Genomic DNA, 144179 nt, shown 5'->3' with positions numbered 1-144179 from the left:
CTTCTCCCAGAGAGCAGAACCATTCATTGGTTCCTTCCTTCATTCACTCATTCACTCAACAATCTTCTGTTGAGCACCTACCACTATTAAGCCAGGTTCTAGAGGTACAAGAGTAGAAGCACTTCTGCCCGCCCCCAAGGAAACATACAGTCTAGTGGGGATGTAGGTCCAGTTCCAGTTTTCTAAAACCTGCGTTTATGTCTTTCATGATGCACTGCTTCTTTGGGCTGGTGTGGCCCACTGGTAATGTGCTGCCTCCTATGTGGTATTGTTTCATTGTCCAGAATTCTAATATGTACATCACACGTGACCATATCACTATCCAGCAAAAATTTTTTCGAAGTCCCCAGTTACTTTTAGAATAAAATATGAAATCCAAAGTGCACCCAAGGCTTATTTTCAAAATCTCTCTGTATTTTCATTAATATGTCTTGCCACTCCCCCAGTGTACAGCCCTTCTAAATTAATTTCAGTTTCCTGATGTGCCACACTTTTTTACTAGTACCTACATAACGCCAAGTGGCCTCCCTCCTCGTCAGCCCCTGGCTGACTTCTGTTTGCCCGTCATGACAACTCAGTCACTACCTTCATCATGAAGACTCCATGACTCCCACTGGCTGTGTCCCATGACCCTTCCTCTGGGCTCTCGTGGCTCATAGTGCCCCTTTGTTACTCATCCCAGTGAACCATCTCTTATTAATAAAGTCCCCAAAGACACGAGTGTTTCCTCCCACTACCTCATCATGGGGTGCAGTGGGTGACACCGAGCGGGTCCTCAACAAATGTGTGTTAGACGGATCAATAAATGAATGGTAGTTCAGGTTGCATCAACAGATAAGTATTTATAAATATTAAGCTGTTCATTGATTTTTGACATTTGAAAATGAATCTAAATTAAGGAAATGTGAACGAGATCCTTAGAAACTCCAGTTCTAAGCTCAAGATCACTCTTAATGGCTAGGCAATAGGAGTCATGAATCAGTCAAGTAACAGGAAGTGCTCCCCAAAAACTTGCTTCCCAGGGATTTAAGAAGAGGAGAGGATGAATTATTGAGAGTCATCATCAGACGGTCACCTCCCTTTGCTGCTTTGTAAGTTGTCCTCACATCGTAGGGGGCACCCAGCATTTCTCCCCTGCGTGAAGGCTGGCACCGGGCAGTCCGTGTGTCTGGGCAGTAAAACAATCTCACATGAAGGGCAGCACGTTGTCCCTGGGCTGTGCCAGCCCAAGGAAACAGTGGTGCCTTTGAGAGACACAAAGAGCCACTGTCCTTGCCTCTTTTTTTCTTCTTAAAAAACTGTAAGAGTCCAAAACTCGCTGTGGAGATAACAAAGGCTCCTCGCAGACGGAGCAGAAGGCGGCAGTCATTTCACCTGTAGAATTCCAGCCAAAACCAGCCTACGAGACACAGCCCACAAGATTAGGGTAGTCAAGCATCTTTTTCACCTGGACTGTAATCTGAAAGAAAAATAAGTTCCACCGAAAACAAAATACTCTTTTTCTCCCAGCATCTGTCTACTCCGGACTGCCCTAGCCTCATCAACAGAGTGAATCAGTTTCTGCATGCCAGTATGTCTTCTTGGTAATGTTCACTCCACACGCTAGGGTCTTCCATGATGCCTCCATTGCATGCACTTAACATTCAAGCCTTTGGAGTTATTTCAGCAGAGACCGAGTGACCATCCATAAGGAGAGTCCTGCCTGTAATAAAGGGGAGGTTGTACCGGCAGACCACTGCGATCCCTTCCTCATTCTGTAATTAGGAAGGTGGGAGAGGGAACATGTAATTCATTCAAATCTGTGGTCACATTAATCCCCAAATGGCTGAAATGTGGACAGCACTGCCATGGATTCAAGAGGGCAAGGGTTCTTAGGAGAGGACAGAGTGAAGAGGAAGGTTAAGGGATAGAGCTGCTATTAAGAAGAAAATGGACTTAAATTTACAATGGGCGCTTGCTGTGTTTCTGGAAGGGGATGGAGACACAGAGAGGAAACTCATTGCTCGTAGATGAGTAGTAAAAAGCGACCTGTGCCCAGACCATTTCAATAAAATGGAATCGGTGCCATGGTACGTCTGTGCTAGGCAGGTAGCACAGAGAAGAGTGTCTGGAGGCAGCATAAAGGAAAACGTCTTGAATGAGATGACAGATGAGTGTAAGCTTAAGAGTGAATAACAGCTAAATTAGGTTGGGAGGAGGGCATGGGATGAAATTTTAGGGGGTAGGGACAGCACATGCAAAGCAGTAAATCACAGGAGAACATGGCAGACGAGGTGAGCTGCATGTAGTTCCTTGGCATGGCTGTTAAGGAGGATACATGTGAAAAGATGGCAGGAGACGTGTTGGAAATAGGTGGAAACCAGAAAATGAAGAACTGCCATGCATAGCAGTAGAAAATGTACTGCAGTAATGAGAAGATAAGGGTCCCAGAGCCATGGAGAATAAGAACTACTTCCTGCAGTGACCTGGGGAGGGCCAAGACTTTAGAGAGGGGAAGAGACTATAGGTACTAGACTTCCCAGCCTAATCAAAGATTCTCTTATCTCAAGCATGGTGGGAGAGAGACTGAAAGGCCCATGTGGCAATAAGCATCTCAAAGATAGACAAGCGTCTCTTACCCCTCCCTCACCCTTACTACACCCAGGTACTGTGTAAGGCCCTGGAACTCTATCTGGGGATGTGAGTGAGAAAGCTTCAAAAAGATCTGAGTTAAATTTCTAGTAACTCAGGGGCTTGGAGAATACATGATTAAAACAAATTATATCATGTATGCTCTCATGAATTATTACATTACGGGTCTCAATCCACAAATTCTGATATAAAATAAATATCTTGTATTATCTCATTTAAGCTTCACAATAACTTATATATGAGGTATTATTATCCCTATTTTACAGTAATTAAAAAATGGAGACTACATAAAGAATGAGCACATAAAAAGAAATGTTCTTATCCAAGTACCTGATTTTACAACTGAGGAAACAGGTTTGGGGAAAGCTAAGTGGGTCTTCCAGTTCAAAGACCAAGCCCAGAGGAAAGGCTGGTTATACAGACTTGCATTTTAAAACAGCATTATCGTATTGCTTCCCCTCTTTCTAAGGTGGGCACACTTGAAAAGCAGATATCCTGGAGATTTTCTACTATTTAAATATGAATTCCAGCCTAAGACAACTGGAACATGTTGTAAAGCACAGAAGCCCCTGGGTCTGACAGGGCTAGCAACCTCTTCCAGAAATTTCCCTCATTCCAAGTTTCTGGTAGAGGCAGCAAATAGGAGGGAAGGAGAGAGGGAAACTTCTGGAAGGGATGCTGCTGCTGCTGGGTGGGGAGGGAACCTGTGAGCATCCAGCCTATTGAACAACACCAACAATGCCAGTCAGTTGCCAGAGTAAACTGGGCTAGCCCTGTGGTCCAGGGCACCCTGGTTCCAGGCAGAGTCCCAGCTCCTCTGCCAACTGCTCTTGGTTTAGGAAGAAACTACAATTTCAAAGAGCCTACTGTGTGCCAGGAACTCTCACCTGTGCTGGCTGATTTAACTGTAGTGAGAATTCTGTGAGAAAGATATTTCCACTTAACACGGGAGGAAACCCGAGGTCAGAGATTAGTGATCTTGCCAAAGTTAGAGCGCTAGATATGGAAAGGGCTGAGATTCAGAACCAGGGCTTCCTATCCCAGGGCCCATTTGTTTCTGTCTTTAGTCCCGCCACCCGCACCCCTGTTTCATTTCCACACCACCCCCCCTCATTGCTTTTCTATTTGTAAAAGAGGGCTAGAAAGGGGAGACTAAAACATTTCTTACTTTCATAAAAATTGAATGAATCCATGTGAAATATTTTGAAAGAGAAAGATGTGAAGAAAAAATATGTAAAGGTATTTTTTGTTTATAAGAAAAAAAGGAAAGAAGAAAACCTCGAAATGAGGTTTTGCATTATGGAGTGACATCAGCTTAAGTCCCCGCATTTAGTGTCAACATCCAAAACCATTTTGGTTCTGTTACTAGCACGGGAGAGGCAGGGAGAAGGGAAAACACGCTGTACTTCCCAGTGGCTGTTTTTGGAGAGAGAAAAAAAAAAAATCCTTGGTGAGCTAATCTTGAACGTGAGGCACTGTTCCTTTGTTGTCCAGCTGCTGCCTTCGAATCCTGTGTTTGTGTTACCAACAATTGCCACGGAAGTGTTTCATTTCATTTATTTATTATTCATATCCCTCCAACTTCCAAACATAAATGCAAAGCATGGAAGTGAAGCATTTTTTTTCTTTTTTTTTTCTTTCATTTTCATACACTAGATTCATATCTCAATCACTTTGTTTTGCTCATACGTCAGTTTAAAAATTACGAGACTAATACAACCACCAGTCCAGACGGGTGAGCCACAGCAGTTACTGTAAAATTCAAATATTTGGATTTGACACAGAGATCTGATGCCATGAACAGGCTGATCTGCAGTTGCAGAGCTGACACACGTAAGTCCCAATCTTCTTCTCTCCTCTGTCGCAGGGATGCACTGCCGATTTAATCTCTTTAATCGGCCTTACTGTTTCCAAAGCCACAATTATTCTGAAACCACGCAAGGGCCCCCGGCAGCGGTGACGAGCCCGCCCCGGAGCACAGGGAGCGGCTGGGACTACAGACCCCCGCCGATTCTTTGTTCTGTTGGCAGAAGATTTCTCTCGGTGGCCGGCTGAAGGCCTTTTCTTTGTGTCGTGACTGACAGACATGAATTAAATATCACCCCACTGGGCTCTCTGATTGGTGAAAGACAATGGATTTCAAGAATGTCTTGGGAAAATGGCGTTTTATGATAGGGGAACAGGACCAGAAAGGCAGGGCTTTTCCAGCTAATCCTAAACTTGACAACAGCAGAGACCTTGATTCTGGGCTCTGTTGTTGTTTAGCTTGAGACGCTTTGTTCAGATCTGGAAAAGAACTATCCTAGAATGACCTAAGAGAAGAGGATGAAACCAAAGTAAAAACTTGGGGAGAGAAAAGGATTGTTTCTGGAGATATGCTTTTAAGGACTCTATTCTAAAAGGGTCTGGCATTGTCCCGTAGGCATCTTTTTCTTTCTTCATTTATCAGGGTGGCAATTAATATTCCTTAGGGCAATGATATGCATTGCAGAATCCACCCTATTCCCAACATACAATGCACAGTTTTGGGCATAAAACAGCTCTGCACACACACTTTTCTGGTTTTGAACAAGCAGAAACAGTGTGACAGGAAATTAGGGAGAAATGGGCAAACAAAGAAATGCATCTAGAATTCTAGGTCTAAGACCTGTGAGGGGTTTGGATGAGTGGTGATTTCAAAGAAAGGTGGGTAAGCTGGTTCAGTTGATATACCCCTAAAACAGAAAGGGGTGATTGTAATGAGAGCCCTCCCAATGGTTGGGAGCAGCATGATTCTTCTTAGTTTATATTTTGTGAATGATATTTTCTGATGCATCTAACGTGTTCTGCTGTGAAAGCAGGCTGGCTTCTTAGGTTCGTCAGACAGGTTTGCTATCAGTAATACTGTTGGAAGAAAGCATTAGGGAGGAGGCTTTTCTCCTGCTTTCAATAAACATTGAAGTCATTTTGCCATTAAATTTGGAACAAAATTCCTTCTACAAAATGAGAAGAAGGGAGAAGTATTTAGATGTTGGCTAGAGTGGGGGTAGTTAAAATGTGACAAGTGCCAAGAGTTTGTCTGGCCTGGGGAGCTCTTCCTAGGTCTGGAAAGGGAGTGTCCGTGGTAGACCAGGATATTAGGAAATCTCTCATCCCAGTGAGCAGGTGAAAATTGAATGGGAATATCCAAGGGTCAGGAGAGCAGCCAAGGACAAACCAGGAATGGAGGGTAACAGATTAAGAAGCACCCTGGGCACAGGGCTCAGAAAAGTCAGGGAAAAACTGGGAAAACAGTTCAAAATCCTGGCAAGAAAATTTGGGCAACAGGTAGGGTCCATCGCTCCAGAAACATTCTTGAGCCAAAAAGTTCTCTCAGCCTGGAGGCTATAATGCTCCTTGAAGAAGCAAAAGTGAATCTTGGCATGGCCAGGTTGAGTAGGCAGTGGCCATATGGCTCCGGTGGGGTGTGCTGGAGATGGTGGTGAGGGGAGGTGTGGAAACACAAGGCAGACATTTGTGAGTGCAAAGCTAAGGAGCTAACCACCTACATTCTCTGCCTGCTGGAAATGGCATCTTTCTTTGGGGACTAGACTTTGGGAGTTTTCATGTTCGTGTAAGTTATAATCAAAGCAAGGTCCTTATTTAGGGACTGCACAATTTGAGTGAACTGCTTGTGACTGTGCTAAACAGATGCCTGGGCATTGAGCTATTAATGCAGCGATGCCAGCTCTGAGAAGCCTTCCTAAACTGGAAGAGTCCTTCTCTGGGAGGAAATGTGAGTAATAACAAATATGCTTTTTTAAATAGACCAACAGCTTGCTGAGCTGTGGCATGGTACATCCCCACCCCCGCCTAGCATATTTTTTTGTTCCTAATGCACACTGTGTTGCTAGGAAGATTTATTAGCTGTGTGTTTCTTCAGCTCCTTCATGACTTTAAACAGTTCAGTCCTAATATCTTGGATATGATGTCACTGAAGAGAATGAGATTATTCAGTAGTCAGAGAAATGGGCTGGGCAATGATAGAGCGTGTTATTGCTAAGGCTGCCATAACAATGTAGCACAGGCAGCATAGCTTAAGCAAAAGAAATTTACTTTCTCATAATTCTGGAGGCTAGAAGTTCAAAATCAAAGTGTCAGCAGGGCTGGTTTTTCCTGCAGTCTCTCTCCTTGGCTTGTAGATGTCCATCTTCTCCCTGTGTCTTCACAAGGTCTTTCCTCTCTGTGTGTCTGGGTCCCAAGCTCTTCTTTTAATGACACCAGGCATGTTGGATCAGGACACACACTAATGACACACACTAATGACCTCATTTGACCTTAATTATCACTTTAAAGGCTCTATCTTTAAATATATTATGAGGTACTAGAGGCTAGGATTTCAATATGTGAATTGGGAGGGGGGCACAATTCAGCCCATACCATGCCACCAGTAGCCTCCCTGAGTACCCAGAAGATACAGTTGCTTTGTAGGAACTATGATGGTACATATCATATTTGTTTTAAGTACTATTTTTGTAACTGGCTTTGTAGGGTTTTTTTTAAAAACCTCACCAAGTTATGGGGGACTTGGGTTGATTGTGAATAGAGGGATTGGGTGTGGGTAAGATTGTAATGAATTTCGATTTTTTTTTTTTTTTTTAGGTTTGATGGTGCTAAGAGGGTGTAAAATAGTCTTCATATAAAAAACAGAATGTTTATGGACCTATAACCAGCAGATTTTCATTTAATCAATCACAGACTCATTTATTATCATAACCCTATTATGCCATATAATTGTCATATCAATATTGATAAGTATATGTATTTATTGAATGGATGAATGACTCTTCTTTCTTGAAAAGACTGACCGTTTCTTGTAAGAAGGGTTTGACAGTTGAGATGCAGGCCAAGATCTCAGGTTACTCTGCCGATCGCCTCCTATTGAATGAGTTGTGGGCAGTCTCTAATGGATGATAAAGGGTCATAAATAATTCAAATTAAACAACCCTTGTCAAAATAAATTAATAGAGTGCTCTTTATGAAACAGTCCCTTCATTTTCTTTAAGTCTGTTGGCTTGTTCACCAACTTGAAAACTCAATAGCAGGTGTTGTGTCTGCGGGCCATGACAGTGAGATCCCCTCCTGGGAATGGAGGGAGAAAGGCGGGCAAACAGCCTCCTTCCAAAAGAGTTCCTGTGAAGAATGCCAGATTGGCAGGGGTGGGAATAGGGAACTTTCCTTTCAGGCTCAGTCCAGACTCGAGCCAAACAAGCTCCTGGTTAATTAATGGGTCTGTTCCCTGCACGTGATAGGCAGATGAGCTTTTGAGTGGCATGTGAGTCTTGTCCCGGAAGATTCTACAATGAGTTTGTTGGCCCCTGAAGACAATCCGCTGCTCTAAGAACATAGTTTTCCATTGGCTAACATTTTGGCGTTGCCCACAGCAGCCATGAGGCAGCCCTATGTCAGGAGTATCACAGTACTTAGAAGGAAGAGCAAAGTTGTGAGTCAGAGCCAGGGAAAGAGGTGAAGAATTGAATTCTGCAATAGGCCAAGGATAGACTGATTCTTTTTCTTCTTCTTGTGGTAAAACATACATAACACAAAAGTTACCATTTTAACCATTGTTAAGTATATAGGTCAGTCACACCAATCTGTCACTAACATCCATCTCTAGAACTCTCTTTATCTTGCAAAACTGAAACTCTGTAACCATTAAACACTAACTCCCCATTCTCCTCTTCCTCTATCACGTGGCAACTACCATTCTACTTTCTGTTTCAATGAATTTGTCTACTCTAAGTACCTCATGTAAGTGGGATTATACAATATTTGTCCTTTTGTAAGTGGCTTATTTCGCTTAGCATAATGTCTTCAAGTTTCACTCATGTTGCAGCATATGTCAGAATTTTCTTTCTTTTAAAGGCTGAAAAATATTCCATTGTATGTATAGACCACATTTTGTTTATTCATGCATTTATCAATAGACACTTGGGTCGCTTTACCTTTTGGCCAATTGTAAATAATGCTGCTGTGAACATGGGTGTACAAATACCTATTCAAGTTCCTGCATTCGATATTTTTGGACATTTATGCAGAATTGGGATTGCTGGATGGGCTGATTCTTAAAGTCAGGCCTCTCAGGCCATTTTTAAACTCAGAAGGAATGAATAAAAACAAAAAGGGACATCCACTGAGCCCTGGAACTGAGGAGGAATCGAGAAGAGACTGCAGGCAAACAGGGCCCAAGCCAAGAAATCTGGGCAGTAGGAACTCTATCCTCAGCCTCCTGAGACATTGTTTCTCAGGAAGGATTTCTGCTTGTAGATTATGTATCTCCTTTAGATCCCATAACTCCCCATGATACTGTTTTACCATACAGTACCACTCTCTACATCAGAGGTTTTTTATATATGTATCTTAAGTTTTTTACTAAGCTGTAAACATCCTGAGGGCAGCAACTGGACTGCATTCATCTTTGAAGGCTGAATAGCACCTCGTATAGTGTCTGGAGCACAGCTTGTGGTTAGTAAATGTTTACTAGATAGATGAAACTAATATTAAACGTAAAGAAACAGACCTATTTACTCATTTCCTGGAGTTCTTTAAGGAAAGCACCACACTCACGTCAGCTTAGATTTTATAACAGTAGTTGGATAACCGGAGGAAGTAATAATACTATTGTGGGAAAATTAGACCACATTTGAAATATCATGAGTAATTTCAAGCCTGCCTTAAGTCGTTTCTATCCTAGGTATTGGGATAGTATAGAAAGAACTCAGGGGAAAAGTAAGCAAAAGAAGAAAGACTCTGAGAAACAGTTGAATGAATTGACTATTTAGCTTGAAGACAAGAAGACTAATGAGAGACGTACTAAGTGTTTGCAAATATGTGAAAGGTTTCTTGTAGAAGAGAAAACCATCTTAGTTTTGCTCTAGATGAAGACCCCAGACTATGGATTTAAGAGCAAGGAGACAAGACTCAATATAAGAAAACTATTAAACTTTTAAATTTGAGCGCTCCAAGAGCAGAATAGACTGCTTAGTAAGATATGGAGTTCCCTGTCAATGCAAAGACGATCAGAAATGCAGTAGAAAGGGAAATACGGACTAGAGCCGGTAGTCCCTTGTATTGACCATCACGGTTTTAACTTCTAAACCTCTAATAGTTTCCTTAAAAAAAATGTCCTGTTCAGTTTCAGAGATGCAATATCCTCTCTTATTTCTCTGAGGATATTACCGTGTCCTCAGAAAAAAAGAGCTTTCGCTTACTGCGTTTGATACCACTCTTCGAGATATTAGTTTTTCTCAAACAATTGACCATTTTTAGTTGTGAGTTTGTTGCTATAGCTGGAGTCTTCTGGTAGCCTGTCTGGGAATGCTTTCTCTGCTTCCTAGCATTCTCAAATGGGAGTGGACCTACCTACTGTCAGGCGGGATGTGCCAGTAATTAGTCATCTAGTAAAGGGATTTCCCCATTATTTCTGGATGTTTCCAGAGCATTCTTCCAAAGCTCGTATTCATTGCTCTAGTCTGCAGGCAGGCATTACTACTTGGCAAGGAGTGGTCAGAGCTAGTCCCATCTGACTGCTCCTTCTGCACTTCTGTGACCAGTCACCTCTAAGTTTGCCTCTGGAGTTCCCTTTTTCTTCTCCCAAATGTTACCTCCAAGCTTGTGGTTGGAGGCTTGGCACATTCCAGAATGATTTCTTCCTTCTATAACAGCCTTTTGCTATTAGAAAAACATCTTCCTCTACTATCCCCATCTTGCCTGTTTTCTCTTATTTAGGAATTCCTTCTTATTTTTGGTCCACCAAGAATATCTCTTCTTGGTTTCCAGTTATATTGTGGGTTTATTATTTTAAACACATAATCTCTTTCTGTCATTTTTAGGGATCTATGCTCAGCTAACGATTTTAATTCAATTTCCTGTCCCTTTCAATTCTAAATGTTATCATTTTATAAATTCAAAAGAAAAAATAAACAGAAAATATAGTCATTATAAAAATAACTCATTTTAAAATTGTGTTTTTCCAAATTATGACAATAATAGCACAGAGATGAAATCCAAGATCATTCACAATCCCATAATACCAATCACTGCTAACATTTTGAAATACATGTAAAATTACAATAATGTATACATATATAACTGACTATAAATATATATGCACATATATTCATGTGTAAAATATGCTACTTTATATACATAGGTATATTTATATGAAATGAGAATAAACTTTCCAAATTACCTTAACTATCTCTTGAATTCCCTTGTAAACTGCTATGTGATTATTTCAGTAGTAAAGCCACATATAAACTGCTGGTTACCTTTTCTCTTCTTTGAACTCTTTTAGTTTTATGTCTCATTTTTGTGCATTTTGTCTTACAATTAGGTGTTAGTCTTTCACTGGCCAACCCCAAGAAACTTGTTTCTCAAACATCTTTGCTTTCTTCACCATGCATAGCAGTCTCTGTAAGTCTTGGTAGACACATAAACATGGCATCTGCCATCCTAGACGCCTGGAATGGCATGTCCACACTGCCTTTTAAGGTTAATTAATTTTAATTTATATTAAAGTAACTCATGAACATAGTTTCAGAAATGTAATAGCAATTCCCATTCTTCTTAACTTATAATTTTTGAGTTAATCAACATAATGTAAAAAACTCTTTTACATTATTATGACTATGAAAATTTTTTTGGCTGAGCTAAGTAAAATGTTCTCTTTCTTATCCAAATTTTAAAAATATTCCTGGAGTTAATTGACTTTTTAATTTTTTTCTTAATTTATACAATCATTAATTCTAAATACGCCAATAGCTCTGTAATATGTCCCTCAATTCTATTTTCTGCACAATCGGGTACATTTGTTTTGGTTTTTCATCCAGGAGACCTCACTAGGCTCTTTCCTCCTCATGTTCCGACCTAGGCCTCCTGTACAGCTGTCATTCTATGTCAGATCCTCTGGACCCTATAATTTCTGTTGCTTGGTATCCTTCCTTATTTTCCTGAAGAAAATCATTAGTAATTTCCTGATAAAAAGCATACAAAAAGTAAAACATTTTAGAATTTAAATATCTAAAAAGATCTTTTATTCTATATTTATACTTCATTAATATTTTGGCTGCATATAGAACTTTATGTCAGAAAAAAATCCCTCAGGTTTTTATTTTAAGGCAACAATCCATTGACCTACAACTTCTATTATTGTTTTGAAGAAGTTCAATACCATTTTGAGTCCTGATACTTCTTACGTGAACTGGGTTTTTTTTGCTTTTTTAAAAAAATTTTTCCTCTAGAAATTTTTAGGATCTCCTCTTTATTTTCAGTGTTCTAAAATTTCCCAGTGATATTTGTGGTTTGGGTCCTTTTTGGTACAGTGTTTCCCCCAAAATAAGACCTAGTCGGACAATCAGCTCTAATGTGTCTTTTGGAGCAAAAATTAATATAAGAGCCGGTATTATGTTATGTTATGTTATGTTATGTTATATTAAAGACTTGGTCTTATATTATAGTAAAATAAGACCTAGTCTTATATTAATTTTTGCTCCAAAAGACATTAGAGCTGATTGTCCAGCTAGGTCTTATTTTCAGCGAAACATGGTAGGTTCAATATGCCCTTTTAAAGCTAAAGATTCAGATTGAAAATAATTTCTTGTTTTGTGAGTGTGTGTGTGTGTGTGTGTGTGTGTGAGTGAGTGTGTGTGTGTGTATGTGTGTGTGTGTGTGTGTGTAGGAAGGCAGTTTGTTTGGCTATATGGAGAAAAGGAGAGAAGCTGCACTCAGCATGCAGTCTTTCATCCACATTTTCAGTTCCGTGCCTCACACAACCTTCCATATTACTTGATGATTCCAAGACCTGAGGCTTTCTAGGGATGTGAGGGGCAAACTGACTCTCCTCCTTTTGTTGTCCCCTTGCAGGCATTTAGATGGTTGGGTTCTCCATTCTGCATAATATCTTATCCATCAATCCATCCATCCATTTTTTCTTTTTTAATCTGAAGAGATGTTAACATATCATTCATTTTGGACTTTTTACTTTTTTTATTCCTGACATTTTATTAGATATATTAGGCTTGTGTTAAACCCAGCATCCTTAATCAGAAGTCTGCAGAGGTGTTAGACTGAGCATTTGAAGCCATAAATGACCACAATTTGCTGTCAAAGGTGTTAGATTGGGGGAAATGTTTCAGAACAGTACAAAGAATAGAGACATACTGTTTCTCTTCTTTCCTTTGGTAAACTTAACTCCTTGCCTCCTGGAAGCAAATGACATAAATGACATCAATCAACTCTAGCCTTTTTTTCTTGCCTAAAGTCTTATCTGTTGTTGACTTCACCAACCCCTCCTGGGTTGTTAACAGTAATGAGGATCTAATGATTTACATACTTGGACTGGACAATGAATGGGGGCTAGGAGTCACTGTGAGAGCTAGTCTGCAAATCTGACCTAAATACAGAGGTTGTTAGAGTAACTAGTCCTAGGGACCAGATGTTACTTACTTCATCTTAAGGATGCCGGACTCTGAATTCCATTTTTTAAAGCTACGTCAGCAAAGGTGAGAAGAAAGTAAGATGCTGACACTGTGATGTCACCCCATAGCTGTGCTGTATTCCTGATGATGCATTTGACATTCTTTCTATAATGGATGGCTTTCTAATTCAGAGTAGTACATCTTTTCTAGAGTTGCTGAGAGCCCAGACTGGAACCAAATTGCCTAGGTTTAAATCCTGGCTCCATCAATTATGAGCCCTGTGACTGTGAACAAGATACTTACCTCTCGTGCACCAATTTCCTCACCTGTAAAATTGGGATACAATGGTAATCAGCTCATAAGGTAATTGTGAGACTAAAAATAACAAAATGCATCATGCATTTTAAGTATTGTATAAGTGTCTGCTATGACTTTTGCTGTTGTTATTTCAACTAACAGGATGTTGGGATTGTTACTTTGGTTTTAAAGAAACTCATTAGCAGAAAAACAAAACGCAATGGTCTGGAGTTGATCAAATACAAGATGTGGAGCTAATTCCTTAGCGAGCTTTTATAATATAAAATGATATAAACGAGACTCCTTTTTGAAGTCCCACCATGTTCCTTTTTTAATTTTAGTGGTTGTCAATATTTCTAAGCCAAAAATTTGAGTTTGCCTAATAAAGAATTTAACATGTGAATAGAGTGGGTCCAGGGGACCCCTCAAGGTGCCATGTGACAGCCCTAGATTTCCTTTTTCCTTCTCTTCAGAAAATCCCCTTTCTTAGCTGATTCTTTTTTTTTTTTTTTTTTTTTTTATAAATGGATGCAGTACGCTTGGAAGGCCATGACTAGTTTTGGATTTTGTTGGGAAGCTTCTGTAAAAAGTGGGATACCTTGCTGTGGCTTATCAGTAGCCTTGAACTCTTGCCCAATGCTGAGAGAAGGTAAGGGGCTTGTGGGGAAGGGTCCTGCACACAGCAGCCAAAGGTCAGCAAGCCTGAGCAGGCCTACAGAGGCCCTCACCGTGACTTCATTCCCTAAGGAGGATTGTGGTGTACTAGAAAGAACCCAGAATCCAGAGTCTGTCAGGTCCAAGTTGCACGTTTATCCCCCATTTAATTTCTCATAGCTTTATGACCTTTGGTTTCTTCGTCTGTAAAATGAATAGGTCTCAGTGTTGACACTGGGGATGAACCATCTATCCTAGAAACAGTGTGCTCCTCCCACTCTGAGCATATGCTGCACCAAGCTGTTGAGTGCTTCCTGGGGGTGCTTCCGTCCCTCATATCATAAATGTAACTCCAGACCTCCTTCCATATTCCAGGAATAGGTACACCTATTTTGTTACAGAGAAGCATGCTAGTATGATTAATAAAAGACTTTCAAGGATAAAAAATAAACATCATTAGCATAAAATTATGTGGAGAAGTGGAATAGATATAAATTCAACAAGAAACATAAAGGATACATCATTTTCAAATATCAAATAAAAGTTTTCATATATTTTTACATAATTGAAAATGAATAACAAATTGTCCAAATATTTAGGTTCCATCGGACACATTTAAAAGTGATGTCCACTTTTAGTTTAAAATATTAACATTTACAATCTGCTGGAAATTACATCCTTGACAATTATATCAAGTATGTTGAAAATTTTTGGGTGTTATCTTTAAAAACAGGTGAGAAAGTGCATAGCTTTTCAAAATTCTTTTTGGGGGCTTTGGTGGGCTGTGAGCAAAACTGTTTGAGGACCTGCAATTTATAGAGTGTTGCGCAAATATGCTGACTGATTTCTATGAATTTTATTTCACAGATTGTTGAAATAAAATATTTCAATGAAATAAAAACATTTCAACTAAAACACATTTCATTGAAATGTTTTATGTTTGTTTCAACTTGTTTTTCCTGGAAACCCTGGAGAACAGTAACTATGTGGAGAGGTATGTTACTTTAGCTCACCCTCCATGCTGAACGTGTTGTGTGCCGTGCTGCTATCCACATGCTTGCTCAAAGCAAGTAGACCTCAGATTACTGATCACTAGATGAAGGAAGACACCTGGCAGGAAACCACGTCGACCCATTGATTTTAAAACCTAATCTGTTCTCATTCTCTATTGCCTCCTTCTCCTCCTTCTGCTTTTTAATGTCCTCCCCCAACCCCTCAAAAAGTGGCCAGAGTGGAGATTGCTTGGCAAGGAGGATGAGTGGGAAGGGAATGTAACTAGTGAGTAATCCTTAGTCTTCTTTGTGAAGTTATTTTTATGGCCACTCCAAGCCTCAACTATCAGTGGGGAGGGAAAAGTGGAGAAAAAATTACTGTCTTCATTATCAGCAGAACCCTTTCCTGACTGGAAAAACAATGGCTGTCCCAGGAAAAGCTGGCTCACAAGGATGCCTGTTCCATGAACATCTTTATATTCTTCTCTGTTGGTTACAAGACAGCATTCAGGGGCTGGAAATGAAGAGAACCTTCCACCTGCTATGTGTGTTGTGGGCAGAGGGACAAGGATTTCCTTTAGCAAAGGAATTGCAGGGTATTGGGGTCCTTGGGATCAGAGGTCAAAGATAGCATTCTTTTGCTAGCTCAGTGAGAGTCGGCAGAAGGGCAATTTATGGCAGCAGCAGAAAGAACAGTCTAAGGGCTTTTCATACCCCCGCTGCTGCACAGGAGCAGAGCGTAAGCCCTAGAAGGCTCCAAACTCTGATGGAAAAGTCGAGAGCAAGTTAAGTTCGCGTCCTCCTTTGCCCTGGCAACATTTAACACAGAAAACTGGAAATTTAGCCATTAAAGAATATAACTTACATCTAAGTATTTTTATTTATTTAAGTCATGTTCTAAATGATATCCACTCTGAAGTTCGTTGGCCAACATTGATAAATTGTGTTTGTTGGAGATTAATACTGATAAGACTATGCACAGTTTTATCTTTCTATGTATACATACATATCCCTACCCATGTATGTTTTATGGAACATATTTAACTTATGGCAGCTCCTTGTGCTAAATATTTTGCTGATCAGCAGTGCAGTCCTAGGAAAAGCCCAGATGGTTGGTTCACTTTACACAACCAAGTCTTCAAACATCATCATTTATCAACCAAAATTGTAGGCACAGTGCCTAAGGGGAAATGATCAGTGTTTCTAGGGCTGCCCTTGCCAACTCAAGCCTGAAAATGAGGGCAAAATGCTGTCACAACTAACAACACAGAGGTGGTCACTGGAAGTGCTGAGCCCTGAAATGAATGTCTGTCCATGAGCTCACTGTCTCAGTCTTCCGTGACACCCATTTCTAGCCTGGGAGCTAATATTTCTTGTTCTGATGATTTAAATATGTGTCCTCTGGTAGATGGGCCAAAGGAAACCTGAAACCTGAACGAATCACAGTTTCATGGAGTCACATCACAAGTCAGTCTGTCATGGTATTTTTTTCTAATTTTATTAAATTTATTGGTGTGACATTGGTTAATAAAATTATATCGGTTTCAAGTATTCAGTTCTATAATACATCATCTGTATATTGCATTGCGTATTCACCACACAAAGCCAAGCCTCCTTCTGTCGCCCTATATTTGACCCATCATGGTGTTAAATGATCAGGTTGGACCCCCCTGGACTTTGTTGACTGTTGGGGACATAGCACTTTGTAGTTACTAGACTCTGTTGCCTTAGGGGAAAGCCATCTCCTGCAAGGGGCTTCACTGTTTCCTGCTCTGGGACAGAAAGTTGTGAATGGAGATTCCATGTAGAGATTTGGAATTGTTACCCCACAATCCCAGTTCTGAATAGCCCAGAGGTACACACATCAAAGTGGGCCTCTATTTGCTTGTTTTTCTTGGCCAAGTGGGAGGCGGAATGTTGGAGAGCCCTGCACATTCCCATAGCGAAGTAGGGCCCTGACTTGGTATGTTGTTCACAATCCCTTTCGGAGTAAATTCCACTGCAGAGAAACTGGCTTGGGCACAAGTGTTCACAGCTGCATGAAGGATGTTGCAGGGGATATAATGGCTGCTGTGTGTGCTGGAGTACAAACAGTCCCACACAGGCCTGGGCCTGCGAAACAATGGGGTGACAAACAGCTTCAATACAATGCATTCATTTCCTGTAATAACATTGGGCTTAACAAGACCCAGTAGGCAGGTTCCACATGACCAAGAGACACTCCACTTGAAGCCATCATTTTTGAAGCCTGCTGTTCGTTAAGAATGAAAGAAACACATAAAAAGAAGAGAGATGCAAGTGTTTGAGGTTTATTTTTGTTTTTTTTTTCTTGCAGAGCAAGATATAATTAAAACTAGTTTTTCTTTTATGCCCAGAGAAAACAGTGGGGTAAAAATACTGGAGAAGTGTTAAAAGCAATTTTAATTTTAAGTCTTTCTGACATTAAATGCTCATGATTCACTATCACTGCTAAAAATACTGGTGTGAGGCATCCCTACTTCTCTGCTTCCCAGCAAGCCAGTTGTCTGTCATGTGAGCTTACCTCTCTGCCCGGCCTGAGCTTCCATACTCATTTAGGTGAAAGCCATATTGCAAGGTGGTTTAAGATAGCTCCCTAATAATAATGATAATGATAATAATGATAGCGATAGCTAACATCTACTGAGCTCTGAACTGTTTAGTAGGCCTAGTGCTAATTGCGTGAATCCTCATGAAAGCCCTATTAAGTGGGTACCATTATTAGTTCCATTTTGCAGATCAGGAAAGCGAGGTATAGAGAGTTTAAGCAACTTGCCCAAGCTTGTAACTTCTAAGTTTTTCCAAATACATACCAAGGGCTTCCCATGAGCCCACTTTGTTGGGCAGCATTCTACCTGCTCAGGTAATTGCCTCGCCCATGTCTGTGATGCTATGGCACCAACAGCTCTTGCACAGGACAGGCATATTTTGAGGGGACATTGAGAGGGCTTCAAGGGTAGGGAGTATGTTTGAGGAGATGCAAGAGGAGAACTGGGAAGAAGTCTCTGATTGTTGTTGCATGAGATCCAGTGTTCTTTTGCGTGAGTCTGAGAAGAGAAAGTATTTGGAGCTGCAACCCCAACAAGGTTGCTTATTTCCATGGCTGACAATCAATCAGATACAAGGAGACTGTCCGTGGATCTGCCCAGAAAGCCAGGCCCTGTACACAGAGTGCCTCTGACTGTTCAGGCTCGTTGGGCTATCACTGAACATCGAATGTGCCTCAAGACGGTTCAAGATGTTGGGAGAGTCTCAGTTGGGTCAAATGATGGCAAAATGGTGGCAGTGGGAAAGGACACACAGGCTGGAGGAAACATCACCAAGACAGAAATACAGAGGGTGCCAAAAAACATGTGTACACATTTTAAGAAAGGAAAAAACTGTATTAAAATTGTAATACTCAATATATACTCATAACAAATGATGAATACCGGTCATGTGTATACATTTTTTTGTCACCCCTGGTATATACATAGAACTTTGGAAATGAAACTTTGGAACTGAAAGAGCCTTTAAAGATCATGCGGCCATGTTCTCATTTTATCATTGAGAGGCTAAGGGGCAGGGAGGTAAAGTGCCCCAGCTCATACCACTCAGGTGGTTCAAAACAGAGCCTGGAGTAAAACCGAAGTCTGCTCTCTCTTCCTGCATAAAAGAACACACCCAGTTAGAACCATCTGTTAAGGACTTACCGAAAACTGAAGGCCGTGCTAATGAATGTCTTGGCAGGGGTGTGACAGGAAAGAAATAGAAGATATGATTCTTCCCTCCTGAGGCTTACAATTTCCCTGGGGATACACGTGATACATAAATGCAAGCTCCAGTGGACTAATCATCCCACTTCCCTCATAAATCGAGCACCCATAGAAGAACAGAGGAGACATGACTTCAAGGGATAATCAGGCTAGGGAGATGGTAACCCAAAATGGGTTTCTAGAAGTGCATCCTGTTCTACGCTTGACATAGGTCAGAGGGGTGTGAATCCGTAGAAAGTAAAAAGCATTCAATGTAGAAATAAATCCCACTTGTGCTGAAGGACAAAGGAGCAAAGAGTGAGAGCCATGAATACAGGCAGCAAACAGGTTTGTTTGGCTGGTCAGGAGAGTAAGGAGAAATGATGTCATGAAGAGAAACCAATCTTAAAAACATTCCTCTCATACCTTGAGGCAACTGGCTGTCTGACATTTGAGAATCTGAAGAATCTGACCTGGTTTGATAGCTAAGGAACAAAACCAGTTGCAAAACAATGAAATTACATGCATTGTTTCCCAGCACACCATGTTAACAACCATTCAGTCATCACAATGCTGTTACCGAGCTACATAAATCAGTCAAGAATGATGGTGAGGCTTCTTACTAAGTTCTAGGCAGGATGGTGAGCTCCAGGGTTACAGCGAAAGAAACCGACTCAGCCCTGCGCTGGGTGTGTTCTGTTCTAACAGTTCTAGGAGAAAATTAACAGTCTGTGTGTCATTCAAAGTAAGGAGACCTACCAATTCTCAGAAGCAGTAAAGACTCAAGATGGTTCGTGGATGTTAAAATGAGGAACTAAAGCCACTGGGTTTATTCTGCTCTGTCAGAAAAACAGGCAGCCATGTTTTACTCTTCCTGCTCTACTGGCATTATGGCTGTCTTTCTACTCCATTTCTAGGCGGGCTCTCCCTGAAGAGAGGCAAGGTTATCTTCTGATTATTGCACTGTTCTTATTGTGGACCTTCCTGGTGACCACTTTGTAAGACCACATCAGGGGATGGGCATCAGCTGGAACTCCCGTGAAAAAGTCACAGTGAAGGGCTCCCGAAGCTGAGGGAGGAACCTCTGTGAGGAAAGCCCAAGGTCGTCTTTCTCATCTACTCATTCTCCTTTTGACCAGTCAGGGACGAGGCATTCCCCTCAAGTACTAAACTAGAACTGACAGGAAGAAATAAGGTAGCGGGCAAAGGATGGGATGAACAAGGAAAGGGTTTACATTTTAAGAAGGAAAATGTCTTGTTTTCGTTGAAGGACAGAATAGACAGGATTCCCTCCTGTTGAGAGGGAGCTGGTGGTGGGGGCAAATGGTGTGTCATGCGGGACTCAGCTCCCGCTCCCTGCACAAGAACGCAGGATATGGTGAGGCCAAAAGGGAATACCCACAGAGCCATAGGTAGGGGAGTCACACCACTATAGTCTCGCTGGCGGCTGGGTTGGAGACACAGGAAGCAGGAGCCTCACGATGCACAATCCGCCATCCGCTTCTCTGCCAACCAACCAACCCCAATTGCTAGCTGCAATCCGCACTTGCTAGCTTAGCCATGGCAGTTACGTTAGTGGCTAATGGCTAACTGGTTACAGCTGATGGCCATCTGATCACAGCTGATGGCCATCTACTACCCAAGCCAGCTCCTTTCCACGTGAGCCTGGAAACTGCTCTCTGAAACTCTGTCCCCACAGGGTATATCTAGATTAAAATAGGCCAGGCCATCAGATCTGTTTATTTCAAATAAACCAGTTCAATTAAATAGACATTTCTTGGGTACTTAGTGTCTGAACCATTTGCATTAACTCTGGAGCACTTTACTGTTTTTCTTCTCCCAAAATACGTTTCTTCCTGTCAGACACCTGAAGGTTAGAAATTGATATATTTAGAAACTGATATATGCCTTTAGTCCTCTTTTTCTTTATTGTCATCCTTTGGTTTTTTTGTTAACCCTTTTTTCCCCCATCGTCAATATGGCTATGCCGTGGGAAACCAAGGAGTTTAGGTTGAGGGACTTGCTCTGCGGCCTGCCGTGGAGCCAGCAGCAAGAACACACCCTGCGAACATTCAGGATGGTGTTGAAGTCAGTGGAGCAGCTGAGCCTTCCCATCTGCCTCTTTCTTCCTTTCAGCTCACTCCCTGTGGCAGATCACAGATTCACAGTTTGAGGGTTGTGTGAATCTGCGTTCTCTCAGCTGAAAACCATTGCTTTCTAGACCTGCATGGAGGATTCTGTATGGAGAGCCCTGGGTCCTAAGGAGGGTATGGCAGGAGTGGAGGGAGAAGGGGAAAAGGAGCTTAGCACAGTAATGGCTTCTCCTCCAAGGGAAGAAAAGGTTGTTAGGGCAACTCAATTAGGCCCAGCTTAAAAGGAGCTGAAGACAACAAGGAGGACTTGGGCCATCCATCCTGAGATACCGTAATCCTGAATCTCTGTACTAAGAACTGGTCAACTAGGCATCAGGCTAGGGCAGATCTAGTCACTGCAAAGTTTACACAAGGTTTTCTGAACAGGTCTCAGGCTAGAATCAGGAGGCTGTGGGAAACCGGGGAGTCATAGAAAAGTCTGTGCTAATCAGTGGATGACAAATCAGTTTTGGTCCTGTCATTTATCAGCTGTCTGGCTTTGGCAAATATTTTTTTTGAGCCTCAATGTACTCATCTGGGAAATGGGGAAAATACAGGGTGGGGTCTGGAGGCAGACAGGTTTAAATTTTTATCACTTTCTAGTAGAAACTACTTTTAACCTTCCTAAGCCTCATTTTCCTCTTGTGTAAAAGGAGGGAAGAATAGTTATTATCTCTATCAAAGAGTTGTAAGAATTAAATATGATAATACATGTTAAGTGTTTAAGACAGTGTCCAGCACATTGTGTTCAATAACTATTAGCAATGTATATAATAGGATGGCTGTGAGGATTAGAGAAATGCTTGCAAAACATTTAACATACTTCCTTACCCATAGTGGGTGTTTAATAAACATAAGCCATCACGTGACTTTGAGCAACCAATAAGCATTTGTTGAACAAATATCCCAAGGAAAAGCGTGTCTTTTCATCTATGAATCATTGGTACCTAGCACTGGTATATAGTAGGTGTATTAGTTTTCTATTGCTGCTGTGACAAATTACCACACATTTAGTGCCTTCACACAACACACACTTATTACTTTACAGTTCTGGAAGCCAGAAGTCCAGAACAGCTTTCGTTAGGCTAAAATCAAGGTGTTGGCAGGGCTGCATTCCTTTTAAAGGCACTAGGGGAGAATCCATTTCCTTACCTTTTCCATTTTCTAGAGACCTGCATTTCTTGGCTGATGCCCTCTTCTTCTATCTTCAGGCCAGCAGTGGAGCACCTTAAAATTTCTCTGACTCTGACCCACTATTTCTACCATCACATCTCTTTTCTCTGAGCCTGTGATTACAGTGAGCCCACCCAGACAATCCAGGCTAATCTTCCGATCTCAAAATCCTTCATTTAATCCCAGCTGCAGTCCCTTTTACCATATATGGCAACACATTCACATACTCGGGGATTTGGGTGTGCATATGTTTCGAGGACCATTGTTCTCTCGGTCATAGCAGGAATGAGTGCTATCAGCACTTCCTTCTAGAGCTTCTGCTCACCATGTGACTTTGCCTCATCTTTCTCATATTGATCAACTCGCCCTGGACCTTCTATAAACTCAAGGATATTTCACTTCCCCAAAGGCCTTTCCAAATACTAGCAGTTTAGCCACCTTGCCTCAGAGACAAAGGAAGTTCCTGATGAAAGCAGGCATCTCAGGCGATCTCTTGTTCCCAAGTGAATTATAGCATCTTGATATTTGCTGTTGCCAATAGGATCCCCTTTCTCTTATTAACTAATTAGTCATCATAGCTGCGCTATGAGGAGGACTGTTTTTCTCTTCTGGGTTTCTGGATGAGTAAAGCAAGGTCTAGAGGGGACCCACTGGGGCCTACAACACCTACTGTGTTGTAAATGTCAGAATGACTTGTGTTCTGAGTTGTAGTTTCAGTATTTCACGTCTTTGTCTCTAACTGGAAGAGTGGAACCTTTTAGGACTTAACTGTTTAAATTACAGCTTAGAGTCACGATGAGATCAAAATCCCCTTTGTTCCCCTCTCCATTGGGACACTTTCTGGAAGCCTGCTGTCAAAAGAGTGTTTATGAACTTGTGACACGAAGCTAGCTGGGACCCAGCACCTCTCCCATGGTTTCTCCCCAGCGTGGAAATGATTTACCAAGTCATTCTGGCTTCCTGATTAAAAACTGGAACTTCTTTTAACAGTTTTAACTATAGTCAGTTCAAAGATGGTTGCCAAAATAATTCGTACTTAAAAAAAAAAAGCCATCTGTTCAAGTTAGAAGAGCACCACAATTATTTTAACCATAGTTTTTATCTTTTTTTTTTTTTTTTTTAAGGAGGGCACAGCTCACAGTGGCCCATGCAGGGATCGAACCGGCAACCTTGGTGCTACCAAAACCATGCCGTAACCAACTGAGCTAACCTGCCACCCCATTAACTATAGTTTTGATTAGGGTAAGTTTAAGAACTAAGATTTGGGAACCTTGTAACAAAAGTAATATTCAGGCAAGTATTCCTTGGCCATAGAAATATTCAGTAATTATTTAAAATACACTGTGAGATGCAAGGTCTAAGATGGAGCTGAAGAGAATGCTCAGAATTGAATTACAAGAAACATGTCAGCATTAAGTATTTGCACGTGACCATATATTTGTATATGGCATATAATTGTGTTGATTAATACTAAGTGCTAAGAAGATTCCATATATTATCTCATTGAATCCTTACAACACTAAGAGTTAGGATTTGTCTCCATTTAACTGAAGCTCAGAGAGGTTAAGGCACTTGTCCACACATCACAGTTAGTAAATAGGAAACCAGGACTTGAACACAGGCCTGCCTATCTCCAAAGCCTCTGCCTTTCAGCAATTATTCTAGTATACTCTAAGAGTTGGAGGAATAAGGGTAGCTCAGTTTTCTCATTTTAAGTACGAGTTCTAGAGAAGTTAAACGATGTGTTGCTAACATAGTAAAAGGTGATTCAAACTGTAGAGTGTTTTCTGATAAATTTGCTACCCTTTGTTTCTAAGGAATATGAAGAAAACTTCTTCATTAGCCTTTAGACTTCAGGAAGCAAACCCACGGTCTAGGGCAGCTCTGGGGTTGCTGGGGCTGGACAGAAAATGCCTTTGTTTGAGTAAGACAGGCTGGAATGAGTTAGATGGGAGATTGTCTTGGAGCTGAAAGGGTGACCTGCCCCCTATTAGTCACAACTGTCAAGCTTGGGCTTGAGCAGCAGTGGATTGTGGAGGCAGGGTACAAAACCCGGAGCAGGCTGGGAATGCTGACAGGCCGTGGGCCTGTGCTGTGTGGGGGAGCTAAGGTCTAGAAGGCGGGTGAGCAGACAGAGTCTCTGTGGGCTAAGGCGAGGTGGCCAGAAACCAGCCGATCAGTGAGGACTGACCTCGGCCCCTGAGGCCCCAGAACCCAGCAGGCCCAGTCTTGGGGCCTGTGCCTGCGGGCTCTGGGCTACAGCCATGTCACAGGTGTCAGTGTCCAAGGCTAGGGCAGATTCCTGGGAGCAAGCTTGTACCAGCCTCTCCAAACATACTTTGGAGAATACCACACTTGAAACAGCTGGTTTCTTTAATCCCAGAAATGGGGCAAGAATTACATTTAAAAACTGTAATTTTTTAAAAACATGCCTCATTATATATCTAGCATTGAGTTGGTCAAGGTTGTTGTTTGATCTAAATATAGATAGTCATTCTTAAAATACTCTATTGATTTATAAAGGGCCAATATCTAGAATATGGAAGGGCCCTGTTAACTAGACATTTGTTAAGGGCCATTGCTTATTATATATTAAATAATAAATATTGGTTAAATGAATGAATGAACCTGCATTGACACAAAGAGGAGGCCCATACTGTTTGTAACTCTGCTGGGAGGCCTACATAAACCGCCCTACCCTCCAAAAAAAAAAAAAAAAAACCAACACAAAATACCTAGACACTACTCCACAGGTGAAATACTTAGTATATTTGGAAAGTAGAGAAACCATCTCACTCCCCACAAAGATGAAATTTCGAATTCAGAAAGACCCTGCATAAGAGTAGCTGGTGGAGTGAGGGTAGACAAGCTCTGATGAAGGTCACTTCCTGCCTTTCTGCCTCTTATCTTCTTACAGACTCCAGTGCACACACGGATTTATTCAGCTGTCTAAAGTCTGTATGTACCTGCAGCAGGGTAGAAAATGAGGTAAATGCCAGGTTATTAAATCTTACACGTGGGAGTATCTGAAATCAAGATTTTAGTCACTTTGACTGCCTTAAACACCCACACGGCAGAAATGGCCCACAGTGCACTGGCAGACCACGAGAGGAGAGAAGAGAAACTAGAATATTAGAAGATACTCTAGTATCTGTACCATATTCCATCCCCTTCTTTGCAGGTCCTTTTCTCTTTATCAAAAAGTGAATCACACATCCCATTTTATGATTATTAACACTTTTTTAGGTGCATGAGGGTAGGAGCGAATTGCAAGTTTCAAAACCTTTTAGGAAATATAGTGCACACCTTTTTTCTTTTTTTAAATTAAATTTCTAGGGGTGACAATGGTTAGTCAAACACAATTCCTTTCAAATTTCACTTTTAAAAATCTTCCTGCCTGAAATCTGGGAGATTCTATCCAATCAGGTTTTAACAGGGTACATTAGGTAACACTGAAGCAAATAAAGAAGAAATAATGACATCTGTTATTTTTAGGACCCTTGGAGACAACAGAAGTTTTCCATTCCTCTCTTACCGCAATGGGATTTTTTTAAGGTAAAATAAACTTCAGGAATTAAAAACCTTTCTGAGGCAATAGTATTTATTTATTTATAATTGTGGTAAAAATGCATAACATAAAATTTATCATCTAAACCACTTTTAAGTGTACAGTTCAGTGGTATTAAGTACATTCATACTGTTGTGTAACTGTCACCACCATCCAGCTCCAGAACTTTTTCCAGTTGCAAAACAGAAACTCTGTGCCTATTAAATAACTGTCCATACTCCTCTCTTTCAGCTCCTTGCCACTACCAGGCTACTTTCTGTTTCTATGAATTTACTTCTTTCAACTTGATATAAATGGAATTACACAGTGTTTGTCTTTTTGTCACTGATTTATTTCCCTTAGTACAATGTTCTCATGACTCATTCATGTTGTGACACGTGACAGAATTTCCTTCTTTTTTAAGGCTGAATAATATTTTATTATATGTATCTACCACTTTGCTTATCCATTCACTCATTAATGGACAATTGGGCTGCTTCTACCCCTTCGCTACCGTGGATAGCTCTGCTATAAATACGGGTGAGCAAGGAAATAGCAATTTCTTAACCTGGGGTAGTGTCATGCAGGGCAGCCTGCAGGGCCTCTTCTGGGATCTCTAGTCCCGCTCTCGACATAAGAACGCAGGACATGGTGAGGCCGAAAAGGAACACCCACGGAGCCATAGGGGGGTCATACCACTATGTTCTCGCTGGCAGCTGGATTGGAGACACAGGAAGCAGGAGCCACACTGTTCGCAACCCTCACTGCTCTGCTTGCAGGCTTAGCCACCATCTTCTTGCTAGCCCCCATTTTTTTGCTAGCGTAGCCACAGCAGTTATATTAGTGGCCAATGGCTCACTGGTTACAACTGACGGCCAACTAGCCACAGCTGATGGCCAGCCAATCACAGTTGATGGCCATTTACTACCTGAGCCAGCACCTTTCCAAGTGAGGCCGAGAGCCTGGAAACTGCCGTCTGGGGCTCTGTCCCCACACTCCACCCCTACAGGGTCTCGCCTCACAATCTACGAGACAAGCATCTTCCGCGAGGGGCCCTGTGCGAGGAGCCTGGAAGTGAATGAAATATCCTGGACACAGCCAGGCTCTCTGGGCACAGCCAGGGTTTCTCAGGGCACCACTAGTGCTTCTGGGCACAGCTAAACTTCCTGGGTGTCGCGCAGGGGACCCTGCTCGCTGCGCCATTTGTCGTGCAGGGTCTCAGCTCCCACTCCCCGCCCAAGAACGCAGGACACGGTAAGGCCAAAAAGGAACACCCACGGAGCCATAGATAGGGGAGTCAAACCAATATATTCTCGCTGGTGGCTAGGCTGGAGACACAGGAAGCAGGATCTACATAATCTGCCTAACAGCAGTCCGCGCTTGCCAGCCACCATCTTCTTGCTAGCCCCCATTCCTTTCTCTGCTAGCGTAGCCACAGCCGTTATATTAGTGGCCAATGGCTTACGGGTTACAGCTGACGGCCAACTAGCCACAGCTGCTGGCATCTGATCACAGTTGATGGCCATTTACTACCCGAGCCAGCACCTTTCTATGTGAGGCCGAGAGCCTGGAAACTGTTTTTTGGGGTTTTGTCCCCACACTGGGCTTCTTAGGGTACCACCACCCTAAGGGGTACCACCACCGGGGCACTCTCAGGGCACTGCCACTGTCTCTGGGCACAGCCAGACTTCCTGGACTCAGCCAGGGCTCTCAGCACTGCCACTCTCTCTGGGCCTCTCAGGGTACATGCTGGAACAACAGCAGCTCACAGTCAAGGTGCTTACACATTCTCGATGGCGGCCTGTCAAGACACAAAAGCAAACATCCGCCAGTTCCACTACATGGTGGTAAGTTCCAAGCAAACAGTCAAATGGTCCATTAAATTAGGGATGGAAGGCAGTTCTCCATAGTCCATAGTCATTCGCCAGGGCTGTCCTGGGGCTGAGGGGCGACCTTGACCTCATCCGCATCTCCCACGGAGGACTCAGCAAGCGTTTCCTCCTGGGACTACAAGTCCCGCATCCGGGCTGCCTCAGCAAGCACTTCCCAGCCCACAGGGCCGCAAAGACCTTTGCTTTCTCAGGCCTGTGCTGGTTGGAGAACCGTCCATGTCTTCTCACCCCTCCAAGGGTCCAGCTCTCCCGCAGCTGCTCCTCCTGTTCTTCCCGAGACTGAGTTTTCACACACACAATCGGCTCCATCGCCCTTAGGAGGGCTTTGGCCGGCACCGTACACTGCTCGCTGCGAACGCAGGACACAGTGAGGCCAAACAGGAACACCCACAGAGCCATAGGTAGGGGAGTCATACCGCTATATTCTCGTTGGCGGCTGGGTTGGACACAGGATGCAGGAGTCATGCTGTCCACAACCTGCCATCCTAACTGCACAGGAAGCAGGAGTCACACTGTCCACAACCCGCCGTGCTAACTGCAAATCGCGCTTGCCAGCCACCATCTTCTTGCTAGCCCCCATTTTTCTGCTAGTGTAGCCACGGCAGTTATATTAGTGGCCAATGGCTCACTGGTTACAGTGGACGGCCAACTAGCCACAGCTGATGGCCATCCAATCACAGTTGATGGCCATTTACTACCTGAGCCAGCACCTTTCCAGTGAGGCCGAGAGCCTGGAAACTGCTCTCTGGGGCTCTGTCCCCACAGGTAGGTAATATGTTGACCAGAGAAGAATGAATGGAATTAAGGTCTCAATGAGGGGAGGAAATGGAAGATGGGAGATACTGGTGAACCTTTGAAACATTACCAACTATGTCAAGACCTCAAACAATTTTGCTGTAAGCATCTTCAAGTGTATGAAGTAGTTTCTCTTCAAAACAAAAAATTTTAAATGAAATTGTTTTCTTCATGGGCTTAAGGCCCATAATTATTCTTTAATAAAATATTTAGGAATAAAAATTGAAAGGGGAAGTGAAAATATTACATTTATTAAAACCCAGCAAACCACAAAAGATTCAAGTGAACCATCCATGTATTAGGAAGCTAGAATGGTCCCATGAAATGAAAAGTATAAAATAAGTTTTGTTGAACAGCATATTATCTATAATCAATATTAATCTATATTGGATGTCAACATCTTTTTTTTCTAAAATTCATTTTGATACTCTGAAGTATCTGGAGTCAATTATCTTGTTGTCTGCCCAGTTTGATTACAATGCATTTTTAAAGTACTGGAGTATGTTTTTCCCAGCAAAATGGAAATGCAAACAGATGGAGACTAAATAACTGAAGCTAATGTTAGTCTTTTTCTGTCTGAAGAAACAATAGTAGAAAATTTTAAGTGTATCTTATTTAAGTCAATGTAATTCCTATTGCAGACAAGAAGTCTATTTCCCCCCTCCCATTTCAACAATTAATAAAGGACTAGACTACAGGAATATTTTAAAATCCAGGGACATGTTTCAAGAACCTTTAGTCGTGTGAATGTCATGCATAGTTTATCTTTGAAAGACTGTGAGTCAGAATAGATGGGAAAAACATCTGGGTAGAAAATAATAGTTTATCTAGCGATACATTTTGCAACATCTGATCCTTATCTTCTTTTTAATGGCTATCAAAGAGACGAAAAAGACTTCATAACATAAAATTCCCTAAAAGAAATATTGTTCTACATGTGAAGTGTATATGACTGATATTTTTTGCTTTCTTCTAATTAATTCACAAATATTTCTAGTTTTCTTTCTTCAAGGTTGGACTAACTCAGAACAAATTAATAGAAGATACTCAGGAACTAATCATTATACAAATTTATTTTTCAGAATTAGACCAAATTCCTGCACAGGTTAATCTTTAGGAAAAACAATTAAGATGCCAGTGTTAGATTACATGAAGAGAACAACTCAGAGAAAAATGGATGTCTGCCAATTGCAGAAACATGTTGTCCAGAAAAATCACTGATTGTAAAGAACATCCTCTTTCCTTATATAAGCTACCAGATGTTGTTGAACTGAATTTAAAAAATAAAAAAATAAAAAGCTGATGAGTCATAGGTTTTCTTAACCACAGTTAAGAAAAGTTTAGCAGCTCTCTTAATTACAGCATGTTGTGGTATGTGTAATAAACAATGTTAAATAAAGAGAAAATGTAGATTCTGTACTGAAGGGAAATTTCAATTTATGTATTTAAAATACTATTTAAGCCATAATGATATAGAAAATGATGCTATTTGAATGATATTGAAAATAGATGCCATTTAAGTGAACAGTGTGTGATTTTAAAACTACATTAGGAAAAACAACATGGAGGTCCCTCAAAAAACTAAAACTACAACTCCCGTTTGACCTAACAATCCACTTCTGTGTTTATCTGAAGAAAACAAAAACACTACTGCGGAAAGATATATGTGCCACTATGTTCATTGCAGCACTACTTGCAATAGGCAGATGAGGAAGCAATCTACAGAGGGTGCCAAAAAAATGTATACACAATTTAAAAAAAGAACACTGTATTAATATATACTGATAATGAAAGATGAATACAAGTCATGTTTGACTCCTGCAATTACAAGAGGTGCTCAAAGTGGTTACCATCAGCATCCAGACACTTTTGATTATGGCAAAACACAGCTTGAGCAACATTGACCAAAATGTTAACATTTCTTAAAATGTGTATACTTTTTTTGGCACCCCCAGTATGTATCCATCAATAGACAACTGGATAAAAATGTGTGTATATATATACATACATATATATATATATATATATACACACACACAATGGAATATATGGAATATATGGAATATATTCACAATGAAATATTATTCAGCCATGAAAAGAGTGAAATATTGTCATTGGTGACAATGTGGATGGACCTAGAGGGTATTATGCTAAGTGAAATGAGTCAGACAGAGAGAGACAAATACCAATGATGTCACTTATATGTGGAATCTAAAAAAACCAAAAAACAAATGAACAAACAAAATAAAACAAAAGCTAGAACAGATTAGTTGTTCCCAGAGCGCAGGGGGGTGAAGTGAGTAAAGAGGGTCAAGAGGTACAAACTCCCAGTTACAAAATAAATAAGTGATGGGGATGTAATGTACAGCATGGTGACTAGAGTCAATAATATTATATTGCATATTGAAAGATGCTAAGAGAGTAAATCTTTAAAGTTCTCATCATAAGAAAAGATAAATTTGTAACTTTGTATGGTGACATATGGTTACTATTGTGATAATCCTTTTGCAGTGTCTACAAATATTGAATTATTATGTGTTCACTTGAGACTAATAAATGTTATATGACAATTATACCTAAAAAACAACAACAAAAAAACTCCCCAAAAACAACAACAAAAAACCCTTACATTAGAGCCAATCCATCTAAAAATGTCTTGGGAAACATTTGGCTTTCGATAATCCTAAAGATAACTTTATCGATTGTGTACTAGTGGAGAGCTTCATCAGCAAGTATATTTTAAATACCAGAGAAAAATGCCTTTTACATCTGCCCATTTAGAAAATCTTAATAGCTTCATATAGTTGAAAAGACTTTGAAAGATCTGGGCCATCACTTCTATGACCCTCCACTTCCCTCTGTACCTAAAAAATACATTTCAGAGAATTTTTTTTGTCAAAGTTTAGTATGATATTATAGTGTCTGATCAAACAAAGAATTGAGAAAATGTCTTCTGTATAGCAGAATAAATCCAGGTGCCATGTTAGGCCATTCCTTCTCTTTCATTCCAATGCAGGGTAGGAACACTTGGTACGGTTTTCAAAAGTGGGGGTTCAGCCTTTCACTTCCTACACATTTAAATTAAACTCTAACAGCCCCAAATCTGCACCTTACCCCTAGATTTCTCTCTAAGCTCCTTTATTCTATCTTTGAAGACTTAATATCTTCTTTGTAATTTTCTGCTCTCTCGTATCTTCTGCATTGCTTCCTAAAACTTGTTATTCCCAGAACTAGTGGGGGTACTCTGGAAAGAGTATTAATGCTTAAGTCAACAGGAAAAAATAGGTTTATTAACACCATGTCATGCAATTAACAAATATTTATCAAATGCAGCAATATTGTGTTGGCACTGATGACAAAGAGGAAATGACATTTCCTGCTCTATCATTTATGCAAATGTCTCCAGAGTTGGATGTTCATACCTTGAGGTGGATACCTATGACACACGAGCATGGGCGGAAAATACTAAAACGTCTATTAATGTTTCCCAATTTAAGTCTGAAAATAAGAAACTAAGTCTTACTAGGATTTAACAAATGGAAAGCCATGGGGGCCCTCACTTAGCCCGTATGTCAGATATCACAGGTCAGGTATAGTATTTGAAATAATTGGAACTTATAATGTTGAAGGGTTGACAATACAAGGTGCTTGTTATACATGTTTCTGATTAGATTACTTTGGGATTGCTTACCTAATTTTATGTTCTCTAACAGCTTTATTGAGGTATAATTGATATGCAATAAACTGCCCATATTTAAAGTATACAATTTGATCAGTTTTAATGTATGTATATACCTGTGAAACCATCACCAAAATCAAGATAACTCAACACTGATAAAGTTTCCTCCTGCTCCTCTGTAATTATTTCCTGCCACCTCTCCCTGACTTTGTTCTCCCATCCTGTCCCCTGGCAACCACTGATCTACTTTCTGTTACTATACATTGGTTTGCATTTCCCAGAATTTTATGTAAATGGCGTCACACAACATGTTCCTGTTTTGTCTGACTTCTTTCATTCAGCATAGTTATTTTGAGATTCATCTATTTTTTTAATGTGTATCAGTAGTTCATTCTTTTTTATTGCTGAGTTGTATTCTATTGTATAGCTATACCACAATTTCTTTATTTATTCATCTATTGATGGACATTTGTAATGTTTCCAGTTTTGGCTATGACAAATACAGCTGCTATGAACATTTAAGTGCCTTTGCCTAAATATGCTTTGTTATGTACACGATAGGCCTCTTTGGAATACAACTGTAAGGATTTGTGCAATCATTAAGCTATGTAGTGTAAGTCATTCTCTCAGGCTACTGATGAATATTCTTAAAACGCCTTGTTAAAACACAGATAAGACAAATCATATCAATTTTTTTCCCAGTTAACCAACTCTGTCACTCAATATTCGGGGATCAGATAAATCAGACAGAGCAGTTTTCATTATAAAGCCTTGTTGGTTGGTATTCAGTAATGTGTTGTTTTTAAAATGTCTATTGATTTGATCACTGCTTTCAGGAAAAGATTATATGTATATAGTTCAGTTCATCTAGTAACATTTATTGTGTTTTAAGGCACTCTCACCCTGGTTTAGTTTCTTCACCAAATTATTATACAATTTCTTCATATAAAAGTGGAACTGCTTCTAAAACTGAATTGACATATATAGAACACTTGGAGAGCAAAAACGGTTTCACTGTTTCACACTTAAGCATCTTAATAAAAATAAAACTGCTCTTTTGACACTATCAGAGGGCGAACATGTATTTCTACCTTTATAATGAAGGAACACTACTGTCTGGTATTGTTTTTATCATTTTATATTTTCCCATGTAGCTAGGTAATATTCTGTAGATCTTAAAAAGCTATGTAAGCAGGCATGTTTCCAGTGATGCATTATGACCAGTGAATAATCAACCTCTTGACTTATTAGTAGAAAATGTGCAGGGCACACACCCTTTCTTTGGCAGACTTCAGAAAACTGAAGATGGCCACAGCAATATATATCCCATTCCACATGATCTTACAATATGATGCTGCTATTCTATTGAGTGGTGGCAGTTTATGTTCTCTCCCCTTGAATTCGGACAAATCTTTGTAACTGCCTCGACAAACAGGTTTTTGTGGAAGTGAGCCTGTCAAGTGAAAGGCAATATGGCTTCCACCTGGTGCTTCCCGTTTTTTCCTCTCTCGGCACTTGCTATTGGAACCCCGTCTTCCTGTTGTGAGGAAGCCCAAACCACACAGAGACGCCACGCATAAGAATTCCAGCCGATAGCCTCAACTAAATTTCCAGCTAACTGCCAACATCAACCAGTGGACAAGCCTTCAGATCAGAGCTACCCATAGAACGTTCCATGATTGTGGAAATTTTCTGTTGGTACTAACAGGGTAACTTACCACCACATGAGTCTATTGAGCAATTGTAATGGAGCTAGTGTGAAAGAGGCAGTGAATTTATAATTTTATTTAACCAGTTAATTTAAATTTGAAAACGATATGTGGTTAATGGTTGCCCTATTGGATAGTTTAGCTTCACAGCCTTTGAGTCTTCCAGCTGAAGCAACAGACACCACAGGGCAGAAGCAAGCCACGCCTACTACGCCCTCTCCATAGTCCTCACTCTTATAAGCCACGAGAGGTAATAAGTCATCATTGTTGGTTTATGCTACTCACTTTTGAGACGATTTGTTACACAGCATTCAACAACAGATATGCTGTCTGTGGGTTGTTTTTTGCTTTTTGTTCTCTACAGCAAACAAAAATGTGCAAGTCTCTCCCTTGTTTTAAAAGGCCGCTAGCTATGGTTATGTGTCTCTTCTCTTCATAGCCGGTTTCTTGAGTGAGTCATCTATACTGACCATCCTTACTCATGGCTTATTCACTCACTAATCAACACCCACGAGGCTCTGGAAACAAATGAGGTCACAGTAACCTAAGTTCAGGCTTATTTCTTCCACTTGGAACACACAGGACTTCAGCACCTGACCCTGCTCTCATTATCTCCCCTACTTATTTCTGAGCAAAGCCCACTTTGGCGGAAAAAGTCACCCCTTCCAGGCTGAGATATGCAAAAAACCTATCTTTTTTGAGTGGACTAGAAAACGATACCCTTTTTAGAAACACACCCCTGCTGGAGGGTTGAGGTAGGCCTCAGCCAGAACCTACAGCTTTGCAAGCGGAGTGTGGGCTGGGTTTCAACCCTGACTTTCTCTCCTCGGTCAGGTGTCCCGGTGTAGAGCATCATCAGCAACAACTGTACAGCGCATGCAGTACCCATGTTTCTGGGATATTCAGAGCTTTCTATCACCATGCCTCTCAGGGGCTGCTCATGAGACCTCTGGAGGGTGGCATGTTGTGAAGCACCCTGGATGTGGACACCCTTGCCAGCCCAGAGTGTTCCCCAAACTGCAGAATCCTTGGCATCCTAAAAGAGAGCTGGTTTCCTACTTCTTCCTTCCTGTGCCAAAGCTGTGCCATGATCCTCCATGAAATGTGGAGAATGGCCTGTCTGCCCCATTGTGTGGCACGAAGGCTATGGCACAATGACTGCCGTGAAAACAACTCTTTCAGCCGCCATCTTTGTCTACTCTTCTCCACAGAGTTAAGAACCAATCATGGGGTATGACCGGGGCCTGGAAATAATGCCGCCCCCTCCTTATACCCTTTCCATTTTCTGCACACCTGCCAGGATCAACGTGTAAATCTCCCTTCTACAATTCTCCTTTTCCCTTCATGAAACAAGCCTGCCCCCAGTCCTCAGATATCATCCGGGGATCCCAAAGGAACTTTATTATAGTATAGTAAGTAAAACTCCCAAATGCTATTTTGCTCAAATTAACCAGACATCTGGGCAAAGGGTGTGGGTTAGGGTTTCAAGCCCTTAGAACATACCATCTCTATCTCAGAAGACCTAAAACATGGCAAACATGTTCTATCCAAAGACATCCAAAACTTGAGCAAGGTACGTCAGGATTTGAGTACAGTTGACCCTCGAACATCGTGGGGATTAGAGACACAGTCAAAAATCCATATGTAACTGACTCCCTTCAAAACTTAACTACTAATAGCCTACTGTTGACCAGAAGCTTTATTGATAACATAATCAGTTGATAAACACATATTTTGTATGTTATATGTACTACATACTGTATTCTTACAATAAAGTAAGCTAGAGAAAAGAAAATGTTATTAAGAAAATCATAAGGTTCATCTGAGTTTTTCAAATTGTTACAAATCTCCAAAACATTTTCCAATATATTTATTGAAAAAAATCTGCGTATGAGTGGACTGGTGCAGTTCAAACCCGTGTTGTTCCCGAGTCAACTCTATTTGCGGTTCATATTGGGGTGTACATGGTTCAAAATGTGATACATTCCAGTCCAGGAAGAAAGGTCCACTTTATAATGAGGGGTTCTAATTATGGAAGATCCCAAAGTATTACTAATTATGTTACTGTGTTACTCTAGTAAAAATATTACTAATTATTGTAACTGAATCCAAATTTTTCCAATGAAACATAACTCTCCCCTTTTCTTCTCTCTACTCATCAGCTTTGGAACATTAAATTAATTGGTTATTAATCAGGTAATAAGCTTTTACATTTTTTAATCAAGGTTGAATAAACTCTGTGGAATTAAATAGACTAGAGTTTTGCAAGAGAAAAGGAAATACTATTTTTCCCAGGATGACATTCCTGAATATCACTGTCAAAATGTTATCTGATAGGAAAAAATTGCAGGAATAATTAAACTTCTTATGTATTTAATAGATTTTTCTTTGTTAACATTAACTAGTGCAAGTCCTTCTTAAAATCTTGTGAAGTATTAGGTTGGTGCAAAAGTAATTGTGGTTTAAAAGGTTAAAAATAATTGCAAAAACCGCAATTATTTTTGCACCAACCTAATAGATAAATTTCTTTTTTAATTTGAATAAACATAAAGTCCTCAGAAATTACACTGATGGTTACTAAAATACATTTTTAAAAATGTCAATAATACATACTTTATAATTTTATATTTAAAATCAAATGTCTGAATTATTTTCAAATGTGTCCTCTGATATAAATGTGGCAAAATGAAAAATTGTGCTTAGAATGTTAGTTTTGATAGTTCAAGAAATAGGCCAGTTCGAATGATCAATGTATAACTTGCATACTGGTTCCTCTACAGAACAAAGCTAAAAGGAATTCCCTTTGCCCATTTCCCCCTTGGAATATCTGGGTGTGGTTTATTTTCTTCTCTGGATGGAACAAAAATATGCAGGAAAATCTTCTTCCACAACTAAAATTCCTTGTGCTTACAAACAAGTTTAAGGAGGAAAAAAAAGCAGCAGATCAAGCCTGGCTTAATCGTTTGCTTATACTGGTGCATATATTGGATTTTTTCCAGGTTAACAAAAATAAAGCCACAGGGAAGATTATATGCAGTAGTATATTTAAGCTACCAGCTCCCACACATTTTAATGGCTGAAAGAATATAAAAAATATGAAGGCGGAAGAAAAACAGTAAGCAGTTATGAAACATAAGAAGGTTTCTTATTCTTTATTAGTTTAAAGGAAGCTAGAACCTGATAACAATAGGCTACATATGGTTCAGAACCAAACAAAGACTGCTTAATTATTTATTTTGCATTTGCTCCTTTTAGAAAGTGAGAAAAAACAGCTCAATTGGCACTCAAGTTTATCTTCAATTAAAATCCCCATAAATTAGAAAACATCTCATAAAATAGGGAAAATGGAAAAAATGTTATTTAGAAAAAAACTTTCTTATGTATGCTTTTTTTCTGTAGTGCCTTGGATTGCATGCTCAGTCTCAGAAGGCCACTTAAAAAATAATTCAACCTCTGTGTTCCTGTTTAGGATAATACATAATAGTGTTTTTTCCTTTGGTGCAAATAAGAGGAAAAATTTAAACTTGCTTAGTTTTGAGCATTGAAAACACTTGCCCCTCCCCCCAAATTCTGCCATTTGCTCATGTCCCACATGAATAAAAGGATGCCACTTAGAAAGCAGGGCCTTGCTGCCATTGTATTTTTTCTAATTAAAATTCAGAGTATTAAGCACAGTTGAATACATCCATGAATACATGACATACCGTTATTACATACCGGAAGCTCCACTCAAGAGCACTGAGCAAAGCCTCATTTCATAACATCATTAAGATTCATTGTATGCTGCGGTTCAGAAAGGCTTTGTCAAAGCAGATAATAACAGCCTGTCAGAAAAGCGCAAACAGAAATTTATATTAAATTGTCCTTTCTCTCCTTTTTTAGTATGGGACTCTAGTTCCCAGTATACGGATTCAGAGCTCAATTTCAAAGGCTTCCAGGTACTTAAGATTGTGAAATGTTACCAAAATAGAATATATACATATATAAAAAAAAATTAAGTGCGAAATATTTGAGTAACTAGGTGGGGGTACAGCAATCAAGCACAATGACTGTATCGAAACAAAAGAAGGTGTGGCTCAGCAGTGTGAAGGTAGATAGAACTCTTAGTCACAAGGTGGAGTGTTTAATTTGGAACAAGTCAAATAAAAGTCTTGCTTTCTTTTCCTTGAGAACCTTTGATACTCTTTATGTTATAATCTCAAAAAAGAAAGCTGTCTCATTAAAACATTTTTTTCTTTTCTATCCTGCTGAGTGAAGACGCCCGGGGAGACAAACTTTACATGCTGGCTTCCTGAGTGCAGCCGTAAGTCATGATGTTATCTGGAGATTCGATGGGGAGAATTTCATTCTTTAGACTCGATACTTTTCTTTTCCATGTTCATTGATCACACATATGTGCTGAAATAATAAAGGATTAACTTTTTTCTTTTTCAATTACAGTTGACATACAATATTACATTTCTTTCAGGTGTACAACATAGTGATTAGACATTTATACAATTTACAAAGTGATCACCTGATAAGTCTAATTCCCATCTGACACCATACATAGTTATTACAATATTACAGACTATAGTCCCTTAAAAATGTATCAGTTTCTTAACATATGAGATGCAGAAAACTTTATGCAGTAATAACAGAATGTCATCTGGTAATTGGTTACTGTTCATTTAAAAATATATGTTTGTATTTGTGTGTGCATGTGTGTATGTAAAATCTAGAGACTCATTCAAATGTTTGACAAAAATTTCTTTGTTGTTTTAGTTTTGAGTCCTTTTCTGAATTTAGCTCTCTGGGTCTATGACAACCAGAAATGCTGAGGGAGCAGTATTGGTTAGCTATAGTGGAGATAGAAATCTCCTACTGGTAAAATTACAATCTCTAGGGTGAATGGAGAGTCTCAAAAAAATAATATTGACCCGTATTTGACCCTTTTTGGGTCAAATTGCTACCCATTTCTTGGGTAGCAAGAAATGTATCAGGAATATTTTGATTGCAATAAACAGAAATGGAGTCAGGCTAATAATGTAAGTAAAAAGGGTTTTATTGGTAGGATATTAGGGTAGCTAATTAGAAGCAAAGGAAGGGCTGAGCAAGAAGCAACTGGAAAGCAGGAACAGGGGTAGCTGTGGACCTTAGCCCATGGCTTAAGCCCAAAAATCCCTTGGCCTCTGTGACTTTTGGGTTAAGTTTCTAATTCTTAGGAGAGAGAGAGAGAGAGATTGAGGAAATTGAGAGAGAAAGGCTGGTTGGTCCATTTTGGGTAAGAAGTCTACTTCTAGATCTGAAATTCAGCATTTTCAGGGTCACATAGCTGGGACTCCATGTCTATATGTTATTATAAAACCATTGCTCCCAAATTGGGAACAGTTATGAGCTGCTGCATGCCACTGTAATTGGCACCTGTTAGATTTCAAGCACAAACACAAAACAAGTTATAGGATATTGACTATTACTATGGATGGGTGGGCATAGTCAATGACTTGGAGAAAAATCAACATCAAGCCATAGTTCTGCTTTTAGCTTGTTTATTTCTTTAGTATAAAATAGAGATAATCATAATGGCTTCTATCACCCTAATTCCTATCTTGTGGGATACAAGAGGAAATAAATTGAGATTATGCATGCAAAGTGCCCAGAATATTACTGACATAAAAGATAATCAGGAAATGGCAGCCATTGTTACTACTATTTCAATATTTTTTAAACTGATAAAACCATTTAAGAAAAAGAAGGTGGAGATTTACATGCAAGACTTACATTCAGATCTCTGAAGTATTCATTGTAATCTAAGGCATAACCCACCACAAATAAGTTCGGAATCTCAAATCCAGCATCTGAGGAGAGAGGGGTAAAAAAAAAAAAAAAAAAAGAAACAAAAAATTTAGATAAGTATAAATGCTATTGTTGGCACTTCAATAGTGAGGACTTTTTATTTAGGCAGAAGCAAGTGAGAAAAGTGATGAGCAACACATAGGATGAGCCCAGTAGGGACCTGGACCAGAGTGAGTACTAAGGGAGACAAGACAAACAGGCAGACATACAATGAAGAATGACTGTACCCCTGGTATCCAGAGCTGAGGAAGGGCTTGGGCAGCCCAGTGGGTAACAAGAAGTATGCATGAGTTAGTCATGTAGCCCTGTTGTTCCAAAGCAAGCTGTATCCAAAGACACAATGCCAAAGGAAATACTCTGGAAAGCCCAAAGTGCAGAAGGTATTATTACAATACTGCAGTATGTGGACAGGTAGATGTACAGGCTGTTGCGACTAGGAGGCGATCCTCCCACTGTACTCAGTGTCCTCGACCAGATAAGGGCTGCAAAGCAAAACTTGGGAGACAAGATGAAAGGAAATGAGATTGTTCAGCTTGAGGAAGAGAATGCTAAGTGTTTTTCCATGCTAGTCTTGGAGTCCACAATGCAGATGACACTAATGCGTGTTTTATCTCTGTTAAGGGCAGAAGGAGAGTGTATGGATTTAAATGCAGTATGAAGTACTTAGGCTAAGCAAAGGAAGAATGTCTTGAACAGATGACGTTTATTGAAAAGGATCCTTAAGGAACAGACAGTAGCTCTCCTTCTTTGGAGGTCTTAAAACAGAATAAATGTGCTTATAGTCCAGTGGTTTTCCAAACTCAAGTTTTTTGGAATCTATGTTTGTTTATACAGTATTGTAGATGAGAGATGTTCTTGCTTACTTTTATGAAAATGTACTTTGGCGCGGCCAGTGGACTTACAGCACAGAGGAAGTTACCTCTGTGGTGACTGCTCACCACCATTTTGATCCCTATGACCAAAGATGCTTTCACATGGAGAAACCAACTGGTTCCAGCTCACTGAAAGTGCTAGAGGAGAGGGACTTATTTTCTAGGGGATTGCATTACGTGCCACTGTTAGGAAGCCCCTTTGGTCCTTTCAAACTGTAGGTTCTTGAGAAAAATAATCAAAGAGATGCACAAACAGAAGAAAAGATTGTCATTGAGCATATAAAAGGTGTCGAGTATATAGGAAATAATCAAACAGGAGAAAGAAACAAAAAGCACAAAGCCTCAGAAATCCAGGAAGAAGGAAGAAACAGAGATTGTGAGCTGGCTAAAAGAATATTAGTAACCCCCAGGGAACCCCGGCTGTAACGATAATGACTTTACAGGGAGCAACCAAACTTGAGAATAGGCATGGCAACTCAGACTGGGAAAAGCCAGTTCAGAAAGCCATACCTTCAGAGCTGTCCTGGAATAAAAGAAGGATGTTGTTGGATGAGTAGGACTGGAGAACTGTCAAGAATCAGGGAGACCTATCTCTTGCTGGTAAAGGGGTGCAATTCCTACACTGATATTTGCAATTGCAGATGTTACTTACAGATATAGTGCAGCCAGAAGAGCAGTGATTGGCACCAGACTGCCTGAATTCAATACAGAATTACACCTATAGCTATATGACCTTGGCAGGCGATTTAACCTTGTTGTGTTCAATTTCCTCATCTGTAAAGTGGGCATAACAATAAGAGGAATGTTGGGAGGATTGCATGTGTCAATCTCTGTGTAGCTCTTGGAATAGTGTCGGGTACATCAAAACCACTTACTAGTGTTTACTATTACTACTTTATTAATGTTGTTGCTATGAGAGACAAGAAATTTGTAATTAGTTGGATGCATCTGAAGTGAGTACCTTTCAATTTCAGTTAAAACCTTTTCTGTATAGTATCTTACATTATTTCCTTAGAAGATTTCTGTTTATTAACCTGTCCAAGCTTAACTACATCCAGAGACTATTCCCCAAGCCAGTAAAAGGACAGGAATACATGAATACGTCTATCTGCCCAGAACTGACACTGCCTAGATTTAAGACATCCAGCGTAGGAATGAAACTTGTTTTTAGAATAGAGTCACTGGCTAAATGTCACTGGCACATTACCCATCCATAGCATGCTTCTCTTGCTGTAATGTTTGTTCAGCTTGCTGATGAGAACTGTAGCCAAATTATCTCGGAGGCTTTAGAGCAAATGGAAGTTATAAAAATCAAGCTGAAGTCTGCCTATGCAAGTGAAAAAAAAATCACCTCCAATGTTAGAATAATAAATAATCAAGCTGCTTGTTTATCCTTTTTGCCCTAGAGGAGGAAAGTCTTTCAGAACACACGTCTGAAGTCAAGTGTGAAGATAGTATCTAGAGATACTTGATCTGCTAATTCTCTGTTATTTTTTGTGTGTGTCTGTGAAGTTTTATTTTAATTTTTTATAGAATTATAGTTGACATACACTATTATATTAGTTTCAGGTGTGCAACATAGTGATTTAATGCTTTTATACATTACAAAATGATCACCACAGTAAGTCTAGTTATTACCTGTCATCAAAGTTATTACAATATTATTGATAACATTCCATATACTGTACATTTAATTCTCTGTGATACTAAACTTCTGTTTGGAGGTGGTAGGAAGATGTCTCAGATTTCCCTTTCTGTGTGCTAAAATTCAGGCTCACTGAAGGTCAGCATTGTGCACTGTCTGGTTGTTCCAGAGATGGTATATGAGAATCCCCCTAAGGGGACAGTGGCCACAGCAGGACTCCTGTGTGTCTGAGTCAGTCCAGCAAGATCAAGTCTCCCCCCACCCCCTAAAACTTATTAGCTGGAGGTAAGGGGCTATGAAACTTATTGGAGGTAAGGGGCTATAAAAAACATAAAAATCAAAATATCCATGCACACAATCGAGTTCCTGGGAAAGATGTAAATTAGAATTAAGCCCTTTGTTGTAAAGAGTTCTAGTCTCACTGGCAAGGCTGGGGAGACCATAGGGAATTTGTGGGACTACCAGTCTTATACATCTCCCACTTCACATGGAATGCCGTAAAATAGGAATTTCTTAAACATAAACCACCATCGCCAACTAACCAACCCATCAACGAACAGAAACCAGAAACACTTACAGTCAGGTCTAAAGCCATCACTTCTAGGTGTTCTCTTCACCAACAAACTACCGTTAAAAAAAAACACAAAACAAAAAACTTTAGTGATCCAAGTAAAATCTCTGTGAATTGCAAATGGAATCAAACATCACTAAAATATGGATTTAAAATGTGTTCTTTTCTCCTTGAGCAGGTGGGGCACGATCACAGCCCTCTAACTCATGCTACTGTTACTGAGGCACCACCTCAGTGATTCTGGATAAAGGGGGGGTGGAGTGGGGGGCACTAACACCACGACTCAGCCAGCTGCTCCTGGAAACAGCTAGAGGCACAGCAAGGAGGGACTGAGCCACAGCAAAACACGTCCTCTTCCCTTTCCTCTCTCTCAGGCAAGCTGTCAAATCGGCTATTTGTTCAGTGTGGTCAAACTGTAACACTCCAGAGCAAAAGGTCGCGGGTGTGGGGTAGACTGCACTCTTTGAAAACAGCACTCTGTGTTAGCATCCCTCTTGGACATGTTTGAAAAGACAGAAACAATGATGACGTGATTGTCCTACTCACCTGGCCACCTTAATCATGTTGGGCTTGTATTTCTCTAAGCGACCGAGCAGCGCTTTCATGGTCCTGCCGGTTCCAACAACGTCCTTTGCAAAGAGGACAAATTCAACCAAATGCATTTGGGCAGCATAATAGATTTTTCATCCAGACAGGTAATTATATTCCTTATTAATAATGCATCGTAATTAGAATTGCCACTGAATTGGAGTGAAAGGAGGAGGCAGAGTTGTTTATATTTTTTAGACAGGTGCTTCCTTCTGGGCTTGGGAGAATATATTGGTATTTCCTCGAACCCTTGAGCTGTGTTAAAAGGCTAAATTTGGCCTTTGGAGAGCATGTGGGGCTCCTCATTGAGTACATTTGGACTCGTGCACGCATATTCAAGGACTAAATTTGGCCCCGAGGTTATGTAATACAATACAGGACGCATGAATTTTCATGGACATGGGATGTACATCTGAATACACTGAATGGATAAACACCTTCCCCTTGCCCTCCCCATTCAAGAGGGGACTCTAAGCCTGGGAAGTGAGATGTGTCTGGACGGCAGCTGGTGACAGCCCTTGAATTCTGAGGGTGCGAGGCTGCAATAAGCTGAGGCTCATGTCCGCTGATGAGCTGCTGAGCAATTAGAATAGAACGGGCAGCACGAATTTATTGTCCTTGGGACAGAAATCAGCTGTCAGGAGCTGATTGTCAAAACAAGAGGTCTGAATTTAACCAGGGTTGGGCAATTGATTTAGCTAGAGGGTCTACTTGACGGTTTATGTCTCAGCCAGAACTGCAGATACATATGGCACACACAGGCAATTGTGTAACAAAAGCTTGAAAACAGGCTCCCTTGAATTTTTGCCATCTGATAAGACAGGTGTGCTCTTGAAGGAAACATGGACATTTGCTGTATTAGTCCACTGCTGCCATAGAGACTGTTTTTTTGTCCTCCCTTCTTCCCTCTCCCGCTCCCTGTTCACTCCCTTTCGTTCTTTCTTTTTTAAAAACACAAAACACAATTAAATTAAATCACAGCTTTCCTTTGGAATGCCATTCTAAAATTGACTGTATTTTTTATTTGGACGCTGAAGGTAGAAATGATCAAAGTCATTAGAGGTTATTAGCAAGAACACTCAAAGGTGAAGAGAGTTCTAACCTTGGCTTTCCTATTAAATAAATTGGGTTCTCAGGGCTCGTTTCCTTTTCTTTAAAAATGTCTGATTCACAAATAGGCATAAGAACAAATTTAGACAGTGTGAAATTAGATATAAAAAAGGACAAAGTACCACACAACTTGCAAAGCGTTTTTTCTTGGTTATTTCAAGTCCGAGATTCTAGCTGGCTCCTAGTCAATAAATCTGGACAGCCAATGGGAATCCAATAAATCCCTGGCCAATTCAATGACAAGTTCTATATTTTAAAACTCACCTTTAGATTCTTTCAACTTTCAAATATGGATAAGGAAAAGTTGGTTGGCTTACCTCGACAATGAGGACATTCTGAAAAACAAACACCAGTCAGTTATTTAGAATATGATGCAAATCTGGCTCACAAGATAAACACACATTTTGCTTACAGTTAGAATTTCTCAATTTGCTTAGCTGGACCTCCCCACTCTATCTAACCCAAATGCTTGTAGACAGTCTCGGTGTTCCTGACTCATTTTTACGGTCTCTCTGGGATTACTTGGTGTTACAATATTAATATCTTTATTCGGGTTAGGAGCAGGCTTTTCTTAGACTCTGTTACCTGTCTGAGGAACTACCCACAAAGTGACCCACCCTCCATAATTCTTGCAAGTGCCCCACCCCGCATTCTTTGAGATACAAAGCTTACTATGCCTTTTACCAGGGAAGCAAAGCTGACATAAACTGCATTGTTAATGGAGACAATGCGCAGTAGAGGGATCCCATACTCAGCTGTGACAGAGCTAATCCTGAGTAGCCACCAAAATCACTGGGGATTCTGTACTTACTTTTGAATTTTCAACTCCGAGGAAGGGGGTGGGCTAGGGAGAGGGCTGTGAGGTGCCTGGTTTTTAATTTTAGTGACCTGGTGAGATTCATTGCTATGTACTCTCAATACATTCATCAACCTCTCCCCTAAGAACACTGATTATGTTTCATGTTAATTTCTTGTTTGATACCCATCTTCCCCACCAGACTATAGATTCCATGAGGGTGGGAATCATGTTTGCCTAGCTTACTACGTATTCTCAGTCCCCAGCATAAATACCTGTAAATAGATGCTCCGTAATTATTTGTTGAATGAAGGCATAATAACTGATTATACTTACTAATGAGTTAAAATCAACCAATTAAATGGATTAGTAGTTATATGTCAATACTGTCCCACCAAATTAAACTATGACTGTGTTAATACGCCATTCCAATTAACTAAATGGTGTGGACAGTCCCTCAGTGTAATGGTGCCTTTCTTTAGATGACCTTTCATTTATCTCTATGATTCATATATACTTTAAAAAAATTACATCAAGGCTTGTACCTTAGGTATCTTACCTATATCTATTGCAAAAGAAATTTAAGGAATAAAAATGTTCATCAACCAACCAAAAAGTCTGTCAAATTTGCACCATATTACTTTAGGTGTCAAATGAATTCTGAGATAGAATTCTTTCAGGAAGTGTTTTTCTTTCAGATATGGTATTTTATTTAGTCATTAAATTCCCTAAAAATCTTAATTTTACCATTAAAATGTAAGGTTATTTTGTCCACTTTTGAAGTAATTCATGCTCCCAGTATTCTCTCTGCCCTAAGAATCACACTGACAGAGGACTCTCCTTGGTATTCTAAACAGATTTGCTATGATCTTAACCACAAACCCATAACATTTAGTTAGGATGCGCATTTCTAGTTTGACCGAGACTGACCAACCACTCCTATTAACAAAAGAGAACACTGGGAAAATAAGTGGTAAATTTAATTTTCTGGTTTACAATCTCTTTTTGTTTCAATCTGACAATGAAAAACCTTTCTAAACTGTTAGTCTGCATTTTTGCCTAATTAAGTGCACTGATTGTAATTAAATCTTTTTTTTGTTGAAAGTTCAGAACCTTGCAAAACAGAAGAGTCACCTTTGAAAAGATTATCTGCAACTATAAGATAAAGTGGTGGCTAAGAAGTGGGACACAGATGTGTACAAATCCAGATATATGTTGTCAAAATTACTTAAACACACTTAAAAATCAAGGTAATGCATACAAAAGTTAAAAATCAAATAGGAAACTCTATTTTCTAAATATTGATGTCTATTTAAAGTATTTTACGATGTTTATGTACTTTAAAATAAAGGTCATTGCGATATTTTTTATTATGCATAGATAAATATTGTCACATTTAATAAAATGACAATTTCTTTTTAAAAATATTTTTATTAAAAATACAGCTAACATACAATATTATATTAATTTCAGGGGTATACCATAGATTTCAACATTTACATACCTGAAGAAGTGATCACCATGGTAAGTCGAGCAACCATCTGACACCATACCATGCTATCACAATATTATTATTGACTACATTCCCTGTGTTGTGTATTACATCCCCATGACTTGTTTGTACATGGAAATTTGGACCTCTTACTCCCACTCACCTTTTCCACCCTTTTTAATTTTTTCAATTACAGTGAACATTCAATATTATTTTATATTAATTTCGGTGTACAGCAGAGTGGTTAGACATTTACATAATTTAAAAGATTCCTCTCACTAGTCTAATACCCACATGGCACTATATATAGTTACTGTCATATAATTGACTATATTCCTTATGCTATACTCTACATTCCAATAACTACTTTGTAACAACCAATTTATACTTCTTAATCCCTTCCCCTTTTTTCACCCTCCCACACTACCCCCCATCCCACCTAGCTACCATCAAAATGTTCTCTGTATCTATGAGTTTGTTTCTGTTTTGTTTGTTTATTTTGTTTTTAGATTCCACATATAAGCGAAATCACATTGCATCTGTCTTTCTCTGTCTGACACTCCACTCAGCACAATACTCCCCAGGTCCATCTATGCCACCACAGATGGCAACAACCCATTCTCTTCCATGGCCAAGCAATATTCCACTGTATATATAGGTATCACTCCTCTTTATCCATTCATCCATTGACAGACTGCCTCTGCATCTTGGCCATTGTAAACAATGCAGCAATGAACATATGGATGCCCATGTCCCTTTGAAGTGGTGTTTTGGGTTTCTTCAGATAAATACCCAGAAGTGGGATTATCGGCTTCTTCTTTGTCTCTTGTTATAGCCTTTGTGTTAAGGTCTATTTTGTTTGGTATAAGTATTACTACTCCAAAAGTATTATTACTTTTTTTTTTTAATTTCCACTTTTATGAAATATCACCTTCCTTCCCTTTCCTTTCCATCTGTGTATGTCTTTTGACCTGAAGTGAGTCTGTTGTAGGCAGCATATGCAAAGGCCTTGTTTTCTTATCCATTCAGCCCTCCTATGTCTTTTGAGTGGAGTATTTAATTCATTTACATTGAAAGTAATTGTTGATAGATAATGTAGCTATTGCCATTTTATTATTTAAATTTTGATCTTTTCCCCCTATCTTAAAAAAGTCCCTCTAACATTCCTTGTAATACTGGTTTGGTGGTGATGAAATCCTTTAAGTTTATCTTGTCTGGAAAACTCTTTATGTGCCCTTTGGTTTTAAATGATAGCCTTGCTGGATAGAGTAGTCTTGCTTTTAGATCCTTGCTTTTCATCATGTTGAATATTTCCTGCCACTCCCTTCTTGCCTGCAAAATTTCTGTTGAGAAATCAGCTGACAGTCTTATGGGAGCTCCCTTATAAATTACTAGTTGCCTTTCTCTTGCTGCTTTTAGGATTCTCTCTTTGTTTTTAAACTTTGCCATTCTAATTATGATGTGTCTTGGTGTTGGCCTCTTTGGGTTCATTTTTGGGGAGACTCTCTGCACTTCCTGGGCTTGTATGTCTATTTCCTTCTCCAGGTTAGGAAACTTTTCAGTCATTATTTCCTCAAATTGGTTCTCAATCCCTTGCTGTCTCTCTTCTCCTGGTCCCCGTCTGATGCGACTGTTGTTACACTTGATGTTGTCCCAGAGGTCTCTTAAACTATCCTCATATTTTTTTGGATTCTTTTTCTTTTTGCTATTCTGATTGGGTGTTTTCTGCTACTTTGTCTTCCAAATCGCTGATTCAATCCTCTGCTTCATCTAGTTTGCTGGTGACTCCTTCTAGTGCATTCTTCATTTCAGTTATTGTATTCTTCACTTCTGACTGTTTTTTTTTTAAATGGTTTCTATGTCCTTTTTTATGCTTGCTATCCCTTTGTTGAAGTTCTTACTAAGTTCCTTGAGCATCTTTATAACCATTGTTTTGAACTCTCTCTGGTAGGCTGCTTGCCTCCAGTTTGCTTAGTATTTTTCCTAGAGTTTTCTCCTGTTCTTTCATATGGGACGTATTTCTTTGTTTCCTCATTTTGGCTGCCTCTCTCTGTTTCTATGTATTAGGTAGTTCTGCTATGTCTCCCATCAGGTGGCCATATGCCCTGTTGGGCCCTGGCCCCATCTCCTCCAGGTGTTCCAGGAGTGTCCCTTGATTGGGCTTTGTGTGTCCTCCTAGTGGAGCCTTGATTGCTATTGGCACGTCAATGAGTGGGATTCACCCCAGTGGGCTCTGTTACTTGTTGAGACCACTCTTTGAGTGTGCTGCTTGTGCAGCTAATTAGGCAGTGTTCTGAAGCCAACCTCCAAGTGTGTTGATTTTGGGGCCTCTTGGGAGGGGCTCTGGTGCAGGCCCAGGTCACCCACTGTCTGTGACTGGCCGGCAACTACCTGATAGGAGCTACAAAGTGATCTGCAGTTGTTTGTTGCCCTGTGCTAAACCTGGAGGCATATGGGTGAGGCCACGCTGTGAACTAAGGACGTCTGCCACCAGTACCAGGCCTAGGGTCACTCCACAAAAAGCCAGGACACCCTTAGTCCTGCTGTCACCTGCTGGCTACCTTAAGATTCAGCCACTGATAGAGCTTCATGTGGTACACAAGTTGGGTGAGGTAGAGTCTCAGGGAGTCACTAGAGTGGGAAGAGTTGTGGTTGCCAATTAATGTAGATTGTGGTACCAGTGTTGAGATTGGAGCTACTTGGAAAACATCTCAGAGAACATCGAGGCCAGTCATTGCCTGTTTGGGCCCCAAGGATTCCAATAGTTTACCAAGGAAGAGTGTACACATAGTGCAGGTGGGGCTAACTTCTCACCAAGAAAGTACCTCCATTGATCCTCAAGTTGTGTGACAGGAGGTGGGTCGCAGTGAGTCAGCAGCGTGGAGCAGTGGAGCTCACCAGCCCAATCAGATTCAGCTTTGGCCTGTGGGTGTGGGCTCAACACAGGAAAGATGGCATCTGCCTGTCTGCTGCATGGAAGGAAGCCCCCTCACAGGAAAAATGGTGACTATCCTTCAGCCCTCGCCCCATAGCCACACACCTCAGTTTGCCCTCTCCGTATGCCTCTGACTCCCGCCCTGAGTCACTGTCCCTCTGCTGGAGCCCAGGATGAGTGTCTGAGAGTGAGTCTGTGCGTGGGCCCCTTAAGAAGATGTGTTTCCCCTAGGCTTCTGTGCCACCCAGACAGTAGGAGTCCTGTTTTTCACAGCCAGATGTTGTTGGGGCTCCTCTTTCCAGCACCAGTACTACAGGCTGGGGAGCCTGGTGTGGGGCTGAGGTCCCTCCCTCCTCCAGGGTGTAAGTTCCATTAATCCTCCTGATTCACAGCTGCCACATGGAGGTTTGGGGTCAACCTGTTTCCTGTCTCTGCCCCTCCTACCAGTCTCAACATGGCTTCTTTTTTATATCCTTAGTTATAAGATTTCTGTTCAGCTAGACTTGAGATGATACTTCAGGTTGATTGTTCTGTAATTTAATTGTAATTTTGATGTGTTCACGGAAGGAAGCAGGCACAGTGTTTATCTACTCCACCATCTTGGATTTCTGACAATTTCTTAATATCATATAAAACTTAGCACATATTTAAATTTCTCCAATTGTCCTTAAAATAGCCTTTGTAGCTGATTTGTCCAATATAAGACCACACATTGGATTTTTAATTCCTTTTTAATTCATAATAGTCTCTTTTTCTATGTTTCTATTTCTCAATTTAATAATTTAAGACATTATCTATTTACTATATTATATAATAGATAAGGATTTAGTTCTTTTAAACTATTATAAAAGAACTAAATGGAGGAATATACTATTCCACTTCCTTTCCACATTGCCCAATGCAGTTACTTTGTTACAACTGTATCTTGTATTGCTTATATTCCCCCCTCACTAAAGATAATATAATTACAGTGTACTATAATTATATTACCTTTTACAGCTTGCTTATTCTTTTCTTAGAAGTCCTAATTGTTTTTCCTATCATCTTCCAGTGTCTTATTTTTTTAGGCAAGCTCTTCTTTCTTGGAAGGATTAGTATGAGAAAAGCATTGGTTAAGTATAGTTTAACTGTATTTCTCAGTGGATTTTGGAGAATTAAGAAATGGGTTGATAAGGTGCTGCAACTTATAGCTCCTTGCTAGAGCCCGCTTGGTTTTGTGGTGGAGGCCACCAAGTCCCGGGGAGGGGTCCCTGTCCCCCTGCACTATGAGTCCCACACGGCAGGGCGCCCCTGCAGTGTTGCGCCTCCTCGGTGGGCTGACCGCGTTGCTGCTGCTGCTGTGTCCACAAGCTGCAGGGAGTGACTGCAGCCTTCCCCCAGGTGTACCTAATGCCCAGCAAGCTTTGGAAGGTTGTACAAGTTTTCCTGAACAAAGCACAGTAATGTACAAATGTAATAAGGGCTTTGTAAAAATGCCTGGCAAGCCAGACTCAGTGATCTGTTTTAAGGACAATGAATGGTCACAGACTGCAGAATTTTGTAATCATAGCTGTGACGTTCCAACCAGGTGACTCTTTGCATCTCTCAAACAGCCTTATAAATAACTTCCAGTGGGTTCCACTGTGGAATATGAGTGCCATATGGGCTACAAAAGGGATCATTCTCTATCAGGAAAACTAACCTGCCTTCATAATTTTATGTGGTCCAAACCAGATGAATTTTGTGGGGGAAAAATCATGTCCAAATCCTGAAGAAATAATAAATGGTCATGTTAATGTAACAACTGACATATTATTTGGCGCATCCATCATCTTCTCATGTAATACAGAGTACAAATAAGTTGGTAGAACTTCTAGTTACTGTATTCTCATGGGAAAAACTGTTGATTGGAGTGATCTGTTGCCAGAATGCAAGGAAAGTTCTCAAATTTCCAAGGTCACACCAACTTCTCAGAAAGCTACCACAATAAAACATTCCAGGTACTGAAGCCCTATCAACTCCTCAGAAGCCCATCACAGTAAATGTTCCTGCTACAAAGACTATACCAACTCCTCAGAAACCCACCACAGTAAATATTCCAGCTACAGAAGCCCCATCAGCTCCTCAGAAAACCACCACAGTAAATATTCCAGCCAGAAAGCCTTCACTAATTCCTCAGAAACCCACCACTGTACATGTTGCAGCTGCAAAAGCCTCAACAACTCCTCAGAAAACCATCTCAGCAAATGCTTCAGCCACAATAGCCAAAACATCCTGTGGATCAAATGTTTTAGTGACAGAGACCCCACCAGCATCCCAGACTCTCATCATGGCGAACACTTCTGCTACACAAGTCACAGTAACACAAAAGTTCACTGCTGTACATGATCCAGTGACTAAGGGTCTCCATACAACACAAAGATTGACCTTTGCTCATATTATAGCAACACAGAGTTGAGCTGTTCCCAGGGCAACCACACCTTTTTTATGCAAGATCCACATCTTTTCATTCAGGAACCCTTCCGGCAGGGGTCGGCATTATTGCGTCTGGACACACATTTACAACATTGACAGTTTTGCTTATGATGCTAACAATCACTGGCTAGCTGACTTAGCCAAAGAAGAGACAAGAAGAAAGCGTACACAAGTACACAGAATATTTCTAGTTCATTATAAATTTCTGGAGGCGTGGACACAATATATGCGGTACTGCTTTTTGTTTTGCACGTAATCATTGTCTTTTAAGGTGCATAGGAGTATCAGTGAAGTGAGGAGAAACGAATCTGTCCTGGAATCACATTCTTAACACTCCTAACCCTCTTGGAAGTAGAACAACTCTCAAGACTGAGAGTGATTCCTTTCCTAAAAGTGTAGGAAAGTGTAGAGATTTGTTCATGCTTGAAAGGTGAGCCTGAAGCAAAGGAACAAGTAACTTTTTTCCACTAGATGTGTAATGCTATTTTTACTTACAAAGGAAATAAATATTAAAAACATTAATTAGATATTGAAAACAAACACAAAAGATATGGTCTAGTTTTTTTAAGCAAAATTGCCAAAGAGAGATGAACCACATTATAAAATAATCCTTGTTGACTCGAAGGCATTTTTATATTCTCTAATTCTATTAACATGAGTTCGAAAGTGTTGACAAAATATTTTAAATGAAAAACATGCTAATGACCCAGAGTGTTGAATTTCGTGGGTTAGTTGATGGCAACGGAGAAATATAGAAAGAAGGAATAATTCTTTCTTTGTCACACAAGCACAGACAATTAACTAGGACTTAGCCCCTTAATTGTATGATGTGTCAGCTACAATAATCTTTTTTTTTTTTTTTTTTTTTTTTTTGCAAAGCAGTCCTGTAAAAGGGTGAAAGGATGGAAGGTGTCTTTTTATTAACTTAATGTCTTTAAAAGTATACAGAGATATTATAATATTAACATAAGAAAATATTCTATAATTTTGAATTGATCCTAAATTGTAAATCTTATTCTTTTGTAATATTGAGATTACTCATATTAATTTACATCCATGAACACACTGGTTTTTACATGTATAACAAGAAAAGTTCAAGAAGATATGTAAAGAATAATTTATTTTCCCTAAATAATTCATTACAAAAGAAAAAAGAAAGAAATGGATTGATAATACCTGTAACAATAAAAAGAACTCTCTGAGTTACTTAAAAAGTAAAATGATTTGCTGGGCTCATGAATGATGTGCAGGGTATACTGGTATAGACAAACAGACTGCTATTAAAAGGGAACTCTGCAGAAATCTAGAGTTCTTTAATGAGTTATATAGAGTGGTCATTACATATATACTTATTTTCCTTTACATAACATCACACTATGTTTCCAAAGTTTTTCATTAGTAATATATGCCACTGTCTGGATTTTCAGTGGCCTATATGTTGTGTGAAAAGCTCACCTCCAACAAAAGCAATGCCTTTAGTCCCTTTGGAAGCTTGACTCAGCCATGTGACAGAAGAAGTAGCCTGCAAGGAGAGAGAAAGCGACTACCTCAACTTGGAAGCATTTTTACTAGTGTCTAAAAGAACTAAGCTATTTACATTTTCATTCATGTACTAGGAATAACTCCACAAACTAAGGGACAAAGACTAAGTCATGTTTAAACAATCAATATGTAACATGGAGACTGGTATATAGTAGTTTTTCAAGAAATGTCTATGGAACAAATCAATAATTCTGACCTTATTTCTTTCACTTTCTCTAATTCATTATGCTTTTGATACATCCCCTCCACTTTTTCCTTAATGATGTACAACTCCTCCTTAATTGAGCTATAATTAACATCTACTGCTTAAATTACCGCAAAGAAATCTTCTACAATTCCCATTTTTTTTGAGTGGGCAGCTTTGGAAATTTCTTCAGAACACACTGTGCCTCCTAGACACTTCCAATCTGATAACTCTGATCACTGAATCTGAGCTGTTCGCCAGTTTCTGTCTTAGTCATCTCATCACACCTAGCTCACTTCCTCCCAGGAAGCCAGTAAAATCTGCAGCCTGGGGGCTGCAGGCAAAAATTCTACGGGGAATCTCTGAAGTGTGTTCTTTGTCTGCTATTGTACGATCCTAATCAAAGGTAATCACATCGAGCTTCCTAAAGAAAAAAGAAGGAAAGAAAGAAGGAAAGACTCACACAAATCTAAATGATTTTCTTCCATTGGTTATTCCTACTTCTAGTCTTTTAAAACGCAAAGTGATTAGCACACCACAGGCTTATCCCCAGCAGTGCCCTTTTGTGGCTGTGGCACCAAGCAGAGGGATGGCAGCAGTGAGGTAAGCTGATTGCAGATGCTGAGCATGAGTAGGAAGGAGTGTGAGTATAAAGCCCATGGAGAAAGGAATGTAGTTCAGCATTTCATTTTAGGTGATAATCCACAAAATTGCCAGAATCGTCAGTTGGTGGGCATTTCCATGGTTGTTCTCAGCCTAGTCAGATGCCATAAAAAGGAATGAAAGTGCTAAGGGAGCCAAGTAGGGAATTTTGGCAGGTTCCGATGCTTCATTCTGGCATTTGATTAGAAACTTATTGGGGGGCGGGGGCCACGTCTCCCGAAGTCTTGTACTTAACCTGCACATCTGTGTTTTCCCATTGCCAGATTTGAGCTTGTTTCCATGCATTTGGTTTTATTTCACCCTTTCAGAGATTTCTCTTGAACATGAATACAATCTTCTGGCTTTAATGGATATATATATATATATATATATGTTATGAAGTGCCAGGATTAAATCAATTTTGAAAAAAATCAGCCAGAGAGCATGGTGCACAGACAGCTTAAACGCACCGAGTAAAATGCTTTTAACATTGTGAGCAAAGAGGCCATTTAACTTCATCACTGAGGGCTCCCTTTATTCAATCGCAATGACCTATTTAGAACCATGACTCAACCAGCCTCCCTTGTGAGCGTCTCTCCCTTTAAAAAAAAAAAGAAAGAAAGAAGAATAAAAAAAAAAGGAAAAAAGAGAGAAAGGAAGAAGGAAAGAGAGAAAAACAAAAAAAGAAGCAAGGAAAGAGAAAGGTGCATGGGGGCTATTTAGAGTCTCCCTTTTCTAAATATTTTAACTTGCACATCCTTAGAGGGTTTAAGAGCTACATAGGACAGTTATGGGGCTTATCATGCCTCCAACTTATAGCATGGAAAATTACACAGGTAAGCTATTTTCCCACGTTTTAAAAAGTTCTTTTATAAACACATTTGAAAACATTCTTTCTAACCCTTCTGCCTTCATTTAACCATTTAACTCTGTCGCTGCTCCTTGGAGAACTCTATCCCTTCTCTTCTACTCCTGCTTTGCTCATGTAGTTCAAATACAAACTCATGCTGGCTCTCCCCACACCGCCTCCTAACTGGCTTCTCTACCTGAAGTCTCTCTGCCTCCTCTCTGTTAATCCTACCCTCCTGCCAGTTCATTTTCCCAAAACACAGCTTCCTGATGTCACCTCTGCTCAACAACTTTCATGGCTCCTCCTTGTTTTTCTGAGCAAGTTAAACTCTTTATTGGGACATCCAATGTATTCTACAGACCAAATCCAATTTACATGTTCAGTTTTTTAAATTATTATTTCCCTATTGCTGACTAAATTCCTTCAGTCACACTGATCCACTCCTGTCCCCTGGCCTTCCTATTCCCCTCCCTTCATTCCATGCTGCTCTTCTTCCTTCTTCTGTGTTATTCCCAGAACTGGTCCCAAAGAAAACCGCACCCTTCTCTAGAGAAGACAATTACAGTCCCAAGGAATCATTCCTTCTTGGATTTCTTTAAGCTCAAGGAAAGAGTCTTGTTTGGAAAGAGCCCTGGAGTGCTTCTCTGGGTACTGAGCACTTAAAAAGAGAAGGTATGTACAGTTCATGGCAGAAAAATAATATAATGGTAAATGTAACTTCAATGTAAATTCATTGATTGGGAAATCATGTGATGACTATATGAGAAGGGAGAGATTAGATGATGACCCACCACCCTTCCAATGCAGATATTCATCCAAACGCAGACATTTATTTGCAGTTTCAGACTTTCTTCTACAGCCATTAAAAAAGCACCCACTAATTGTTGGATGCTTTTTCCTTTTAAGTCTTTTCCCAGCTGATGTACGGTCTGCAGATCGAAAGATGCTGAAATTTATTTTTAAAGTTCTCTTAAACTCTTAATGGTTAGCCTTTCTCTGAAAGGCTAAAGAAGGGGCGAACAGGGCAGGCCATTTGATTCCTTTCTCTGTTTAAGAAAAAAGAAATTCCAAAAGTTTTTTTTATTTTTATTTTTTACTCCTTCACCCTCCGCTATGTACCATTCACCAACTCGTTTCCCCTTGAATCTCTTGCAACACTAAAGCCCTTCTTCTACAAAGAGCATGCTCCCTTCTCTCCATTCAACACCTTTCTCTTCCAACTCTAAACCAAACCAGCTGGTGGAGATGTCCTTTGGTGTGACCAGGGGGCTTCTATTTATACCTTCCTTCCACCATGTCTTCCCTTTCCCAAACTGAGTTAAAAATGGCTTTCTGATTTCCACCTAAGATTAAGAGGAACCTACGCGGACTCAGTCACCAAACACATCTTGTGACCTGCCATGCATGAGGCACTGAGCTCCATGCTGGAGACAGGATGGTGAGTGAGATAGACGTGGTCCTTTCTGCGTCACACTGATACTCGGGGGGTGGGGGGCCGGTGGGGAACAGGCCAATAAAACATTAGCCCCAAAGTACACACTGCAAATTGTGGAAAGGGCTCCAACGGAAATAGGGTACTGATATAGAGAGTAGTGGGGAATGGGGGCAGTATAGAGCGGGAGAGCATGTGCTCATTTTGGACAGAAAGTCAGGGAAGTCCTCCCTTATTATACAGGGAGACCTGAGGAATCGTTGGGAAATGGATTCCAGGTACAGGCCACAGTTTGTCCAAGGTCCTGGCAGGAAGGAGCTTAGCCAGTGTGGTCATGAAGGAGAGGGTGGTGTATGATGATGCTGGGAGAGAGGCAGGGCCAGATAACACAGGCCTTACGGGCTGTGAGAAGGAGTCTGGCTTCTAATCTCAGAACACTAGGAGTGGGGTTGTCAGGTAAAATACTGAACACCCGTTAAAATTGAATTTCAGATAAATAACAATTAACCTTTCAATGTAAGCATGTTCCAAATATTGCATGAAACATAATTATACTAAAAATTTAATAATTGTTTATTTGAAATTCAAATGTAACTTGGCATCCTGTTTTTCGTTGGTTCTTTTGCTGTGAAATCTGACAAGTTAGCTGAGAGGCCACTGAAAGGTTTTCAGTAGGCTAGCGATGTGATCCAATTCGTATTTGAAGAAGATCCCTCCGGCTGCTTTGTGGAGAATGCTTTGGAGGGTGGCAATGGTTAAGTGCAGGCAAAAGGTCAGGGAGACTTGTGAGGCCATATCATAGCAACCCAGAGAAGGGACAGTGGTGGCCTCTCCCTAGAAGACCAGTGCTTCTCAAACCTTAATGTTCATAGGAATCATCTAAGGATCTTGTTAAAATGAAGACTTAATTCAGAAGATCTGGGGTGGGATCTGAGATACTACATTTCTAACACATTTCCAGGGGGTACTGACCTTGTGGTTCCCAGAACAAACGTCTGCAAACTATGGCCCATCAGCCAAATCTGGCCCGCTGCCTATTTCTGTAAATAAAGTTTTATTGAAACATGCCACTTGTTGCCATATTATCTATGGCTGTTTTCATGCCATGATGGCAGAGTCAAGTAGTTGCAACTGGCCCACAAAATCTAAAAGACTTACTACTCGGTCCTTATCTGGGAAGTCTGCTGATCCCTTCTCTAGACAACACTTTCTGAGTAGCAAGGGTCTAGACTTGGGTGATTACCAAGGACATGGGTCAAAGTGGGCAGATTCAAGATATATTTGAAGGCAGAGAGTGTGGTTTACACTGGCATATTCAACATTCCCTAATGATGTGAGCCTACACACCTTGAACTGCAGGATTTTAACCTTAAACTGTTGTGACAGAGAACCTGTTTAATTATGTTGATGCATCTTAGAAATATTAACCCAGTGCAACCAAAGCCCAAGAGGTTCTACTTGTTCCAATTTTAGTATATGTGCTGCCGAAGCGAGCACAAGAGGTTCTACTTGGCATGCACTGAAACACATATAGAAATGCATCTACACTTACAGGGAGGGTGTAAAGATACCACAAAACAGCACCTGGTAATTTGGAAGACTCATTTGTCATGTGAGCAAAAGTTGAAGCTGACTCCTGCTTGCTCTTACTGCTGGCTGGTTTTCCATCTCTTCTACCTGAACTTCCATGAGCTCTACTTTCTCATGGGTGGGGGTCTTTGCAATAATTATAGGAGGAGATACTGAGGCACAGCACTTTCATCCCTTCTGCTCACTCCACCCCCAGTAAGAAACTACTTTTTCCTCAGCCTCCTCTCTATCTCTTAAAGGAAGGGACTATCCAGTTCTCATCTTAGAGGGAAATCACTCTAAAAGGAAATAGAAGATGATTTTAGAAGGAAGGAGAGAAGGACCACAAGTCTATGTGCAAAGTTTTTCTTGAAGGCATTCATTTGAGATTCTTAGAGTTGCCACTTTGACAGACCCCATGGTAAAAGCACAAGGTGTGATATTTCTCTTATGTAATAAACCTGTAAGGCAATGTCATACAACAAAGTACTAAAATGACTTATCATGTTAACTAGACTTATTGTGGTGATCACTTCGCAGTATATACAACTATTGAGTCTTTATTTTGTACATCTGAAACTAATACAATATTATATGTCAATTATACCTCAATTTAAAATGTGCATTAACTTAGCATACAGTTGCGATTCATAAACTTATCTACCTGAGCTTTCATCTCAGATCTTAAGAAGAAAAAAGCACAGTAATAATGTTAGCTTGCTATAACAACGTAACAAATTATGTTTACCTCATCTTTTCCTAAATGAAAGGAATCCTTCAATATTTTGCACATTTTACTTCATAGTGAACTAATATCTGCATACAAAAATTATATAAAACAGTTTAATATTGAGCTGTGCTCCGTATCACTTGCTAGCTTTTGATCTTCAGGAATACTGATGATATAATGTTTCTACAATATAAGAGGCTGCAACCTGGATTTACCTATGATGTTTACTTCCCCAAGTGATAAAAATGTAATGTTTAAGTTGGGTGATCTGATATCACACACATAAGTTAAACGTGTTACTATAGACATACACATACATACATTGGTAATTATAGAGATACTGAACTTATATGTGCCAATTTTCAAATACTGATAAAATTATACATTTCATACAGATAAAGATAAGTTAAAAGATAAAAAAATAAATTAAATGACTTATTTAAATACCACTTCAAGAGTGTTAAAAAGTTATGATTCTCTGGAAATTGCTTTGAGTTTTTTAGCATTCTAGGATGTTATTTTATACACTGTAATAGCAACATCAAATGGTGGGCTAGTGAAACATTAACATCAAGTTAATTCCAATTTCTATGGAACATAATCTACTACTAGATAGCAATCTAACACTTGAATGCAACTATGCTGCCTTCGGAGTACAGGGAAGTGAGCTATTTTGCAGGTAGAGTCTTTGTGGTGTTGGAGTATCCCTAATGTTATTATGCATCTTTTTATTAAATGTAGTTGCTATTCCTTTTCACCATCCGGGCATTGCGTAACAATAACAACCACAAATATGAGAGATTGAGCTTGTGTAACAGACTGAGCCATTTTACTTAAGAGAGCTGAAGTTGTTCAGGGATAATGAATACAAGATATGTCAGTAGAGCTGAACAAAAACAGATTCTGTGTTGTTTTCATTCACTGCAAAAATTGCATTTCAGGTCACATTTCCACAAAGACCATCTGCTTTATGAAACAACTCTTCTTTCCGAAGTATGCATTTATGTCAGAATCCAAACAATTTTTTCACTTGATTATTAAGCACTGGCATGTTTGAAACTCCATTTTAAAACTAGCGGTGTATGCTGCATGATCTAACGGGTTACATTCTTTTTAATGAGGTGGAAAAAAGCAGAGGGCTGAAAAATGTACTGTCTCGAAGTCCTTTTTATTCTATCCCCAAATTTTGTACATTTCAACAAACCTGTTTAAATGTGTTACTGAAGGGCCTGGGTGAAGGCATAGATGAGAGACATAAAGCAAACAAATAAAGGGAAAAGCTTCCTTTTCAGGAGGTACTTGAAAGGGTGAGTAGAAAAGAAAGAAAAGGAGTGCCAGTGGGGTTTTGTAATAGGAGGTTGTCTGAAATAAGATTGGAAGGAAGCTGGAAGACGAAAGATTTGGTCTGCATCATATCCTGGAAGCATTGTAAAAGGAGTGTTTTGTAAAGGAGAAATCACTAAAAGGATTCATACATCCACTTGCATGAATTAGCAAACCCGGGAGAGCGTCTGAACTGTATTGCAAGAGCTGACCTGAAATGAAGGTTACTGATTTCCCTACGACATCAGACATCAGTGTGAACCAAGCAGAGTTCCATTTACAAACCTTTCCAGCCAGTGTTGAAAGATCATCGCCTCCAATTATCTGCATCTCGCCCATGGACTGGTCATTCTGAAAACAGGGAAGCCAGTATTTTACTGTACAAGAAAAACTGTAGAGCACATGTTCCCATCTACCCAGCCAGGGGCTAGATTGCATCTTACAAATAAAGCACAAATAGCTAATACAGGTTCATGGTTGCCTATGGTTACCAAGAGCCACTCTCCTTCCTGCTCCGGTGCTTGAGACAAAGCATTCTAATGGCTGGGGTGAGAGACTGTGGACAGCGGATGGAAGGAGTGGAGAGAGAACAAACAAGCCTAATTTGGGAACAAAAAACTCTGATGGGTGCCTGATCCCCTCCTGAGCAGACAGAATTAGAGAAGACAGTCATACTCCTGGACCTCCCTGAGGGAGAAAGGGCTACGGGAGCCCCAGGAGGAGGCCAAGTGCTGGTCAGCTGCGCCAACATGCCCCGGTCACAGCTCTGCAGTGAGGAACTGTGGTTCTCACAGAGGTTAGAAGCCTCCCCTATGCCCTACCAGGGCAGGTCCGCACCTGACGGCAAGGGCGATTCTAACAGGATCAAGGACGACTGCATTTACACCTTCAGACATGAATGACGAAGCCTCAGGAACTTTCTGCAGTTCCAGGAATATGAGACCCAGAACAGTTTAGGAGACTTCACTCAAATCCCATTAGAGATTATAAGCATCCATTTCCATAGTTTTTATGTACGGTACATTATCCTGTCCTAATTAAATCAGGCACGTGCGCATGTGCACACATACACACACACCCCTACACACACACACGCACACACCCGACACACACACACACACCTACACACACACCCCTACACACACACCCCCTATACACACGCTACACACACACAACTACACACATGCACACCCCTACACACACACCCCTACAAACACACCCCCTATACACACACCCTACACAAATATATACCCCTACACACACACCCCTACACATACACACCCCTACATGCACACCTCCTATACATACACCCTACATACACACACACAACTACACACATACAAACCCCTACACACACACACCCCTATACACACACCCCCCTATACACACACACACACCCCTACACACACACAAACCCCTACACACACACTCTACACACACACCCCCACACACACACCCCTACACACACACACCCCTATACACACACACAAACACCCCTACACAAACACAGAAAATAAAATATAGATCGTTACTTAGTGAATGGCACCATAGAATAACATGGAGGCAAAACAGGAAACAAAGCAGGCAAGTTGTTTTCTAGCCTCATTACAGATATGCATTCAAGGAACTGAAGCAGATATCCTACAGGCATCCAGCTTGTGATCAAGCAAGACTGCTGTAATGTTGCAACTCCTTGATGCAAACGATAACCTAAGGGAGAAGATGACGATCTCGGCACTATGTGTATGACGTGTGGAACCAGGAAACATCTTCAGTTACTGCTGCGGACAGCTGTTGCTTTTGCCAGTTCAGCACTTTCTTCCCTTATCTGGCAAGAAGCCCTGCCTTTTTCTGGGTGGAGTTTATTCCACACGAATCAGGTGGGATCAGGCCTTACCCACGTAAACCAGCTATGCCTCAAGCTGTACCCAGCCGTGGACCTTCCAGCTATGTAAGCCTCTTTATTCCCTTAGGAATTTTCTTGGGTTGGCTTGAGTTGAATTCTCTCACTTGAAACTAAGAGTCTTGATCTAGACATAGAGTTACTTTGTCACAGAATGGTCATCTGGGATGGGGGGAAAAAAGCCTAAAAGCCAATAAACAGTTTTACCAATGAAGCAGCTTTTGACTTTTTACCTTATTGCTTAAGAGGGAAAAAAAAATGACCTTAAAATATTTTTATATCCACTTGGTAAAGCATTCATTCCTTACTGCAGAGGAGTGGACAGAATGCTTAAAAGTGGCCCAGTACGTTAGATAAAACCAATAATTTTCTTCTTATGGGAACTGATCTCATAAGGAAAAAGAAAAAAATCAAAGAATATCCAGAATGCCCTGATGTTTTGGTGTTTTTTGTATAGGTATATATAATCAGATATTAACAAGCAGTTATGTCAGTAGGTTAAGAATTTGTCAAAAATGTCAAAGGAAAACAATTTTCTTGTCCCTTCCAGAAGTGCCGATATACAGGAGTTAACATCGAAGTTAACACAGGGAGAATTTCTGCATATCAGACTCAAATATGTTAACAGCAACAGGAAAAATAAAATTTCAGTACCTCCAGAGGACTGAAGTATGCAGAATTGGATACAACTATTAAACCACAGAGTTTAATGTAAAAAATGAGATTTATACTCTGCCAGATCAGAGTATATTTCACAATTCTATTATCATTTCCTTTCTATTGATTAAAAACAAAAAAAACACAATACATCAGAAAGCTAAATAATGTGCTTGTCACACAGTCGTGTGTTGCCAAACAAGTCATATTTCAGAAGGTCTTACTTAGTCTAAGTTTATAGCATGTTTTTAATATTAGATTTGTCCTTAATTCATCTGGAACTTATATTTTCCAAGTGTGTATAAGTCTATTGTCCCAATACCATTTATTGAATTCTTATTTTTCCCTACTGGTTTGAAATGTCATTTTTATTGTATCTTTCATTCTCATATGTGAGGGTCCGATTTCTATATTCTTGTTTCCTTAAGCTAACATGTATATTTCAGCATCCAAACCATACTGTTAAATTACTGTAACATTTTACTATGTTTTAGTATCTGGTAGAGCAAGTCCCACTGTTTTGTTCTTTTTCAAATTGTCTTGGCTACTTTTGTGCATTTATTTGCCTATCTGATGGGTTGTTATGAAGAGCAAATGAATTGGTACATATAGAACATTTAGATAGAACAGAGCCTAGAACATGGCAAGCACTCACTAAATGCTAGATGTAATTAATTTTCTTCCCTCTGTTCGTCCCTCCTTCTCTCCCTTCCTCCCTTCTTTCCTACCTTCCTCCATCCCTCTCTCCCTTACTTCCCTGAGGAAGGTCACTCCTCAGGCCTTCCTGGTACAGTGGAGTCTAGAGCTCCCCAGGTTTAATGACTCCAGAGAATAAGCCTTTGTCTCTTGCCTGGATAGAGAAGGGAACTTACAGGTCTAACTTCTCCATTCACATGCTTCCCGCTGCTTTTAGCTCATTCCTCCCTCACCCCATCTTCTAAGAACCTGGTGACACTGAGCCTTTCAGGAATTCTGGCACATGAATGCTCTACTTCTCATTGACATTTCTCTCCACAGGCACTCAGATTTTCACTTTCTCTATTCAGCTGAGTCAGTGCCCTTCCTTAATCAGTTTTGCTTCCTAAAAAACAATGCCATCTCTTACCCACAGAAGTCGTTTCCCCGTTCTCTTTGTCCGTGTGTGTGTGTATGTATGCACCTTATTTTTTTTTTTTTACCATAGTTTCCATGAGGTTTCAGGAGGGAATAGAGTTAATTATATGCATTCAATTCACTATGTTCAACCATGATATTCTTCTAATGGTTCAGAAACATCCTTCTATTCCTAGAACTGATGCATTTTTTGTTAAACATCTTGGTTTTGATTTCATAATATTTTATTTAGGATTGTTCATCTTATCTTCATAAGTAAGGTTGGCCTATAGTTTTTTCAAAATGATACTAGCCTCATATAATGAGTAGGGTGGTTCTTTTTTTTTCTGTGCTCTCGAAGAGTTTGCACATGAATAGATATATCTGTTCTGCTATGGTTCGGTAGTACTCAGAATAGGTATTATTTAATACCCAATTTGTAGATGAGGAACTTGAGGCACTAAGAGTTGAAGTAACTTGTCCAAAGAGGGCAAGTAAGTGACGAAATAGGAAGGAATGCAGTTCAATCCTAGAATTGCCTGGTACCATACTATTCTGATGGAACGCCCATCACCCAATATTCCTAGAAGAAAGAAGCACATAGTACATCTTTGAGAATAACACGCAGAAGGAGTGGGTCCTGGTTGTACTAATGAAGTAAATACATGAGCTGAAATGTCTATGAGAAATCAACATCTTGGTAGAAATGCTGGATTTGTTTAAGTAGCAAAGGAAATCTCTGACATTGAGTCTAGCCATCCTTTGGAATATTGTGGAAATTATACTACCTTAGATGACCTGATCTCCAGGTACAAAAAGAGAGCATGCCAAATAGCCCAGCAATGGCAATTCCTCACCCAGAGAATGTGGACTGCTTAGATAATGTTTAGAAGAAAATATAAATGAGGAAGAATATCCTGAATTCCTGTCCCTTTGAGGAACCAGAAGGAGAAAAACCAAGAAAACAAATAAAGACCCACTCTCAGCTATTTATTTCCAAAGTCAGAGAGACTTGTTTGAAAATCTATACATGCAAAAGCTTTCTCAATATTCTCAGTCCCCACAGAAGCCTTAACTTTGCTTCACTTCCAAATTTCAGCCTAAACCTTCCTCTCAGCTATTTCTGCGCTTTATAAGGTCATCTAGACTATATAAAATGGATAGAAATGCAAAACCAAACCAAAACCAGTTAGTTATAAGAAGTTTTAATGATCAAACTAGAGAGCTTATAATGAAAATGTTTCAAACTACTGAAAAAAAAATTTTTTAACTCTAACATTTGATACCAAGTCAGATTATGAGAACAGGTAAATTGGTTCCAGTATCTCCAGTTTTCTTTTCAACCAATGGTTGGTGTAGGACATGACACTGAACTGGGTCCCTTAGTCCTTTAAGCTGTCTGGGGCTAAAGTGGAGGGCACAGTGCAGTCAGAGCTGGTGTGGCTTCTGGGCTTCAACCAGACCAGCTCCACTTGTCTCTCATATTGATTGGGTTCAAAGTAAGATGGTGGGGCAAAACAAATGTTTGAAAACTATCATGTTGAGGTTGTCTGCCCTTAAAATTGACTTACTTTCTTTTTGTTTTCCTGTTCATTGAAATATCCATTTCCTTCTGAGACTGTTTTTGTTTAGAGATTCATTCTTTCAACCAATGTGGGGAGAGTTGTGAGAAAGAATACAGAGATAAGTGAACAGGCAGCGGGTATCCCCTGCACTCTGGGACCAGAAAGCTGGCTTCCCGTCACAGCTCCAGCTTCCACTGCTTGTAGGACTTTGAGGAAGGCACTCCACCTCTCTGGGCTTCAGTTTCCCTATCTATGAGGAAAGTATAGTAATATTTCCCATTTACAGGATTATTGGGAGAACTGAAAGGATTAATATGCAGTAAGCACTTAGAAAAGTGCCTGCCAAATAATAATAAGTAGTCATAAACTAGGCTCTGTCTTCTCACCATGTACATCTAAGAATGATGATTATATCTACTTGAGTTTCTTCACATTGGCTTTGTGATGTATCTTTGTTTAGCTCTTAACTTAGCACATTACAATAATACGTGTATACCCCGTGCTCTGTGGTTAGGGGTTACTGAAGCTGACCACTACCCTTGAGGCATGTGGTTAAGAAGGACTCATGTCCTTCCATTGTCATTCTGTATCATGGTGAGAGCCTTGGTTAAAAATGACCTCGTTTGTGTGTTCCTTTGGGATTCCTCAGTGACCCCCCAGTTCCCATGCTATGGTGTCTGGAGCTTTAAAGTGGACCATTTGGTGGGCATAATTTCCATCATCCCCTTTTTCCTCAATAGACAGAAGCCACCTGGAGATCATGCTCTGATCTACTTTGGAAACTATCATCTCTTATCAGATCCCTGATGGCTATTCTACAGAGCCATTTATAGTCAAACCGCTTTATAAGACAGCAACAGTTGATCTGTGGTAGAAGATGAGAATGGATGGCTGGGTTCCTTCATATTTTTCCAGGCCTGGCTGCATTTTTACCGTAGGGCTCATGAGATACCCCAACTATTTCCTATAAATCCACCATTTTAGCTTAGGGTAATTTAAAATAGACTTACACTACTTGTATACACAAGAAACTTGACTAAGATAGCATGCTGTTATGTTGGTGCAAAAGTAATTGCCGTTTAAAAGGTTAAAAATAATTGCAAGAACCGGAATTACTTTTGCATCAACCTAATAATTGCAAGAACCGGAATTACTTTTGCATCAACCTAATAATTTACAGGAAAAGTCAGTATTTGCAAATTTTGGTAAATATTACTAATGACAAATTCCTTATGACACATCTCACTATTTCGTCAATGAACACCACTGCACTGCACTGAGACCCTAAGAGTTCCTGGCATACAACACTCTGCTTTATCCTCCATGTCTTAGCTCGTCGTAGTTCGTGCCTCACCTCTCCATCTTCCCTCACAAGGGTAATTCTTACTGTTTCTTCAAGACTCACTTCAGGCATCACCTCTTTTAGGAAGTTTTTCTGGAGTCCCCTGGACTTCATCTGTGTCCAAATAACACTCTATACATATCTGCATGTTAACAGACCACGTCCAACTGGAACTCTCTGTGAATGTAGCAGTCGCCAATAGAGTGAGAACTCCTTCAACGTAGCAGCCTTATTTTCACCCTAACTGTGCACTCAGTCGCTGGCACATTTTGGCACCCAATGATTGTTGAGCTGTCAGATGTTGAAGCATTTGAGTACATGGGTTAGCTATATTTTTAATACTTCTTCCCCTACCCACTTTAGACACTAAGTGTTCTTAGGCAGCATTTAGTTTTTTTCTTTTTTATTTATTTATTTATTTATTTATTTATTTATTTATTTATTTATTTTTTAGTTTTTTTCTTGCTTTAAGTTCTTTCTCTGGCTGTCTAGCATCGTAAAAGAGCTTACTGCCCAATGGGAGACAGAGAAAAAAAATGACAAACACATATTAAAAAATATCTGTAAAGCTCAATTGAGAGGGACATAAATGAAGCTAACTTGAGTACCTCAGAAGACAAAAAATATAAACTTTCCTCTGTTAAGTCTGAGTGAGTCCCACCCAAACTGCATTTCTTTATTCTCATGACTATTATTTTATTATCTCAGTTTCCAAACAGCCTCCTCAATATTTTTGAATGCTTAAATGTGAAAATCCATTGAATTCTGAACACTAAAAGTGTGAAAATTTGCATTATTAAGATATTTTAATATCAGTAGTTCGTTTCATGATTAGTAAAGGATACATTTTAAAATCAAATCAGTATTTTATCCAGGAAAAATAAATAAATAGATAGATAAAGTTAGCACGCACAATTTAGCTCAATTGAAAGTATACATACATTTTGCATTTCCTGAATTTGGTGTATCTAACTTTGCAAACATGATGTGACTTTATTCAAAGACAAAATGGCTTTCTGTTTCATGACAATGATTTATTACTCTATTGTGATTGGTATTCTACTCCACCCAGTCTCCAAGAGGGGTATTGGTTACCTAAGAGTAATCTCCATCCAATAAAGAAAGGCTCTTTTCTTATCAGAAATAAAGGGATATGGGTCAGAAGAAGGACCACAATCATATAAAGAAGCTATAGGCTAGTAGGAATAATGCAGGGTCACCAAGAAAAAGGAAAAGGGAAAGGGAGAACGAAATAGACTTTTGCTTCAATTTAGTTATAACACACCCCAGGAAAGAGGAAACTCAGTTTAAAAACAGATTCAGCGACTTTGCTTTACATGAACTGTTTGAAACCTTGAAGCAGGATATCCTTCTGTTTTGAACACTGGTATGGCCTTGTTTTGGTTTAAATTATGTTTTTAAATTATGGATCAGAATGACCAACAACCCGAACCTCCTGACACATCTGAATGACCGCAGAAGACATTAGTACAATCTGTGTTTTAAAATGCGTACCACCATATTCCAGTGGTGACTATTTCTTGAAAGGCATTTTCTCCACACAATTTTTCCCCTTAAGTTATCCAGAGAAGATTTATAACTATAACTTAAAAAAAAAAACAAAAAAAAAACCTAAGTAAAAATCATTGTTCAACAGTAATGAAATCTTATACCAGCTATCCGGAACCTGTTTTAAGATTGCCAGGGCATGAGAAGGTGAACAGAAAGGGCCAAGGGAGGGAACTGGTGGCAGTTCTAAAAAACACACCACTTTAGGGCATTCGACTGGAACTATCTTCATCCCTACCCAGTTGTAGTCTGGGTCCTAAAAGTTCTATTATCTTGTGTCATGTCTCAGCTCAAAATGTTTCTGGAGATGCCCAGGCCCTCAAGATGAAGTCTAGTTTTGTCATCACAACAGGCAGGGCCACCCTGAGAGCCAGGCAAGAGGGGCTCTGCATATCACAAATACTGAAACACAAACACATTTGCTTTGTTCTTTTTGGTCTTAAAACAAAGTTTTTTTGCAAAGGTCTACAACAGTTTGAAGTAACGGGACTTATACAACAAAGACGTGTGCTGAACAGGGCCTTGCCCTGTCTCCCCTCGCAGGACCAAATTTGTGGTGGGGAGGGTGGTAATAGAGAAAAGCACAGCATTACCTTGGGATACCAAAGAGTGGTTGATATTTTTCAAGTTGGCCACCCTAAATCACCCAAGCAGGTGACTCAGAGACAAGAGTCCCCAGATAACTGTGTTTCCTCCTGCCTCTGCTCAGAAGGCACAGTCTGCATTGGAAGGAGGCATCTGAGTTGAGTTGGAAGAGGAATGCATGAAGGAGAAGAAGCTAATTGCCCAGAGTGCTGAAGAGCTTAACCAGGTCCTGTGCGGGGTGCAGGCAGGCTCAGCCGCCACCCAGGAGCTGGTCCTGGGCCCAGAGTTTGCCCTGCCCTGCGCTGCAGACACATCGCCCTGCTCAGGCTTGCAGGCTGTAGAGATGAGCGCGGCTCCTTTAGTCTCCAGCTTAGCTGATCTGGGTAGAAAATGAGCTGGCCCTGGACACAATGATACAGTTTTAAGGTGCAATATTTCAAATTAACTATTTAATCAGATGGTAAGGGAATCTGCATTTGTGCTCTTGCCCTGAGCCCCCTAAATATTAGGGGCAAGCCTAATGGTAAGAACCATTTACTGAGCACTTTCTAAGTGGCAGGCACGATGCTAAGCACGTTATTGACATGGATCCTACCGAACCCTATGAGGCATGATCTAGCCACTGTGCTCCTTGGCATTTCCCCAAGGAGTTGAAAACGTACATCCATATAAAAACCTGCACATGGATGTTGTCATGCAGGGCGGCCTGCGGGGCCTCCTGTCCTGCTCCCCACATAAGAACGCACGACATGGTGAGGCCAAAAAGGAACACCCACGGAGCCATAGGTAGGGGAGTCATACCACTATATTCTCGCTGGAGGCTGGATTCACACGACGTGCGACCTGCTGTCCGCTTTTCTGCCAGCCGACCGACTTCCCTCGCTAGCTGCAATCTGCCATGCTAACTGCAATCCACGCTTGCTAGCTGAGCCACCATCTTCTTGCTAGCCCAGCCAAGGCAGTTATATTAGTGGCCAGTGGCTCACTGGTTACAGCTGACGGCCAACTAGCCACAGCTGATGGCCAGCCAATCACAGTTGATGGCCATTTACTACCTGAGCCAGCACCTTTCTATGTGAGGCCGAGAGCCTGGAAACTGTTCTCTGGGGCTTTGTCCCCACAGATGTGTACAGCAGTTTCATTCATCATTGCCAAAGCTTGAAAGCAACGGAGATGTCCTTCAGTAGGTGAGTGGAGAAACAAACTGTGATACATCCAGACAATGGAATGTTACTCAGTGTTAAAAAGAAATGAGCTGTCAAGCCATGAATAGACAGGGAGGAACCTTAAACGTACATTACTAAGTGGAAGAAGTCAATCTGAAAAGGCTTCATACTGTCTGATCCCAACTGCATGATATTCTGGAAAAGGCAAAACTATGGAGACAGTAAAAAGATCAGTGGTTACAGGGAAGCGGGAAGAAGGGATGAATAAGTGGAGCACAGAGGCTTTTTAGGGCAGTGAACTAGTCTTCCTGATGCTATACTGATGGGTCCATTTGCCCAAACCCATAGAATGTACAACCCCAAGAGTGAGCCCTCATATGAACTGTGGTCTCTGGGTGATTATGATGTGTGAATGGAGGTTCATCCATTGTAACACATGTCCCACTCTGAAGGGGGATGGTGATAATGGGGGAGGCGGTGGGTGTGTGGGGACAAGGGAGATATCAGAACTCTGAACCTTCCCCTCAATTTTGCTGTGAACCTAAAACTGCTCTAAAAAATCACGTCCATTGAAAAAATCCCATTAGGTAACCAGTACTGTTATCACTCCAATTTAAGTAACTTTGCTGGAAAGTGATGAAGCTGAAGGTTGAACAGAGATTAACCCTCTTTCTTGCTCCAAAGCCTCCACCTACCCACACGTCATACAGCTTCTGTCCTGGACCTGGCCAACTCTATCTTCTCATGTCACACACTACTATATTCCCTCCTCCCCAGTGCTTCATAATGCGCGTAGGAATCACCTGTGCAGACTATGAGCCTGTCTGCGATGGGGCCTGCCAGCCTGCATTTCTAACAAGTTCCCAGGCAATGGGGTTGGAGCAGGTTCCACACTCTGAGTCCCCAGGCTCTATGTCCCACCCATGCCAACGTGCTGGCTAAGTCCAGTGCGCACCCTGTATTTTATCACCTTTGTATCTTACAATGCTTCCTTCACCCAGAATATCCTCCTGCCACATCTCTGCCTCTCAAAATCACAAATGAAGGTTGACTTTCATTGTCAATCATCACCGATGCTCACGCCCCACCCCATCACCGTCAGCCAGAATTCATCTCTCCCACCAATGCGCTTCCTGTGCATTTAGCACCAAACGCATGCAGCACCTGCTTCTTCCCTATTATGCCGGCTATTCCTTGCTCAGTGTCTCTGTGTCTGTTCATTTCTGCTATTTGGAAAGCAACTTGAGGATAGGGACTTTATGTCATGCACCTGTTAGGTCCCCTAACACTGAGGTGGGCCTTGTATGCAGAAAGGAACATGGTGTGTTAAGGAAAGGGGCTCAGACTCCCTGCCTTGCCTTGCCTCTTCTTTAAGTTCCCGGATATTGGTCCCCTCTTCTATAAAATGAGGACAATAAACCTACCCTTTAGGATTGTTGTGAGGTTTAAATTAAATGTCATATGTTAAATGCTTTGTCCACAGTAGGCCCCTGATACTTATCAAATTAGATTTTCCTCTTTTATTATCTGTATAAGGGAAGGGGAAGGACATGGGAGTGAATTAATGACAGAGCCAGGAGTAGCACCAGGTGTCTTAACTTTTATTCAAATAATTTTTCACTCTATCAAGCTCTACTTTGTTTTACGTTGGTTATGTGAGTAACTCCAAGCCATTGAGGGAACTAAAATTAATCAGTATTTACAGAAGAAACCTAGAATTTTATTTCTTGGTTCACATTTTCTATGCAAATCACTGACTAAAATTCAAAGAGTTTAGAAGTAATAAGCACTGATGTTTCCTTACGTCTTGGTAAAGTCAAATAACACAACATAATACATTTAATATACATCTATAATACAGTGGTATGTCCATGGTGGTATGTCTATGTAAGTCAAAACCACCAAATTTAAAAATAGGTAATAGTTTTCAGATTAAACATGATCATACAAGGAAAAACAAAAAAAACAAAATGATTATGATCAGGCATAATAATTGCCTTAACCAATTACTCACCAAGACACCTTGGCAAACTCACCTGATTTGTCATTGACTTTACCTGGAAAATGGAGACACTAATAACTGCCTTACTTGCTTTTCATAGTTCATGTGAGGAGCAAACAAATTGCCAAAATATGCAAACACTATGGAAAATATAGCAAAGTTCCCATGCAAAAAATTATTAGCAATATCTTTAGGCATAATACAGAGCTGGGGGTAAAATATACAGAAAATGGAAGACTTGGGGAGGGCCAAATAGCAAATGTTTCATCTACTATTATTGTTTTTTAGATTCAGTCTTTGCTCAAGCTTCTCCAGGTAGCTAATGAGACATGAGTAATATGTAAAGAGGTCAGAGAGTAGACTGCTTCTAGAGCCACCTTCCACTTTCCCGAATAAGATGGTTTATTTGATGTAGGCATGTTGATTGGCAGTGAGGCTTGCAAATTCCTTCAGTATTAAGTCATGTCTTCAAAACTGGGTGGGGCGCTGGGTTATTCATTTTTTTTCTTTTCCTCTGGAGGCCTGGGCTCGGAAGTAGCTGAAGACTACATGTGAACAGAGTTGGGTGGTCTCGGGAAAATTCTGTGTCAACAGCATTGCTCATCTAAAAGTACCACAAAACACTGCACATCTGTCTGTCCATATTATACAAACAGAATCTGGACTCCATCAATGTGCCTGAGGAATAAATTATTCTCTAATAAATGTTTTTATAATCACAGTGGAACGGAAGGTCCCGGACACCAAAGGAAATGAGACTCTGCTGCACCAATTTGTTGGCGGAAGCCTGAAAGAGGAGTGGGAGATGGAAGTAGTCCACAGCTACGTGTGATGTAGGGCGCTTGTTGCTTCTTCAATGTGGGAAATGTGGGGTTCAATATAAGAGGCTACTAGAGCGTACCGTACTCTAGACTGCCAACGAGGAGTGCTTAATCCCTGAGGGAGGGTGGCTTTTGCTCTCAGCTTTTGCTGAATGATCTAAGAACAATGCTTCAATGAGACATTCAGCTGAGGCTCCAGACCCGACAACCTCTGTGCTCTGCAGGTCAGAATGTCCACATGACCTGGGCTAAGAGGGGCCAGCAACTATGGAACAGTGCACGTGGGCTGTCTGTTTCTTGCCTCTACATATTGTTCATGCATAAATACCTACTACTTTCTTTTTGCCCTTGTCAAATATTTGCTGTCATGGGCTGATGAACACAAGGGCCTTTGTTTTGTAAGGGGGAGTCGGTTGGGGCAAGAGGAGAAGTTTGATTGAGTCGGAGGTGGCTGGATAGAAAGAAGAGGATGGAGGGTGATAAGAACACTGTTCCCTGTCTCGTTCCTTTGACTACCTTTGAGTCCTGATGCTAGAGGATTAAACTGCTTTCACTGGAGCCTGTAAGATTCTGGGAGGGGGTGGAGGGTCTAAAGCAAAATAGTCAAGCATGACAAGCATACTAGTCATTCGGGAAATACAAATTAACACCACAATGAGACAGCTCTATTCCTTTGAATGGCTAAAATTAAAAGCCATACCAAGCCTTGCTGACGGTGCAGAGGGACTGGAACTCACAAACTACTGGTGGGCTATGAAAGGAACAGTCGCTCTGGAAGACATAGGGCAGTTTCTTATACAATTAAATATGCATTTACTATAAAGTCTCGCCGTTCACTCCTAGGTGTTTACCCAAGAGAAAAGAAAGCATATATTATACAAAGACCTGTTACAAATATTCATACTGGCTTTATTTTATAATAGCCCCAAACTTGAGACTACCCACATCAACGGGTGCCAAGGAGGTGAGCTCAGGAGGTGCTAACACTAGACAACGGAAAAGCCTCACACTCTTTACTGATTGGCCATTTTCAAAGAGGATTGCACATCAGATTTAAGTATTTGAAAAGGTTAAAAAAAATTAAAAAGCTCTCATTTAAAAAAACCTCAACAAACAGACTGGAATAATGTTAACTAATTTACACTCTACTGTAGCCAAAAGTTCTAGGAACTTGCTCCAAATCCTCACAACCACCCCCCACAGAGACCAACCTCTTTCAGATGTCTTTTAAATCAGTTCAAGTTACCAGTGTTCTGATGTAAAACTCATGTAAAACTCCTAGTCTCCTTCTCTTTTACTCATCACCTCCTGTTTCTTCTGCATGTCCATCCCTGCTTCTCATCTGCTTAGATTGGCTATGCACTATTATTTTTACTCCTACAGTTAAAATGAAGCCTCTTTTTCCATTTACCATATGTGGGGACAGAGCCAGGGGTGCAGTTTCCAGGCTCTTGCCCTCACGTGGAAAGGTGCTCACTTGGGTAGTAAATGGCCATCAACTGTGATTGGATGGCCATCAGCTGTGGCTAGTTGGCCGTCAGCTGTAACCAGTGAGCCATTGGCCACTAATATAACTGCCGTAGCTATGCTAGCAGAAAAATGGGGGCTAGCAAGAAGATGGTGGCTGAGCTAGCAAGCGTGGATTGCAGTTAGCAAGTGAGGTTGGTTGGCAGACAGAAGTGGACTGCAGGTTGCAGATAGTGTGGCTCCTGCTTCCTGTGTCTCCAACCCAGCAGCCAGCGAGAATATAGTGGTATGACCCCTACTTATGGCTCCATGGGTGCTCCTTTTTGACCTCACCATGTCCTGCGTTCTTATGTGGGGAGTGGGAGCTGAGACCCTGCATGACACCATAGGATAAATGCCACTGGGGCCAATTAGGTGATGCAGCCGTGGTTCTGCTCTCTGAGCAGACCTAACTCAACAACTGAAATTCAATAACAAAGTGTGGGTACTATAACCATACTGGTTCACAAGTGGAAAGGGACTGCATATTTCAGGAGGCAAGTGGTAATGAAAGCAATATTCTTTACTAGAAAACCGATATTTTTGATTCTATTAAAAACATTAGTTATTTCTGGAGCACTAAAAACCTAAAAGCAAACTTTGCTACCACTGACAGACATGGCTAGATAGTAAAGATGCATTAATGATTCTCACACCTGCCACACAGAATGTTTGATTTTTATAACTCTAGTGTTTATGTGGCTGAGAGGGATTAGAAGAAGGCTTTTCCAAATTCTCTTAAAACCCTGGGATTTAGCTATCAATAGATAATAAAATCCACCCAAACTCTGATATGTCATATCTGTCTTTGTAATGGCACATCCAACTGACAGGAAAATGGAAGTAGCACATCCTATATTATACACTGTTACATATGTGAGAAAGTAACTCACTTAAAATTCAAATGTAACTTTCAAATATACAATACAATATTATTAACTATAGTCACCATTCTTTACATTATGCTGAGAGAGTAGATCTTAAAAGTTCTCATAACAAGAAGAAAAACATTTGTAACTATGTGTGGTGATGGATGTTTACCAGATTTATTGTGATTATTAAATAAATTCAAACGAAATTCGAAAGGAAACTAAAACTAAAAAAGTTTTCGTGGGTCCACCTCTTAACAATTAGATAACCATATACATTGACAACATTTTTGAAAACACTGGTTTTTCTCATTTTCTTATAAAAAGAATATAAGTTTCGTTAACTTACAATATTAATGTTAATAGCTAACCTTTATTGTGATAGATACTGTGCTGGGTTTTACTTATCTTATTTTCTAGATGAGGAAATGGAGGTCCAAGCCTATTCAGTAATTGGCAGGGCCAGATTGGGAACCCAGGCCTGCCCACAGATGGCAAAGTCTTCCCCCTTGCCCTTATGTTGAACTTCAGGAAAACGATACAAATCAATACTAATTGACTTGGCAATGCTAGTTGCAGTGGTGCTAAAAACTGAAGGCCCACAGACTCCTACCTTATCATGTCTGTTGGAAACGTGATGGGGTCGAGACAGAGGAAGTGCAGAAACTGCTTGTCTCCTGATAACATGACTGCGGCCCTCAAAGGAAGCGTTAAGATAGGGCAGCTCTGCTGGCACTTAAGCTGTGAGTCATGCTCTTGAGCTCTGGTTCTGTGGCCTCTGACCACTTTATCTTCACCCAGAGACTCTGAAGAGGAGGCAAGGTAGGATTTGCTCTGTCATGCTCCTGCGGAGTCCCGGGAGTGTCCTGGTGTCTTTCTCCGCTTCCTGCAGCTCGGGGTTCTGTGAAAGCGCCTAGGCTTGCAGGTGAGGCAACGTGGCCTCATAGGTCTCACTCTGCTTTACCTAGAGCAGCTCCACTTTTGAGGTTTTATGGAAGAGCACTTAAAAAGTTTCAGTGCTGAAGAAACGTTTGAAAACGACAAGCCTGCTGGGAGATGGCACAGCACAGTGGTTAAGACCATAGCTTTGGAGCTTGATAATACGCGTTCAAATCCAGGTCCAACCACTCCTGGACTATGTACTTCCCAAAGTGAATCACTCCAGCCTTTCTGAACCTCAAATCTATATTCTGGTGCAGATGTTAGTTATTTACACTACTGTCTGGTCCCATAAATGGGTGAGGAACTAGAGCAGAATCCGGTTAAAATCCAGAAAGAGAAGGGAAAACACCTAGTGGTTTGTGAAAGATAGTGGTTTGTGGTGGGGAAGACAGGTCTGGAGTAAGGAGGGGAGGGTTAACCTGTGTTATGTCTTCTAATTATACAACTGGATGTCACTGTAGAGTGAAAATCCAATCCCTCTCCTATTATAAATGTGAAAACTGAGGTCTAGAAATCTATGTAGCCTATAAATCATTCTATTTCTGTATCCATGTGGTTTTTTTTATTTCTTCTGGAATCTCTAAACTTTCATATTCAAGTAAATAGAGTAGATTTCTATACATTGGGGTGGGAAACTGATGTGAGATTAGGGAAAAGGTACAAGCACTAGAATACAAGTGAAAGAAAACCTCAAAAGATTAAAAATGAAAATCAGTATGCCTTAATGTAATCTTTTTAATCTGTTACTACCTACATAACAATGATATGTTAACACAGACCCTACTATATTCAAACAAATTTTCACTTAATAATTTTCAGACCATCGGAAGCTAGATCAACACATACTTATCCCTTTCTTTTACTATACTGACACAGGGAAAAACCTCAAGTTAGCTGAAAAACCTCAGCCACATCACACTCGTAACACGTAGGTACAGAAGGGCTTTTGGTCCTGGCCCCCAGGGGCACAGAAGGGAATAGTACGTGTGCTGAAGGATGCTTCCTCAAGCCTTTAATTACAAGACGCGGCCTGTCTTCAGTGGGAGCCTCTTGATGAGAATCTCAGAGTCCACTAAATTCAAATTTTGACAACGTAATGCTAGTTTTAGTCTGATTCTAATGGAAGGGGAGAGAAAGATGAGAGCATATGTACCCTATTTGGAACCACTACAGAGGGAAGATGAAAAGTGTGTCATTCGGTCTCTTGTGAGAAGCACTGGGCGGTCAAGCATTGCAAATGCTTTGGAAAAGGATGACATGGAGGAGTCCTGATAAGGGCCTCTGGGAAATTCAAGGTCATTCCAAGTCCTCACCAAAAGACAAACTATTGTGAAAACAATTTTGAGAAAGTCTGAGTCAAAAGAAAGTCTCCTTAGAGTCAGTTTCAAGGCTTTCCCATCCACCTTCAAATCGCCAAGTCTACACTTAACAAAATCAAACAAAATAAATCGAAAATACTCCTGCTGCCTGCTATCATCTCTTAGGATGTTTAGTGACTGCTTTCTCTTCCCGTCTTCCCAGAATGAAGAAGGTTGTTGGTATTTTGGATCAAAATTAGCCAATGTGATGTTTTGACAAAACCCTCCAATGGCAGGAAACTGTTAGCATTTTGACAGAGTGAGTCAGTCAGACTCAGGGTAGTGACAAGGCTGCCATTAGCATGCGCTCCAAAACATGTTGTCCATCCTAGGCTTTTTTATAAGAATGACCTCTTTTTCCCAAGAAATGGAAACTAAAAAAAAAATTTAAAAAATGAGGTAGCACTTTTTGCCTGTAAAATTGGGAAACATGAAAGAAACAGAATGAGCATATCCTGGGGTAGTGACAATGAGAAAAAAACAGACACTCGCGGAAACTGCTGTTGGAAAAACACTTTAAATACAACTGTTTGACAGGGAAACCTAGTGATACGGTATCAAAAGCTTTCAAAGTACACACAGTTGTAGGAATAAGTCTAACAAAATGACCAGAGAGGTGGACATCATTTTATGAAGGATGACATCACATTATTTATGATACAGGAAGACTCTAAGCGATCCAAATGCCCAACAGTAAAGAATTATTTGAAAAATTTGTAAATATATGCATGTAACAGGACGCTTACTTGCCACTAAAAGTGATATTGTAAAGTACTCTTTGATATGTGTTCAGCTCAGGATTCTCTCGAGTGAAGTGAAAGGAACCTCATTTGAACTCATTTAAATAGAAAGGTGACTGAAAGGAAGAATTGAGCAATCAAGCTTAGGAAGGTAGGACACAGAGCAGTTTGTGGGACAATGAGACTCTAGAACCAGGGGCTCAGATGGCCTCAGGACCCTCTGTTGTCTTGTTTCTGGGCTCGCATCCTAACAACCTTATCACCCAAGAGAAGAAGATTTTTCCCTGTAAACTCCAGTGTGAAAAATTCCCAAGGAAGATTTGATTGGTCTGGCTTGGATCACATGTCTATCCCTTGGACCAGTCACTGTGGCCAGGTACACTTGAGCTCTAAGGATTAGCTGCCTTGTGTCAGATACCTACCCTTAGATCAACCGCTGTGATGAAGGGGGCAATGCAGACGCCCTGTGAGAGGAGTGGACAGACGGACTAACACAGGGTCACTGGGGCAATGGCTGGGACTGGGGGAGTTGATAATATTATTTGCCAATGCTTTCTTTCCACAATTGTTGAACTTAGTCTTCTTGTGGGGTTAAAGAGTAATTTTGTCTTAGTTTGTTTCAAGAAAAGAGAGTCCTGTGTGATTCCGTGGTGGGGAAGTACTCTGGAGTACAGGGCACTGGGTAGGGGTTATGCTGTTGTTGCTGTGTATGGCTATCCTCAGCCACATGGTGGAGTGGGATGGGACAAATGAACTGCCACCCTGACAAAAGATTTCATATCCCCCACAAAGCTTAGTGGGTAAGAACTGGTTATGGGAAACAACAATTTCTCTATTATACAGAAATCTAGCAGAGCATTTATAAAACATACTGATTCCTAACTAACTAGAAAATGGACTCAATCATTCTATCATTAGAGATGGCATATTTGAACCATATACTTTACAGAAAGAGAGAGAAATACAACATGAGCCTTTAAAAATCCAAGATCTCAATACAATAAAGACAGATGGTTATGACAAATGATGGTCATTTAAAATATGTTACCACAACAATGAGATGCTGTAATTCTGTCAGAGACTAGCCAACAATGTTGGAAGAGGTATTCTGAATTAAAGGCTGCCTTTATGGATTTTCTTTATGATATAGACATGGATATCTGTGGATTATCACCTATTAGAGATACTTACTGCCCATCAATAGGCAGAAATCCACAGTTCTAGTAAACTAGATTAGTAAATCCACCTAATTTACTGATGTGACCTAAGTCTCCCTTTTGAAAACCATTGATCATATATCATTTCTCAGATTGCTAAGTTGAGAGAGTTTAAATATTTGCCCCATAAGAGTTTCTTTCCAAATATAAGTTACTGTGAAAACCTAAACCAATATTGAGCAGATGTGAGAAACGGAACATGGCACTGGTGTTGACCTAGAGCCCCTTCACACCCTGGGTTTGTGGTTCACACGCCATTTCACACCTAAGTTCAAAAAAGGGATGGAAACCAAAAAGCTGGAAACTCTAAAGCACAGCTATGTGGCTGACTTTTTACAGAAACTTAGGTCACTTGGCATTTTTGTCATTGAATTTTCCCCATTGACTTCTGCAGCTCCAGAGAAGTTGCTCTTCTATTCTGGTCAATTAACAGAGAGCCAATACCTCAGACCCTTCTAGAATCTTGAGTAGAGATAGAGAACGCTAACCAACCTGTGAAAGAGTAACCTGGTGAAAAAACATACTCTCTTTGGGATATGCAGCTCTTTATTCATTTAAATATTCTCATCAAATCCAGTCATTGGATGAAAAAAAAATCAACTGTTTCTCCTACAAACCAAATCAACAAACCTATACAACATTACTTGCAAGCCCAGTGAATTTGGATTTTAATTGCTAAATTTTGTGCATGCTTATTTTTAGAATTAAAAAACCCAATAACTAGGGTGAGTGCTTTTTACAAAGACTTAGGATGAATATTTTATATAAATAAAATCTATGCATAAAGACTGTTTTTAAAAAGGAAGATCCCTGCTTCCTGTGCGTGTCTCTAAGAAAAGAAATGATTTCATGGCCACCTGTCACTAATTGGTGTTTGAAATTAGAATTTGGAATTTCTGGTCTGAAAGTTGAACCTCAGATTATCATAGACAAAGTAATTATAACCTAGAAATCATATTTCAGCATTAGAAATGTGCCTCAGTCTTCAGAATTTCAAATGCTTCAGAATCATATGTCGCAGTCATCATCACACAATTTAATAGAAAATTGTATCTTCGTTCCTTTATGCATGTGTAGTTGATCACAAGGCCACAATTAAAATACCCCAATTTGTCACCCCAATAAATATAATAAAACATCAAATCCCTCAATTGTTAGGCTCTTGTTTCTTGAATGACCCAGGGTTACTTCAAGACCTAAGAAAAAAGAAACTACGATGGTGTGAGAATGAAACTAAGTGGGTGTTTATTTTTTGGCATAATGTCAGCAATTAAAAGAAGAGTGAGGGGAACCGGCCTGGGTGAGAGCATATGCATGTTGTAATCGTAAGATAAAAATAGAAGTTATAGATGGAAAGTTGTTTTTAAAGAGAAATGACTACCATGGCCTAACCTCCCTAATACACACTAAAATGTGTTGTATAAAAGGCAAAAAAAGACCATTTCTAACCTTTCCCACGTTGTTGCATTAACCATACCTACAATGTCTTATTGTTATATTGAGTCACAGCATTTGCAGTGAATTTCTCTTCCTGAGCACCTGTGACTATCCAACTCCCCCAATAGCGATGGTCTAAAGGTGTGGTGGCTTGTCACAGGTGTCCATCCACCAGGGACAAAGCCCCGGCATCTCCCTTAGGAATATCACTGCAAGTCCTGCACCAGCTATCGTGGAGGGTGTGTGTGTTAGGTAGGCAAGACCACACTGCTTTTGGCTGTGAAAACTGCTGCAGCAAAGGATGGTGAAGGAAGAAAGTTACGGCTTAGAGCTCATCGAAGCTGCCCATTTAGCTGGATGGTGTAGAGTGATGTGACTCGAATTTCTTTTTTTTCTTAATGTTTAAATTGTTCTCTTGCAAAGCAACAATTAACATTCTAGTTAGGCATTAATGTCTTACCACTGCGGGGCCCCAGTTCATTTTTATGTGTCCCGTGGTCACAGACTGCACCCTTAGCTCTAGCCCATCATTGTGAAAAAGTGTGTGTCCTTGGAATCTTAGAGTAGGAATAAATTCTAGTAATTGTCTAGTTCTGTCCTTTCACAGATGAGAGATCCAGTCAACTTGTGTCCATGAGTTTGTAATTCAATAAGTCACATTAGAACCAGGACCAGAATCTAGAATGCATGAATCTAATCTAATCTTGCTTCCAGAGGAAGCAAACTGCCTCTCTTAGGAACGGAGACCCTTCCTAGAATAGAAGCCTTAGGGGGAAGTTGACGTTTAGATTTTTTTCTTCACACTTTGGACCAGAGAGAGTGACATGGAAACTTAGAGCTTTCTTCTCTCACCACACAGTGCCAAGGTGACAAGAAATAGGCACGTTGTGAATGTAAGCAAAACGTAGTCTAACGAGATTACAGTCAGATTTCTTTCTTCCTTTTGGTGCTCTGCCATAATTGTTTCTTAGGGAGTCATTCATGTATCCTTTCAACAAATCTCTGCTGGTTTCCTAAGACCATAAAAGGTTATAATAGGTTATAACAGATTATCTAGCACAAATTCCCCACTATGAATGGAGTAACAGTTATAGAGAGTGATGTAAGATCAGATTATTTTCATAGACTACCAAGTAAACTGTTAGTTATTGAGCATCTCCTATAAGTTGAAAACTAATAAGGCAAACAGTTGGTAACAGTCCTATTTGCTGTTAACTGGTAATGATTACACGAGTGTACTCATACTCACTTGGTGAAAACTTCATTGAGCTGTGCACTTACAATCTGAGCACTCTTCTGTAGGCAGCTACTTCAATAAAGTTTTTAGAAGATACAAACAATAGGAAGCAATTATTAGGTTGGTGCAAAAGTAACTGAGGTTGAAAAGGTTAAAAATTGCAAAAACCGCAATTACTTTTATACCAACCTAATAATGGACACAATTCTATATCTCAAGGATCTTATATTTTAATATAATCATCCAATGATATTTATAGAAAAAGAAGCCCCCTCTTTCACTTTACAAAGGAGAACACTGAAGTCTAGAATGGTACATGGCTGGTTTTGACAGAGCCAATAGAACCTGATTTCCCTGGTTCGTACTTTTTCCATACTGTGCTTCCTCTCTTTATCGGTCTGGTATTCTCTTCTAAGGGCCATCTTCGAAGAGGGTCGCTGAGAAAAATGGACCTTTTATTTCTTCTTGGCCTCATTCTAGTCTTTCTAAACGGTAATTGAAAAATTTGCTCTTTCTTTTGATTTGCTAAATTGTAAAATTCAGAAATTTAACAGAGGTCCCTCGCTTCAATGAAATTTATCCAATGGGAACAAAGGTGGTTGCCTCTGTACCCTAAGTGGACTCCAAACATACCCCAGAGATTCTCTTTCATCTTTCGTCTGAAATGTTTCTTTGTTTACATTTGCAAGTCTGAGATACTCCTTATCATTTCTGAAGTTGACAAAAACTTGTAAGTGGGATTACCCACTTTTGAGGAACAAGTCACACTATTATATATCTTCATTGAGATATCTCTCCCAAAAAAGTGTGGCAACCAACCATGCTTCTCTCACCAAGAGTGAGTGGCACCAAAGGGCTCCAGAAAACCTTCAAAGTGGGCATGTAGTAACTGTGAGGGCCCGTCAGGGGCATGCCAGTCAGCTACATGGGAGTCTTGGCACACCTCAGACCCACGGCGCTGGCCATCTCCTATGCCACCTCTTGGATCCCTTCTCCCTGACTTAATATTAGGGCCGTCTCTTCTACAAACCCTAAGAATACATCTAAACTTCTAAGGACCTCTATCCCCAAAGCACAGTTTATGGAGATCACTCTTACTTGGTCTTTACCTACACTACTAATCCTTCCTAGTGGGCCCCTCTTCCTCGGCCCACCCATTATGTAGATATTATCCACGATCTTACCTCCAACTTTCAACCCAAGTTCACATTTTCTAGGCAATCTCTTCCATTGTATCAATTCCCACCTGTATGCTAGTGACACTCTGCTTCATTTTCACCTCTTGCCAAGATACTTTTCCAGTGCCAAGGTTCATCTTCCTAATGGCCTACTGGAAATCTCCACAAGGGTGTCCTATGGGCTCTTCAAAGTCAGCATTTAAAAAACTGCCTGAGATCTTTTCTGCTGAATGGTTTCTTCCTCCTGTATCTCAGTAACAATACATTATCAGATACCAAAACCAGAAACCAAGAGTCATAAAATTCTCTTCTCTGCCTTTTATTAACCATTTTCAATCAATCATATATTAATTTAATCACATAGAAGAACTGGTAGCTATTAATTACCTATTTCATAATATTATGAAAAGTAAATGGGAAAGTCCATATAAAGCACTTATGTGGTCCCTGAATAGTAAATATCCAATGAATTACTGTTGTTAGTCCTAATAGTATTATTATCCCCACGATTATAGCTGCTTTGATCCGATGGATGGATGAATGGATGGATGGATAGATGGATAGATGGATGGATGGACAGATTGATACATATACACATACATACATAGATGGATAGATACAAAAAATGGCTAGATGGATGGATGGGGGAGGAAGAAAGGAAGGAAGGATTCAGGTATTTGGCACTTGACATTTATTATTCATTCATTCAAAAATATAGTGTACTATACTAACATTCTGACATGTGGGTTCTTGCTCACATCAAGCAATTCTCTGACAGTAGCAGGGTGTCCTGCAATTCAGCTCAATTCTGACACTATCTAAGATAGCATCCGATTCCACAGGTTAAGGGCACAGTCCCACAAGACTACCCTTACCTCAGGTGCCAATGCCAAATTCAGGTTGTGCTTTTGGCTGTAAATCAGAGGTTCCCACTCCCTCCTCTGTGGATTTGATTAATTTTCTAAAACAGCTCAAAGAACTTAGGAAACTGGTTTACTCACTAGACTATTGGATTATTACAAAAAATACTAATGGATATGAATCAATAGCCAGATGAAGTGATACATGGGGTGAGGTCCTGAACACAGGGGCCAAGCCAGGCAGTATGTGGATGCATTCTGATTCACCAAACTGGAAGCTCTGGAAACCTGTCCTTTGGGTTTGGATGGTGGCTTCATTACATAGGTATGGTTGATTGGCTATTGGTAATTGCACTCAATCTCCAGCCCCTTTCCCCTCCCAGGAAGTCTGGGGTGGGGGAATTTGGGGGTGCTAAAAGTTCCAACAATCTAATCATATGGTTGGTTCCACTGACAACCAGACCCCATCCTTAGGTGCTTTCCAAAAGTCCTCTCATTACCATCACAGAAGACACCTTAACCGCTCGCCTCACAAGAAATCACAAAGATTTTAGCAGCTCTGTGCCACAAACTGGAGGAAGACCATATAAATACATATTTCTTATAAATCACAGCATCACAACTGCTATGTGCTAGACAGTCTTCTAGGTTCTGGGGATACGATAGTATCCAAAACAAAGTATCTACTAGTCTCATGGACTTTATATTTTAGTGAAGAGAGACGGAGTACATACATATATATCATGCAGTGATAAATTCTATCAAGAAAATAAAGCAGGATCAGGGGGGGCAAGGGATGGGGGTGCTATTTTAGATAGGGCAATGAGAAGTACAACTCTGATAAGATGACACTTAAGAAGAGGTCTAAAGGAATGAGGGTACAGTATCCAAGCTGCGGGAGCAGTGGCTGCAGTGGCTCTGAGTGTGAGTGCACAAGTGTATTTAAGGAAATGCAAGGCGGCCAGTATGACTGGAAGGAAGAGTGGGGGGCGGGAGGGCTCACTGGTTGTAGTCATTATGTGATCTCATTCCGATTATAATTTTTCAAAGTAAGTGTTATTATGTCCACTTTACAGGTAAGAAACCTGAGGCTCATAAAGATTCCATTATTTGCCCAATCGGCTTCAAAGTGTTTTTACAAAGTCTCAGGCTAGGCCTGTTGTATCTGTTGCTTCCTCTCCATCTTTGCCTTAGTTCAAGGCCCTCTTCATGTCTTGCCAGGACTACTGCAATAGACTAACTGGCCTCCTCATGGTCCAGTGGTCCACACCACCCTCAGAGTGACTTTCTATGATGCAGCTGATTGCATCAATTCCTTGCTTATCATCCTTCCATGGTTTCCCGTCCTCCGGACCCGGAAGGTCAGGGCCAACTACTCAGAGGCAGACCAGGCTCATCTCTGCAGGTCTCCCCAACTCTCTTGCTGCTCCCACACTTTGTGTATATGCCATTACAGTTCTGATGCATTGTGACTGCTAGGTCCTTTTTGAAGTCAAGAGAGGCCTGGGCCACCCATCTTATGAGCATCCTGATATACTCAATATGGAGAAATATAAGAATCATATAATTTGAATACTTACACACCACACACACACACACACACACACACACACACACACACACACACTCCTAGATGCAAATGACTTCTATGAATGAAAAAACGTGTCTTACCATCATATCTCTCTTGGTCAATGGACAGAATATAGACCACAGAAGGAACACAAAAAGCTGTCTTTAGTTGTCTGACATCCTTGGCATTTCTGCTAAGAAGCCAGTGAACTGGAACATTTTTATTTATCAAGGAAATAAAAATGAAATTGCTACAAGACCTCAATTTACGGAAGCAACTGGCCACAAAGGTCACATGTAAGTTTTCCTCAGCTGCTCTTGAGTGCTGTCTTGAGAGCTACTAGCTGCTTGCTCTGAAAGGCATGGGGCCAAAGGAGTAGAGAAATGGACAAGACAGCTAAAGATCTTGGCACTTTTCCTGGTTTGGCTGCTCACTTATCTTTCTTTAAGTGGATTTCTTTGGAATATAGGCATAGAGTCATGCTATAGTTATATTCATTTAGGGTATAAAGTAGGTTATGTCTTACCTTCCTGAGTAGAAAAGTCACGTGAACACATTACAGAAAAATGGGATAGTGTAGATAAGTATAAAAATGGAAAATTATCCAGGAAATGGAGACTGACAGAGAGTGAGTTGCGTGAGTTAGAATTTCCACAGATAAAAGTATCTGACTTGAATCCCTTCAAGGCAAATTCTTCAAAGAAAAAAGTCATTTCTATGAAAATAGAAATATGGTCATTTTGGGAGTTATTACATCATTTCACTCGAGTTCTGAAAATCCTGGGCAGCTTCACCAACACCACTGAAGAATTTAAATTCTTTCAAATGTAATGTCTGACAAAAAAACAAAAATAATCTTTGGAGTAACTGATTTCTTTCTATCCTTTTTTATTTTAAAACAACAACCAAATACATTTCAAAGTAAAGTATTCTAACCCACATAAATAGAGAACACAGAATAAAAGACTAATTCATTTTCGAACCAGGCAGCAAAATGTCATGACCTTTGCCCTAAGAGTTTGATTTTTCAGTAAAATTTCTTTATAGAGTTTTCTAGCAACCAAGTGTTTTGAACATTAAATGTGGGAAAATTTTACTTGAGGGCAACACTGCTTTCTAGGATTTGGTCCAAGACATTGAAAGTGAATGTTGAATAGGGCCTTTTAGAATGAAGTTTCAGTAACTACTGCTCAATCTGCAAGAAAGTCCCCCAAGGTCCAGAGCTTTGATGCATGCTGTATCCCCACCACTGTGGTGCAGAAAACCCTCATACTTTTTTGTTAAATGCATTTAATTGACACATGCCTTTTACCTTGAATAAAGAGTGGGAAGACAACCACAATGTAATATTTTAAATGTTTAAACAATGTTTCTTTACATATTTTGGTGGTTTTCACAATCTCTCGAATATACAATCAAGTGACAAAGTGTCCAGTCCCTACCCCACCCCCCCACTCCCGCTCCCAGGAATGCTGGTATAGCCAGGCTTTGAAGGGACCGGGAAGGGATTGAGCGCTAGAACTTTCTATGTGCTGCTGTGTACCTCACTGGATCCGATATCCATTTCTACTCTGTCCTTGGTAACCAAAGTGGGGTGTGACAGCAGGGGGTGAGCATTTGGAGTTAACCCCTCTTCCAAATAGCCCCTTTGATTTCAGCTACTTTGAGAAAAAACAGAAGATCTCTCTGGCTGGGTATGCAGGACAGAGGGCAGCTGTTTTAAGCATAAACTTCCATCCTGGGATAATGAACTTTAAACAGGGCACCTAAACTTCCTGAGCCGAAGTCATCTTGTATTTTAAGTGGAGATAAGAATATCTACCTCAAAGATTAGAATGTGATATTGCAGGCCCTTGAATAAGCAGCTGGGATGCAAGCTGTCTTTTTAGTATAAAAACATCCATTATCCATTATCTCACGGATAGCATTCACCTGCACTTCTGTTTCCCTTCCTAGGTAGGCTATGGGCTCTTTAAGGACAGGAATTGTGTACGGCTTATGTTTCCCAAATTCACACTATCTACCAGAATCATGAATGCACAAACTTTCAGCAAACATCAGCTGAATGGATGGATTTTAGAGTATTACATATATTTGTTCTTAATTTTTATAGCTTTGCATAGGAAAAAAAAAATTCCCTTTCTCCCAATAGTGAAAGACTAATAGGCCGCACCTGATACTAAATTTAGATTCCAAATGTTCTCAATCTGTATTTTACCCTCTATTTTGAAAAATGCCACTTTGTTTCATCTCACTTCTTTCTAAAACTCCATGAAGCCCTTAACACCTCAATAAAATTGGGTTGGGGTCTAACTTAGCAGTGCAAGAGCCTTTGTCAAGGACAAACCTTAGTGACATCGTTGGGTTCCCATGCAGATTTATTCCAAACATGCATAAATTTGTCCAATAAGCTGAACAATGGTGGAAGCTGGGGAACTAGCAAATTAAAGACAACTATTATCTTCACAACTTACATGCATTTTAAGGATGAGGGGAATAAGGCAACTTTGGTTGAGGAAAAAGCAGACAGCCAGAAAATCTAAGATTTAATTCTGGTCTTACCAGTTACAGTGTATGTGAAAATGCAGTAGATGATCACAGTAACTGTTATAATCAATATTAGTTAAGTGTGAATTAACTAAGAACCTAGAATTTCTGGTTGTCAGTATGAGAGCAAGCATTTTTCTCCCCTCAGAAACACGTAATTATAGATCCATCCAGCTTCAGTAAAACCTAGTATTCAATAATACAAGTCTATAACATAATTCAATTTCACTTATTTCACTGTAAAAGGATACTTTACAAAATGAATCACCATTCAATTCCATGAAATAAAAATGGAACTTGAGGCAATTAAAATTCAATACAATTTACAAAAAAAAAAAAAAAAAAGCTTTTGGAGAAAACACTAACTTTTCTAGGGCTACTCAGTTTCCAAGGCAGTTACCTAGCAAAGAAACTCTATGTTAAAAGAGAGATAACCCTGTAACTGTCTTCCTTTGTTAAGTAAAAGTTAGGTTAGCTAAGAGATGGAAGTGTCATGCTGTCAGGGAATAATGTCAAGCCATCTTACTGTTTCTTTTAGCTTGACCCTTTAAGTAACTTCATGTGTATACATTAGGTTTATGAGCTGATTATGGAGTTTTTCATTGTAATGGATATCTCTGTTGGGTGGTATCATTGACATGTCTTGTTCCCGTGACTCCAAATACTTTTAACATATTTCAGGCCCAAACTGACAATTCTTTATTCCCAGAGAATTTGTTAAGTAAAATCCTGCTATGATCTTCACAACAAAGAAAGGTTAGAATCAAGTCAGGCTTAAGACATCTGAGTGTTTAGGAACTGTCATTTCTGTCAGAAATGAACCTAAGTGATTTTCAATGCCCCTATTAGGATGTATTTTCATTCAGATTATAGTCAGATGCTAATAAGGGAAAGGCCACTCAGGCAAAGATTTTAAAGCAATTTTTAGAATCTATTTACCTCTAACATAGGGGCTAGAACTCATATTAGTAAAGGTCAGGAAACACAGCAGCTGTGCATTCAAGATGAACAAAAAAATCTTTCTTTGAGTTGCATGTGAAGAAAGAGGATTTCCATGGTATTTTTAAATACGGTTAGATTTTTTGAGAACTAATAAAATTTTATTTTCCCTCTGAGGAAATTACTTGACTTCTGGGAATATCATTTTGTTTGAAAAATGTTTATGTTGATAAACTGAATGACCACCAACTGCAGTACAAAAACGAAATCCAAAACTAACACTGCCCTATGAATCTCTTGGCTAAAGTGCTTCATGCGATAAAGTTTCATGGTCAGGTCAGCTAGAAAAAATAAATCACAGATTCAGGACTCAAATTATATATATTTAAATAAGAAAATGAACTTAATAATAGCTACACGTAAACATTGTTTTAGGACACAGAACCCATTTGCTAAATTTCCAAATATTTTATTCAAGTGTGAGGAATGTGACTACTTCTCCAATTTGGTCTGAGTTACTGTGAAAATAACAAGAAAGTCACGATGTACTCTCAAAAAATTATGTCTTAGGCATTTGCTATCTGCTTTCCATTTGTGAACTTATGAGAACAAAACCAACACCCATGTGTACGCAGTGTCCTAAAGCAAAAATACATAAGGGTGAGAAGAAACACATAGGATGAAGGTGAACTTTGGGTCATTTAGTTTCTCACACAGATGGACTTCTTGGTCTGGCAGCATTCTTAGGCAGCAAGGTGTTCTCTTTTCTACCCTCAGCATTCCAGGGGTGTGGTATTATCTTAACCTTACACATGCTATGATCTGGTTTAAGAGAAGTCAGTGAAATTTGTTTTGGAATGTATCAAGAAAATATGGCCTTGAGCCCTTCTCTGCTTCTTACAGGGTCTAGGCCATAATAAATGCCTTTCAAAGAACTTTGTTAAAACTTCAGGCACAGCCAACCCGTTCTCCAGCTAGATTCTTATCGACATATACTTCATCTTTTCCACATCAAAGCAAATGGCCTATACCTCAGGGCTAACTAGGATCCAATAATAATAATGATAATAACAATAGTTTGTTATTTATGGATCTTCTATTTACATGATCCTGTACTAGGGATATGTCGTTTGAATTTATTGCTCACCAAATCTTCTCATGAGATAGGCACTAGACTTATCTTACAAATGAGAACACTAAGATTAAGAAAGGCTCAGTAACTTGGTGTCAAAAATTACTATATGATACTGGAATTTCTACCAGATGCATCTTTTTCTAGAGTTTGTGCTTCTGGATTCCATATTATTTTTTATTATGCTTGCCTTTTCATTATTTTTAATTTTTTTTAAATTTATTGGGGTGACATTTGTTAGTAAAATTACATAGATTTCAGGTGTACAATTCTGTATTACATCATCTATAAATCCCATTGTGTGTTCACCGCCCAGAATCAGTTCTCCTTCCATCACCATATATTTGATCCCCCTTACCCTCATCTTCCACCCCCACACCCCCTTACCCTCTGGTAACCACTAAACTATTGTCTGTGTCTATGAGTTTTTCTTTCTCATTTGTTTGTCTTGTTCTTTTGTTGTTTTTGGTTTATATACCACATATCAGTGAAATCATATGGTTCTCTGCTTTTTCTGTCTGACTTATTTCAATTAGCATACTCTCAAGATCCATCCATGTTGTCACAAATGTTTCTATATCATCTTTTCTTACCACCGAATAGTATTCCATTGTGTACATATACCACAACTTCTTTATCCATTCATCTATCAAAGGACATTTTGGTTGTTTCCATGTCTTGGCCACCGTAAACAAAGCTGCAATGAACATTGGAGCACACGTGTCTTTATGGATAAATGTTTTCAAATTTTTTGGGTAGATACCCAGGAGAGGGATTGCTGGGTCACATGGTAATTCTATTCGTAACTTTTTGAGGAACCTCCACACTGCCTTCCATAGCGGCTGCACCAGTCTGCATTCCCACCAACAGTGTATGAGGGTTCCTTTTTCTCCACAGCCTCTCCAACACTTGTTACTATTTGTCTTGTTGATGATAGCCATTCTGACTGGGGTGAGGTGATATCTCATTGTGGTTTTTATTTGCATTTCTCTGATGATTAGTGATGTTGAGCATTTTTTCATATGTTTATTTGCCATTTGTATTTCCTCTTTGGAGAAATGTCTCTTCAGGTCCTCTGCCCATTTTTCAATTGGGTTGTTTGTTATGCTTGCCTTTTCAAAGACCTCTGACAGTTGGACAGTGACATGGGTCATCAAGCTTCCTTTACCATGCTTCCAAATAAATACAAGCTACAAAGAGCATACCTGTTCAACTCAAATGGTAAACCCAGAGCTCCTCGTTTTCATTTTAATGACCCTTTCCCAGATTTGGCTTCCGTACCCCTACAGGCCCTGTTAAAATATCACACACCTCCCAGGCAAGGAGTCATTTTCAATGGTGCACACTACGTCTTATGACTGGTTGTTTAGATTAGCTGCTATTGCTGACAGATCATCATTTACTGAAGCTGTCCTCTTTTTGTTTCTAAAGACACCCGGGCCATTGTCAAGGCCACTAAACATTCCTGTTGCTAAATCAAGTGGTTGGTCAATGTTTTCAGTCTTCTCACTTGGTCTATCAGCTGCCTTTGACGGTTGATCAGCCCCTCCTTCTCTAGCTGCTCCTCCTCAGACTCCTTTGCCAGTTTCTTCTTGCCCTAGTTTCTACATATTGGGATGCCACAGGCATCAGTCCTTAGATCTTGCCTCCATTGACTCTCACTCCTTGGGTGACTTCATCCTTTAGCATGACTTTAAATCCCTTTTATATATTGGCCACTTTAAAATTACCATTAAGAGAACAATTCAAGATCGGGGAGTAGATAAACATTGTGCTTGCCTTACACCACGAACACATCAAAATTACAACTGAATTACAGAACAATCAAACCAGAGAACCATCTGAAGTCTGGCTGAACAGAAGTTTTCTAACTAAGCATATAAAGAAGAAGCCGCATCGAGACTGGTAGATGGGGTGGAGCCACGAAACTGGCCGGCGCCAAACCTCCAGGTGGCAGATGAAAATTGGGAGGTATATCTGGGCCACAGAGCTTCCCCACGAAGGAGCAAGGGACCCCAACCTCATACCAGTCTCTCCCGCCAGGAGTACTGGCACTGGGAAGAGGTGCCCTCACAACATCTGGCTGTGAAAAACAGTAGGGATTCCAACCGTCAGGGTGAAATGGAAGTCTGCAGGAAACCCAGACATCCTCTTAAAGGGCCCATACAGGCTCACTCACAGGCACTCACCCTGGGCTCCAGTGGAGGGACAGTGACTTGGAGCGCATTGGGGAAATACAAGGTGTAGACTAAGGTGTGTGGCTTCAAGTGAGGGCTGGAAGCACAGTTGCCATTTTCCCGGTGTGGGGTCTTTCTCCTGTGCAGCTGGCAGGCAGGTGCCATCTTTCCTGTGTTGAACCGCCCCAACGCCCAAGGCCAAATCTGAATCTTAATTGGCCTGGTCAGCTCCACAACTCCTTCCTGCTGACTGACTGATAACCAACTCTGTACTACACAAGGCTTTATCAGCAGTTGAATCTTATAGGAGCCAGCAAACAGCAGCAGGCCTTGGTGTGTCCTGGCTTTCTTCAGAGCTACCCCAGACCCAGTACTGGTAGCAGCCATCCTCAGTTCACAGTATGACCTCCCCACAAGCCTCCAGATTCATCACAGGCAACAACCAACTGTGGATCGTTTAGTAGCTCCTACCAGATAGTTCCTGGCTGATCACAGGCAGTGGGTGATCCAGGACTGCACTGAAGCCCCTCCCAAGAGGCCCCAGAACCAATATACTTGGCGGTTGGCTTCAGACCACAGCAGAACACCAACCTATTAGCCCCACAAGTGGCACACCCAAACGGCAGTCTTAACAGGCACCAGAACCTGCTGGTACAAATCCCGCTTTGTGTGGTGAGCACCCCTTACACAGCAGTTTGTAAGCTGTGGACGTGGCCAACCCCACAGCCAGTCAGTCTGAGGGTCAGTCCTGCCCACTGACATGCCAATAGCAATCAAGGCTCAAATATAGCAGAAGGGCACATACAACCCACACAAGGGACACTCCTGGAGTACCCAGCACAGGTGACAAGGAAAAGTGTTTCACTGGGCCCCACAGGGCACCTACTACATAAGGTCACCAGGCAAGACCGGGAGATGTATTAGGTCTAAGTAATACATAAAAATAAACACAGAGAGGCAGCAAAAATGAGGAAATAAAGACATACATCCCAAATGAAAGAACAGGAGAAAACTCCTGAAAAAAAACTAAATGAAATGAAGGCAAGCAACCTACCAGAGACAGAGTTCAAAACAATGGTTACAAGGATGCTCAAGGAACTTAGTGAAAATTTCAACAAAGAGATAGCAAGTATAAAGAAAGATATAGAAACCATAAAAAAAGTCAGAAGAATACAATAACTGAAATGAAGAATGCACTAGAAGGAATCACCATCAAACTAGATGAAGCAGAGGGTCAAACCAAAGATCTGGAAGACAAGGTAGCATAAAACACCCAATTGGAACCGCAAAAAGAAAAAAGAATCCGAAAATATGAGAATAGTTTAAGTGATCTCTGGGACAATGTCAAACATAACAACATTCACATCATAGGGGTACCAGAAGGAGAAGAGAGAAATCAGGGGTTTCAGAACATGTTTGAAAAAATAATAACTGAAAATGTTCCTAACCTCGCAAAGGAAATAAACATACAAGCCCAGGAAGCGCAGTGAGTCCCAAAAAGGGGAACCCAAACAGGCCCACACCAAGACACATTATAATCAAGACGGCAAAGGTTAAAGACAAAGAAAGAATCCTAAAAGCAGCAAGGGAAAGGCAACTAGTAACTTATAAGGGAGGTCCCATAAGACTGTCAGCTGATTTTTCAACAGAAACTTTGCAGGCCAGAAGGGATTGGCACAAAATATTCAACATGATGAAAAGCAAGGATCTACAACCAAGACTACTCTACATAGCAAAGCCATCATTTAAAATCGATAGACAGAGAAAGAGCTTCCCAGACAAGAAATAGCTAAGGGAGTTCATCACCACCAAACCAGTACTACAAGGAACGTTAGAGGGACATCTTTAAGATGAAAAAAAAAAAAGATCAAAAATATGAATAAAAAAAGGGCAATAGCTACATATCTATCAATAATTACTTTCAATGTAAATGGATTAAATGCTCTGATGAAAAACAAAGGGTAGCTGAATGGATAAGAAAACAAAACCCTTACATATGCTGCCTACAATAGACTCACTTCAGATTGAAAGACACACAGAGACTAAAAGTAAAGGGATAGAAAAAGTTATTTTATGAAAGTGGAAATAGAAAAAAAAACAAACCTGGGGTAACAATACTTATACCAGACAAAACAGACTTTAAAACAAAGGCTATAACAAGAGACAAAGAAGGACCCAGTAATCCCACTTCTGGGTATTTATCTGAAGAAACCCAAAACACTACCTCAAAGGACATGTACATCCATATGTTCACTGCAGCACTATTTACAACGGCCAAGATGTGGAGGCAGCCTGGGTGTCCATTGATGGATGAATCGATAAAGAGGAGGTGTTACATCTTGTATACAATGGAATATTGCTGGGCCATGAAAGGGAATGGGTCTTTGCCATCTGTTGTGGCATGAATGGACCTGGAGGGTATTGTGCTGAATGGAATATGTCAGACAGAAAAAGACAGATGCAATATGATTTTGCTTATATGTGGAATCTAAAGAATAAAACAAACAAGCAAAACCAAAACACACACAGATACAAAGAATATTTTGATGGTTAACAGTTGGGAGGGGTGTGGAGGTGGGTAAGAAAGGGGAAGTGATTAAGAAGTATAAATTGGGGTGGTCAGATAGCTCAGTTGGTTAGAGCGCAAGCTCTTAACAACAGGGTCACCAGTTCAATTCCCACATGGGCCAGCGAGCTGCGCCCTCCACAACTAGATTGAAAGACAATGAATTGAAGCTTTTGGGCCCTGGAAAAACATACTGTTCCCCAATATTCCCCAATAAAATAAAGTACAAATTGTTTGTTACACAGTAGTCATGGGGATGTAGCGTACAGGACAAAGAATATAGTCAATAATATTGTAATAATTATGTATGGTGTCAGATGGGTACTAGATTTATCAAGGTGAGAGATGGGAGGAGGTTTGGGGGACCGGATGAAAAAGGTGAGGGGATGAAGAAGTACTAATTGGTAGTTATGAAATAGTCATAGGGATGTAAAGCAAAGCATAGGGAATATAGTCAATAATAGGGTAATAGCTATGTATAGTGTCAGGTGAGTACTAGACTAGTCTGGGGGTCACTTTTTACATTATACAAATGGCTAAACACTATGCTGTACACCTGAAACTAATACAAAATAATATTGAATGCCAACTGTAATTGAAAAATTTAAAAAAGAATAAGAGGTTCAAATTTCCAGGTACAAAATAAATAAGTCATAGGGATGTAATGTACAGCATGGGAAATACAGTCAATAATATTATTGCTGGACTTATCATGGTGATCACTTCTTTAGATATGTAAATGTTGAGCAACTATGGTGTACACCTGAAACCAATATAATATTGTTAGCTACATTTTTACATAAAAATCTTAACAAATAAAAAATTTATCTATAGTGTTAGAAAAATAAAATTACTGTTAAGTCCTTACTTAACATCATCGATAGATTCTTGGAAACTGCAATGCTAAGCAAAATGACATATAACAAAACTAGTTTTACCATAGGCAAATTGATATAAATAAGAGTTAAGTTCCGATGGCATATTTCTGGTCATAAAAACATCACCAAACTTCTAAATAGAGACCCCAAACATTTCTAATATTAAACATTGAAAAAATGGGAGCTCTACATACATTTAAGAAAGATGAATAAAAACAAGTACGATTATTTTCCAGCCCACTTATTCCAGTTCCGGTCACAGGTGGCCGGAATCTATTTCAGCAGCTCAGGGTGCAGGCCGAACGACAACCCTGGACAATATGCGCCTTCCATCTCAGGGCCGCTCACACCCAGACTCAAACTCACTCAAACTGGGACAATTTAGACACAACAATTCACCTAATTGGGGAAGATCCATGAAGACATGGGGAGAACATGCAAACTCCACACAGACTGGCCCCAGTTGGAAATAGGTTTTTTTTCCTTCTTCTTCTCATCAGTGTTATAATGTTGTTATTTGAGGACCTGCTGTAATATATTATCCTCAACCTCTTCCCTAAATTTGACTGGTATATCCAATTGCCTGCTCATCCTGGATGTCCAAGAGGAAAAATAGTTCAAAACCAAACATATAAAGTTTCTTATAAATGTAAATATACACACAGTTTTCCCCTTCCAGACCTCCTCTTTTCACACTTCCTCATTTTAGTAAATAGCAACTCAGTTCTGACTTTCCCTCAGGCCCTAAGCCTTGCAGTCATTCTTGACAAACAATGTCAAATCCATCAGCAAATCTGGCTAATGGTTCTGGCTTTTCTCTGGCTTTTCTCTAAGATACATACAGAATCCAAATACTTCTCACCACCTCCTCTGTAACCATCCTGGTTCAAGCTATAATTATCTCGCACTGCGATTACGGCAGTGGCCTTCCAAATGTCCCTGCTTCAACCTTTACCCTGTTCATTCCATTCTCAACACAACAGACTTGTTCTTTAAAACATAACTAAGATCGTGTCACTCTGCTCAAAGCCCAACAAAGTCTTCCCACTTCTTCAGAGCAAAAAGCAAAGTCCATACAATAGACATGATTCGACATGGTTCAACCTTCTGCTACTTCTCTAAATCTCCTCTCCTCACTTACTCTTCTCTGGCCTTCGCTTTTCTTCAGACATGCTGAGCACAGTCTCACATCGGCAGCTGCATTTCCCGTTTCCTAGGCTTGGAATTCACTTCCCCTGTCCACATAGTTTGCTCCCCTTTTTCTTTCAAGACTCTGCTTCAAACAACCTCCAGTTAGAGACCACCTTCCGAGACCATTGTTCCCACAACCCCCTTCCTCCTATCCCATCTCTCTAACCCAGCTTTATTATTCTCTACAGTATTTTTCATTGCTTGACAAATTTCATATTTTTTTGTCTTTGTTTTACTTTTAATTTCCTGTCTGTTTGACCTAGAATATAAGCTCCAGAATGGCAAGGAATTTGTTCACTCCTATCTCCTTCATACGTAGAACAGGGCCTGAGTCATAGTGTGACTCTTTGTTGAATGACTGGGCTATGGCAATTTTGTGCGCATAGAACCCCCAACAGCACCATCTCCAATTTTCTGACAAGGCTGTCTCCTCCACCTAAACTTTAGACCATCCCTATGGCCCAACTGCCATATATTCCTGTCTTCCCATTGCCCTACAGACCAGTCAGTTACTGGGTTCAGTGGTGTCATCAAAGACCTAAGCTCTATCCCCTTTCTTCTGCCATCCTCAGTAATCAGCCAAGTCTTGATACTTGTCTTCTCATGGTCCCAAGATCGCCACAGTTCCAGGGGTCACTTTATGACAAAATAACATCTTACTGAAAAAGAGAGAGATTTCCTCCCATGGCTTGTTTTTCATTAGGGAAACAAACCATTCCTTCTGGGAAGATGTGTAGCAGGCTTCCCTTTACTGTGTCAAATGCCCATTTCTTAAGTATAAGAAGTCTGGGAAAGCAAGCTGCTGGCATCAGAAGCCTTGGTAATGAGAGGCAGAAATGCTGTGGTCGGGAGTAGAGATGGTTGTTAAACAGGCAAGCAAAAGCATCTGCTGTAGTGCATATATTTTTGACCTCCAAGGAATTTTCTTCTCCTGTTGCTCATCTTCTGTTAGAATCTTGCTTTTGCTTTAGAGATACAATATCTTATTTGGCCTCTTATGTTTAATGTTTTAAACATAATATTTTAAAGTTTTCTTTTGTTCCATGCTTTACCTCTATTTTCTTGGAGTTCCCTTTATATTATTTTTTCTTTTGTCCTGTTTTGTGTGGTCTTCCTCATTCATATTAAGGACTGTTTTCCTTGCTCGTCTTTTCCTATTTAAAAGTAAGACATCAAAAAGCCAATTGGAAACAGTTATGTGTCCATCGGAGGGCAGAGAGTGATGACAGATGAACTTACTGGAGGGTTCCCCTGGGGAATGATGTCCTTTTCAGTAGGGGACTCGCAAAGGCAATATGTGGAGATCTTTTCTTTAGGACTACTCAGTTTCTACAAAGAAGAGCATTCACTCACAAACCTGACTGCCTCGTTGATGGGGGTGGGAGGTGACCACATGCCTGGCTGCCAAGGAAGGGGGTGATGTTCCCAGAATTTCATACAGAAATTTTACCTTAAATCCCCAAGGTCTCTGCTTTGCTTGGTGTCCACACTTTTGCTCTCTTTGTTTTAATTTTTCTGATAAATAAATATTCAATTTCATGCAACAGTGGAAGAGGAGATGAGGGCAGGTCGGGAGGGGAGGAGAGCAGTCACCTGACTTCAAACAAGGGAGATGGGGCAGGGGGACCAGGAAGTCCCAATTGCCTGTACAGACATCAGCCCACTATTTGCTAAACCTGATATCTCTGGTGCGCTTTCTCTCAAGACTCTGCTTAAGTTGTTCTTTGGTGTCATTATCTGCAGGCACTTGGGTCCCACTCACCTCCATGACATTAGGTCCATCATCTCCGGCACTGTTATCTCCTCTCCTGTTCAGTCACTTGAGTTTTCATAGATACATACAGTGGGTGCCCCCCAAAAATGTATACACATTTTAAGAAAGGAAAAAACTGTATTAAAATTGTAATACTATATACAGATAACAAAAGATAAATACAACTCATATTTGACTTCTGCAATGACAAGAGGTGCTCAAAGTGGTTCCCATCAGCGTCCAGACACTTCTAATTATGGAGAACTGCTTCACTCGTGGCTGTGCGAGGCCTCCCGGATCTCTTCTTGTGCACGTCACACACAGCACCATGCTTCTCAAACTTATCATGAATGTGTGCAATTGTTAGTTGTGATGGAGGCTCTGTTGCACACTCACGCCTCCATTGTCGTTGTACTTCCACAACGTTCTCAAATTTCAAATACCACTTCAAAATGGTCTTCCGCGCCTCGAACGACAACTGTGCTTCCGCCATTTTCTTTGACTGTCCTGCCTTTTGCAAGGTGACGCTAGCATTCATTTGATTAACGCCATCTTTTGAGCAAATGTAATACTACACATTGCTACCGTAATTCAATTCAGCTTCAAAAAAGTAATACATAGATACTGTGTTTCCCCGAAAATAAGACTTAGCTGGACAATCAGCTCTAATGTGTCTTTTGGAGCAAAAATTACGGTATATTATGGTAAAATAAGACCGGGTCTTATATTAATTTTTGCTCCAAAAGACACATTAGAAGTGATTGTCTGGGTAGGTCTTATTTTTGGGGAAACACAGTAGCATGTCTTAAAATGTGTATACATATTTTTGGCACCCCAGTATGTGTGTGTGTGTGTGTGTGTGTGTGTGTGTGTGTGTGTGTGTGTAGTCATTTAAGTGGAGAATGCAAATCAAATATGTATGGTCAATCTGTCATTTTCATACAGACATTCCAGAATTTTAAAGGTTATATATATTCAAATCTGTCAGGGACTCTACTGATCTTGACAGTTGAATTCATCATTTTACAAGAGAAGAAAGGAAAGCCCAGAAAAATGAGTTCTTTGTCCATTGAACTGTAGTAATGGGGTCCTCCTTCTGGAAGGCAACGTGGAGACATTGTCGTGCCTTCATGCTGTAGAGTCAGGTTTTGCTTTTGCATCTCAGCCCCAGTCTCAACCTGCTCTGTGATCTTGGAACAGTTTTTTAAACTCTCTGTGGCTCACTTTCCTCATAGGTAAAATAACAAGCAGAACAGTTACCTAACTCATTGGGTTCTCATTGGCATTAATATCTGCAAAGCACTTAAAAAAGAACTTTTACACAGTACTCAATTAATCAATATATTACCTGGATAAATCACTTATATGGATAAAGCTAACTCAACTTAAAAAAAAAAAAGCACAGTTATAGTCGAAAGTGATCTTAATTTAAGAATTTGTACAAATGATAATAGTGTTAATTTATTGTAGTATATGTGTTCTTGAAATATGTTTAAATTTATTCAATAAAAGAAACAAACTGAATTACATAATAATGGTTTTCAAATTAAAATATACTCAGTCATCTAAAATTACTAACAATTCTAATTCTTAATAAAAACACTGTCTAAAATCATCTAAAATTGTATCCCTTTTGGCTGGTCCAAATTGCTCTGCACTAAAAGTATGTGGATTTTGCTTTAAATAAAGAAATAAAACAAGGATATGTTTCTTTCATAGTTAAGTATTTCCCTGTCTACAGGTCAACCACAGTTAAAAGTAATTTAAAGACTTTAACAATAGAGGCATAATTAATATATTCCTGAGTGACTTGGGCTCAGAAAGCAGAGGAATAAAGGAAAACCCTATTTTCATCTTGAAATTATCTTAATAGGAGGAGAATACCACTGTACATTTTCATTCCTTAGATCTCTTAAACACAGGCCACGATGAACTTCAGAAGTGCACCCATACCAGAATTCTAGTTGGGGCAGTTTCTGGGTGTCCCTCCAGTTGCCTTTTCTAATTAGAAGAGGTTCTACAAGGAAAACAGCACACAGAGGTTAACAGGGCACCAAAAGCCCATCCCAGTACTTCAGCACGGGCTCGTGAGAGAGGAAGGAGTAATTCCGGGCTTCTACATGTCACATGTCTACCCTTACTTTCCACTACTGTATTAGATTAGCATTTTTAGCAAAGGCATTGCTGATTCATCAGACTACCCTGACTGCCCAGCCTTTTCCTGAGGCATCTCTGCCTAGTCATTTCTCTCTGGTGGTGTGAGCTTTGGGCCCTTGACGTATTGTTGTACCCTTTTTCTCTCTGAGAGTCATCCTGTTTTTATGGTATTATTCTCTAATTTGTTAGTGTCTGTTTGGATTCCATCATTTCTGTTCTCGAAGAGAAAAATAATGCTATGCAAGCAAAAAAAAAAAAAAAGAAACATTTTTCAAAACTATCCTCCAAATGAATGCCAAATTAATAAAAAGAAAGTTAAATAACTATTGTTCTAGAAAGCTATGAATCTCAAGCATTTTAATATATATTGAAATTACCTAAGTTAACGATATTGCATTGAATAATATTGCCATAAAGTAATCCATACTATAATCTAAAATGAGAATAAAAGCATTAAATTCAAATCGTATTATAGCACAATGACCATCATAAAAGATTTTTAGAGATTAATATCCCATATTTTGCCTTAGTCATTTTATCATATCCTATATGTATTTTATAAAATATATATGGAATATGTAATTTCATAAAGATTTTTATGGCCTTGATGCTAGGTTTTATATTCTATATTAGTTACAAAATATTGATAAAAATAGCCTAACTTATAAAGTAAAGGCAAAGGTTTTTGCTGCCTGCAATTATTTTTGTATCCTTTTTGGGAAAGGACAGATACAAACAAATGACAATGATTAACAGCATGCTTACTCTGTACATGCAGCATGCTTAAGTTCCAGGGGTCCAGAGCATGCGCGTGAAAGATACACGAGGTAACACAGGGACATGAGATATAATTGCAACCCTGAGGCATTTCATGCAATCAGCACTCTTGTACAGACTCTCTGGTGGGTGGGTCAGGCCCTGCCTAGTTCCTAGGTTCTGCAGCCTCCTCTCCTAATAGCCAAGTGACCTGGCCCCACCTCACCAACTGGCTCAACCTCAGCGAATCTCTAGGAACAAACCCAACCTTAGATGGTACTAGAACTCTGCAACTGATGGGCAGGCAACTGGAGCCCAACGCCCCATGACTCAGTACTTGCTGCTCCTGTTGGCTCTGGCACCCTGCCTTGTTCTCAAGATCCAGGGCCCTTCACGTGTGCTGGATTTAAGCCTCGTCCTGCCTTCTATGCCCAAGCCCCTTTCTGGAAACTCACCCAGCACTCCTAAGGAACTGGGGCACTCCCTTCTGCCTGTCCACCTCCTAGGCAGTGGGGTCCTCGTCCTCACCCACAGCTCCAAGAGGCAGCGTGGTGCTGTGGTCCAAGTCCTTAGTTTGGGAATCTGACCGACCTCCACTTCCCAGCCATGTGTTCTCGGGGATCCAATTAACTTCTCTGGCCTCAATGTCCTCACCTGTGTAAAGCGGTACCAGTAGCACCAACTTCATAAGGGTTCTTGTGAGGGTGTAATGAGTTAATACATATAAAACACTTAGAAGAATAGCTGGTCAAAATATATAAGTACTCAGTAAATGTCAAGTTTTGTTAATAATCGAGCCAATAATAGAAAACAAGCTGGCTGATACTACCAGCCTAGTGTTGGGAGCTCTAAAGGCCATGGTCTTTCATCCCATCTCTCACCTACCTGTTACACCTGCTGCACTGGACTTCAACTTGCACTGGCAACAAGAGCCACTCGAGGCTGGCTCTTGTTCTTTACTCTGGATTCAACCACAGCTTGAGGCAGTTACTGAGTTAAGCACAGCTCCGTGCCCAGAGAGGTGTCTGAAAACTTGGTTGCCTCTATAACATAATAATTACTTCTGTATTATTCTCTTACTTGACCTCTCAGTATTTGCTTCTCATAAGACAAATCCTAATGAGCACCTTTATAGATAATGAAATTTGAATACAAAGAATGTACATTAATAAAATACATAGGTATTTTCAAAACAAGGACTATAAGGAATAACTAAAAATGTTGTTATAAACCCTATCATTAACCTTATTATAAAAATGGGCTTTGGTTTCACTTTAAAAAAAAAATCTTTTCCTTGATAGAATTAGACATCTCAAAGTAAATGTTCCTAGAGCAATCTAAGAAAAGTTAAATGATCCCTTTTAAGGTCAAATAGATATTTACTTCACGCCAAGTTTTTTCATCCATGCTTGCTGAATGCCAGCAGTAAATATATCTTAAGAACCAAAGGTAAAAGGCAAAACAGATAATGTCAACACTCTTTGTTTCAGTAACATATGAACATGACAGATGTTTCAGCATGTCTATCTGGAGGCCACAGAGAAATTATGTTCTGGTTTTCATAAATGCTTTTGATTAATTTTAAGGTTTTATGTTGATTGATTCAAATTATCCAGGCCTCTCCCTGATTTGTCCTTTAGTAAATAATTCTCCCTTTGAAGTCTGCAAAAGTGTTTTTTACGGAAGTTAAAAATATTTTAGCAAGTAAGGTGGAAAAAATCTGCAACCTCAAAGGAATACCCCATCATTTGCAAGAGTATTGGAATAATAAATATTACAGAACCCAAGACTTAAGAATAGCCAAAGGGTAAAGACCATATTTTCAAATATTTGTACATAGTACTGCAAAAAAAAAAAAGAAGGAGGGGGAGGGACTACAGATTCATCAACTCCAAGTGCTACATTTGTTTCACATTTTAATATACTCCAAATTGGGAAGCATCTTACAATCCATGTCAGTTCATGTTTTAATTTATAGCATTTTTTCTTTCTTAGTGGTACATACAATAATGGTGTATTTTACAATCCATGATGTCTTAGATTTAGTGAAATATTTCTTTTGTCTCTCATCTTCCCTTTTCTATTCCTTTATTGTCTTCTATTTTCCTATTCCTTTAGTTTTCCTCCCTTTTTTTATACATATTATACATATTAATAATATATGTAAGTTGTATATAATATATACACAAATTATATATAATATATATATATACACAAATTTTACACACACACACACACACACACACACACACACACAGAGGGCCAAAAAAATGTATACACATGTTAAGAAAGGAAAAAAAACTATTAAAACTGTAATACTTTATACTGATAAAAGATGAATACAAGTCACGCTTGACTTCTGCAATTACAAGAGGTGCTCAAAGAGATTGCCATCAGTGTCCAGACACTTCTGATTATGGCGAACTATTGCTTGAGCAACATTGACCAAAGTGTCTACTTGTACACATTTTTTGGCACCCCCAGGGTGTGTGTGTGTGTGTGTGTGTGTGTAGAGAGAAAGATGGTGTCAAAAAAATTTATACACATTTTAAGAAAGGAAGAAACTGAATTAAAATTGTAATACTCAATATATACTAATAACAAAAGATTAATACAAGTCATGTGTATACATGTTTTTGGCTTTCTCTCTCTCTCTCTCTCTCTCTCTCTCTCTCTCACACACACACACAAATTATATAGATGTATACAAGACATAAATATATACTTATTTTGGACCCATCCAGCACCCACAAATAACTGGCGACCTCTCTTTTCTACCTGTCTATCTCCAAAGAAATGAACTAAAGTCCTTTTCCTCACTCTATGCCCAAGCTGGGACTCCGCTAAAGGTAGATTTCCTGTCTCAGAAACAAAAGGGGTCTTCAACTGAAGGCCCCCTTACTACAAGGAGAGGCCGGCTGTAGCGCGAAGTGAAAACTACTCACTAAAACGAAGGATGCTGGGTCTGGCTCGTCTATCCTGTCCCCATTCCTCACTAGCATGGATCATCAAAGACTGACTTAAATCCTTTGTTTTGAACTGTGGGAATGAGACAGAAGAAACGCATTTTAGCTTGTTCTCTTCCCTCATGGGATTACATTTGCGGCCAACACTTAGCTCTAGTAAGCCTCTAATAAAGATGCCAGCTTCTCCAGGGGCCCACATCCCCAGCATAGCAAACCTCAGTCTTCCTGCAGCTACACTTTAGATTGTATTTTATCTCCAGAAAGCTTTCTCTTGATGCTGCCAACACACAGAATTATTAATTAGTACAAAGCAGTGCATGTTCAAACAGCATGAGGGGGAGACCTAGGGCAGCTACAACAGGCTTAAAATAAAATTTCTCTTCAGACTTGAGAGCCTCGAAGTTTGATGGAGATTTTGTGAGCAGAGCTCACAGTAAAACTGGTGGAAAACAAAGACATCAGAGTATTGCACTGAATTGCACTGTATCCTCACACTGAATTGTACATAAATGAATGAACTTCTAATGCAGGGCAACATTTAAGAGGGAATAAAGGAAGAAAACTTGGCAAATAATATATCCACATACAAAAACCTGGCTGAAAAGTCACCTGCTGGCACCTACCAATACTCCCCACCACCTTTTATCAAATCGTCCTAGGTCTCTACTCCCAAACCCCTTAGGAGGGATAATTCCAAAAGGCTTCCCACCCCACCCGACACAGCTTTCTCAGAATACACTAAATTGGGAAGCTGAAGGAGCAGCTGAATTACACATGTTCCTCTTCCATTCAGGTCCCTACACCCCCCCCCCCCCAGGAGTTGGTAGGGTGCTTGGCTCCTGTATAATTCTGCTGAAATTGGCATCCAAAGACCGGCAGCTTTAAGGGAATCCAGAGAGTGGGCAGGTGTTGTCAACGTTCGTAGCTGGAAAATCTCCATGGTGTGTGGGGAAAGATGCAAAGAAAGTCCTAGTTTCCCAGAACTTACAGGAAAACTAAGTGTCAGTATTTATTTTTTCTTTTCTTGGAAGGTACTTCTTCATAGTTTATTAATATAACATATAAAACATTTCAGAAAAATAAGCAGTTAACTGTTTATTTACAGATAGCGCCGTCCTTCCAGAAGTTATGGGAGCTGGCTTAACTGAGTTCAGTAAATGTCAAAATTAAGTTCAGGAAAAAAATGATGCTGATTCATTTGGTGAAATTTTCCTCTTTTTAGCCTAATACATCTCAACACATCAACACATCTCTAGAGAGACAATATATTTTAGTGGTCTCCATCTTGGGCTCTGGAGTTGAACTTGGGTTTGAATACACCATCTATAAGCTATTTGACTTTGGACATGTTACTTAATATCTCAGGTCTCTGTTTCTTTATTTGTAGAATGGGTATAACAAGGTTACCTAATTGTTTCTCATTTTCTGTCTACTATTGAATCAATCAAGTTTTCAGTTTTCCTTATTCCTTTTCATCCTCTCTATTTACTGGGAAGTTATACATACGTATGTAATATTCCTATTCTTTCAATGGTTACACTTAAATTTTTAAAGACATACCTGACTTAAAGTTTGCAAGTCTTCAACATCTCTGTGCTTCTCCTAAACAGTAACAGGAAAGTAGAATGTTTTTATTCTGATCATTTACATTTGAGTATGGACTGGTATTTTAATTGTCTTGTTTGTTTTAGCACCAAAATGTGTCATAATCAGTATTATTATCTTATCAATTATTATGCTAACCAATCAAAACTTTGTTTGTTTGTTTGTTTGTTTGTTTTGGCTGGAAGAATTTTTTTTATTAGTTTCAGGTGCACAAGACAAAGTAATACTTAGACGTTTATCATTTATATCCCTCACACTATGTGAACCCCCCTCCCCCATCCACTATCCCTCTGACATCGCACAGAGCCATTACATTTCCACTGTCTCTATTCCTAATGCTGTACTCTGCTTCTTGTAAGTATATACATACATATATATACATATATATATAAAATTATAATTGGCATTCATTATTGTTCAGCTTCAGGTGTACAGTGCTGTGATCAGGCATCTACATCATCCCTGAGGTGGTCTCCCAAATGGGACACGTGTCCATTGGATACCCTACAAAATCTTTACAACATTATTGATTACGTTCCCCAAATTAATTTTCAAAACCCCGTGGCCATCTTGTGGTTACCGACTGTTTTCTAATCCCCTCACCTTCCCCCTTATCCTCACCCCCCCACCCATCTAACAACCCTCAGTTTTTCTTCTTTGTCTCCAAAACTGTTTCTGATTAGTTCATTCACTTATTCTTTTCTCTAGGTTCCGCATATAAGTGAGATCGTATGGTATTTGTCTTTCTCAGTCTGACTTATTTCACTTAACATAATGTTCTCTATGTTCTCCATGTTGTTGCAAATGGTAAGATTTATTTCTTCTTTATGGCTGCATAATACTCCATTGTATAAATGTACCACCATTTCTTAATCCAGTTATCTACCAATGGGCATTTTGGTTGTTCCCATGTCTTGGCTGTTGTGTATAGTGCTGCTATAAACATAGGAGTGCATAAAGATTTTTGAATTGGAATTTTGGATTTCTCCGGATAGATACCTAGGAGTGGAATTACTGGATCATAGGGTAGTTCCATTTTCAGATTTTTGAGATACCTCCATGCTGTTTTCCATGGTGGCTGCACCAATTGCAATCCCACCAACAGTGCACAGCGTTCCCTTTTCTCCACATCCCTGCCAGCACTTGTTGTTTGTTGATTTATTGATGATAGCCATTTTGACTGGGGTCAGGTGGTATCTCATTGTGGTTTTTATTTGCATTTCTCTGATGGTTAATGAGGTTGAGCATTTCTTAATATGTCTGTTTGCCATCTGTATGTCCTTTTTAGAAAAATGTCTCTTCACGTCCTCTGCCCATTTTTAAATTGGGTTGTTTGTTCTTTTGGAGTTGAGTTGAGTGAATTTTTTGTCAATTTGTGATATTAATCCCTTATCAGATATATCATTGGCAAATATCTTTTTCCCATTCAGTAGGATCTCTTTTTGTTTTATTGATGGTTTCCTTTGCTGTGAAAAACTTTTTAGTTTGATGTAATCCCACATGTTTATTTTTTTCTCTTACTTCCCTTGTGCGAGGGGATATATCAGTAAAAATTTTACTCCGGGTAATGTCTGTGGAGTTTCTTCCTATATTTTCTTCTAGATATTTTATGGTTTCAGATCTTACATTTAAGTCTTTAAGCTATTTTGAATTTATTTTTTTATATGGTGTAAGGAGGTGGTCCAGCTTCATTTTCTTGCATGTGTCTGTCCAGGTTTCCCAGCACCATTTATTGAACAGACTGTCTTTACCCCATTGTACATTCTTGCTTCCATTGTTGTAGATTAAATGGCCATATAAGCATGGATTTATTTCTGGACTCTCTATTCTGTTCCATTGATCTATGTGTCTGTTTTTATGCCAGTACCATGTTGTTTTGATTACTGTAGCCTTGTAGTATAATTTGATGTCAGGTATTGTTATACCTCCCACTTTGTTCTTATTTCTCAAGATTGCTGAGGCTATCCGGGGTCTTTCATGGTCCCATGTAAATTTTAGGATCATATGTTCAATTTCTGTGAAAAACGTTGTTGGTAGTTTGATAGGAATTGTGTTGAATAAAACATTTTTGATTACGTACATTCTTGTTCATTTCTTTGCATATCATTCATTCTTCTGGGTTCAATTTCCTTCTTACTAAAATATATCCTTTAGGAGGTACTTGTTATCAGGAAACTCAGAATTAGACTACTGGTGTCATTAGCTGGCACTCCCACTTGAGTTAAAGAGGAGCTGTGGATGAAAATCTATGCTAACAGTTATTGTCCCTCGGTGTGTTGACAGTACTGTTCCATGTCTTCTGATTTGTTGTTGCCTTTGAGAAGACTGTTGGTAGGATAGTATTACAATTCCTTTAGAAGCAATTTTTCTTTTCTCCTCATGTGCTTTATGATCTATTCTTTGACTCTGGTGTTTTCTTTTTCAGTTTCACTAGGAAAATCTAGGTGTGGTCTCACTGTGCTTCCTAAATTTGAATAGTCATGTCTTTCATTAACTCTATAGTATGATTAGGCATTATCTTATTAAAAAATCACCTCTCTTCAATTCTCTCTAGTCTGTCCTTATAGAATTCTTAGGTAACATACTTTGTGTCTTTTCATTCAATCTTTCTTATCTCCCACCTTCTCTTTCTTATATCCGTGCCACCTTCTGGGTAATTTTTTCAGATCTATCTTCCAGTTCAAAAGTCACATCCATAATAACATTCAATCTGCTGTTTATCCTATTGTTTGAGTTACTATCTTATCCATCCAATTACTTTTTTTTTTTTCACCCAAAAGAGGATTTATTTGGAAAAAGAAAAGAAACAAAATCACCACAGCAGTGTGGGGACACATACCTCTGGTCACGGCTCCAGCTGGCTGCACACCGTGCAAAAGAAAAGAGGAATTGCTATCTTTTTCATTGCTAGACATTCTATTATTTCACTTCTAAAAGTTCTTTTCTTTTTTGTCTCATGTTCTCTTACCTTTTCTTTAAATACTGTCATTTATGTCTTCAGTCATATTAGAATTATTTAATATTCTCTTTCAGATAGTTTGTTTACCTGTTGCTTCTATTTATTTTTGACAGCTGGTCTTGTCAGTGTGGATTGCTTCCATGTATCTTTTGTGCTTTGGGTTTGTAAGCTCAAGTCAAGTGAAGCTTATTTGTAGGAATCCTGCTTAGGATGAGGTGCTTCCTCTAGAGAGGTGTTCAACTTGCTTCTACCAGGCACCCAGGGAGTATTGCGGTCTGAGACCAATTTTAATACTAAATTCTCCAGTTCGGGTTTCCCAGACTATGCAGGTAAGGTACATTAAAAACCGCAAATTCACATATGGTAGAGACCCACGTTTAAAAATTCCCACAGGATATTTTACCTTCCCATTCCAGCCCATGCCAAGAAATACATGCTAGTTTCTTTGGATCTCCCGTTACTAATAAGTGAATGTTTTCTCCCAGGGCATACATCTTTGAAGATAATTTCAACTTCCAATTTTATATGGGTCCAAGTCTTTATCACGTGTCTCTGCGTGGGTGTGAAAACCTGAAAACCAGATTACTGAGTCTCACTCTCCTTCTCGCCAACCCCTGCTCCTGGGAGGTACCAGTTCACACACTGATTCTCACACTCTTCATTTCTGCCCCTAAGGATCGCTTACCTTCTTGTGAGCTCCAGTATTTAAAGGCTTCTAAATTATATTTCAAGTAGCATTTTCAAGTTGTCTATTCCATAAAATTGCCATAATCAAATTCTCTCTGTTCTGTCTGTTAATCAACACGAACGTATTACTTTGAGAAAAAGAAATTTTTAAAATGCATAATGTAGTGATGTAACACAAATAGTTGCTCATGAGATGTAGTGTATCCTTGGATGAGAGCAGCTGAAAAATTAGACCCCATGGGTGAATATATGCTTGTCAGAAATAATTGATATCTGATTCTTTGTTAAATAGAATAAACACTGAATACTTTCCCAAATTTTGTTGATCTTATAAGACAAGCTAAAAAGTATAGTCACTTACATGCATACAAGATATCATACATGTAATAAGTTCTCTATCTCATGCAACCTCCAGATTTTCTCAACTAAGATCACCATTTCTTAAAGGCAAATTATTGCATAATGATAATAATTATATATATGTATTTAATATTTATATTACATCTAGTGTAGGAGACAAATAAAACCAACTTCCTTATTAATGTTAGCAAACATATTAATATCTATGAAACAGTAAAATTTTATGGAAAACCTTAGAGAAATCTATGGGAAGTGATAGGCTGCAAAGGGCACAGACTTGAAAGATATATGGGTGTGGGCTCCGAGGCTATCTCTACTATTTATTGGCTGTGTGACATTAGGTGAGTTAATTAACCTCTCTGAGCTTCCTCTTCATCAATAAAAGAAGAGATGAGTGATACCTTGGCAGTGTTGCAGTCAGGATTATGAATTCATCTAGCAAATGCTGAATAAACGTTAATGGAAAGACTAAGGAAAAAACAAAAAGGGGAGGCTGAGAAACTTGAAATATTAAGGAATTCAGTGCCCCTTATTTCATTAAAGAATAGGAGTATGTTTGCCATGCTCTCCAGTGAATTAGCCTAATGCTAATTTCTAAATAATCATTGTCTAGACTTCTATCATTCATGCAAATTCATTTCATGTCTTACAGGAAGTTTAATACAACAACAAAAACAAGTCATCCAAAGATGACTTGGAGCCATCCATCCATCCTTCAGGAAGGTCCCTTAGTAAACAGTGGAGGGCATCAAACAATGAGACCTCTTTTGGAAAAAGACTTCCTAAAGTAACTTATGAAAGGCTACAATAAGTGAAACATTGCCTCTGAGTAAACTGTCCTTTCAACTTTTTTTCCTCCAAAAATAAATTAAAAAGAATCAGAGCAGAAAGGTAGGAGAGAGTAAAACTACACAAATGCTTTTGACCAGCACCCACAACAGAAAAGAGTCCTGATCACCTTCCAGAAATTTCTAAAGGAAGAAAAAGAATACTTTAGGGGCCATTGTTTCTGCTGAGATGTTTTCAGATGTCTGTTTCCTCTGAATAGGTTTGTACTCATGGGGAGCACCAAACACCCTCAGAGGAAAATGACCTAATCCTATATCCTATTCCCCGTATTTGGTGATGTTTATTAGTTTTGTGGGGTTTTTTTAAATAGGTCTCTGCCCTCAGTAATGTTGAAATTGCTCAAGTAAGTAAAGGGATGGTCCGCTCCAACCTAACTTGACATAGCCATTAATTCATCTCTGGATGAGGACAGTGTACGTGCTGTTCCTGTCATACCCCAGACTATAAACATTGTTTGCCCATCCATTCCTGAAGATATTTAATTGGGGGAAAATCTTGCTCTGAGTGAGGAGGTAGGCGTGTATCTCAGGTAACCTCTCAGGAGATGATCTGTGTCACCTCGGTAATAGACAAGAGAAAGGAAATGACATTTAATAAGAAGGGAAGAAAAAAGACACCGCATCATTCTTGGGTCCAACAGGATTTAAGTGTGGGACAAAAGCTAAAATACACAGTGTGTGAGAATGGATGACGGTGATGAAAATTTAAAGTCTAGTATTGCCTTTCTCCTTCATCAGAACCATGGATAGGGGACCCCCACATCTCTATCCCCAGGAACAATACGTTGCTTTGAAAAAATCAGTCTAAATGTAGCAATAATGATCACAATGTTACAGGAGTTTTACAAATGCAAATATCTGTTCTGAACTAGCATCACATAAACAGGAGTTAATTGTACTAATAAGTCAATGACTGTTAGTAAGTGTTAGAATGTGTGCCTTTAAGCTAAAATATTGATAAAATAGAGAGGATGTTTAGAGAAAGGGACAACGAGGATAGCAGTATTGTTTAATCTGACATGGATTACAATGCTGTCAGTTTCAGCAAGACTGACCATATTGTATAGGAAATCCTAGCCAGTGCAATAAGGCAATAAAAAGAAATAAACAGTATGCAATTTAGAAAGGAAGAAGTAAAACCATCTCTATTCACAGAAGAAATTATCTTTACAGAATATCCAATAGAATCTACAAAAAGCTATTAGAATTAATAAGAGGTTTGAAAGGTCATAGTTTTCAATATACAAAATGAACAGTATTTCTATATACTAGCAATAAACAATTGGAAATTAAAATTCAAAGAAAAACTTACCAAATATAACAGGACCATGAAACATTAACTATTTAAGTATAAACCTAAGAAGTATGTCTAAGATCTGACTCTTGAAACAGTACAAAATACTGATATTAAATAAGACCTAAATAAGTTGGAAAATGTACCCTGTTCGGGGGTTGTAATACTAAATAGGGTTAAGATCCTAATTCTCCCCAAATTGATCTATAGATTGAAAGCAATCCCAATAAAAATTCTAACAGGTTATTTTGTGGAAATCAACAAACATGATTTTAAAATTTACATGGAAAGGCAAAAAACTAGAATAGCTGAAACAGTTATGAAAAAGAACACAGTTGGAGGCCACATACGACCTGGTTTCCAGACTTCTAATACAGCTACAGTGATCAGTACAGTAACGGTGAAGTACTGACAAAAGGATAAGCAACAGATGGACAGAAATGGACCGAGTGTTCCGAAATAGACCCACACATATATAGTCAATTGATCCTGGACAATCGGACATTCACTTGCAAAAAAAAAAGGAACCTTGACCTTGACCTGTACCATACTAATTAAAAACAACATGGATCACAGACCTAGATTTAAACCTCAGACTATGACACTTTTCAAAGAAAACAGAGAACATCTTTGTAACCTTGAATTCGGCAGAGATTACTTAGATACACAAAAAACATGATCCCCCAAAGAAAAGCTTGATAAACTAGAGTTTATAAACATTTTAAACTTATGCTCTTTGAAAGAAAAAAAAAACACTTATGAAAATGAAAAAACCCACTGGCTGGAAAATATATTCAAAACACATTAAAAAATGTATTCCTTTATCTAATAAAGGATTTGTGGCTAAAATATATTAGGTTGGTGCAAAACTAACTGCAGTTTAAAAGGTTAAAAATTGCAAAAACCTCAATTACTTTTGCACCCCCCTAATAGAAAGAACTCTCAAAACGTAATAAGAAAACAAACAACCTAATTTTAAAAATGAGCAAGATATTTGAAAAACACTTCATCAAAGAAAAAATATGAACAGCAAATAACCGAAGAAAATATGTTCAACATCATTATTCATTATGGAAATGCAAATTAAAACCACAGTGAGATACTGTCACCTACTGAAATGGGAAAGATAAAAAGAAAAACTGGCATATCAAGGGCTGCCAAAATGTGGAGTAACCTGAACTCTAATATACTGCAGGTGGAAATGTGAAATTATTCCATCACTTTGAAAAATAATTTGGCAATTTATTATATACACTCACCGTATGACTTAGCAATCCCAAGAGAAACTAAGACATAAGTACACACAAAAACCTCTGTGTGAATATTTATAGCAGCTTCATTCAATCACCCCAAAAAGGAAACAAACTAAATATCCTCCAACTGATGGATAGATTTAAAAACTGTGGTATATCCATACAATGAAATCCTACTTGACAATAAGAAGAAATGAATGGCACACCTAACAATATGGATGAAACTCAAATGAATTATACTAAAACTTACAGATTTCCTAAGGCTACATGATATATGATTATGTTAGATGACATTCTGGAAAGAACAAACCTCTAAGGACAGAAAATGTATCAGTGGTTGCCAGGGCTGGGTTGATTTCAAAGGATCATAAGGATATTTTTTGTGGTAAGAAAGTGTTCTACATCCTGAATGTGGTGATTTACATGACCACATGCTATTATTAAAACTCACAGAACTGTAAATTGAAAGCGATGAACTCTCCTGCATGTAAATTATACCTCGATAAACTTGAATTTAATTTTTAAAAGATTTTTAAAATGCTGTTTGCTGGGGGAAAATAAGGATCAGAGCCAAGTCAATGAGGAAAAAAAAATCTTACAAGAAGAAAGCACAGCTACCTAACCAGATGAAAGGAACTTGAAGAGAGAAAAGGGTTTCAAGAGACGATGAAACCAAAAAATTAAGGTTAAGATGTCTCCAAAAGATAGCTTCATCCTCGCCTGAGAGGTCATCAGGAAAATAAGAGTATCTTAAGAAATAAGAAATCATTTGCTCTAGAGCAGCCGAGGCAACTGAGTGACAGAGTAGTAGATAGAATTCTAAAATGCCCCCACCCCATTCCCATGCCCTGGTGTACACACCTTGTATAATCTGCTCCACTTGAGTGTGGGTGAGACTTGTAAACAACATGGGAATTCACTCCTATGATTAGGTCACTAGTCAATTGACTTTGAGTTTATCAAAAGGGAGTTTATCCAGGGTGAACCTGACCTAATCAGGCTAACCTTTAAAAAGCGGGGGCTGGGCCCTCTGTGAATGGAAAGGGTTCCCTGCCGTGTTGTGAACTGCTTGTGAAGGAGTCCACGAAGCAAAGACATGAGTGACAGCAGCCTCTAGTTGCTGAGAGCATCTCCAGCCAAGAGTCAGCGGGAAACGGGGACTGATTTCTGCCAACAACCAGTGATCTTGGAAAAGGACACCAAACCTCAGATGAAATCAAAATCCGGGAAAACACCTCGATTTCAGCCTGGGAAGACGCTGAGCAAAGAACCCATGCCCAGACTTCTGATGTAGAGAAACTGTGAGGTGATAAATGTGTGTTCGTTGAAGCCAGAGTTTGTCATGCAGCAACAGAAAACCAATTCAGAGTGAATTAAAATGTGTCAAGCTAGTTTAATCAATGCAAATACTTTCATGGTTTTGACTCCAACAGCTCCTCACCCAATAGTAAGCTAGTTTTCATGATTTACCGTACATTGACTCAAGCATCACAAAAGGTAATGTAATAGAAGAGGGGAAGACTAGAGGGATGACAGTCTTAGAGAATAATCTCCATTAATTCTGTTAAGTGGCGGCCAGGAGAGCACAGCAGACTGGTGGAGGGGCCTTCTGCTGGAGGTTCCCTGCTCTTGTCTCATCACACTTGATAATTCATGGTCCCTACAGGCTTCCCTTCTCTGTCTTGGGGCCATGACTGCAGCCACCAAAGTATTATCCTTCTCCTCTCTGGGTTGGACAGGTCTCCAGGGCCACGTCAGTGTTCACTGGACTTTCTTAATACTCATTCTTAACACATTTGTGAGGCTGGGCACCAGGAAATAACCACTCAACTTTATAACCATAAAAGAACGCATGACTCATTCCTGAAGCATCTTTCCATATATGTGAAAATAGCTAGGAGGGTCCCTCCCCCCACCCCTGCCAAAGAATACTACTTGAACTACAGGTTGCGATATCTTGCAAATTAAAAAAAAAATCATATTCTTCATCTTCATAACATTATTAGTTATTTACATTATTTGATAAAGCTGTTCATTCTAAATGTCATATAATGAGAATGGAACAAATAGTAACTTACCCTGTAACTTTTTAGTCTGATGAAATCGACCTTCATAGAGACAAATCTATCTGAATTTCGACTGATGCTCTTAAGGTGTTCTACAAGGTCAGCACAGAACTTGTAACCTCCTTTTAGCACACACAGGACCATAATGTCACAGTATCCTATGTCTTTCATAATATCCTTAGCCAGCCGCTCAATTCTGAAAGAAGGGATTAAAAGATATATTAAACCATAACTACTTCTGAGTATTTTTTGTTTCTTTCAGAAAAATGCGAGATGTATTATGCATATTAGATTATGCAGGGGAATGTGGAGAGGAGCTTGGGAGACAGAAGCCTATAGATAAAGACGCTTTGTTCAAGTTGGACAAAGAGAGAGTGTTCAAAACATATTTCTGACAACCACATCGTCAATAGTACATATTTGCTCCTCGGCATCACAAAAAATACTTAAGGTGTAAAATATAAAGTCAAAGATCATGAATGCTATTATTTTATTGCTACAGAGCCTGGTAATGCTGTGATGACATTTGGTGATAATCATGGTCACTTTATAGCGGAGAAAAAGGAAATGGAGAATGACTCACCCACCTTACAACATTAGAGGAGCCCTTGGTAACTATCAAAAGAATAACATTTGCCTTATATTTGACAAAGATAGCATATTACCTATGTGAAAGGTACCCCAGAGTACAGTTCCAATAGATAGCATTTCCATGGAACAAGATGTGAATGATGCCTCCTAGAGTTATGCAATGATTGGGCTGGCACCCAATACCTAATTTGGAACTGTCATTATGTTTTTTTCTAATTGCTTCATGTGTATAAGTCCATTGACCATACACCCATACATTAAAACCTTGAAAGCAGGCAGGATCTAAGGTACATTTTTTAAAAATTCCCACTGGCACCTCAAGTAGAATTAGATTTCAAATAGATAAATTGAATAATCTGAAGACTTATGTATATATAAAACATATTACATGTGATCTACATATATAATATATAATTGCATAATGCATTTTATATACTATATGATTTGATGTTTCTTTTATTTTTATTTTATTTCTAATTAAAAATGTTTAATTAAAAATTTTTTTTAAATTACAGTTGACATACAATATAATATTAGTTTCAGGTGTACAACACAGTGATTAGACATTTATATAACTTACAAGTTGATCACCCTGATGATTCTAGTACCTACCTGACAACACACATAGTTATTACAAAGTACAGCATAGGAAATATTGACTATATAGTGAATAATATAGTCAATATTCCCTATGCTGTACTTTACATACCTGTGACTGTTTTTATAACTGGCAATTTGTACTAATCTTAATCCCTTCACCTTTTTTACCCTATTATATATGTTTTATATAAGTGTGTGTATACATATGCATACACACATATACACATACCCATATAAAGTGGCAACCATGGTTTCAGGCAATGTTTCTCAGAATATGATCAACAAAAAATGTACATCAGCATGCCAGATATTCTACAAACAGGGACATCCGTTTCCATCCTGATGGAGTGAGGAGGTCAACACATCCTCTCTACAAACAGCAATTACAAAGCTGGACAAAACTGTCAAAAACAACCATTTCAGCACTCTGGAATCAACCAAAGGCATACAACAAACTGAGAATGATTTATTCATGAAATCACTGAACACTGGGTAGAAACAGGACAAATCTGTGGCATTCTTGTCCAAGAATGCGCCGTTGTGTCCCTCCCCCATCAGCTCTGTTGCTCACCAAGGTAGCTTAACCAGAGTGGGCCACTGCCAGAGGGAACCAACCTGGCCGGGAGCACTGTCAGCTAAAACGGCCATATTGGGAGCATGTGAACAGGAAGAGCCAGTGGCTCCACTTTCCTGTATTTGCAGTCCTGTTTGAGCAACTACTAACTGGTTAGACCAGTCTGGCATTTGACAGGGAATTCTGGGAGGTTAGAGTCATAGGACGGGGGTAAAGAATACACTCGTCACAGATCCCAAATTGACCAGAAGCTATGTGTATGCCCAGAAGAGACTAGAGTGGGCCCACACCACCCACACATCCCTGAATGATGGAGTGTGTAAGCATGTGTAGAAGAGACACATGAAAGTCCAGTAGAATGTAAAAGCCAAGGAAGACTTGAAAAAGGCCGGATATTTGAATGTGCCTGCCAAGCATATATTTATCGGCAGAGAGTGGAAGCCTTACTGGCTCAAGGTGCCTGAGTACAATCTCTAACCAACTTTATGCTGAAGACTAAGCTATTCAGACAGAGGGGTGAACCCTAGTAAGGAGGCTTAAAAATAAAAACGAGAAAAATAAACTGTACATCATCAGAGGCCACACATTGTGGGGGAGACATATTTCACAGAGTGGAAGATAAAATAAAAACAAAAACAGAGAATAAGAGCAATGCATACAAAATAGTTGGTCAATATTAAACCAATTATATCAATAATCACGTTAAATGTGAATGGTCTAAGCATACCAATTAAAAGGCGGAGACTGTCAGAGTAGATTAAGAAAAAATCCTAATATACATTGTCTAGAAGAAATCCACGTTAAATATGAAGACACAGATAGACAAAAGTGAAAGGATGTAGAAAATATACCATGCTAACATTAATCAAAAGAAAGCTGGAGCTGCTACATTAATTTCAGACAAAGCAGACTTCAGAGCAAGGAAATTATCAGGAATAAAGAGTGGCATTACATAATAATAAACAGGTCAATTCTCCAAGAAGACATAACAATCTTTAACATGTAAGCACCTAACAACAGGGAGTCAAAACAATGATAGAACTACAAGGAGAAATAGATGAATCCATTACTGCAGTTGCACACTTCAACACCCTTCTCTCAGTAATTGAGATCCAACAGGCAGAAAACCAGTAAGGATATAGCTAAATTGAACAGTACCATAAATCAACTGGACCTAATTGATGTTTATAGAATTCTCCATCCAACCTTATTTCTCAATAAGAAAATGAAAAGACAAGACACAGACTGAGGGAAAATAGTTGCAAATCACATATCTGATAAAGGACTTGTATCCAGTATACATATATGTAAAGAACGCTTACAACTCAATGACAACTCAGTTTTAAAAAACTGGCAAAAGAACTTAGACATCTCTCCAAAGAAGACATATAATAGCTAACAAGCACACTAATCATCTGGAAAATGCAAATTAAAACCACAATGAGATAGAATTATACATCTGCTAGAATGGCTATAATCAGGAAAGAGGACAGACAATGCTAAATGTTGGCAAGTATGTGGAGAAATTGGAAACCTCATACATTGCTGGTGGAAACGTAAAATATACAGCCACGTTGGAAAATAATTGGCAGTTTCTTAAACTTAACATAAAACCTAGAATTCCACTCAAAGGAATCCATCCAAGAGAAATGAAAAGATATGTCCACACAAAGAATTGTATGTGAATGTTCATAGATGCATTATTCATAATAGCCCCAAACTAGAAATCCAAATGTCCATCAACTGGTGAATCAACAATTAAATAGTGTATGTTTTAAGTTGGTTTAATTGTTAAAGTCAATCAGGTTTCTTTCTTTGTTCAGGAATTTCTATATATTTAATATGAATTGTCAACAGGGAGATTAAGCAACTTGGGAGATGCAAAATTTCCCAAATTTATTTGATCACAAAATTGTTTTATCCCTCTGAGGATCAGAATTTTTTTCCATAGAAAGTCATCTTAGGCAGTGAGAAAACCCAAGCTAGACCTTATTTTAATAATATACTACAATTTGAGAGAATATACAATGGAAAATTTTAGAATTTGAGTGAAGGAATATTTCCATTTGCTTACAGACAGAAATTGATGGAAAGATAATGTCTTGGGAATAGTGACCACCTAGTGTTTTTCAAACTTTCTTTTGGAGGAGGGCCTACTTCATAGTTAAATTTTAACTTAAATATATAACACACACATAAAGTAGAGGCAAAAGCACTATGGTTTAAGGAAAGGGTAGAGTAGGGCCCAAAATCTCCACTTGCTCCTACTCCCCAGTACTCCCCCCACCATCCCAATTTCTGGGTCTCTGAAGAATCTCTAAGATTCCTGGGAATGCACTGTGAAATACACAAAGCTTGCTTTCCACATAAATGTGAGGGCTTAAGTATTTGACCTTTGTCAAAGGTCCTGGAAAGGTAACAGTCTGGGCATGAGGGCTGTTTTGTGCAAGGGGTATGACCTATAAATCCTGACGCTTGTAGTAGCCTGAATTGGAGGGGGCTCTCTGAAAACCAAGGGACAAATGGGGGTGATTCCTAAATCACCTTACAACAGGTGAGAAAATGTTGGCTTTTGGAAAGCCAATCAGCTAGGAAGCAGCCAGAGGATATCAACGTAGATGGGTCAGAAATAAGTAGAAATTATTGTCTAGAAATAGTTCTGTACAGATTTTTTTAAGCTGCACATATATCTATTCCCAAAACTTTATTACTGGTTGGCAAATATAATTGTACAGACTGGGTGACCTCTGATACATTAATTGCTTTGAAATAAATGCAAGTTGCAGGAAAAGCCAGGGCTTTGGGGTGTGTCCTATGAAAGCAAAGGTCACTTCTTAACTGGTTAACTCAAGAGTCTGTGGAAAATGTGAGACAAAGGTGCTCAGGTGAAAAGCAATGCTTTCCCATCTCCCATTTTCGTCAGTTTGTACAGGACATTGTCATCTTGAGGCTGTTACTTGTAATGTCGTACTTTATGTATGCATATCCTTCTTACCATTTCTCCTGGACAAATGTAAACAGTTCCAGTTAAAGCACAGATTCTTTTTATTCCAAATTCTCTGCTATATAAAAGTGACTCAGGAATAGGGTCGTAAAATTTATTGCCCGATTCACACGAGAGCCTGCCCAGCACAGGACTAAGACCGACACAGGAAGTAGCACTCACCTGTCCACAATGATGCCATGAGGTATGAGGACATATTCCAAATCTCCATAATAGTGCTGTGGGTATGTGAATAAATTCAAGTCATACCCTGGCCAATCGTCCATAATCTGTGAATCAAATTATTTTGGTTATGATATTTTTCATTGGAAATTTTGAAAACAAACACACAAAAAGAGTATCATTTGAAAAACAGAATAGGTCTGACAATCAATATGGCATTAAATTATATTCTGTCAACTTATGAAAAGCTCAATGGGACAAGGTAATTTGTTTCACATAACCTGATAAAGGACCAAGAGCTGAAGTGAGAGAGTACGTACTCCCTTTCTAAAACTTGACATCATGCAATAAAAATATAAACTCAGTGTCTTGTAGCTAACTTGATAGTATTATTTCTAAGAGTGCATATGTGTAACTATATAACATATCTAAATTATAAAAATTATCATGAATATAACATGAATATATATAACATGTTTGTAATTATATTAATATAGACAGTATCATCATACATTACTATATTATACCGTGTTTCCCCGAAAGACCTAGCTGGACAATCAGCTCTAATGCGTCTTTTGGAGCAAAAATTAATATAAGATCCGGTCTTATATTATTACTATAATAATATAAGACCAGGTATAATACAATATAATATAATACCAGGTATAATATAATATAATACCGGTCTTATATTAATTTTTGCTGCAAAAGACGCATTAGAGCTGATTGTCCAGCTAGGTCTTATTTTTGGGGAAATATAGTATATACCATTACATTTCTAGGCATGTAAATGCCTCATCGGCCTGGGAAAGACAACCTATTAAAAGTACATGTCTCCTGGGATTAATGTAGACCCAAACTTCTGAGTCACCTAGTCCTTCTAATAAAAACTGCTAATGGGATGGACTATGGTCAGTACTGAAGTCCGTCTTATTGGGAAACTGTTGCTCCAGAAAAGTGGCCTATTCCTGTAGTAGGAAGACTGTTAGCAAGCCTTCCTCTTGCTTAGGATGGGATGTGCAAGTTTTGTGGTTCAAGCAGTAGCAGTAGGAAAGAAAACGAAGCTGAAGGTATTACTGTTCCTTTCAGACCATCAAGGAAGGATGCAACACGAAGGTCTTACATTCTCAGACCGTGCTGCGGCTGCACTGCAGGTTCTGGGTCCTGTCATTACTCCTGCACACTTCCATCACACGCCTCTATTGAGCTTCCGAGGCCCTTCCTAATGCAGACTATCGTAATTTTCCAGTCCAGTTCCCTTCACCATCCCTTCCCATCCTCAAATTGTTCTTCAGTCAAGTCATGATCCTTCCCAGCTGTGTTCTGTTTATGTCTGTCTTGCACCTACAACCTCTCCTTCTCTTCCCCCTCAACCTCTGTATTCCAAGCTCAACTCCCTTTGTGGAAGCTCAGGTCAGGCCCCACTTCTTTCTGGAGGCCTGTTTCCGCTCTCTGATCTTCTCTCCCAAATCCCTGGTGCCCCTAACAGCTACCTAGTCTCCCAAAGGCTCCCATTCAGGTTCCTTGATTAGATTCCTGTCACTTCCAGCCTCTGGCTTCCTCAGTCTGGTTTGGTTTTTGTTGTTTTAGAACCCATCTGAACTTCACGTAATGCTGGGACACTCTCCTGCTTTCCATTCTTCTCCTCACTAGGGATTTAAAACCAGTTCTCTTTTTGCTCAGATTTTGGAAGGTCATTCTACCCCACACCTGCTCCCCAAGTTCTGGAATGCCAGCCAAATGAAACCTGTGATTATTGCTCCCCAAATTTATCCTTTCCTCCCAGCAAAGGACAACTTATTTTCCCAGTTCTCACGTCAAAACCTTGTTGTCGACTCTGTTCTTTCACCCCATTAACAACTCATCATCAATTCCCTGAAAATGGAACCAGGACCTCCCGTCAGCATCTCCACTGCCTCCCCCCATCCGTGCCATCATTTCCCCAGAGACTATTGCCACCACTGCCAAACTCACCTCCTGACTTCCACCTTGGCACACACACCCCGGCCACACATGGCAGCTGGAGTGCTCCTTTACAAATGTGCATTGTATCATAGCAGTCTTCTGCTGCAATTTTTTCAAGGGCTTCCCATTTCACTTTGAGTACAATCCAGAGACCTCACATGGCTTCCCTCTCTTCCTCCCTCACTCTGCTTCTGCGACTGTTCTCCTTGCTGGTCCTTGAATGTGCCAAGCATGTTTCTGCCTCAAGAGCTTTGCACCTGCCATTTCTTTTGCCTACAATACTCTTCCCCCAGCTATGCAATAGCTTACCTTCACTTCCTTCAAGTCTCTGATCACCTATATAAAATAGCACCCGTCTCCTTCACACTCATCCTTGCAGCTCCGTATCCAGCTTTACTTTCCTTCATAGCATGTATTCCTACTGGATGTGGCACGTGGTGTGTGTGCGTGCGTATTTTGTCTTGTCTCCTCCCACTGAAATATTAGCTCCTCTGGTAGAGACCCTGCCTGTCTTATTTATTATTGAATCCCCAGTACCCAGGACACTGACCTGGAATATGGTAAGTGTTCAAAAATGTTAAAAGAGGGAACGAATGACACATTCTCCATCCACAGATTACCCACTACTATCTGAACTCCAGCCTCCTCCACCCGTTTGTCTCCGTTTGATAAAGAGCACCGCTATTCAAGGCTCTGAAAATTCATGGGTAGATTGCTAGCCAACGGAGTATGTCATCTGCATATTTGAAGAGTATCACATCTGCCCTGCCTCTACCAGCAAATTGGTGGGGTGTAAACTGTTGAATTTGCAAAGCAATTCTGATTTCCACTCCTGAGGACTCCTGGGGCTGCTGTAACCATCAATAATACCACAGAGGCTGAACCACCAGCTGCCCATGGGCAGCTTCCAGAAGAACCACTGGCAGGCCAAGGTAAAGACCAGACAAGAACCCGGACCAGTACTTTCTGGCTCCCCTTCCAGACCACACACTCTACCCACTCAACTTCCGGGAGCACTTCCAGGTGTGGCATCATTAACTGATGGTCTTCTGTGCCCATTCCTCCCACTATGTAAATGCTTTATTGCCCTCTGGTCTGGCGACAACTCAGAGACTACTCTCCATTCCATGTCCTAGAGCTTGGCTCCGATACAAGCTGTGGTGTTAGGGAAATTACTTAGCCTCTCTGAGACTCAGTTTCCCCCTCCTTTAAATAAGATACAATAAAGCCTACATACAGGGCAGTTATGAGGACTAAGACTAGAACAGATAATGTACTTGAAGTTCCTAGTACATTTCCTGGTGTATAATAAATGCTTAATAAATGATGCCCCCCCAAAAAGGAAAAAATGATAAGAAAGTGACAAATAAAACAACCTATAGATAAAAACTGTAGTGGTAATCCGCAGCTCAGAGGCAGAAGGAATATTGGTTAAGAGCACGGACTTAGAAGTCCAACACACCTGGAGGTGAGGTAGCTAACTGTGAGAACTTGGGCACTTTAACGTCTCTGAGTCTCAGTGTTTTTATCTGTAAAGGCGAGTCAATGACTGCCTCATATGGTTACTATGAGAATTAAATAAGAAAAATAATGGATATAAAGTTCTTTTATCCATACTTAGTATATAGCACTTATGCAATAAACGTTAACCATTTATATACGCTGAAACATCAATAGTTTACTTACAAATTATATATTTCAATTAATTTAAAGAAGTGCCTCCAACCTACTTGCCAAAGTCTTATTACTCTAGGTAAAGCTGTAAATTTAAAAGCAGAAGACATACATTTCTCTAAAACTATTATATAATCCAAACTGGCCTTATTTCCAAAGAGTCTAAAATAATAAGTTTTCCTGGTTAAGATAAAACACAATTAGAGATAAAAGAATTACTGGTTTACTTTGTTATCCTTAATGGTGCATGCAAATTGCATTGTAAATAAGTCCTAAACGTTAGGAATGGAGATTGCTATGAACTGTAGATAATTATGTTATTAATCTGCTTTAAAAAAAATCAAAACAAGAAGTCTTTAAATAGTTTCAGTATCATAGATAACATGCTCTAAGTTTATTCAGAACAATGCTCTCTCTGTTCAAAGACACAAAAACACGGCCAAGCTGGGGAAGTGACAAACACATTAACTGAGCCATTTCACACAACATCAAATCCCAGAACTCATTCCAATTCTTTCGTCTCATATGAAGATACATTGAAAACCTTTTTTCTAAGTCGTTAAAAATACTTTCTTGCTTAGAATATTTCTTGCAATATTTTTCAAGTGGTTTTCTCCAGGGAGAAAAATAGTTTGGAAACATATAAAAAGTGAATCTCTGCTCTTCTCGTCTGCGGAATCCCAAATTCTGGGTCCCTACTCTCTCTTGCAGGCAGTGACCATGGCTGCTGCCAATTTCAGGCTCACATCTACCCCTCCACCATCAGAAAGATATAGAGTCCTACCCCTCAGCTGTTTCCAAGAATCCCACACATGAATCATCACATCAGCACCTTGAACTCACTTTGAGTTTGCCTCGCCTGCCTATATCCAACTTAATGTAATTATCCTGGGTTCTACTAGAGAAAAGGATAGACATGCAGGAACTATCTCCCTTCTACATTATTTCCTGCCTTGGTGGGCCCTCTCACTACCTTCCTGCATCTTTCAGAAAATTGCCGTTTTTGAAGGCTTTTTTGGACACAGATTGGGCTGTTTACACTGTTCCATCATTTGTTTTTTAGACTTTAACAATCTACCTATCCTATTAATCATACAGTTACCTCATTCCTTTTTAAGAGTACCTATTATTAAATAATAGTGCTATATTTTAACCATTCTACTGATGGGATGGCTTTTTTTACAGATGGCTTTGTAATTGTTCAATCCACTGGCCACTTTTCCATTTTGGTCCTGCTAACTCTTTCTGTAGTATCTGATACTCTTGATAATCTCTTAGTGTCCTCCCCACCCCCGGTGCCACAAAACATTTTTCCCTGGGCACCCACCACCCTTCCTGCTCTCTACTACTTTGCTACTCATTCTTGGTCTCTTTATCTGGCTTCTCCTGGAAACTCTGCCTCTTATACTTGGGACTTTCCGGGTTTCTACCCGTAACAGTACTTTTTCATTTTTTTCCATTTTCACTGGGCATCCCTATCCACTCCCAAGTATCAGATATTTTTCTATTTGCTAATGATTTCCAAATCTATCCAATCACTCTCCTGAATTCCAAATTGCCTATATTGCATCCTGACCTGTGGGCCCTATGTGCACTACAGACTCAATGTGTTCAGAATTGAACTTATTTCCCTTTTTACATTTTCATCCCTCCCACCCAACCCCAGGCCTGACCAGCCTCTCCGTGGCAATTGGAGTGTTTTTTAAACCATAATTTTGGTGTAATGATTTCTTCTCAGGATGTAATGATTTCTTTGTACTTGTACTTGGTATGTGCCATCTTGGAGTACTCGGCTTCCGGGGGGGCTACCCCTCCTTACCCTTCAGATCTTGGCTCAAATGTCACTGACAAGAGGACATCCTGACCACTTGAGCAAAAGTAGTGCTCCCGAGCCCTTCTCCAACCACTCTTTGTTCTCCTCTTTCTTTCTTATTGCATATATCACTATCTGAAATTGTCTTATTTGCTTTCACACTGCCTGCCTATGACCTTTCTACAGAACGTAAGCTCCATGAAGACAGGGCTTTGTCTTCTTCCCTGCTGTATTCCTAGAACTTAGAACACCGCCTGGAACCCAGCACCATCAAATGTGTCGAATGAATGAACTCATTCTTTAAGAAGGAACTGCCCTGCTGTTATTAAGAACTAAGCAACACATTTTAATCCAAATAATTCTGTTGGAGTATGAGGTGTTTTCTTCCGCATCCCATTTACTCATTTAGTCCACTCATAATCATAGATTATCCGTGAATTACAGGCTGATCTCTGAAAAAAGAATCTTAATGTAGTAAATTAGCCCCACCTGCCACCCTCACCACTGTTCTACATTGAACCTGACACAGTAATAATCACCACCTTCCAGAAACCATTCTCCATGGGAGCCATGAGCAGAAGTTGCTGGCCACAGGGCAAGACCAGATTTGAATCCAGGACACTGAGAGATGGGTACCAGCTGGGCTGGCTGACTCCTCAAGGAATTGCCAAGAGTAGAGGCTCTGGTCTGGGAACTCATTATCCTACATCCTACCGTCGGGACCCACAACTTGATATTTTACACACGTCCTTTCCAATTTGCTCAACGGGCTTCTGGTGCTGTGGCCCTTTTGCAGACGGGGAAACTGACGCTGGAGAGGCACTAGCTTGTCTAAAGCTTGGGCAGAGACCCCTACAGACAGGGTCCCAGGGCAGGTTTTAAAGCTCAAACTCCATCCACTGGGGCTACTTAAAGCTACTTGAAGAATCCTTAGTATCTTTTTGGATAACAAAATGTGAGGCCTGGGCTAGAAGATTCAGGAGCAAGCACAAAGGGAAGGAGGCCCGCGGGGGTCTTCACAGACCCATGCTGCTCCCAGGGGTGACTCCTGGCGGCTGGCAGGAGTGGGACCCAGCACCACACGGGATTAACGCAGGAGTAGCGCACTCCTGGCCGGGGGGCGGGGGTTGGGGCGGAAGGGGGACACTGAGAACACCGGGTGAAGGGACTTGAAGTATTTGGTCAGATTGCGTTGGGGGGGGGGGAGCGGAAAGGGGAGGGCTGGGTGTGAGGACGAAAGCGATCCTCGCCGCGAGGGAAGAACAAAGCAGTGGCCGGCCCGCGCTCACCCGAATGCACTTCAGGCATTGCATCTAAGAGGAGGGTGCCAAGAAGGAAGGGGAAGGGAGAGCGCGGGGAGCGCACGACTCAGCCCGAAATAATCGGGAGTTTGCATTTACCACTACGCCTCGCCCGCAGTCTGGCGCCTCCTCACTGCTCCCGGCCATGTTTCTCCTGGGGAAAGCGGGAAGGGAAGAAGGCCGCGGGAAGGATCTGGGAGGGGGACGGGGGGGGGGTAAGGGACAGGGGGGATGGGGTGGGGCCGCCCCGCCCCCAGCCCGCGGGCTGGAAAGCCGCGGCGCCCGCCGCCCGGTGTCTGGCTGGGCTCCAGCGCCTCCACCGCGGCGCCCCCTCCCCGATCTCCCCCCCGAGCTGGTGCACGGGGTGAGGACACCGGGAGCAGTTGCGGAGCAGCGCCTGCTCCACCTGAGCTCAGGCCCCGGGCGCGTCCCTCGCGGCCGCCGCCCGTCAGCGAGCTGGGGACGTCGCCTGGTCCGCGCCCCCCGGGACTCGGGAGAGAGTGGTTGCCCACGGCTCGATTTTTACCGGAAGAGAAAGTGTTCCCTTGTCCCCTGCCTCCCTAAGTATGTCTTCCCAGCTTTCAGGCTAACAATGTCGTGGAGTCCTTCCTGCTAAGTTTTATGCACTCTTGATCCCAAGTAAACCCGTGAAGAAGCCTGCATTCTAGGACGTTCTCCAGTAGGGCCGTGCACGAAACGCTCCCGGATGTGGTTTTTAAATCCTCGAGCCGCCAAACCAGGAGTTGCAAGAGCCATGCTATTGCTTTTACCTTGGAATGTACTGCGATTATAGGGTCTGGGCTTTGAAATAGGGCCTCTTCTTAACCGTATTCAGCAAGGGGGGGGAGGGGGGAGGAAGGAGAGGGTGAGATTTTTACAAGTTATCTGCTTTACTTTTTGTAGGAACAGATGGTTGCATTTCAGTGTTTCAGGTTGCAGTGTAAAGCAATTATTCTCTTCAGATTAGAAATCATTTTATGAACCTTTTGTTAATTCCAGCCCGAATCCCAGCCTTCCCCAAGTGAATGTCCCTGGTCTTTGTTTCTCCAAGGCCCTGCTTTCCCTTTATGTATGTATTCATTCCCCTGGTCTCTGCTGTCCCGCCACATCCTTTGCAGCCCTGTTCTGGGATTTCAGCACTTGAGCTGAACACAGCTCTCTGACTCGGGCCTCTCCATCTCTCCAAAAGACAGTTTTGTTCATCTTCAGGCTCCGGCACAAGACAGCGAGAGGAATGCTGATTTTGCCTGGTTTGAGGGGCATATTGTTATCAATCAGTTAATGTCGCTCTAGGTTGGAAAACTAGCCCTTCAGACCTGGTCCCTGCCTGTGCTCAGCACCGCTTGGTCTTAGTGTCTTCTAAATGCCAGCGCAGGGGAAGGAAGACAGCTCCGTGGATCACTCAGATTACACACCGCACTGGTCACCTGGCTCCTGTAAACTGGGTGATATTGTTTCCTAGCACACAAGTAAACATTTTCTCTCAGTATTGTCAGAAGTCCTTGTTTGGGGCCATTTTACAGTCTGCCTCTCACTTCGTTTCCCAAAGGTGAAGGATCAGCTCCTATTTTTCATTGTGAAAGACCAAGCCCAGGAACCATCTTAACACTGCAACTTCCAGGAACTGAAACATGCTATATCACCCTGGGAATGATCAAATTTTAGGGTTCATAGGAATCTCTTGGGGAGCCGAACACCACCCTACCCTTGTAGGCTTTGGTGGAGAAGCTGTGTAGTGGGACTCAAGGCTAAGACAGGTGAGTGTGATGCAGGTGGGTAATGAGCCATGTGTTCACTTTACCATCCCACTTTACCTTCTTATTGCTGCAAAATCACATTTATCCATAAGAGACTGATGTGGCTGTTTGGGCTAGATAGGGGAATGGGACTTCAAAACAAGTTACAGATGTAGCTGCTATACATAAGTCAAATAGCAACAACTGTGTGCCCTGCCCAGGCACTGTGGAAGATGTCAGGGAAATGGTAGATAAACCTTCTTTCCTCAGGAAAGCCATTAATTTTTTTAATTAAAGTTTATTGGGGTGACAATTGTTAGTAAAACTACATAGGTTTCAGGTGTACAATTCTGTATTACATCATCTATAAATCCCATTGTGTGTTCACCACCCAGAGTCAGTTCTCCTTCCATCACCATATATTTGATCCCCTTTACCCTCATCTCCCTCCCCCCACCCCCCTTACCCTCTGGTAACCGCTAAACTATTGTGTGTGTCTAAGAGTTTTTGTTTCTCATTTGTTTGTCTTGTTTTTTTGTTGTTTTTGGTTTATATACCACATACAGTGATATCATGGTTCTCTGCTTTTTCCGTCTGACTTATTTCGCTTAGCATTATATTCTCAAGATCCATCCACGTTGTCACAAATGTTCCTATATCATCTTTTCTTACTGCAGAATAGTATTCCATTGTGTATATATACCACAACATCTTTATCCATTCATCTATCGAAGGACATTTTGGTTGTTTCCATGCCTTGGCCACCGTAAATAAAGCTGCAATGAACATTGGAGCACACGTGTCTTTATGGATAAATGTTTTCAGATTTTTTGGGTGGATACCCAGGAGAGGGATTGCTGGGTCATATGGTAATTCTATTCGTAATTTTTGAGGAACCTCCTCACTGCCTTCCATAGCAGCTGCACCAGTCTGCATTCCCACCAACAGTGTCTGAGGGTTCCTTTTTCTCCACAGCCTCTCCAAGAAAGTCATTAATTCAAAGGTAAAACCCAGTAGGTTCACAATAAAAACAATGTAACTTGCTTGGATGACAACAGGAATCTTATAAATGCACACTCAAGAACATCCTACAGAGACCAATATGCTATGAAGAGTACAGAATGATGAAGAAATCTTTTCTGAAAATGGAATTCATTTTATTATCATTTTATCTTTTGATAACATTTGAATTACACTTCTATACTTTGGACATCATTACTATAATATAATAGAATACTTGGTATTACAAAAAATATTTGCAAGGACCAATATTCAAGAATAACAACTCATCTTTCCAGGCTTTATTCTTAACCTTGCATTATGAGGATTTAAGAGGTAAAATTCTTTTTAAATGTTAAATTTCTGTTACATGTCTAGTGGAATAGTTTTGGATTAGGGTGCCAGTTTTTCTGGTAACAATCCATATGACCTTAGCCAATTACATCAATGTAATGTGCCTCAGTTTTCTCATCTGTAAGAGGGGGCAGTACATTTTTGCTCTACCACATATGATAATGAAATTAACATAATATCACATGCAAGAGAATCCTTTCAAAAATGCTATAAAACTGTAAGGCATTACTAATCTGAGATGCTGTGAAAATGTATAACCAAATGTTTGTAAAGCAATTTGATGTGAAAATGACAGGTTAACTACCTTTTAAAGATGAGTGTAGGTGACCAAGGAGGGACAGTTATAATCTAAGAACAAGTTGGGCCTGGTATGAGAATGGATATAGTAAAATGAGAAAAGTATTAAAGTAATGGAATTTTCCATAAAAAGGAATATTTTAACTCATCCGTTTTCTGATATTCCTTTGAAGAAGCTGTAAGAATAAAGACATATATCTTTACAAAGTTAATAGCCAATAAATATACTTTCATTTTTCTGTATTCTCTTTATCCCCTTTTAATTGTAGGTTGCCTGCATTTTAAATTCTGAAATTATCTTGTGCCACTACCATAGTGAAAACATAAATATTAATATTTATACTTACCCGAATTCTTCACCAGGCTAAAGACTTTTGTCCTGAAACTACATACTAATCTTTTGACAGTTTGGTAATTCCTTGACTTTGCCAATACTAATCTGTTATTGAAGGCACAATTCAATCTATGCACTGAGTTCCTCAGAGCCAGTCACTTAGTGACACTACGGTGATTTGAAACACAGAAGGGCATTTCATTCTTTCTGAGTCCTGAAACATGAAAATAAATAAAAAAACTCTCAGCCTGCAAATTGTGTTGAAATACATAAACATACGAAACTTAGTGACTCAGATTGTTAGGCACAGAGTCACTGGTTAGTCTGGATGAGATCCACTGTGGACAAAGGCCAGTCATAATGGTGATGATATTTTGCTTTTCTGTAATGCTGAACAAAACCCTTTACAAATATTACAAATACAAAAGAAAAAGTGGCAAGATCCCGTCTCCCAAATATTCAGGCTAAGTAAAATCTTGCTACCTTTGAGGTATTTTTTCCCTCTACATAAATACAGAAGAAATCTAGTTGCAATTAATTATAACACAAAACAACTTAAGCCAAAGCCTTATTCGTATTCAATTAGCATAGTAAGCCCTGTTTCCTGGCCTCTTGTTTGCAGCAGACTGAATCCAATGTGTGGTTTTAGAGTAAAGAAAATAATGGTTCCATAGTAGTCCTTACAAATAAAGCCAGGAGCTACATTCAGAATTATATTCTGTATTATTAACTTTCATTAGTAATTAACCTTCCACTGAAGAACGTAGTGCAGGGAGATTTAAGCCTTTCCTCTTGCAATAATGTCAGGCGTGAATAATATCATCAACAATAAATGCTAGGCTGTTTCAGAGATATCCTCCCACTATCTCCCCATCTGACCGGAACAGGAATTGGATAGCTTCAGAGCAAAAGAATAATATGTCCATGTTTTCCTCCAGATCTCAGAGTCCTGGCAGGCGACCTCGACTCTCTTGGCCACCATAAAGCAGTCATTGAAAGGACACAGCTGCAGAAACTAGCGGCTAAGCACTAAATAAATCCACAGGGCTGGAGGCACAAGTCATGTACATGACCCTAACACAATACCTTGTGGTTGTGAATGAACGGATTAGCATCTAATGGTACTGTGGTCGCTTATGCAAAATTAATTGGTGCCTCAGCCAGTGCTGAGTTTCTAATGGAAAGAAGTCCACTTAAAAAATAAAAAACACCAAAAAACAAAACAACAACAACAAAAAACCAAAACCCTCAAGGGACCTCTTTGGCTGACAGAAACTTTGGCTGGTGTTGTGGGAGACTAAGAACCAGTAGGAATGGGAAGGGAACTGAGCTCTTTATTCTCTTCTTTTTAAAAATATGCACCAAGAACTTAAATGGACATGGCTAAGACCTTTCTCAACGCTGAAAGGGCCTGGCTTTACAATTTGTGCCATCCTTCAAGTTGACGTGAAACTTTGTATTGTCCGAGAACATAAGGAAGGATTCCCACTCACCTCCACTCATTCTTTCTCCTGTTCCCCAGGTATGAACAAGATCAGCCTTCTGAGTAGCAAGAGAGAGGAAAGCCATCTCACTGTGGCAATTCCCTTTCGGCTTACTGAGTGATGGTATGGTGACTTCCACAGGCAATTGCTTTTCAACACTGCCAACATATCTCTGTAAATAGGGAATCAGAGTTGGGACGTGATATAGCAAGCCATCCAAGGGCGTGGGCGTGCTGGGCTCCTGCTTCTCTCTAAGGAGCCCTCTATTACATCCGGGTCCGTGGGCATTTATTGCAGCACCCATATTAATAGTCCTGTGTTTTGTTCTTGAAGGAACTGAGTTCTTTGTGTTTTCTATCTAGGGGTCTCTTAATTACACTCGCTACTTCAGCTGTACCTGTAGGATTCATGGCTCGTTGAACCTGACTTCCAGATGGTCAAATGTGATAACTTTTAGCAATTCTGTTTATATCTTTTCACTTTGATTTCTTGTTTTTGTTCCAACTTTATTGAGATATAACTGACAAATATAATTGTATATATTTAAGTTATATAAAACAATAACTTGATGTAGCTATACATTGTGAAATAATTACCACAAACATGCTAATTAACACATCCCCATAGGTATCACACAGTTCTCTGTGTGTGGAGAATACTTAATATCTACTCTCTTAGCAAATTTCAAGTACACAATACAATATTATTCACTATAGTCATCATGCTGTATATTAGATCTCCAGAACTTATTTTATTACTGAAAGTTTGTACGTTTTGACCAACATATCCCCATTTCCACCCCCCACCCCACAGCCCTTGGAAATCACCATTCTTTCTGCTTTTGTGAGTTTGATGTTTGATTTTTTTTTTTTAGATTACACATATAAGTGAGATCATACAGTATTTGTCTTTCTGTGTCTCTCTTATTTCACTTAGCACAGTATCCTCCAGGTTCATCCATGCTGTTTCAAATAGCAAGATTTACTTTTCATGGCTAAATTTTACATATATATATATATATATATATATATATATATATTCACATTTTCTTTGTCCATTCATTTGTTAATGGACACTTAGGTTATTTTCATATCTTAGCTTCTTGTGAATAATGCTGGAATGAACATAGAAGTGTAGATATCTCTTTGAGATACTGATTTTGTTCACTTTGGATATATGCTCAGAAATGGGATTGCTGGAATCATAAGGTAGTTCTATTTTTAATGTTTGGAGGAACCTCCATACTGTTTTCCATAATGATTGCACCAATTTACATTTCCACCAGCAGTATACAAGGGCTCCATTTTCTTCACATCCATGACAACATTTGTTGTCTATTGTCTTTTTTTGCATTTCCCTGATGATTAGTAATGTTGAGCATCTTTTCATGTCTGTTGGCCAGTCATATATCTTCTTTGGAAAAATGTCTGTTCAGATCCTTTGCCCATTTTTTAATCAGGTGATTTGTGTTTTGCTACTGAGTTGTATGAGTTCCTTATATATTTCGGATATTAACCCCTTATCTAATAAATGGTTTGCAAATATTTTCTCTCATTCTGTAGGTTGCTTTTAATTTTGTTGCTTGTTTATGTTGCTGTGCAGAGATTTTTAATTTGATGTCCCACTTGTGTGTGTGTGTGTGTGTGTGTGTGTGTGTGTGTGTGTGTGTGTGTTGCTTTTGTTGCTTGTGTTTTTGGTGTTATATCAAAAAAAGTATTTCCAAGACCAATGTCAAGGAGATTTTCCCGTTATTTTTTTTAAGGAGTTTTATTGTTTAAGGTCTTATGTTTAAGTCTTCAATCCATTTCAAGGAAATTTTTGTTCGTGTTGTAAGATAAGTGTCTATTTTCATTATTTTGCATGTAGATATCCAGTTTTCCCAGTACCTTTTATTGAAGAGACTATTCTTTTCCCATTGTGTACTCTTGGTGTTTTTCTCATAGATTAGTTCACCATGTATGTACAGGTTTCTTTCTAGGCTTTCTATTCTGCTCTATTAGAATATGTGTCTGTTTTAATGCTAGAACTGTATTATTTGATTGCTATAGCTTTGTAATATAGTTTGAAATCAGAAAATATGTTGCCTCCAGCTTTGTTCTTCTTCCTCAAATATGCTTTGACCATTTGGATTCTTCTTTGGTTTTATATAAATTCTAGGATTGTTTTTCCTATTTCAGTGAAAAATACTATTGGACTTTGATAAGGATTGCATTGAATCTGTAAGTCACTTTGGGTAGTATGGACATTTAAACAATATTAATTATTCCAATCAATGAACACAAGATACCTTTCCATTTATTTATGTCTTCTTCAATTTCTTTCATCAATGTCTTATAGTTTTCAGTGTAGAGACCTTTCACTTCTTGGTTAAATGTATTCCTAAGCATTTTATTCTTTTTGATGTTTTTGTATATGGGATTATTTTCTTTATTCTTTTTCAGATTGCTCATCATTAGTGTATAGAAAAGCAACTGGTTTTTGCATGTTGATTTTGTGTCCTGCAACTTCACTGAACTCTTCTATTAGTTCTAACAAGTTTTTGGCATAGTCTTCAGGGTTTCCTATATATAAGATCATGTCATCTGCAAACAGAGACAATTTTGCTTCTCTCTTTTTGATTTGTATGCCATTAATTTCTTGCCTAATTACTCTGGCTAAGACTCCCAGTACTACGTTGAACAGAAGTGGAAAAAGTGGACACATTTGTCTTGTTCTCAATCTTAGAGGAAAAGCATTCAGCTTCCATTGGGGCTTGCAGTGTTGGTGGGCTTTTTACCAGGGGCTCAGGAAGGCATAGATTTTGTCTGGTCCCTGGATATATGAAACTACTTCCAGGACTTGGGTCAGTAGGGCTGGTGCCGGAACAAGGATCCACTTCAGGGTCTGCGGTTGGATCTGGTTGGATCTGCAGATAGTGGGACTGTTAACCAGGTACACAGCAGACAGGTGTGGCTCCCACCATGTCCGTGGGAGGGCTCCTGCCAGGTCACTAGGCAGGCTGGTCGCAGACGGACGCTGAGAAAGACTGGTATTGAGATACAGGACTGCTTCCTGGTCCACACCCAGAACTGCAGGCCTGCCTCTGGAGACATGGATAGGAGTGCCTCCTGCTGGCTGGCTGGGTGAGCGGGACTGCCTCTGGAATGTGGGTCTGCAGGGGTGGAACCAGGTCACAGGGCTGCTTCAGGATCTGAAATCAAACCTAGGTCGGCAGGCCTGTCTTCCAGGGCATGGAGGATGGTGTCTCCGATCACGTCCCTAGCTGGGCAATACCCCTCCCAGACTATAGCTAACAGGCGCTAAAGCCAAGTTATAGGGCCACTTCAGGCTCCAAAATCAGACCTAGGTGGGTGGGCTTTCCTCCAAGGGCACTGATGAGCATGTCTCCCAGTGGGTCTCTGGGTGAGCAGCTGAGAAGGGCTGGAGCCAGGTCACAGGCCACTTCAGGGTCCACATCTGAGACTGAGGTTGATGGGCCTGTTATCTACAGCATGGGCGAGTGTGACTCCTCCTGTGTCCTTAACAGATGGCTGGTGGCAGGAATATGGCCAAATAGGGCTATAGCAAGTCCACAGGGTAAAAGACCCATTTCTGGGTCTGAAACCAGGACTGTGGTCAGGAACCTGCCATGTGAGTGTGGGTCTCCTCTGTCTTCTCAAAACGGGCCTCCTCTGTCTTGGGCTCCACTCAGGTTTCACAATATCGTACCTGGATACTAAGCTCCCACAAAGTCACTTTTGCCCAAGGATGGTTGCCTAATTATTGTTGCTATGGGGTGATTGATATGTGTGGGGCAGGGGGGTGGGGAGAACCTCCTATTCTGCCATCTTGCTAACTTATAACTTTTTAAAAAGAAAATTATAATGTTTTCTCCATGTTAAAATTCATATGTGCAAATGAATTTAAACTGAAAAATATAGAAAAGAGGAGTAAAATAGAAAGGCACTTTAAACATGTTTTGGTGTCTTCTAGTTTTGTGATTCTGGAAAGTTTATCTTACATAGTTGTGACTACGTGCTTGCTCCATATTTCTATACTGCTTTTCTGCTTTACACTCTTAAGTAAAATAAACATATAACAGTGTTTTTCCAATGAATAATAAACATCACCTGAAATGATAATGCCATTATTTATTTAACCATTCCCCAATGTATTTTTATTACTTCCAAATTTTGATTTTAGAAATATATATAAATAAATGTTTTTGTAATAAAACATTTATATGCATTTTAACAATTTCTGGAGGATAAATTCTGCAGAAATGGAATTTCTAAGAGGGTATAAATATTTTAAGGCTCATGATATATATTGGTAAATTTAGCTTACCATGTTAATGTCTGTGTTCAGTGGAAAATTATAGAAAGTCTTATGGGGTTTTTAACTGAACATGAATAAAATTTTACTGCAAAAACACTTTGACGTTTGAGGGAAAAGAGTATTAGTTAACATATGTTAAAAGCTTAGTAATTGAAACTAATAAGGAAAGTCAGTTTGAATTTGTGATTAAGTCTTAACTATAAACTGCTTTAAACAATGTGCTTTTATTGTCGTAGTCCATAAAACAGTACCTAGACTAATGAAAAGTTTATGGTGTTCTGTGTAAGGCTTTTGGCTCCAAGTCAGGTAGACTGAGCTTTAAACTCAGACTTCACCACCTATCACCTGACCTTAGGCAAGTTTCCTAACTTCTTTGCTTTATTTTCTGCATCTGTTTAATGAAGATCAAGTGAATTTCTACTCCTTAGGGTTAATGTGAGGCTTAAATAATGTGTTCAAAGTAGTGAGGACCTAAGAAGTGCCCAATACATTTTATCAGTTTATCAAGTTATTAAAATAGAATCATTTTAAATGGAATTCCTGGTCAGTGAGAATTTCTGCATCAATAAACAGATCGGTTGAAGAGTTTTAAACAAATAAACCTGTAATCTATACAAGTTTCTTCATGTAAATGAACTAACATTTTCCAGTGAAATTTGTTGTGTCATCAACCTGTTCTCTCTTTATAGTGTGTGTGTATGTGTGTGTAAAACAAAAGTAAGCTAATAAGAAAAGCCCCTGTTAGTACAAATAGTGATTGATTCTGAATTAATTAAGAGGTCTATTTTTGATTTATTGCTTTAAGTTTTTAAATATTACAGTAGAAAGAACAAAATGTGCTTGCTTTAATGGCCTTAATGTTTGGAATATGAAGAACAACAATAAATGTTTACTTCAAAATTAATGAATGTACTTCAAATAAGCTTATATCAAACACATATACACCAAAAATCTCAATATTTATAGTTTATACTTAAGGAACAAATATAAATGGATCAAATTTAAAACTCAGTTAACATTTGTCTAAGTGTTTCTCTAAGGAGTGATTAGAGAAAATCTTATTGTGAAAAATTGTCTCTTGATGCAGAGTGGGTGTTACATTCCGGGCTTGGGCAAAGCAGTTTTCTGTTTCCATAGGCCACTTTAGATACTATTCAGTTTCTGTGGTTAGTGGTTTTTTGCTTTAGCACTCACTTTACCTTAAATGCTCCACTATTTCTTAGCTCAGCAAAACTATCATGATCCTTTTGAACTCAAAGCCCAGGCCAACACTGTCGTGATCTGACTTTGTCTCATGGCTTGAGAAATAACCTTCAGATTCTCTTTGGTTAATACCAAATGCAGAAATAGCAAACAATCTTAAGTCACAGAGGTGAAAAATTTTCAACACATCTTTTTAAATTAAAGTCATTCAAAGAAATAGGAGACCAGAAAAATCTAGTTTGTATGGTAAGGTCAAATGCTTAACCAAGAAATCACTTCTCACTCCAGGATTGATGTCAGTGGCTTTTTATTCTCAAATTTCTCAGCATGTTCGGTACAGTCAGTGACAGAGTATACACCCAGGTAGGTCACCTTTTGCAGAGTGTAAAGGAATGAGAGATGGGTGACTCAGGCTTATATGTGGGTCTGGGGATTTTGCCAAAGCTTAAGTGATATAGACAGATTGTCTTAGAATTATAACTGTCTATCTGGACTTTGTACTCATTACCTTTACACCTTGATAATCAAGTTATATTACCTTTTATATTATGATTTTTGTTGTTGTTGTTTCCTGTGATTTTTCTGCATTCTTTTTCAACATTTTTTTCTAGGTTTTAAAACTAGTTTGTGTTTCTAAGTTCTTGCTTTAGGCCTACTTCCTGGCTTCATTCCAGTTGTTTAATCAACTAGATTGAATTTTCAAAAATAACGAACTTTACAAAACGATGAATATTTAGACTGGCTACTGAAGTAGTCATTTGGTAGTTATTCAGAAATCTCGTTGTGTTAATTCAGAAAACCTGAAACATAGGTTTCCAATGCTTTTTTTCTTGTTTTTAGAGAGATTAGACATTTGAAAAAGGGTTTTCTGGATCTTCTTCCACATTTTCTTCTTGTAAAAGAACAATAAAAAAGGAAAACTCTGGTTTTAAAAGCAAACTATGAAAATGATGTAAAAGGATAGACAAGCAAAAATTCCCCAAAGTCAGATTGCTTTGCATAATGACCAAAATAGAGAAAGAAGATGGTGGAAATAATTATCTAAGAAGTACTCCCCTGTTCCACACAGCCCATTCTAGGAACTTGTGAAAATGAATGGAGAATTCAGTGAAGATGTTCCCTCTCCAACTGGGAAAAGCTCTAGGTAACACCATCATTCTGAGATTCTCTGGGTTTAGAAGCCTAGAAGATATTTCCAATGGGGTTGCTCAAGCGTGTAAAATCCCATACATTTTACCTTACCTTAGACCAAGGTTTCTCAACATTTGGGACCAAATAAATGTTGTGGGGGCTGTTCCATGCATGCAGGATGTTTACCAGCATCCCTGATTTTTACTCACTAGAAGCCAGTAGCACTCCCAGTTGTGATAATCAAAAGGACCCCCAGAAAGGGCCAAATGGCCCTCAGGAGGGAGGAGGAACAAATTCACCCCCATTAAGAATCACTGTCCTAGACTAACAACAGCTCTTAAGCTGGCCTCAACTGTTTCCTACTCTGTTTTGAAAAGGTAAAGGAAAACATTCAGCCAGTAGCCAAAACCCATTAACGGTAAGTCTATGGCCTCCTTGGCTATGGATTAATGTGAGATTGTGGGAGGATTTTCTTTCTTTCGTGCTTCCTGGAATAGAGAAATATAACCAAACATAAAAAACGAACAAACAAAAAAACCCCATTGATTATGTTTCAAACATAGGGAACCATAAATCTGATAAAGTTCAGGTCAAAAGCAAAACCAACATTTGGTTTCTGCACTGTCTTTTTAATATGGGCTCAATGGTTTTTCATTTTCTCATAGTCTATCAACATAGGAATTTGAGTTTATAATATTCATAGACCTCTAAGGTTTGTTAATTTGATTTCCATTTAATATCAAGAAAGGTGAACCTCAAGAGAGGCTGAGCAACATACTAAGATTACCCAGTGTAGTGATATTTTAAATTAATGAAATGTATGGCAAGATTCTGAAGTGAGCATTCCTTTTGCGGCCTGTCTTGAATATATAGCCTTTCATGCTGGGCCCACACAGGTGAGTCGGCCTGACAATGTGGGCAAAGCTAGAATCAGACATCACAGCACTGAACTCATACAACTCAACAACAAAAAAACAAACAACCAATTGAAAAATGGGCAGAGTAACTGAAGAGACGTTTCTCCGAAGAGGACATACAAATGGCAAATAGACATATGAAAAAATGCTCAACATCACTAATCATCAGGAAATGCAAATAAAAACCACAATGAGATATCACCTCACCCCAGTCAGAATGGCTATCATCAACAAGACAAATAGTAACAAGTGTTGGAGAGGCTGTGGAGAAAAAGGAACCCTCATACACTGTTGGTGGGAATGCAGACTGGTGCAGCCGCTATGGAAGGCAGCGTGGAGGTTTCTCAAAAAATTACGAATAGAATTACCATATGACCCAGCAATCCCTCTCCTGGGTATCTACCCCAAAAATCTGAAAACATTTATCCATAAAGACATGTGTGCTCCAATGTTCATTGCAGCTTTATTTATGGTGGCTAAGACTTGGAAACAACCAAAATGTCCTTGATAGATGAATGGATAAAGAAGTTGTGGTATAATCCCATTGTGGGATTTATAGATGATGTAATACAGAATTGTATTACAATGGGATTTATAGATGATGTAATACAGAATTGTACACCTGAAATCTATGTAATTTCACTAACAATTGTCACCCCAATAAATTTAAAAAAAAAGAAGTTGTGGTATATATACACAATGGAACTATTCGGCGGTAAGAAAGATGAAATAGGACCATTTGTGACAACATGGATGGATCTTGAGATTATAATGCTAAGTGAAATAAGTCAGACAGAAAAAGTAGGGAACCATATGATTTCAGCGATATGTGGTATATAAAACTGGAAACAACAAAAGAACAAGACAAACAAATGAGAAACAAAAACTCATAGACACAGACACTAGTTTAGTGGTTACCAGGGGGTAAGGGGGGAGGGTCGTGTTAGATGAGGGTAAGGGGGATCAAATATGTGGCGATGAAAGGAGAACTGACTCTGGGTGGTGAACACACAATGTGATATATAGATCATGTATTATAGAATTATACACCTGAAGTCTATGTAACTTTAGTAATAATTGTCACCCCAATAAACTTTAATTAAAAAATAAGTAAATACAAATAAAATAAAATAAAACTAATGGGTTAATTAAAAAAAAAAAAAAAGAAGTGACAGCACCGAAGTCTGTGCCCTGCCTCTGCCACTTGCTGCTTGACCTTGGGACTCATGACCCTGAGATTCAGTTCCTCCATGTGGAAATGAGAACAACCAAGATTAACTGATATGATTGTTGTGATGATTACATTAGTATCACAATCACTGTCACTCATATCATTCCACTTTTCCTCCTTTCCCTTCACTCCTCTCCACTGGTATTGATTCCTTGCGTACACCCAGGCCCTCAGGGGCCACAGTTTTGTGAACTCGCTCAGCCCAGATTCTGAGGCTCAGCCATGGAGAGCTCACCAACGTGTCTCTAGAGGTTTAGAAAACAAAGTTCACAAGCTTCATAAAATTAACTGAGAGCTCTGTGTGTCTTTCAATTTCTTACTACTTGAAATGGTTTCATTAAATTTCCAAGTGCTTCGATGTCTATGAATATTAAAAATTAGGTTCTCTGTGAAAATATTACCAAATTCTTAGTGCTGGGGCAGGAGGAATACTAGAAGTCATCTCGTCTAGCAGGGATTCCTAGTTAGGAATCTTTTTCACTGACGGGGACTCAGCACTTTGCAGGCACCTCATGTTGTTTTTGAGAAGTGCTAGTTATTGGAAAGTTCTGATACTGTCCTAGCTGTACCCTTTGGGTGTTCTTCTGGAAAAGCACTGGTTCCATCTCCTTCCTCATTCCCTAATGAGCTATTCAGCCATCGGCAAATCATGGGCCTGCACGTTTGCTGCATTTAAAGACCTGGCATGTGAAGATATCAAACACAAAACAATGTAACTAATTTTACAGGCACCTGAAATCTAGTCTTATTTCTTGCATTAGTGGCGGTTGTGTAACTTGGAAGACTATAGAACCTTCAGGTAAAATGCAGACAATGAGTTGTGCCATGGAAACTGCAGAATAAGAGATCTAACTGGCAGAGAAAATGAATTCTATTTGGTTTTGCCTGTAGTTGTATTCAGTTACTGACTTCATAGACGATGCCTGTAAGAATAGTTCACCCAGCATACGTTCAGATTCACAGCCTCCCTCCAGAAGAATAAGTGTCTAACATACTCAAGTATGTTTTGGGAGTATGAATTAGAACCTCCATGGTATGGCCAGAAAATAGGAAAAAAAACCTTAAACATGACTCTTAGGTAATTTACATATCAGCATGTATGCCACCTTTGTAATTAGAGAAGAAAAATGAAATATGTGCAAAGGCCTTAAAACTGAAGTGGCTAATGAGGGAGAGACCCCGATATTTGTGGTATGTGCAGCTTTTTCATTCTCTTAGACCGTAACACCCTGTAGTTTCCTTCCCTCCTTCCTCCCAGTGTCATGGCTTTTTCTGGACACTAGAAATGTTTTCTTCTGAGGCACTTTCCAGGTTCTCAGGTGCCTTTTCCATCATGCAATTGCACTCTGTTAAAATGGGCCACTCCATACATATAGGCATTGAAGTAGATGGAATATGGTACAACAAAGATGCTAGAGATTAAGTGGAATCTTTGGGACGTGTATGCCCATCAGGTGCCTGAGCGTATGCTTTTATTTATGGGCATAAATAAAAACACTCTCCCTTATAAACTCTTCCACTGCCAATCATTAATGGTGAGATTTTGGACAATTTCCTAACCTTTCCATGTCTCAGTTTCCTTATTGCTAAAAGAGGGTGATCATCATAACGTTATGAGGATTAAGTGAGTTTAACTTAAGCATGTAGAAAAATATAGACCCTAGAACTGCCACATATATTTTCTGTTGTTACTATTATAGAGAAGAAAATGGGGTGATATCTGTTTCTCACTTTATTGGCCATTCATCACTTTGAAAAGTCATATAGTAATTTAGTTTTTTTTTAACCTAATTTAATAAGCAGCTTTACTCTCCACTATGAGCAAGACTCGCTGCTCTGCTCATCATAACAGACCAAGAAGATTTTAGATTCTGTGGGTGCCAGTTTCAATTTCTGCCTCCACAAATTCAGAGCTTCTGAATTCTTTTTCTGGAGAGAGAGAGAGAGAGAGAGAGAGAGAGAGAGAGAGAGAGAAGAGAGAGAGAGAGAGAGAGAGAGAGGAGAGAGAGAGGAGAGAGAGAGAGAGGAGAGAGAGGAGAGAGAGAGAGCGAGGAGAGAGAGAGAGAGCGAGGAGAAAGAGAGAGAGAGAGAGAGAGAGAGAGGAGAGAGAGAGGAGAGAGAGAGAGAGAGAGAGAGAGAGAGAGAGAGAGAGAGGAGAGAGAGAGAGAGAGAGAGAGAGAGAGAGAGAGAGAGAGAGAGAGAGAGAGAGAGAGAGAGAGAGGAGAGAGAGAGAGAGGAGAGAGAGAGGAGAGAGAGAGAGGAGAGAGAGAGAGAGAGAGAGAGAGAGAGAGAGAGAGAGAGAGAGAGGAGAGAGAGAGGAGAGAGAGGAGAGAGAGGAGAGAGAGAGAGAGAGAGAGAGAGGAGAGAGAGAGAGGAGAGAGAGAGAGAGAGAGAGAGAGAGAGAGAGAGAGAGAGAGAGAGAGAGAGAGAGAGAGAGAGAGAGAGAGAGAGAGAGAAGAGAGAGGAGAGAGAGAGAGAGAGAG

General features: G+C 39.8%; 1 protein-coding gene across 1 annotated transcript; it reads right to left on the bottom strand.

Annotated features, from left to right (window-relative positions):
- Positions 1–35372: 35372 nt before the first annotated feature.
- PRTFDC1 (phosphoribosyl transferase domain containing 1) lies at positions 35373–127863 on the bottom strand. The gene is made up of 9 exons (XM_081034064.1): positions 127793–127863; positions 120941–121047; positions 116022–116205; positions 60545–60610; positions 44628–44645; positions 43159–43241; positions 42619–42665; positions 39450–39526; positions 35373–38087 (listed from the first exon to the last, which is right to left on the bottom strand). Exons 1-9 carry the CDS (start codon positions 127838–127840, stop codon positions 38040–38042), a joined length of 678 nt encoding a protein of 225 aa, XP_080890190.1. The 5' UTR covers positions 127841–127863; the 3' UTR covers positions 35373–38039.
- Positions 127864–144179: the final 16316 nt, after the last annotated feature.

The sequence above is a fragment of the Rhinolophus hipposideros genome, assembly GCF_964194185.1.
Source record: "Rhinolophus hipposideros genome assembly, chromosome: 1".
Classification (NCBI taxonomy): domain Eukaryota; kingdom Metazoa; phylum Chordata; class Mammalia; order Chiroptera; family Rhinolophidae; genus Rhinolophus; species Rhinolophus hipposideros.
This window is presented reverse-complemented; position numbering and strand designations above follow the sequence as displayed.

Bases quoted from the DNA above. Each gene is read 5' to 3' on its own strand.
- PRTFDC1 (XM_081034064.1), bottom strand. From the start codon at position 127,840: ATGGCCGGGAGCAGTGAGGAGGCGCCAGACTGCGGGCGAGGCGTAGTG. The intron at 121,048-127,792 runs GTAAATGCAAAC...TTTGATTCACAG, and splicing joins ACTGCGGGCGAGGCGTAGTG to ATTATGGACGATTGGCCAGG. The intron at 39,527-42,618 runs GTAAGTGTTTCT...CTCTCTCCTCAG, and splicing joins TGATGGCTTTAGACCTGACT to ATGCTGGATTTGAGATTCCG.